This window comes from Choloepus didactylus, chromosome 8 (assembly GCF_015220235.1).
Source record: "Choloepus didactylus isolate mChoDid1 chromosome 8, mChoDid1.pri, whole genome shotgun sequence".
Taxonomy (NCBI): domain Eukaryota; kingdom Metazoa; phylum Chordata; class Mammalia; order Pilosa; family Megalonychidae; genus Choloepus; species Choloepus didactylus.
Genome location: NC_051314.1, coordinates 15,833,954 through 15,956,567, shown reverse-complemented (window position 1 = coordinate 15,956,567; position 122,614 = coordinate 15,833,954). Strand labels below are relative to the sequence as shown.

The window sequence follows — 122,614 nt, the reverse complement described above, 5'->3', positions numbered from 1 at the left end:
TGTGTTTTTAGAATGAGTGAATATTGGTGGGCAAGAACAAGAATCTTAAATGTTTATGGTAAAAGAAAGGATACAACTTAAAATGCAGTTAGGAAACAGCCTGCTACTTCACTTGATTTTTTTATCTAGCACTTTCCATTTGGATTTTTAGTGACCTCTATACCAGATGATCCCCAAAGATACTCTTGGTTCTGATTTGCAAAGACACAAAGTAAAGAGCTACTCCTCTCTCAGGGCCCAAAGCTACTGCAATAGCCTGGGGAGGGGTCACGAGGTCATGCTCGGGAGACTGAAACAAACAGAACAGTAAGTGAACTACAAATAAACCCCAGGATGCAGTGGGGGGGGGGAGGGCTTGAACTGAACACAGCTGAAAGCCCAGGCCGACTGTAAAATAGGACTAATGGCTTTCCTGAGTCAGAGAATTTCCTGCCTAAAACCCCAGGCAAAACAAGATGGAGAGAAAACTGGGAACCCTTTCACCTACCAAATTCTATAGGGAACACTCCTAGGTAAAATTATTCCAGGAGCTTTGGTCTGTTCACAGTTTCTTTCCCTTTGAAGTGCAGCTTTTCCATTAACAAGCGAACCTTGCAAAATCAAACACCCTGTGATCAGACAGCTCACAGCCTGAAATAGTCTTCCATCCGCTTTTAGGTCAAAGTTTCATTTCTAAGCAAATCTAATGTGTTGCTAAGCAATGGACTAAGCTTCAATTCAAATGTAATTCAACAGATATGGATTAAGAGTGGGAAGCAGGAAGCGTGAGAGGGCTGTTACAATAATACAGGGGAGACGATGGTGGCTTGATAAAGAGACCAAGATGGTAGGAAGTGAGTCTGAGAATATTTTTGAAGGTAGCACTGACAAGATTTGCAGATAGACTGGATGTGAGATGTGAAAAAGGTAGAGAGTAAAGGATGGCTCTGGAGATTTGGGTCTGAGCAATTGAAAGTGTGAGAATTAGATTAAGTTTAGCGTTCACGCAGGGTGGGGGCAGCTCAGGGGAATGGCAGAGCATCAAGAAGCCAAGCTGTGATCGATGGCCGGTCCTCTGTTTATCTGCCCACTGTCCTTGCAAGGTGGAGGGGGTGGGGGGGTGGCATAGAGGTTCCTAAAATGGCTTCATAAGTTGTTACCAAAGTAGCTAAGACTGGATCTGCAGTTAAAGAACAAAAGAAAAGAGGGGGGGAGACTTGTTTCAAGTGTTTCCAGTTTGGGTGGGCTAAATGTTTCAAATTTGCATGGGCTAGTTCAGCTTGTTGAATAGAATGTAACCTCTGGAGTATCCAGTCACTGGAGAAACAGGGGAGGGACTTGGGAGTTAGGCATAGGGAATAAATAGTGCTGGGTCCGTTGTTCTGCGCGCCAACCACCCACATTTTGGTTGGACACCTGTTCTTGCAAGATCGTGAATAAATTCTTTTCTTCCCCACAATCGGGTGAGCATTTATTCCTTTTAGGAATAGTGCTTGTTTCTCACCAAAGAAAGCTGGTTGCCCTTAACTGAGATGGGGAAACCTTAACTGAGATGAGGCAGATCAGGACCTCAGTTTGGATGTTAACTTTGAGGTGCTTATTAGGCCTCCAAGTTGTGATGTGAGTAGGCAATGGGCCATGGGCCCACCTAAGGGGTGGAGTCTGGAGCAGAAATAGAAATCTGGGGAAATATGGATGATATCTAAACATACTGGACTGGCTGAGACAGGAAGTGAAGGCAGATAGCAAAGAGAAGAGACCTGAGGACCAAGCCAGGGAGGATGGAGCAGTTCACTATTTAGTGACTGGAGAGATGAGGAAGCAACAAAAGAAAGTGAAGAGGGTCCTTTTAGAGCTTTTACTATTCTAATTTGCATTGTGATTATCTAAATTAGAGTGTACATTCTGGAAGGGGTAGAAAGTCCTAGACAAAAAAACTAACAAATAGAATATATGTTATATTGTATAAACAAGGGATCCAAGTTCAGTGGGGCCTGAATCTTATGAAGAATAAAGAATAGACTGGAAATTTACAAAAACAAAACCAGGTATGAAAGAGAATATTTACTTTGAATGAGAAATCACAACTCAAATTGTGTGAGAACTCACACAATTATAATTTTTTAAAGGTGACAGCTACCACAAACATCACAAAATCCAGAAAAGTAACATATTTGTTAATGTTCTGAAACACTTCCATAATATTTTCTTCCTTTGGCTGAGAAGTTAGTTACTCTTTGGTTGCCTCTTTATATGACAATTTGTAGCATCATTTTCCATAATTCAATGAAGACACCCATCACCACAGTGCGTGGTAGGTGTCCTACGCAGAAGTTAACTACACAGGGAAGGAGCAGAGTATCACATACATATATCCTACTAAACTCAAATGTTGTTCCCAACTGGATTTCCTCTGCTGGATCCCAAACGCCAATGCCAACAGACATCAGGGAAGTGTGAGAAAGGGAACTCAGAGGGGAGAGCGAGGTCTTAACAGACTGCAGTAACAATGTTACTTTAGCAAATCTTGCCCCTCTGAGTACACTGCTAGCTAGTCTTCCTGAGTAACGGAAGAGACCTGGGGAAATGAAGAGCCCCGAAACTTAAGCTCTGTTTGTTCTAGGGTAAATTAATTCCACTTCTGATGATAGTGCAACCGAGAAACACAAAGCAGGATCGGAGCGGAGGGCATTGGAGCGGGGAGTAGTAATTCTAAATAGAATGCTCCGAAGCGGATGTCTGGGAAGACAGCGTTCTAGAATTTAGACACAAGTAACTCTGAGTGCAAAACCCCCGAGGCGGATGGGGAAAGCAAGGAGGGTGGTGTGATTGGAATATGCGGAGACTAGGGGACAGAGAGGGTGAAACTTGCTGCGGGCCACAAAGCAAATCAGAGGCACAGCAAGGACTGGAACTCAGATTTCCCACCTAGGTGTTGTGAATGGGCAGATGGCTAAACTAAGGCTCCCTTCCAGTTTCTGTTGGTTTGTCTTGTGAACCCCCCAGCCCTAACTCGAGGGGTCCCCCGGAGCTCAGATCCCCTCTATTTTTCCACTCCGACCACGACGCACAGCCTGGGAGCTCAAGAGCTGAAAGGGTCCCAGGCCTCGCCCTAGGGCCTCACACCACAGCTGGCTCTGGCTTCATTCTTGCCTGCTCCAACCGTAATGTCCAAAGTCGGGAGCGCATTTTCTCAATACCATCTCACCACACAGGACCAGAGCTCAACTCCAGTAAATTTAGTCTTTTTGAGGCCGGAACGTTTGAAGACATGACTTGCTACAGGCAAGCCGCCTACACCTAAATCCGCAGTTAGGCCCCCTAGGTCCGGATATCCGTTCACGAAAGACCACAGACCGAGGACTCTGTCAGCCATATTTTGTGTGGCATTTCATCGGTTTCCCTCATGTTGCCTGCCTTTTGTTTATGCCGAACTACTTCATTTCCTTAGTTCTGAATTTATGAAATTCACGTAAAGTCACCGTCCTTTCAAAGCCTCTATTTGAAGAAGGTAGAAAAAACTTAGGCGCTTTAGTTACTTTTAGCACTTCCTAATATGGCTGTCTCAGGTGGCCGGCGGCTACGGAAAGGCTTCCGGTTTCCCGGCAGGCCCGAGCAGGGGCGGAAGTTCCGGCCTCACAAGGCAGGCGCCTGTATCTTTTTTCGCTGTCGTGGACGGTGTTCATGAGTTTTGCTGCCATGTCTTATCCCGCTGATGATTACGAGTCTGAGGTAGGGTGGTCCAAAGCTCGTGGTTGGGTCCGCGACCCGTGCACGGGCTCTCTGAGTGCTGGGCCCCAGGGAGAGGCGGTGTCTGGCCTTCTCAGAGAGTCTCCGCGGGCGGCGATCAGCTCCGGCCTGCCTCCCCACGCGGCCTTTAGGCAGCAGCCACAGCTCCCGGCTCCTTTCCCACCCTCTGTCTATCCGCCCGCTTTGCGTGTCCGGTCACCTTCGTCCTTCCCTTTTCCAAGACAGCGGCAGAGGCTATACCTTGTCTGTCTTTGTATACCTAGCTTCCTGCTTGAAACGCATAGGATGCCCGTAGAACGAGCATTCGTGGATTCACGAATTGGTGACTTTGTTTGTGTGTCTGTCGTTCTAGGCTGCTTACGATCCGTATGCTTACCCGGGTGACTATGATATGCACACAGGTAAGACCACGACTTTGGCTTTCTGGCTTCTTTTAGGGATTGACACCTTTTTGAATGTCTCAGAACACCTCTGTTGGGTACCTCTTAAAAACTGCTACTTGATGGTCCAGGTTTGGAGTGGAGTCGGTTATTAGCTCTTAGTGGGAGAGTTGGATAGAGTCTGATAAAACCAAACCTTTGTGTGTGTGTGTGTGTGTGTGTGTGTGTGTGTGTGTGTCAATCTTCAGAATCTCAAAGGAGGAGTCTTGATTGACCAGCCTGTGGATGTGAAAAATTAAAATGATTTAAATGAAGCTCAAATGAAGTCTTGGAGGGGAGTGGTGGTGGTTTGAGGTTTTGTGCAATGTTACAGTGACTGGGCTTACTTTGGTACTTAGTGTGTTGTGCATTGTTCTGAGTACTGTATGTAAAGTATTTCATTTAATACTTATAACAGCTATTTAAAGTATATACATTAATACTGTCTGCATTTTGCAGTGAGAAAACTGAGCACATAGGGGATTTAGTAACTTGCCCCAGGTTATATAGTAAGAAAATAGTGGTCATTAATTCATTCAAAAAATATTAAGTGCATTCTAGCCAGTTCTTGGCCTTATAGACTTTACCTTTTAATGGGGAAACAAATAATAAGTAAATAAATCATTTTAGTAGTGATAAATATTCTGAAGAAATAGGGTAATGGGTTGGAGCACAACTTAGGAAGGGTTGTATCTCTTAAGTTGTTTAAAGGGGAATTATACCAATTTCATAGACTTGAGTTTAGCTTATGATTACTTGGGGATGGTCTTGCCTTTTTTTGTTACATCACATATGTGGGTCTGAAAGCACTTTGTAAGGTATTTGTTTATTATGCCCATCCTGCAGGAGATCCAAAGCAGGACCTGGCTTATGAACGTCAGTATGAACAGCAGACCTATCAGGTGATCCCCGAAGTGATAAAAAACTTCATCCAGTATTTCCACAAAACTGTCTCAGATTTGATTGACCAGAAAGTTTATGAGCTACAGGCCAGTCGGGTCTCCAGTGATGTGATTGATCAGAAGGTGTATGAGATCCAGGACATCTATGAGAACAGGTATGGGCTGTTGGCCAAAATAACCTTTCTGTGTGGTACTAGACTAGCAGCTTAGCCCCTGCAAAAGGGGTGCTGTTAATCATTTTTCTGTGAAGAGAGTTCCCAGGGATCTCTGTGAGTCCTTGGGGATAGGCAAAAGTTATTTTGTTGGACTCTGTATATCCAGGAATTTGTATAAAGCCTTAAATAACTGTAGCAATGTTACTAGTTATAATAGCAGTTAATATGTATCATCAGTATATTAGGCAGTACCCAAACTGCTTTTTCTGGACTTATTCATTTACCCTTCACAGTAATCCTATGAAGTAGGTACTGTTGTTTTCCTCATTTTGTAGAACACAGAGTAAGTCAGATAGCTAGATAAGTGGATGAGCTGGGTTTTGAACCTGTACAGTCTGATACAAGAGCCTAATTCTAAACTCCTGTGCTTTGCAACCTCTCGGTGCGTACTGTGGTGAGCTCTGGAGTGGTTTTTTCTGGTGTTTTGGGGATTTTCCTCATGTACTGGGCATTAGAAGTGAAATGGATCAATCAGGGTTGGGATAGTAAGGAAAGTCTTCACCAAGGAAATAGAATTTAAGCCAGTCTTAGAAGGATGGGTGGTGAAAGCAATATGACCAAAGACCTACTGAGTCACGGACTAGGAGTGACCTGTTTCCTTCATCCCTCAGGACTTTCTGGTTAGAAGTAATATAGACCACTGCTCTTCAGTAGAAATATACTAGCTACATAATTTAAAAATTTAAACATTTTCAGCAGCTACATGAAAAAAGGTAAAAAGAAATTCATTTTATTATGTTATTTAATCCAGTATATCCAAAATACAATTTTGCACATAATCAGTATTTTAAAAAAACTATCAATGAGATCTTCTATGTCTTCATTCAAGGTCTTCCAAAACCAGTGTGTATTTTACATTTACAGAATATCTCAACTCGTGTGCTACATTTTCATTGCATTTCATTTCATTGATCTATATGTATATTTCACAACATTTACAGTTGAAAAGCTAGATTCACACACCCAGGTTATTTGAGTCCTCAGTTATGCTGGCCATTTGTGGCAGGTATCTACTGTATTGGACAGCACAGGGAGGTATGGATGGTAGTTGAAGTCAAACATGTGGTAGACCCTTCCCTAGGAGAATGTGTAGTAAGAAGACTGGTGCCTTAAGAAATATGTTGCTTTATGGGTGGGCAGAGGAAGAGGAACCAGTAAAGGAGACTGAACAGAAAAAGTCAATAGTGAATCAGTGGAAGTGTCACGGGAACCAAAGAGAGAAGAGGCTTTAAAGGAGAAAGGAGTGATCAACATATGTCATATTCTCTAGCAAGATCAAGATGAGAAAGGAGCCAGTTGTATTTGGCAACTTAGAGGCTCCTTAGTAACTTTAGCAAGGTTAGTTTTATTGGAGTGATGGAGACAGAAGCTAGATGGTAGTGGCTGGAAAATGGGGGTTGAGAAAAAGGAGTTGGTAAGTATAGAGGAGTTATAAAGTCATTGAGGACCCTTTTGTTGTGTTCCATTTTTTGAAGAGGTATTTGAGCATGTTATATTTTGATCTGAAAGCCAGAGATAGAGAGAGTGGCATGGCTTGAGGAGAGTGGGGGAAAGTTGAAGTAGCTGCTGTGGGGATGAGGAGAGGGGAAATGAACAGAAACTTCTTAGGGTTGTGAAACATCATGGGGTGCAGTGTATGGGCTGGTTGCTGTTGGTTTGTTCTGATATCAGCCTGCAACAGACTATTTTGCTTCCATGTTTGGAGAGGGGAAGGAAGCAGAGTGCTCCCAGGGAGTGGATAATGAAGGGGGGTTGTATTAGTCAGGGTTCTCTAGGGAAACAGAACCAACAGGAGATATCTGTAAATAAGAGATTTTATAAAAGTGTCTCACCCAACTTTGAGGAGGCACGAGTCCAAATTCCATAGGGCAGGTTGGAAGCTGGCAACTTCGATAAAGGAGTTCGATGAATCCCCAGGAGAGGCTGGCTGGCTGAAGTAGAGACAAATTCTCTCTTCTGACTGCTGAATTCATCACCTCTCCTTTTGAAGACTTCAACTGATTGTATTAAATGTGTCTCACCGCAGAACACACTCCCCTTAGTTGATACAATCAGCCATAGATACAATCGACTTACTTATGATTTTAAGTCCATGAAATGTCCTGGCTGTAAGTTAGACCAGTGCTTGCTTGACCAGATAACTAAGCACCATCACCTGGCCAAGTTGACACATGAACCTGACCATCACAAGGGCCTAAAAAAGTAAAAGATGATCCCAAAAAGCTTGGTGAGTGCCTAACTGGTATAAAAATAATGTTTTACTATATTCAGATAAGTTTCTGAGGTGCAGAGTTGGGGTATAGAAAGCTGTGGGCTTGGAAGGCTTTGACCCTGGCATCTGTAAAATGTGAGGATTGGCTCTCTCAGGTCCTTCCTGTTTGTGGGTTCTATCATTTTTCTGTTTGGTTTTCAGCTGGACCAAGCTGACTGAAAGATTCTTCAAGAATACCCCTTGGCCTGAGGCTGAAGCCATTGCTCCGCAGGTTGGCAATGGTAGGTATGAATTCTTTTGACTCCTCTGCTGGCTGGATGGGATCCTGTGGCTGGAGGTCATTAAATAGAAAGCTCACAAGAGTCTGTGTCCAGGTGTTTTGCTTACCATTGTATTTCCTCAGGGCTTGGTACCTAGTAGGCCCTTAGTAAATACTTGTTGAATGAAGGTTAAATAAATGAAGAGGGGTCAGAAATCCCTCAAACATGGTGAAAGTTCAAATTGAGATCTCTGTCCTGGCTTGTTTTCCATTTTCCTCTATAATTTGGGGGGTTATTATAGTCATTGTGGAATGGATTTTCTATCCTCCCACCTCTTTGGGTGTTGAGGAACAGACCTCCAAGACCCCATCAAAATGCCATTCTTTCTTGCAGACTTTGACATCCCTAGCTGAAAGGAATTTCTTTTCCCTCCGAATTCCTGCAGCACTTCTCACCTAAAGGAGTTGGAATTTATTTGCATGCCTATAGTGGGAAAGGTCTTTAATAACAGATATTGTTTCTCGTTTTTGAGTTCTTACAGTACTTAGTTCAGTGTGTGTTAAATGAAGAGGAGAGTTCTGTAGTTCTGGAGAGATTTATTACCTTTACAGAGGATATTAGGGAATTCCTCTTAAATATCCTCTTAAATTCTAATTCTTAAAATTAACTGTCTTCAGTTTCAGGTCAATCTTGTAGCATAGAGGGAGTGGTTAAGAAGTAGTTAGGCCATTTACATATATATATATGTCTTCTTTGGGAAAATGTCTGTTCAAATCCTTTGCTGCTGCCCCCCCCATACACACTATTATTGGAATAGTCACGTACCGTAGAATCCATTCAAAGTGTAAAATCAGTATTTGCCCATTTTTAAATTGACTTATTTGTTCTTTTATTTTTGAATTCTTTATATATTCTAGATATAATGCTTTATCAGATAAGTTATTTGCAAATATTTTTTCTCATTCTGTGGGCTGTCTTTTCACTTTCTGGATGATGTCCTTTGTATATGGTGTGAGATAGGGGGTCCAGTTTCATTCTTTTGCATGTGGATATCTAGTTGAAAAGACTTTTCTTTCCCCATTGAGTAGTATTAACACCCTTGTCAAAAATCAGTTTATCTTTATAAATGTAAGGGTTTATTTCTAACCCTTTGATCTATATGTCCATTCTTATGCCAGTACCACACTGTCTTAATTACTGTAGCTTTGTAGTAAGTTTTGGAATCCTCCAACTTTGTTTTTTCTTATGGTGGTTGTTCTAGTTTGCTAATGCTGCCAGAATGCAAAATACCAGAGATGGATTGGCTTTTGTAAAAGGGGGTTTATTTGGTTACACAGTTACAGTCTTAAGGCCATAAAGTGTCCAAGGTAACATATCAGCAATCGGGTACCTTCAGTGGAGGATGGCCAGTGGTGTACGGAAAACCTCTGTTAGCTGGGAAGGCACGTGGCTGGCGTCTGCTCCAAGGCTCTGGTTTCAAAATGGCTTTCTCCCAGGACATTCCTCTCTAGGCTGCAGTTCCTCAAAAATGTCATTGTTAGTTGCGCTTGGGGTATTTGTCCTCTCTTAGCTTCTCCAGAGCAAGGGTTGGCTTCCAACAGCCATCTTCAAAATGTCTCTCATCTGCAGCTCCTGTGCTTTCTTCAAAGCGTCCCTCTTGGCTGTAGCTCCTCTTCAAACCTTCACTCTCAGCTGCACTGAGTTCTCTCTGCCTGTCAGCTCATTTATATGGCTCCACTGATCAAGGCCCACCCTGAATGGGTGGGGCCATGCCTCCATGGAAATATCAGAGTTATCACCTACAGTTGGGTGGGGCGCATTTCCATGCAAATCTAATCAGCACCAAAACGTCTGCCCCACAAAACTGCATCGAAGAATATGGCTTTTTTGGGGGGACATAATACACTCAAACCGGCACAGTTGTTTTGGCTATTCTGGGTCCTTTTAATTTCCTTATAAATTTTAGGACCAGCCTGGCAATTTCTGCAAAGAAGCCATCTGGGATTTTAATAGGAGCTGCATTGAAGATTAGTTTGGGGAGTACTGGCATCTTAACAATATTAAGTCTTTCAATCCATGAACATGGGATGTCTTCCATTATTTAGGTCTTTCATTTCTTTCAACAATGTTTTATAGTTATGTGTGTACAAGCCTTTTGCTTCTTTTGTCATAATTAACATTTTTGAACACTTAACAATTAGTTTAGAACTCACTCTGAAATAAATGTTATTTTCTCTGTTGCCCAGACCTTATGCTTTGGTTAATGTTTTGCTTTTAAAGATGGTAATAGGTATATAAAGAACAACAGGAGCCCCATTTTATTTATTTGTATATGAGTATGTATGTGTAGTTTTTTTTTTTAAACAGGTAAGGATTCACAGGGCTCAAAGTAGAAAAGGTGATTTTGAATAAAAGTCCCCTTTCTGTTCCTTTCCCCAAGTCTTCAGTTTCTTTCTCTGGAGGCAACAGTAGTATCATTTTCTTGTTTGTTGTTCCTGTGATATTCTATGCATATATAAACAAATAGAAATATTTGATATATTCCTTTTTTACTTAGACTAAAAACCCTGTTCTGTCCCTTGTTTTTTTTCTTACTTATTGTATCTTTGAAGAGCATTATACCTGTGAAGCCCCAGGTTCACTGATTCACTAGTAGAATTCACAAGTCTCAGCATATAGTTGTGCTCAAAGCTGTGATTTGTTATAGTGAAAGGATTCTAAGCAAAGTCAGCAAAGGGAAAAAGGTACATGGGACGAAGTGCAAAGGAAACCAGACACAGGCTTCCTGGAGTCCTCTCACAGTGTAGTCACACAGGACACATTTAATTCCTCCAGCAATGAGTTGTGACAGTGTGTGTGAAATGCTGTCTACCTGGGATGCTTATTAGGGACTCCGAGACATACTGCCCGTAGATATCCACTGCCTAATGATCCCAGATTCCAGACTCCCAGAAGGAAGGCAGATGTCCACCATAAACCATATTGTTTGCACAGACAGTTCAAACACAGATACCATCCAAGTCCCAACAGGCCTTTCTGACAATAATAGTCTCAGGCCTGCTATGTTAACTCACAGCATAAGTACCTAAGGAGCTGCTTCTTTTTCCCCCTTTCCTCCTTTTTTAGTGGCCACATAATATCAGTAGGATAAATTCCTTAAAATATGATTTCTGGATAAAATGATATGCATATGTGTATTTGCAATTTTGTTAGATACTGTCAAATTGTCCTCCATGGAGTCATTACTATTTCTTTATATGCAGGCTTATTTAAGCAACTAAAGGCAAGTATCTCTCAATGGTGAACGGAAATGGGTCTAAAGGGGAATCTGAAATTAAGATAAGGTTGAAAAAATAGAATGTGAAATGAGTTTTCTCATTGTATGTCTTCTTGGAGCCTAAGCGTAAGAGTTTGGATATTATTTAGTCTCTAACTTCATGTCCTGTCCAGTCCTGTCTCCTCCCCTTGCCTCCCCCCCCACACCCCAAATAAACCTGTCAGAAGACCCTGGTTGTTTTATGGATTACTAAGGTACCCATCTCCCATCTCTTTCAGATGCTGTTTTCCTGATTTTGTACAAAGAATTATACTACAGGCACATATATGCCAAAGTCAGTGTGAGTATCTATTAAGTATCACTAGCAGTTTTTTAAACTACATCATTTTTGCCCCCAAACAGTTACCAGTTTCTATTCCACCAGTGTTCAAAGAGTGGTCAGTATGTTTTCTGAGCTTCCTTTTAAGAAATGGCATAGGGAATGATTGATCCATAAAGCTGGGTTCCAGACAAACGATAACCCTGTTTAGCCCAGCAGTTAATTTCCTCATCCCTAGAGTCCCCATTCTGGATTGGGTCCTCGTCACCCCACGTTAGGTGACAGGCTGCCATCCCTTTAGTGCTTTGCCACTGCATTTCCATTCATCTACAATGTATATAAAAACTGTTGCTGTGTGCTAGGTATAATGCTAGTCACCTTCGCACACACCTGCGTGTCTCTAATCCTCACAATGACCCTGCAGAGTTGGCAAACTGAGGTGCAGCGAGGTTACTTGTTGGCAGATTTGTGCAAATAGTGAGTGCCAAAACTTGAACCTGGACCTATCTTGTAGTGCCAGTTTTGTTTTTACCACATTATCCCTACTTTGGACACCTGCTGGATTCTTCCTGATTTCTAAGTTTTGGGGTGTCCTGAATTTCTTAAAATACCATCTATACTATCTGTATACACTGATTACCTAAAAATCTCCATCTTTAGCCCCAGTGCCTCCTCTGAAGTTGAGACTTGATCTCCTACTGCCTGTTCAATATCTCCACTTGTCTGTCTGATAAATACTTCAAGCTTAACATACTCAAAACTGAGCTTTTATTTCCCCACTAAACTTGTTCCTCCTGTGTTTATCATCTCCATAAATGGTACTGACATTCACCTAGTTACTTAGACTGAAAACTTTGGTGTCATTCTTCACTTTTCTCTCTATATCCATCCTCTCAGCAAATCCTGTTCAACTCTGTCTTCAACAACCCTTTCTAACCACCACCACTGCTGCTACTGTAGTTCAAGTCATTATCGTCTCTTGCCTAAGCTAGTGCAGTCAGTCATTGCTCATCTGGTGTCTGCTTCCACTCTTACCCGCTTAAAAGTTTATTCTCAACATGGTTACCAGGATGATCCTTTTAAGACATAAGTCTCACCAAGTCACTCCCTCAATCACAATTTTACCCATGGCGCCCATCAACCTTAGATTAAAACCCCAAGTTTCAGCTGTGGCCCTACTTGACCTGGCCCCCGGCCCTGCCAGTCTTCATTTCCTGTAACTTTTCCCTCTCTCCTTGGGCTCCTAGCCATACCTTGTGGTACTTGGGAGCATTTATCACTAGCTGACATTGTGCTATTTGTTTATTTGGGTTTTGTTTGCTTCCTCTACTAGAAGGTAAACTTCATGAGGGCATGCTCTTTGTCTTGTTCACTGCTGTATTCCGGTCTCATTCATGATGGTAACGTGTTAACTATTTACTGAATATATGAGTGCTTGTGTGCATGCATATGTGAAGAAAACTGGCATCAAGAGCTCTCCTTGGAGTTTTTTCCATCTGAGGAGGTCCTGGCTCCTCACAGTTACTTACCTCTCATCCCCCACAGGAGCCACCATCAGTGGTGGTAGCTGGAGGAGTTCCTGCTGCCATAGTAATGTCTTTCTGGCATCCCGGTGGGATCTCTTTTTTTACCTTATCTGATTGAAACTAGAGGTTCTCTGCTGCCATTAAAGCCGTGGTTCAAGTACTTTGTGGACTAGGCTGAGACTCTAGCCAGTGTATATCACATTGCTTCTTTGGTGAGACTGTGGTGCCTGAACCCTGATGTGCCCATGGTATAGCTGGTGTTCCCACCTCCAGTCTTCCCTCTGTCTGGTCTGTTCTACATGTAACTCCTTAAAAGATGGAGGTTCAGCAGAAGCTTATTGACTGCATAACCTCTTTGCTAGATACCAGAAGGGCACTTTCACATACATGACCATTTTTAAAACTTCGTGGAAAGGTTTTTCATTGAATGAGAATTTACTGTATTAAGCACTTTAACTATATGTGCTTATTTAATTGTGACTAGGCATAGTAGTTGCTTTTCTCCAGATTTTACTGAGAGATTAGATAACCTGTCAGACCACCATAGTTATTACTAGTGGAGTTGTTCTGGTTTGCCAAAGCTGCTGAAATGCAATATACTAGAAATGGATTGGCTTTGTCAATGGAAATTTATTAGGTTACAAATTTACAGTTCTACGGCCATGAAAATATCCAAATTAAGGCATCCAGAGAAAGATACCTTGATTCTGAAGGAAGGCTGATGACATCTGGGGTTCCTCTGTCACGTGGGAAGACATATGGTGACAACTGCTGGCCCTCTCCTGGGGTTAGCTTCTGGTTTATGTTGCTTTTGGGCTTCTGTCTTAGCTTCTCTCAGCTCCTGTGTGTTTTTGCTAGTTTCTCCCAGGGTGTTTCTCTCTTAAATGTCTGGGAGTCTTCTCCAGGGCAAACTGTTAGCTTCTCTCCTGGTTTTGGTTTCAGTGACTGTCTCCAAAACATCTCTTGGTGGTTTCTCTCTAAGCATCTCTGAGCTTTCTTCAAAATGTCTCTGCCTTTTATCCCCTCAAAGAGGACTCCAGTAAAAGACAATTAAGACCCACTTTGAATGGGTGGGGTCACATCTCCATGGAAATAATCTAATCAGAAGATCCCACCCACAGTTGGGTGGGTCACATCTCCATGGAAACAACTAACCAAAAGATCCCACCCACATTAGGTCTGCCCCCATAAGAGTGGATTAAAAGAACATAGTCTTTTATGCGGTACATAATAGATTCGAACTGGCGAAGAGATTGAGACTCTAAGGCAGTGTTCTTTATATGCCATCACTGCTATATTGATCCATCATTGTTCCCGCTCAGAAACCATCAGTGGTTTTCAGTTGCTAGCAGCATGAAGTCTACATCTGGGGTCAGCCAACCTTTTCTGTAAAGGGCCAGATAGCAATTTAGGCTTTGAGGGCCATAGTGGTCTCTGTTGCATCTACTGAACTCTGCCTTGGTAGCAGCCATAGACAGTAAATATGTGTGTTCAGTCAGTGTCTCTCTCTCTCTTCACAGGGAGGACCGTCCTTGGAGCAGAGGTTTGAATCTTATTACAACTACTGCAATCTCTTTAACTACATTCTTAGTAAGTTTGAACTTTAGGCAAGGGGGGGTGAGGTTGTGATGAGGGCCAGTATTGGCCTTCAGCAGAATTTAAATTGGGGGGGGAGTTATGTCTTGTGATTCACAATCCTTTTTTTTTTAATATTATTTTTATTGTGAAATTAACATATATATAGAATAGTGATAACTTTCAAAGTACGATTTAACAAGTAGCTAGAGAGCAAATTTCAAAGAATATTATGGGTTGCAGTTCCACAATTTCAGTTATTTCCTTGTTGGATTCATAGTCCTTTTAAGCAAGGAATTACAAATAAACCTGCCCCTTTACTGAATGGGCAGCCATTGCTTTGAATCTGACTTTCCTGTGATTTGGGGTAAAATTAATCATGTTTCTCTACAGATGCTGATGGTCCTGCTCCCCTTGAACTGCCCAACCAGTGGCTCTGGGATATCATTGATGAATTCATCTACCAGGTATCTAGTCAGCCTCAGCCTAAGTTGAAATATGGATTAAATAACTGATCCAAGCAAAGAGGCAGCCACTGCCATTGTTTGTGTTCTCAGAAAGATGCATGGTATCAGAATCCCCACCTCAGTGTAAAAATATCCCATGGCAGTGGGCTCCCAAGCTGGACGATTTTTTGAAGAGACAGTGAGGCCTAAGAGTTCCAGATATGAACGTAGGATTCAAGAGTTGAGCTTCTGACTTTGACCAAATTCTTACCTGTCCTGGGGAGGTGGCCTGGCAGGAAGAACCCAGGCGTTACTGCCTTTGGAGCTAGGTAGAAGCGGTTTGCAGTCTGGGAGCTGTCATCTGGTAGCTCTGTAACCATGATGTGCTATTTAAGCTCTCTGAGCCTCACTTTCCTTGTCTACAAAATAGAAATGTTCTTTATTTTGTTTGTGGTGGTAGTTACTTGGATGTGTGCTAGAAGATCAGAATAAAATAGCCTACAGGTAAAAACTCAAGCTTTACTATAAGCCCTGGACCTTGGGTGAATTACTTAACTATGCTGTGCCTTGGTTTCCTCATCTCTAAAACAGGGGTTGTTGGGTGGATTGCTGAGGTGCTACGTTTAGCATACTCATCGTTAATTGTCCCACCTTCTCTTATTATTCTTTATTTTTATTATTTAGAAAATATAATACAGGATAAAAAAACAAATACAGAATTTGAAGGAAAGATGGTATTGCTCCCACTGGGTATTTCAGGGGAAATCAGTTTCTTAATAAAGATCTTGTTTGAGCTCCATAGACAAGAGACTGAATGCAAAGTGCTAATAAGATGTTGTTGGTGAGCTGAGAGAACCCTGTTACTGCTCTTTGAGAAAGATGCTTCCTGCTCAAGATCAGACCTCATTGCCTTTGTACAGTGAAGGCCACAAACCGCACTGGCCTTGCTTGCCCTCTCCTTCTCCTCAGCTTCTGTCAGCCCCCTGCTTGGCATAATCTTAGATGGTTGATATTCCTGTTGATTCATAGCTAGTCAAAGAGGATCATCTGTGCTCTGGTTCTTCATCCCTCTTAAGATACAAAATCCCCTGGGCTTAGCTAGTGTTCTGTTCCTAAGGTGCTTAAAGTGCTTTCTACCACTAAAAGACTGCTTAGGCCCAGTCAAGGGCAGTGAGTGCCTGCTGTGATTCTTCCCAGCCAGGGGAATGCCACTCGGGGCCAGTGGCCCTTCCCGGCCACTTTCTTTCGTTTATTTTAATTTATACAAGTAATATGTGAATGTGTTTCTAGTATTAAAAGTTTTTTGTTGTTTTTTCAAATTGCGGATGAAGTTAAAGTCCCTGACTTTGCAGAGATTCAATTCAAGGATAGGCACCACATTGGTGGTTCTCAGGCATTTATATAAACACATTTATATAGAAATATATCATTTTAAAAAATGTTATCATACATATTGTTGTGCAGGTTCCACAACTTGGAACACTCTCCATGTTATTTATGGAACTGCATCTTTCTTTTGCCTCAGTGCACGTAATGGACATACCACTCATCTGATGATGAACTTTTTTTAACTTCTACTAGCAGTGAATCATTGAATATCTTGACATATGTAATATATCGGTGTATCTCTAGAGATCACTACTAAGAAGTAGAATTTGTTGGTTGAAGGATAATTGCTTAAAAGCAATTTTAAATCAACTTTATATAAGAGGCAAGATTTACATACAATAAATGTACTGATTTTAAGTCTTTGGTCAGTGGGATTGGAGAAATGTATATACCACCAAGCATTATGATATAGAACATTTCAATCACTTCTTAATTTTAATATGAATAGTAACAGTGCCCTTCGAAAGGCTTTTCAAATTGTACCACTGCCAACAATGTTTGTAAGCAACTGTTTCTCACACTTGGGCCAATTATCATTATCATTTGTCTCATTTTGGACAATTGGATGGGAAAGAAATGGTAATCTTCTTGCATTTCTCTAATAACTAAAGAGGTTGTAAATCTTTCCATGTTAAGTGACCAATCTTGTTTTTCTTTGAATTGATGGTCAATATCCTTCCTGTTTTTCTATTGGATTGTCTTTTTCTTATGATTTGTGCTAATTGTTGAGATAGTAAGGATATTCTTTGTTTATGGTAAATTTGGAAACTACTACTCTTAGAAGAAGACAATATTTTAAGTTGAAAAGCCATCTTGGATCATCTAGAATCTAGATTTTGGATCACTGGTTTCCAGTCCTGAGTGTATATCTGAATCAACCAGGGAGCTTTAAAATTCTAATTGAGTAGTTAGGTCTGTTTTACTATATGGGTGACTGATAAAGCCAGCCCAGCACCAGTCCCAGTTAGAACCACTGCCCCAAATACCTGTGGCAGGTCCCTGTGTGTGTGCGCCTTACACTTGGCCAGGCTCTGGGTGGTACAGAGTGACTCAGACTGGGTTCCAGTTCCTGGGAGACTTGACAGTCAATTCTGGGAGGAAAAATAGATGTAGATACCCACCCCACCTCTACCACCATTCTTAATGCACTGACTTGGCGGAACCACCTTGTATGGATCTATTACAGGAGCATCTGTGGTGATCCTGGTTACCAGGTTAACTGCGTTGTGAGGCCAAGAGACTTTAAGTGACTTCAGGTTGTGCTTGAATCCAAATTGAATGGTTTTTCTATACAGACTACCTATAATTGTAGAGATTTTGCTTAAAGATAGAATAAATTAATTCTGTGAACAAAATACACAGCTTAATAAGAGATGGCGTTGAACAGAGTATACAGAATGGTTTAGAATGAAAAGTAGTGATCTCCCTCTGATCTTTGCCCAGTCCAGAGCCCTGGGCATTGCTTCATTTTCAGTATTGTGCACCTGAACTGTCACTTAGAGCTTTTCACCACTACTGCCTCTTTCCCTTCTGTACAGTTTCAGTCATTTAGTCAGTACCGCTGTAAGACTGCCAAGAAGTCAGAGGAGGAGATTGACTTTCTTCGTTCCAATCCCAAAATCTGGAATGTTCACAGCGTCCTCAATGTCCTTCATTCCCTTGTAGACAAATCCAACATCAACCGGCAGTTGGAGGTGTACACAAGTGGAGGTGAGTGCAACACAGCTGATGGCCCTGGCTTGTGAATTTCTTGCTGATTGCCGTATATTAATAGATACCACAATGAATAGATATCACAGAGAGAGTGGATGAGTGACCATCCCTTAGGTAATAGGTTATTGCTCTTTTGTGGTTGAAAAGGAGTAGTAGCTGCCGAGTGCTAATGTTGGGGCTGCTGAGCTTTGTTGGCCTCGGCAGTCTGATGGCCAGCAGGCTGGTCCAGTGCTCTCTGAGGTCTGGATTTGTAAACATTTGCATCTTGTACCAGGGCCTTTGTTTAGATAAGCACTTCTCGCAGTTTTGGTGTCAGGACTCCTTTACACACTTAAAATTTTGAGAACCACAAAGAACATCGTGTATCTGTATTGGGAAAAAAAATTTTTTTTAAGGAATACAGGGATGTTTTTCAAATGTCTTTAGTCTACTTCTGTATTCAATCTGTTGCAATATGCTGTTTTGGTTGAGTATGTGCGGAAAGTCTGGCCTCACGCATGTATTTCATTGAAAAGAGTAATATTTGAACAGCCTTTTTTTTTGTCACTGGATAGTATTTTATTTAAAACTTCACAAATAAAGCACTTTTTTAATAACAAAAGTTTAAAAGCAAACAAAGACTGTAGTGTAGGAAGGACTTCTCTTGTATGTAGAAGGAATAGAAACCTTAAAATGTGAGGAATTCATTGCACAGTGTGGGGCTCAGTAGATAAATAATAATATGGTAAATATAATGTGTACAAGTGGTTGAATATTTTAACAGCCTTTTTAAAGATAACATAACTTGCATATTATTTTTTGATACTATCCCAGAACTCAACAAGTTTTATAAAGGTTCGTTGCAGTGTGGAATCTGAAAACATCAGGGAACTCTTACTTTATTTTAAAGTCCATTGGTTCATCTTGCAATTTGCATGATTTTTTTTTTACCAGTGGTAACATGTATTGGTCATTCAGAAAATACTAGTTGACTGAGTTGCAAAGATCTTCCAAATGTTGACATGTTTTATTATATAATAAAAAATCACATTTGTTACTGTCACTTCCAGCCTCATCAGACGAGTCTTAATTGGGAAGCCCTTGAGCTCATCGTGATAGATACAAATTTTCAAAAATTCTAACTTTTGCTTAAAAGCTCAAAGGTTATCATTGGTAACAAGTACTGTCAGTTTTTTTCTTCGAAGTATGACAGGCTCACTACATTACTTTTTTCTTTCCCCCTTATAGTTTATATTTTAAAATAATTTCAAACTTGTAGGCCAGTTGCAAAAAACAAAACAAAATAACCCATACAGAGAACGCCACCATATCCCCCCTTACCCAGTTAACCATATCCACTAAATCACACATTTTAACATTTTGCCACATTTGCTGTATCATTCTACTTACTCATCTGTAAGTTTTCTAAACATTTGAGAGTAGGTTACATAAATCATCCTCCTTGAACACATAATTTTTCCTGTATATTAACTAAGAACCAGGATATTCACTTATGTAACCACCTTAAATACAGTTAAGTTCAAGAACTTGAATATCGATATAAAGCTTTCAGTGTGTAGTCCAGTTTTTTCATATGTTCTAACTATGTCTTTTGGGGCCTTTTCTCCTCTGTTACTAAATCCAATCCAGGGTCATGTATTGCATTTAATTGTCATTGTCTCTTTAGTTGCTCTTTTTTTTTTTTTTAAATTGTGGTAACATACACAACATAAACTTTCCCATCTCAACCACACCTAAGCCTACCATTCATTGGAGTTGTGCTATCCTTACACCATCTGTTACCAGGACTTTCCCATTATCTTGAACAGAAATCCTATAACCAGTATGTCTTAACTCTCCACTCCCTCTCCCTTACTCCTTGCCCTGGTAGTCTGTGCTCAATTTTGTCTTTATTTGTAGCTAGCATTTTCTAGCTATTTCATATAAGTGAACTCAAACAGTATCTGTTCTTTGTTTGTGACTTATTTCACTCAGCATTTCTTCAGGGTTCATCCATGTGGTGGCATGTTATCAAAACTTCATTTCTTTCTAAGGTGGAGTAATATTCCATTGAATGGATATATAAATGACATTTTATTTATCCAGTCATATGCCGATGGACCTTTGCGTTGCTTCCACCTCTTGGCTATTTGCTGCTATGAACATTGGTGTACAAAATACCTGTCTGAGTCACTGCTTTCAGTTCTTTGGATAGATACATGGAATTAGGGTTGTGGATCATATGATAGTTCTATGTTTAACTTTTTGAGGAATCACCAAACTGTTTTCCACAGTGGTTACTCCAACTTTACATTCCCACCAACAGTGTACAAGGGTTCCTGTTTTTCCACATCCTCACCAACACTTAATTTTGTTTTGTTTTTTTTTAGTAGCCATTCTAGTGGGTGTTAGCTGGTATCTCATAACTTTAATTTCCACTTGCCTCATGACTGATGATGTTGAGCATCATGAGCTTTTTGGCTGTATATATATCTTCTTTGGAGAAATACCTTTTCAATCCTTTTCCCATTTTTTAATTGGGTTGTCTTTTTGTTAACTCAAATCAAAGATGTTTACCAAGAACCCAAATCTGAATAACTATAGTTTGCATCAGTTGTTCTTTCAAGTAAAAGTGGTGTCATGAAATTAAGTGGCTAGTTCTCTTATTGCAAGTGCACAGTGTTGAAGAATACATTGACTGCTAGTACAGTTCAGTGCACTGCCTGATTGCTAAGTTGTCAGCAGTTTTACTCACCATTACTTTTTTTTGTAATGCAATTTATTGAGATATAATCACATAACATACAATCCTTCAAAGTGTACAGTCCTTCAAAGTGTTCACAGTATCATCATATAGTTGTGTGCATTCATCACCACAATCAATCTTTGAACATATTTGTTACTCCAAAAGATAAAATAAAAATTAAAATAAAGAACATCTAAAACATTCCATTCCCCTCCTCCCCCCATTGTTGATTTACCTTTTTTTTAAATTAAATTCAGTTTTATTGAAATATATTTAAACACCATACAGTCATCCATGGTGTGCAATCAGCTGTTCACATTACCATCATATAGTTATGCCCTCATCACCCCAGTCTATTTTTGACCACTTTCTTTACACCAGGAAGAATCAGAATAAGAAGTAAAGGTAAAAAAGAACACCCAAGTCATCCCCCCATCCCACCTCATTCTTCATTCAGTCTTTGTCCCCATTCTTCTACTCATCCATCCATACATTGGATAAAGGGAGTGCAATCCACATTGTTTTCGCAATCACACTGTCACCCCTTTTAAGCTGCACTGTTATACAATCATCTTCAAGAGTCAAGGCTACTGGGTTGGAGTTTAGTAATTTCAGGTATTTACTTCTAGCTATTCCAATACATTAAAACCTAAAAAGTGTTATCTATATAGTGCATAAAGTGTCCACCAGAGTGACCTCTCGACTCCATTTGAAATCTCTCAGCCACTGAAGCTTTATTTTGTTTCATTACACATCCCCCTTTTGGTCAAGACGATGTTCTCAATCCCACAATGTGGGGTCCAGTTTCATCCCTGGGAGTCATATCTTGCATTGCCAGGGAGGTTTACGCCCCTGGGAGTCAGGTGTCACGTAGCAGGGAACACACCATTACTTTTGCATTATCAGTACAAATGTCAACTCAGTGGGAAAAGCAAATAGCATCTTATTCTTTTTAGGAAAATAGCTTTGACCTCATGGACTTCTGAAAGTAGGGGCCTTAGTGAGTATCTTACTGATGAGGGGAGTCTCTCATATTGTCAGGTGTCTTGGGAAAGAAAAATAAAAATCAACTCCTATTCTGTAAGCCACTGTTGGTAAACTTAAGATTAGCCTCAGACCAGGCATCTTGTTACTGTTTGTTTATTCCTTTGGAGGCAGAGTTATTCCCTGATGAAGGAAACTTTAGTAGCTGGCAGCAGGTGAAGAGTTTTCTGAGTGATGCTCAAAGGTGAGGCTTGCTTTCCTTTACCTGTGCCTTGCTAATGTGTTCCATGTCTGTCCCTCTAGGTGACCCCGAGAGTGTAGCTGGAGAGTATGGACGGCACTCCCTCTATAAGATGCTTGGCTACTTCAGCCTGGTGGGGCTTCTGCGCCTGCACTCCCTGTTGGGGGATTACTACCAGGCCATCAAGGTGCTGGAGAATATCGAACTGAACAAGAAGGTAATGGCCCATCCTCCCAATGCCCCAGAATGACCATTTGCTTTGAGAGAAGATTTGATCTATTAGGCAAATTTCAGGAGGAGGAGAGAGGACTCTTCCCCATGGCCATTTGAAAATTAAGAATAAACTTGGGGAAACTAAGGAAAATCTGGACCTGGGTGAGGTGGTTTCTTTAAGAATACTTTTAAAGTATTCAGTAGTGTTTTAATAAAGAGTAATGCATAATTTCACTGTCTAGGGTTTGCTGGTCTTAAAGAATTAACAAAAGAATTAGTTCTAAAATAGTATAGATATTGATACATGGTTAGCTGCAGTGGTTTTTCCCAGCCACAGAGAGAAAATAGGTACTTTTTATTTGGCATTTGGTTTGTGTCGGTGAGTGTATCTTTCTGTCTGTTCCTTTATAGGATTTATTTGACAAAGCAAGGAAGTGGAAAGCAAAGAATAGGGAACTGAGGTTTAGAGGATTTTAGAACTGGAAGAGGTTTTAGGGGTCATCTAGCTCAGTCCCTTTCTGTTACATCTAAGAAAATGGAAGCCTCAAATTATAGCTTCATCAGTGAATGGTATGATCTGTACTTAGGCCCTCTGATTCCAAAGCCAGTAGTTCAGGATAGTTCAGGGCCTCTGCAGGGGGAGCTCTCAGAGTTTCCACCTTAGCTAACCTTACACCCCACCAACCTTCAGGTCCTGTTGGGATGAATTGGTCTCAGGACTCATGGGTGCTTCTTTCTCCTGCTTCCCCAGAGCATGTATTCCCGCGTGCCCGAGTGCCAGGTCACCACGTACTATTATGTTGGCTTTGCATACTTGATGATGCGTCGCTACCAAGATGCCATCCGGGTCTTTGCCAATATCCTTCTCTACATCCAGAGGACAAAGAGCATGTTCCAGAGGACTACATACAAGTATGAGATGGTGAGGCCTTTGTCGCAGGCTATCCCCTTTCTAATCAGCTAACCCCTTGGCATCTGTGCCATCAGTTTTCCGTAAACCTGTCCAAAATTTCCCTTTTTTTTTTTGTTTATCTTGGGACGATGAACTAAGGGTTCCTGTTACTGTTCCTGTTAGCTTAGGTCATGAGCACCGTGACAGTTAGGGCACTATCTTTTGTTTCATTTTCATTCGCCAGTGGGGCTCAGTGCCCTACTTTTATTTATTCAGAGTTTGTAGGGTATATTAAAAATGAGTTGGGTGTGGATACTACAAGCAGCATGTCATGCATAGAATTGGGAGAAGGCACTTTCTAGACAGAGGGAACAACGTGAGCAGAGGCCACAAGACTTGGGAATATGGTGATGTTGCAGCATTATCAGCCATTATGGCTGGAGGGCAGGAGAGTAGTGGGAAATCTGGGTATTAGATTCTGGGATAACCTGATTACCTGGGTAAAGTCTTGGTTCTGTAGGCATTGAGGTACCATCAGAGCTTTCTGGGTGATGCTAACTGGTATGGGAGGATTGACCTGCTAGTGATAACGTGGAATGGTTTGGAGAGGATAAGAGAGGACTAATAAAGAACATAGGTGACAACTAAGATGGACCTGGAACTAAGACAGAAGCTCAGTAGAGCAGAGGGAGTATTGGAAGAGACATTGGGAAAGTGCATGAGAAAGGGGGAGGTCAACGATCTGTCTAGAGTGTACCACAGAGGATGGTGAAACCATGTGGCCATTGGGGGCCTCAGAAAGTCCATTTCATTTCATTTCACCTTACCCCAATTTCTTCAACACTCTCTCCACCCCACCCACAGATTAACAAACAGAATGAGCAGATGCACGCGCTGCTGGCCATCGCCCTCACCATGTACCCGATGCGTATCGATGAGAGCATTCACCTCCAGCTGCGGGAGAAATATGGGGACAAGATGCTGCGCATGCAGAAGGGTGACCCACAGGTCTATGAGGAACTCTTCAGCTACTCCTGTCCCAAATTCCTGTCACCTGTGGTGCCCAATTATGATAACGTGCACCCCAACTACCATAAGGAGCCTTTCCTGCAGCAGCTGAAGGTGTTTTCTGATGAAGTGCAGCAGCAGGCCCAGCTCTCAACCATCCGCAGCTTCCTCAAGCTCTACACCACCATGCCCGTGGCCAAGCTGGCCGGCTTCCTGGACCTCACAGAGCAGGAATTCCGTATCCAGCTTCTTGTCTTCAAGCACAAAATGAAGAACCTGGTGTGGACCAGCGGCATCTCTGCTCTAGATGGCGAATTTCAGTCAGCCTCCGAGGTTGACTTCTACATCGATAAGGTATGGGCAGGTTCTCCGGGCACTCTCTGTTCATCCACTCGGCAGCAAATATTTATCAAGTAGCCACTATCTTCCAGGCACTGTTCTAGGTATTTGGGATGTATCAGTGAACAAAATCAACCAAGATTCCTGCCCTTGTGGTGCCTATATTCTATTGAGGGAAAGTAGACAGTAAATAATAAAAATTGTGATTAAGCAAACTATGTAGTAGGTTGGAAATTGCTGAGTACTTCAGAGTAAGGTAGTGGTGGTGGGTGGCACCGGAGGCAGTGTTAAATAACGTACTCAGGAGGGCTTTTCTGAGAAAGTGAAATTTAAGCAAAGACTTCAAGGAGATGAGAGAGTTAACCCAGCATGTATCGGGGAAGAGCATCCCGGCAGAGGGAACGGTTACGCAAGGACCACCCGGACCCTGGGTGGAGCGAGCCCAGTGTGTATGCAGGGCAGCTGGAGTGTGGCTGGAGTGGCTTCAGTGAGGAAGCTGTAGGAGGAGAGAGGTCAGGGAGGAAAAGGAGAGGGTAGGAAATACTTTAGCTTTTGGGAAGCCTTTGGAGGATTGATTGCTGTGATGGAAAAAGAGGAGTAAGGTGGGAAGCAGGCCTTTAAGGAGACTGTAGCAGTAATCTAGGTGAACACCATGGCGGCTTAGATAAGGGTGGTATTGGCGGCGATGAGAGGTGTTGTAATGTCGTGTGTTTCTTAAATCCTCTTCCATTACCCTTTTTTTAAAAAATATTTTATATTGTAAAATAAATATACAGAAAAGGGATAAATTTCAAAATATAGTTTAACAGGTAATTATAGAGCAAATTTCAAAGTATAGTATGGTTTACAGTTCCATAATTTCAGGTATTTCCTTCTGGCTGTTTTAATACACTAGAAACTAAAAAGAAATATCTATATAATGATTCAGTAGCCATAATCATTTGTTAAATCCTAACTTCTCTGTTACAACTCCTCCCTCTCATTTGATCATTTTCTTAGTCTTTAGGGCTATTTGCCTTGCCCTTTTTAACTGGTTAAAAAAAAAAAAAATGACATGACACTGAAATAAAAATAGAAAACTGAGCCCCATGAGTCCTGCACATGCCTTCCCCCAGCTTAATGATACATGATACTTGCCCAGGGCATAGCCAAGAGCACTTCCTCTGGAGCCAGACTGTGTCCATATCCTTTCTTTAAATGCTTAGTAGCTTTGTGATCTTGGGCAACTTCCATCATTTGTCTGTGCTTCCTCTAATAAATTGGGGAGAAAATGATAAAACCTATGAAGGAATGTGAAATGGCAGACTAGGAAACTCCAGGAATCAGTCCCTCCATCAGAATATTGCACTGTCAGGAGCTGTCTGAATCAATGTTTTTGAAACTCTGGAATCGAGTAGCACACTTTGTAGCATCCAGGGAAGGGCTGGAGGAAGAGGCTGATGAACTGTGGTAAACATCAGTGAATTTCACTCTCCGTGCAGTGACACCATTGCATTTTGGTGTGGTAGGCAGCTATGGGAACTGCATCCCAGGCTCTTGATGTAGCTGGCTGGTGCCAGAGTGGCCTGTAAGGACCAAGTCTTCCAAAATTTGGTGGTGTAAGGTCTGACCACTGATCATTGCTTTGGATTAGCTTCTTCACATCTCTGGGGGGCCGGTTCTTGAGGGTGGCCATTGTTTTAACCCCCTTGGGGCAAAAATGGCAGAGGAGTCTTAAAGAAGAAGTACCTTTTTTTCCCCTCTTACCTCTTTACATTCCTCAACTGGGAGCAAAGATAGTTTGGAAAAGTCACAAATAGACCCCTCCAGGCCTTAACAACAAAACAACAAACGTAGCAATCACAGGGGAGTGGGAGAACTAGATTCCCAGAGTTACAACAACGTGACACTCAGAATACCCAACAAAAAAAATTTACAAATCACAAAGAAACAGGAAAAGTATGACCCATTCACAGGAAAAAACAAACTTGCCAGGAACTGTCCCTGGGGAGGCTCATAATATTGAAATTGTTAGTCAAAAGACTTTAAAGCAACTGTCTTAAATATGTTCAGTGAACTAAAATAGTCTATCTACCAAGAATAAAAGGAAGTTAGGAAAACATCTGAACAAAATAGAGATGGAAATTTAAAAATGAACCAAATAGAAATTTTGGAGCTGCAAAAGTACGTAATTGAAATTAAAAACTCAAGAGATGGTTTCAGCAGCAGATTTGAACAGGCGTAAGAAAGGATCAGCGAATATGAAGACAAGACAATTGAAATTATCTCATGTAAGGAACTGAAAGAAAAAAACAAAAATGAACAGCGCCCGAGGGACCTGTGGAACACCCTTAAGCATACCAACATACTCATCATTGGAGTCCCAGAAGAACAAGAGATGGAAAGGGGCAGAAAAAATATTTGAAGAAATAATGGCCGAAAACTTCCTCAATTTGATGAAAGGCATGAGTATACTGATTTTATCACCACCCCCTGCCCCATATAAGTTAATAGGCACATGTATAAAATAACATTTTAAATTTGTGTTAGTGGGCATACAGTATATAAAGATATTTTCTGAGAGACAATATAGTAGGGGAGGGAAGGAAATATATAGGAGTAGAGGGTTTGCATACTATGGAAGCAAGGTTGGTACTAGTTGAACCAGGTTTTTATTTTAAAATTTTATACCAAAAGCACAAGCAACAAAAGAAAAAATAGATGAAACATTTCATCAAAATTAAAAAAACTCATCAAAGTGAAAAGACAACCTACAGAATGGGGGAAAATATTTGTGAACTATTTATCTGCTAAGGATCTACTATCTAGAATATATAAAGTACTCCTACAACTCAATGCCAAAAACCAAGCAACCCAAAAAAATGGGCCAGGGATTTGAATAGACATTTCAACATAGGAAATATTCAGATGGCCAATAAGTACATGAAAAGATGCTCCACATCCTTAGCCATTAGGGAAATGCAAGTTAGAACTACAATGAGCTACCACTTCATACTCATTAGGATGGCTGTTGTTAAAAAACTGAAAATAACAGTTGTTGGTGAGCATGTGGAAAAATAGGAACACTTGTACATTATTAGTGGGAGTGTAAAATGGTGCGGCCACTGTGGAAAACAGTTTAATGGTTCCTCAGAAAGTTAAGCATAGAATTACCATATGACCCGGCAGGTTCACTCCTAGGTATAAACCCAAAAGAATTGAAAGCAGGGACTGAGACAGGTATTTGTACACCAGTGTTCATAGTGGCAGTATTCATAATAGCCAAGAGGCTGAAGCAACCAGGGTATCCATCAACGGACGAATGGTTTAAACAAAATATGGTATGTCTGCAGTGGATTCTTCAGCTGTAAAAAGTGAAGCGCTGGTACATGCTGCAACCTAGATGAACCTGGAAGACAATATATTGAGTGAAATCAGCCAACTACAAAAGGACAAATGTTGTATGATTTTTCTTATATGAAATACTTAGATTAAACAAATTCATAGAGACAGAGCAGAATAGTGGTGACCAGGGGTTGGAGAGAGGGAGCAAGGGGGAGTTATTGCTAAATGAGTATGAGTTTTGGTTTGGGATGATGGAAATAGATAGTGGTGAAAGTTACAGTACCTAATGTCAGAGAATTGTCCAGTTAAGATAGTTAAATGATTTTTTGTGTTATGTATATGTTACCACAATTATTAAAAAAAAATTCTAATACCTGTATTTTTGGATGTTGTGAGAGTTAAATGGCTCAATACATGTATATGTAAAGTACATGTATATTTAAAGTTTACTCTGAAGTGCATGAATAGAAAGCATACAGCTTGAGGAATTTTCACCAACTGTTCACACCTGTTAGGCTGAGTAGATGAGTAGCATCCTGTGAGCCCACCTTCTGCCCTCTCTCCCCAAGTTTAACCATTATCATGATTTCTGTCATGGATTAGTGCTGTGTGCTTTTGAGCTTTATAAAATGGAATTTTACAGTAAGTACTCTTTGCATCTGGCTTCTCCTGTCTGCATTATGCTGAGTGGCTGTAAATGGTACAAAAAAGTTTTTCTTGTGTTCGTTTTACATTTATATTTATATAAATGTTTTACATTCATATATGCCTGTGTGTGGGGCTATTTCTGGAATGATACACGAACAGCATAGCAGAGGTTTCCTTTCAGGAGGAGAGGCAGGTTGAAGAACCAGGAGATTTAGCTTTTGCTAATGGTGATTTTAAGTTTAAGCTGGGATTGTTCTTCCTTTGAAGAACAACCTGCTCTGTTTCTCCACAAAGACAGCCTCACAAAGCACTCAGGCGTACTTGAACTGTGATACAGATTTATGACAGACTGTTAAATCTGTGGACTGGTATCTTTCATCTTTTCTAGACTGTTCTTAGCCAGTACCTCTTGAGACACTATTTTTGTCCCATTCTCCCCTTTTTGGAATTGTACTTAATGTATGTTAGACCTCACTCTGCGCTTCATGTCTCTTAAAGCCTTCTGTATTTTCCATTTTTTTGTTTGTTTGTTTCTTTATTCAAGACAATTTCTTTGGATCTGTCATCCTATCCTTTAATTAATTTCTTCAGCTCCGTTTCTTGTTTCTTTGTTTCCTTATGTGCTTGGTTATTTTTTTTTTTTTTTTTTTCTGCATATGGTTCATTGCTCTTCAAAAACTGTTGCCATTTTTGAGGCCGAGGATGAATCTTCATTCCTGTAGGGAGGATTTGTGCTTACCTGGGGATGTTCTTGGTCTGGGCCCACCATAAACTGAGCTTACAGCCAGAGGTCCCCTGGACCACCCAGGAGACAGTCCCAGGCTGCAGGTTGTTAGAAGTCCCTTGTGGCTGTAACAGCTCAGGGATGGTCTCATTTTTCTATTTTGCCCCTCCCCCCATTTGGCAACTTTGGCTTAGGGTGGTGGTTTATTTTTATTTTTTTATTTTTTTAATTAAATTCAGTTTTATTGAAATACATTCACACACCATACAATCATCCATGGCAGTTTATTTTTGCTGCTGCTTTAGCTTGAGGATGTAAACCTTTAGGATCCCAGTTTATGAGGGTCTTCTGTTAGATTGGTTCAGGCCTTGGTTTGTCCCAAGTTTTCTAGGATTAGCATATGCCTCATAGCAGAAGGGGCTTCTCTGCTTTGCTTGCCTCCATTGGTTTCCGTTTTCCTTTAAATAGTTTTTTATCCTCAGGTTAGCTCTTTGATTCTTTAGGGAGATTTAATTTTCACATGTGGGGTTGATCTAAATATTAATGGAAACAGAACTCTCTTGACAGTTATGTGGTTTGTTTTTTTTTTAAGATAAAATTGACAACGTAAACTTCATTTTAAAGTGTAAAATTTAGTGATTATTAGTATATTCACAGTGTTTTATAACTGTCACTGTTAACCTAATTCCCACAGGTTCCCATCACCCCAAACAGAAACTCTATACCCATTAGTGATCACTTCCAGTTGCCCTCTCCCACCATTTCCTGGCAACCATGAATCTACTTTCTGTCTCTATGGATTTGCCTTTTCTTGACATTTTGTATCAGTGGGATCATACAATGTGTGGTCTTTTGTGTCTAGCCCCTTGAATCACTTAGCACAATGTTTTTAAGGTTCATCCATATTGTAGCATGTATCACTGCTTCATTCCTTTTTATGGCTGAATAATATTCCATTGTATATACACACTTCATTTTGTTTATCCAGTCTTTAGTTGATGGGCATGAGGATTGATTACACTTTTTTACTATTGTGAATAGTGCTACTATGAGCATTCATGTACAAGTTTTTGTGTGAACATGTATTTTTATTCTCTTGGGTTTATACCTAGGAGTGGAATTGCTGGGTCATAAAATGGTTCTCCCAAGCTTGGCATTTGGTTAATGCAAATAATATTTTGCTATGAAGCTATATTCAGGTTAAATTCATAATGTTACTGATTTAGACTCAGTTTGCATGGTAAGATTATGTAGGGAAGAATTTTCAGACAGTTTGATCTACCATAGCTTCTCAATGCACATGGATTCATTTCTATTTTTTTTTTATTCAGTTTGGTCACACATTTAAACTCCTTACATCAACAAATGTTAACTGCATGTTTTTGTTTTGATTATTTTTCTTCTAATACAGTTCAGGTTTGTCTTTGGCAAAAATGCTGCTTTCTGAAGTAAAATGGTGTTTCACAAAATCTTTTGAGCAAAAAACCCAAAATATAAAGACTGAGCTAATTTGCTGCCTGTCAGCAGTATAGAGAACACAACCTTGTTTTAAAGGTTGTTAAAAACATGAAAAGATTCATGTTTATTGAAAAAGACTAGAAAATAAAATGAATTAACAAGAAGAAACTAAAAGCCATCTAGAAAGAAGAATTACTATTAACTGGTGATATTCTCCCAGAGGGTCTGTTTTTGTTTGGTTTTGGTGGTTTTCCTTGGCTTTTGAAGAGCATCATAGGGATTTATCTCGCACTTAGCATCAATATTATGTACAGCCCATAAATGGAGGCTTGTGGATTGGGTGGTCCTGACCCCTCCACCTTGCTGCCTGTCTGACTCTGCTTTTCCCCCCAGGACATGATCCACATTGCAGACACCAAGGTCGCCAGGCGCTATGGGGATTTCTTCATCCGTCAGATCCATAAATTCGAGGAGGTGAGAGAGTAGTGTAGTATATTGGCTGGGGACAGAGGTCAGGAATTGGAGCAGGACTTCTTTAATTTATCATGTCTATTTTCAAGAAAACCCAAAATTGGCCCTTTAAGTTTCTGAGCTAGACTGGCTGTCTCCTTGGGGTTTGGGGAGTGGATTGGGCCTGTAGGAGTTGCTGTATCAGCTTTCTCTGGAGCATCTCTTTCCAAGATCTCCCTCTGCGGGAGGCCATTTCTCCTTCCCTGCCTCCGTGGTATTTCCTAATATGGATGGATTCACTGCCTGCTCCTGCCCTCCCATTCCTCCCCATTTGGCAGCTGTTCTCCACTTAGACAGGTCTGGCCAGTTTCAGCAGGAGGAGCACAGGAAGCCTGTTTCAACAGACGGCACACTGTGACTTGCCCTAGGAGAGGTGTTCTGAGTCAGGCCAAATGCTACAAGGGTGTGAGTCTCCTTTTGTGGCCATAGCCGGAGCCACTGCATCCCCTGCTGTGAGTTGTCCAGCAGAGGTCACTGCCATGCTGTGGTCCACGCCACCAGGCTCCTCCCCCAGGATAGTCACACCAGTGCTGTTCTGCTTCACTGCTGTCCAGCTGACGTCAGTCAGGGGTTGGGCTGGGCTGTCTTCTAACAAGGGTCCTGTTTTCTGTGAAAGGACAAAGTTTAGGTTAGGGGTAAAAAGTCTGAATTCGAGTCGTGGTTCTTCCACTAATGGGACTAGTAACCTTGGCAAGTCTGGCCACTCTGGAGAATGAGTAGAGTAATATAGGGTGTGTGTGTGTTGTGTAAAGGGAGGTAGGAGGGTGAGCCAGATGAACTGTGCAGGGCCATGGGAATGTCAGGAGTGGGTGCACACCTGGAGGGGACCGCACCCACACCAGAGACTTCTCCCTGACCTCAGAGGGGTGGCGGGGAGCCTATGATCTAGTCAGCATGCATATTGTAGGAAAAAGTCTGGTGAAAACCCCATGTCTAACTTTGTTCTGCTTTCTCTTCTAGCTCAATCGAACCCTGAAGAAGATGGGACAGAGGCCTTGAGTATATTCACACTTGCATTAGTGAGGAACCTGTTCTGATACTGTGGAGGTGGGCATTGTTTTCGCCACCATGAAGCCTTTACTCAGATCAGCCCGTCACTCTGTCAACTGAGTTGAAATTTATTTGAATTAAGGACTGAAATGTTTTAAGGGGATCTCAGTAAACGATCTTTGGAGCCAGATTTCTCATGTTGTTATTGTTGGGAAGAATCTGTGGATCAATACGTAATTTCCCATGTGTCACGATGGTTTCTCCCAGTGCATCAGTTAACAGGATTTAAATTGAATTATTTAATCCCTTGTGTTCATAAAGCACTATACAGTTTATTGGACATTTTCTCATTCAGCATCTTACTTGAGCATCTCAAGAATTCTCTGAGCCTTAAGTGACCTGTGTAATTTGCATGGCCTCTTAGTGGATGTGCTGGGACCTGTAAGGGACTTGATTGCCAGGAACTGTGCTAAAAGCTGTCCACATACACTGATTAAACTATCCATCCCTGGTTTTGGTATTATCCTCACTTTATTGGTGAGGAAAAAGAACTCAGGGTAGTGACTTGATCAAGGTCACATAGCTATAGAAAAGCCATGATTTGGTTCCAAACTTCTACTTTTTCCTACCGTCCTCTGCTGGCCCAGGTCTTCTGATTCCTAACAGTGTTCTCTTTTTGATACCCCTGCTGCCTTTGAAAGGCAAAGCCTTGATTCCTCTGTGTGCAGACTCTCCCACTCGGAGTGAGCTTGACGTTACTGCTTGTCTCCTGGCATCTTCATGTCAGTCACAAAGCTTGGCCCGTTTCTGTCTCCTTTCTCCCTGCCAAGGGTGTGCCATCCAACTGGCTTCTCGGAGGTAGCATTTCTGCCCCTCAGAATCTAGTGGCCCACTCTTATTGTGGGCTTCTCAGTGCCCATTTCTAATCTTTTCTAACAAAGTACAGATAATACAGGTTTACAGATAATTGCACTCTGAAGCCCGTAGTCTGTCACCTCTCACCCAGCCTACCCAACAAAGAGCAAGTGTTTGTGGAGCTTTAAAACTTTGTATTCAGGAGCCCTCAGTGAGGTCAGCACATTTTGTGCATTATCTCAATCTTCAGAAAGGTTGACTTGGTGTCCTAATATTATTGATGGAGAAAGTGAGGCATGAAGTAGTTAAAAAGCTTGTCCACAGTCAAGTTAGTAGGTAGGAAGCAGGTCTTCTATTTCCCAAATTTGCTTTTAGAGGTTCCTACCCTAAGATGGCAGCAAGTGGTGAAACAGCATAGCCCTAAAATTAATGTGTGTGTGTGTGTGTGTGTGTGTGTGTGTAACTCCGGAAGAGACAGAGTAGTGGAATTTGGAAGGACAGGCCAGGTAAAGCTGCTCCTTTCCTCCAAATGACTAGATTGCTGTGAATTCTTGAGCAGGGCTTTGTGCTTCCCTTGTGTGTGATTCTTTGAGTTTTTTTAGTTATGAGGGAGTTTAGAATGTGAGACGGGTTACTGACTTAAAAGGATGATACCAGAATTCGAGTTATGATTGTGTCATTAATTTGCTGTGTGACTTTGAACTGGTAACCTTGTCTGAAAATGAAGCTCTGTCTCCCCACATGGGAAGGCAATGGATATGAAAGTGTGATATCATTTGCTGACACGCCATGTACATGAAGGGCTGTTAGAGTCTGCTGCCAGGTGGCAGCCAGGCCTGTCCTCAGAGCTTATCATGGGGACTTCTGAAGGCAGGCAATGGTTGGAGCTGTGCAAAGTTGAATTCTTCACCCTGGGAGTCGGCAGTGTACCTGATGTGGGCACCTTATGGCTCAGCATGGAAGCCCCTGCTAACACTTCACTTCCCCTTTGAGCCCAGTTCCTCATGTACACAATGAAAGAAGAGCCTGACTTCCTTACTGGATGGTTGGGAGGAATAAATGAGATATTCAAGTATCCAGTAAGGTGCCTGGCCAGTGATGGATGCCCAGGTATTTCCTCCTCCCCCATACTCTGAATTCATAAGCTTTTCCGACTCTTCCCATACTTACTATTGAGTACCTACTACATATCAGGTGCATTGTAGGATTTTATGCACAGAAAGCTGGATCCTTTTTGTACAAGTGAGCCAGCTGGGCACTGCTAGGCACTGGGGAAATAGAAATGAATAAAATAAAATCCCTGTCCTCATGGAGCTTGAATTTTAGTGGTTGGAGACAGATGATAAACCATATTTAGTATGTTGGAAGGCATTGTGTCGCAGAGAAAAATCTAGCAAGGGGAAGAGTTACTGTACACTGATTGGTGTCATTTACACAGATATATGGTGAGAAGACAAACATTGCAGATACCTAAGGGAAGAACATTCTAGGCAGGGAACTGCAAATGCAAAGAACCTGAAACCAGAACATTTTTCCCATGTTTGAGGAACTGTAGTGAGGAGGCCAGTGTGGCTGGAGCAGAGTGAGTGACGGGGTGGGAGGAGGAGAGGGCTGGAGGGATGGGGCATCAGGTCATCCATAGGGCCCTGTAGAGGACTCAAGGGACTGTGACTTTTATTCTGAGTGAGGTGGGAAACCATTCTTCACCAGAGAGGTTAAGAACTTGTTCCAGTTCCCACAGCTGAAGGGTAGACACAGGTCAGTTCAATTCTAAAGCCTGTGCTGTGTCAGCCCCACCTCCCAAAGGAATTAAAAACAAAAGCAGCCTGTCGGTTATATGTTCCAAGCACTTCTTCACCTGTCACCTTGCTGGGGGTCCTAATGAGTGGCAGAGTTGGGACCCAGCCAAACGTTGTGGTTGCCAGGCCCCTGCAAGCCAGCCCTTCTTACCCACAGAGCCTGTCTACACCCTGGTTCCCTGGCAGTGGGGAGGGTGGATTGCATTAATTCCTCCTAAAGAGCCAGATCAGCTCTACCAGCATTGTCTTACGCTGTACCCACCACTGGTCCTGCGATTGGGCAATAGTGCCTCAGAGGAATTCAGACCCACTTGAGTGGTGCCCAGGGGTAACCTGTTTTGAATTCAACACCAGAGTCTCCTAGTTCATGTCAGAGTCCCCTTTCACCATCATAAAATGGGTGCCAGGTCAGATGTGTCATGTTTGACCCGGCCTCTCAGCACTCTTCCCTTGCTGGGAGACGGGTGCATCTCCGGAGCCCAAGGTCACACAGACCCAGTGTGTCACACAGACCCAGTGTGTGTGGGCACCTGGCTTGCGGCCATCCCCAGTGGCTTGGGTTCGGTCCAGAGGCAGTGCTGGGCAGCCAGCAGCCCTTGTGAGAGGGGCAGGCACAGCTGAACTCCGCCTGGCACCACTTGAGGAATGCGGGGCCGTCAGCTGCTGCCACCGATGTGGTGGGGTGGGGGTGGGCGGTTTATTCCAGTTTGCTTCAAGTGGAGGAAGCAGGTTCCTAATCTCCCAGGCTTAAAGGGAGCAAAGGTGGTGTTTTCGGATGCTGGGGAGATCAGGGCAGTGCCGGTTACCAAAAGAGTGGCTGTAGAGCAGTGTGGGCTTGGGCTTGGTCAGGTCTGGGTTTGAATCTTGGCTCTGCTGCATACTCACTGTGTGATTGTGGGCCAAGTTACTTAACCTCTCAATGGCTCACTCTGCTTGTCTTTAAAATGGGCTTAGCATCCGCCTCAGGGTGGTTCTGTTGATGAAATTGTCCAGTTATGTCCTTAGCACAGTCCCTGGCCATAGTGTGCAATTAGGGAATGAAAGCCATTATTATTAGCTGTCCGGGACCTTGGAAATCACAGAATCATACCTTATAGAGACAGGAAGGTCATGTGCGGAACAGCACGTCTACTGGACAGGACTTGGCGGTTAACTGGATGTGAAGGCCAGGAAGATGTTCAGATCTCCGGCTTCTGCAGCTGGCTAAACAGTGGAGCCATTCTCTGAGGTGGAGACTAGAATTGCAGTAGGGGGTGGGGGTGGAAGCAGGTTTGGAAAGGGGGCATGTGCGGGTGGATCCAGAGGTGGGTTCAGACGTGAGTTTGAGGAGCTCAAACTCCAGGTGGCGATGTGCAGGGCGCAACAGTTTGGGCAGAGGCAGTGAATAGCTGGGACTGGAATCCCGAACAGACCCCAGGCTGGTTCGTCGCCTCTAGACAAACCTCTGGTGGCTGTGGGCTGCTTCCTGTCCAAACCATGTCTCCCCCAGGCTTCCTTGGATGCCAGACTGCCAGCCCGAGATGAGGATTCTCTTCCCAGGAAGCCCTTGACCTTGGGTGGCTCCTGACTGCCTCCTCACATGCACTAGGGGACAGTGGGACCAGCTGCCGTCTGAGGGCTGCAACCCTGCGTTCTGTAATTCTGTATGACATCCTAAGATCTAAATGGGCCAGGAACCCATGAAGACCCAAGAGAACCTGATGAATGAGTGAATGATAAATGCATGAGAAGTGAGTGAAGGAGGACTGAATAAAGCAATATAGTGTTTGAAGAAGTGATTGAGTGTGCCTTAAACCCTTTCCGGAATGTGGAGGCACAGGATGCATAAATAATGAATAAATGTATCTTCAGCACAACTTTTTGCCAGTGGAAAAACCACAACTGTGCTTGTTCTGCTCTCATGCCCCCTTCAGCCTGCCCGTGGACTGGAGAGAGTGGGAGTGGGCTGCTACCAGGGGCCAGGAGCCTCCAGAGTGGGGGAAGGGCGTCAGGAAGCCCAGAGGGAGACGGGGTGCACTGAGTTGAAGGCCCTCAGCTTGACCAGCCATTTCCTGACATGTTCCGGAAGGACGAGGGTATGGGAAACAGTAAATGCTCCCGGTTCCTGTGCTTTCACATTCCTGTCAAGCCTGCAGCTGAAAAACCTGGCTTTTCCACATTTCTGGCCCCACCCTGCCCATATGCAGCCGCTTGGCCAAGATCAAGCTGGCTCCCTCTCTCCTGCCCCCCATCCCTACCCCATGTCTTTCCTTGGGGCCAGTGAGCCTGGGAGACTGGACTTCATTCTCTGGTCATGGTGGGAACTGGCGGGGGCCTGGGCTGGGTTCAAGTTCAGAGGTTGCCACTTGAAGGTTGGGAGATTTCAGGCCTGTCACTTAACTTCTCTGAGCCTCTGCTTTCCTGTCGGTCCAATGGAGAGAATGATTCCCCCCATCTGCCACCCTGGGCCCTGGTAAGTATCAGCATTTAAACATATAAAAGTATGACACAGGTGTTAGGTCTTACTCATATTTGTCCCAGTTGTATTGTGTTGCCTGTGGTGAGGTATGCCTTCTCTAACCTCTGTTCTATTTAGAGGAAAAAGCTTCGACCAGAAAAGGCTTACTTTCTGTTTCTGACAGGAAGTGCTGCCTCGCTCACAGTGCCGCGTGGACAGCCAGGTAAGCAGGAGACAAACAGTCCTTTTCTGGGGTCTGACATCCCTGTGAGGTGGCCTGAGCTTCCAGTTAACCAAATCGCTCATCTGCCGGCCCCTTCCTTGTCATGTGCCCTCAGAGGAGCAGTGACCTTCCTGTGTCAGGAAGGCTCGGAAACCACTCCCCACTCCACCTGCCTTTGACCTGCAGAGCTGGCCAGGTTGACCCTGAGAGGTGACTGGGGGGGCTCCAAGCCTCCTCATCTCCACTGTAACCCCCAGCCACCCCTAAAGCCAGTCAAAGCATAAATGGTGGGCTTGCTATGCAGACCCACCTCCGGGTCAGGCCCTCGAGTCTTCCTCCCCCTGCTCCCTGCCAAATTTCTGCCCCTGAGCTCCTCCTGTGACTCACCAGCACCCAAACATCAACCTGCTGGTCTGCTGGAAAAATCCCGATACAAATAATATCTATTGCAGTTGGAAGTGAGCTGGAAAGTTCCAAGAAGGCCCAGGAGGCTGCTCAAGCCTGGCCTCACTGGCAGTTCAGCACTGGGGGTTTTGCAGGCCAGAACTTCACGTAGTCGGGGCGTCTGGAGTTCGGGCTCCTGGGAGGGCTTTTGCTAACCAAGCTCACAAATGAATTTACAGCAATGAACTGGACACAACACTGCGTCTTTTAACATCTGTGTAGACTTGAGCAAGCTGCTTAACTTCTCAGACCCTCAAGTATCCCCACTGGTAAACGGGAGGTGATGGTCCCGAGTTCATGGGGTGTTTTGAGGAACCAATGAGGGAATACATGTTAACAACAAACTCAAACACACCCATGCACATGCACACAATGTCTAGCATATGGTTTGTGCTCGGTAAAAGTTAGATTTCAATATTATTAAGGATCTCATAGCCCGGTTGAGAGAGACACGGATGCACAAATAAATGCCACATGATGCGAGCAACTGTTCAAATGCCACCTCCTCCATGCAGCCTTCAGGGGTGTACCCTCAGTTCCTGAGCAGATGATGAGAGACTCCTTTCTGGTACACCTGCAGCACATTGCCCCTCTCTCCATCGCATCCCTTATTTCACCTTCCTGCGATCGTGTATTGCGACTGTTAAGTATTTGTCTTCCACACTGAACTGCTAGTCCCTCCAGGATAGGCACGCCTTTCTAATTGCCCTCGGAAATCTTCGAGGATTTGCCCTCTAGGACCTGCTGGATTCTAACAAAGGGATTCTATGAGAAGTCCTGGAGCTGTGGCTTCTGGCTGGGGGAATCAGGGAAGGCTTCAGAGAGGAGGTGATGTCTGAACTGGGCCTTGAAGCCTGTGTAGGATTTCATACTAGCAATGGACATTTTAGAGGCAGTCAACAGGGAGGAGGGCCATCCTGACAGGCTGTAGCAGCCAGAGCACAGAGATGGGGTGGGGGTGGGGGTGGGGTCAGGTGAAGGGGGTTTGGTCTCCTCTGCCTGCCTTGGTGACCCTGGACCAACACCTCCCTCCCCAGGCTCCAGTTTCCCCTCTCAGTATACTGAGAGCACTTTGCTAGATAATCCCTAAGGGTCCTGCCAGGTTGGATATTTCCATAGGACAGACCCAGACAGCAAATACTATTTCCGGGCTCAGAGGGCACCCTCTCAATTACAGAGAGCAGTCGATCCTCTGCGTTCTGGAGGGGTTTAGCCGGAGTATTGTTGAGTTGTGGTGTAAGGATGCAAGCCCACTCATTCAGTCCCAGCATGTGTACTTTCTAGAAGGTGTGTATGTCCAGGGTGGGGACAATTCCAGGGGCCCCAGGTGTCATCCAGGTGGGTGGGCCAGGGCCCAGGGATGGCACCTGGCAGTCTCAGGGCATGTCCTGGCCTGGTGAGGACGGAGAGAGGTGAAGCAGCTGCCACTCCTGTCACCAGCGCCTCCCCAGCACCTCCCGCTGTCCCTGGAAGCCCCACAAGGCCCCCATTGTCCATAGCTCTGTCAGGCTGTTCCCCCGGGCGGCAGCTCAGAGCCATGGGCCTCGGCACAGAATACACAACAGTGGCCTTCGCAGAAGAGGGCCGTGGAAATGGAGAATCCTAGACCTAGAAACCTAGAATCCAACTGCCAGATACGCTTAGAAAATGCAGTCTTGGAATGAGAAGACTGTCCAAGCCGGAAGATGGTCCAGTTCACAAGACCCACCTCTCATTTTATTTTTTTAATTGTAAAAAACTTGCTAATTATGCTAAGGGAAAGAAACTGGTCACAAAAGACTCCATATTGTGTGATTCCATGTATGTGAAATGTCAAGAATCGGCAAATCCACAGAGAAAGAAAGTAGATTAATGGTTGTGGGGGCTGTGGTGGGGGTGGGGGGAGTGACTGCTAATGGATTTGGGGTTTCTTTTGAGACGAAGATGTTCTAAAATTAGATAGTGGTGCGGGTTGCACAATTCTGTGAATATACTGAGGACCACTGAAGTGTACACTTTAAAATAATGAATTTTATGGTATAGGAACTTTATCTCAATAAAGCTGTTATTTCAAAAAGTCATACTTGCTAGTCATTACAACTTCAAACAATAATGACTTGTAAAAAAGGGAGTCTGCCATAGCCACCAGTTTCACTCCCAAAGTTAACCACTCACAACATTTGGGCATCTAGCCTATCTTCCTGACTTTTAAAATGCCATAGCTATGTATACACTAGTGTTTATACACATAACTATAAAAATAGGGTCCTATTTTATCTATTATTCTGCAGCTTGCTTTTTTCTCTTCTACGGAAGCTGTACTTCCACAACATTCTTTTTAACAGCTGTCTGGTTTTCTGTTGTCTGGGAGGACTATAAGGTGAATGTTTAGATGGCTTCCAGTGCTTTTCTGTTTGTGAACAAGAAATATCTTTGTATGTACATCTTGGGGAATAGTAAGTATTTCTGGAGGAATTCGGGTAGGCAAATCCCCACCTTTTAAGGGTGTGGACATTGAGCCTTGGAGAGTGACATCCTTGTCCAGAGTCTTCCAGCAAGTCCCTGGCAGAGAGAGCGGGTGGTGGGTGAAATGGGGTCCCCCCACTGGGAACGCACACACATGCACACACCTCGACCTCTGGCTCTGAGACAGAAGGAGCCCACAGGCCTCAGAACAGGTACAGAATTGGGTGGACAGGGACAAAGGCCAAAGGTTGCTGGGTTTGACAAGGGTGCAAAGCAATGATGACCTTCTTTTCCCCCCAGATTCTCCAGGTTCCCTCCTGGGTTATTCCTCTCCTTTTAATCTTTCTAACTTACCTTGAGATCCAGGTGTGAAAATACCTGCAAACCGCAGGTCCTGGTTATTCCCTCACTCTCTCACGCATTCATTCTCACCGATGCTCATGATGCTCATTAAACGTCAGCCTCTTCCACACCCCCCAAGGGATTCTCTTTATTTTCAACCTGCCTTTGTACCTCCCTCCTTCAAAACCCTCTTGCAAAGCTTGTGGGCAAGAAGGGCAAGCGGAGTGCTTGTCAGGGGCTCCTTTGGGATCCCAGGGTTCCCTGGGCTTCCTTCGTCCTTGCCCCTTATCAGGCTGGACACAGGGTCGTTTATGGGCCCATGTCCCACACCTGACCAGCCAGCTCTTCCCTGGGACGCTGGTTGGTCGGCGTCCCAAGCATCTTGTTAAAGCCCAGAAGTGTGTGAATGATTGACCTGGGGATAATTAGAAAGCACTCAAGTCCCTGGAATGAAAGCTATCTCACACACGTGCTTCTGATTTGCTTTCTTGGACAGGTGGGAGAAGGTGGCGCTGCAGTTAGGGAGCAGGGTATTGCGTACCAGCTGGAGCTGTGAAACCTCACTTGTCACTTAGGTCAAAGGAGGTGAAGAGTTGAAACACCCACATAGGAAACGTGAGCTCCTTGGGGGCAGGGCTGCCTCTTTGGTATCTGAATCCCCCCCATAGTGCAGGTGCTTAATACAGAGAGTGGCTCCCTCATCCCTCAGCCCCTCAGCCACTCTTCCCTGTCTCAATCCACAGCCCCATCATCTGTCCTTACTCCCCTCTGCCTCACACCCATTTTCAACCAACCCATCAACAAGCGCTCCTCGTTCCCCATTCACAACATGTTCCTAATCCCTGCACTTCTCTCCATCCCCACTGCCCCAGCCTGGTCCAGCCTCCATCATCTCTTGCCTTGATGACTGCAGTGGCCTCCTTACAGTGTCCCTGCTTCCCCTCCTGTCCCCCTAGAGTCCATTCACTCCAAACAAGCCTTATAAAATATTAGATCATCATCCCCTAAGACCCTGCAGTGACTTCCTGGGGTGCAGAGAGCAACAACATCTCCTTGGTCTACAAGCTCATACATGGTTGCTCTTTGCCTGCCTCTCGGACTCCATCAGGCACCATCCTACCTGCTCCTTGGCCTGTACGAGGACAAACTCCTCCTTCCCTGGGGCCTTCATCCTGGCTCCTCCCTCCCCTTGGAAGCACGGCCTGCAGAGTTTTGATAGCGGGCTCCTTCTCTCATTCAGCTCAAATGTCACAACCTCAGAGAGGCCTTCCCTGGCCACCCTGGCCCCATCTTTAGCTATCACAGCACTTTGCTCTATCTTCTCCTATCTCTGTCTGGAATGATCTTCATTGAGTTGTTTACTTGCTTGTTGCCTGTCTTCCTCACTTCAGTGCTAGCTCCCTGAGGGCAGGCACCTTGTCTTGTTCATCCCTCCAGCCCCTTGAGCCCCAGCCCCCGGCCCCCATGCTTGAATGTAAATGCCTGTGAAAGTTCTGGAAGGCTAAGTTTCAAATTGACAGCCTAGGCTACAGAAGGGACCAGGATTGAAGGAGACAAAGTAGGAATTTTGGCTTTATTTCTATTTTTAATTATTTGCTAAGGAGAGCGTATTCACTTCTTAATCGACAGAAAAACAACAGAAAAGCATTGAATTATGGGCCCAAACCCCTCAGCCCTAATGATTTTGGGCAAGTGGCCTGATGTCTCTGTCTGTGGCTTCTGTTTCCACTTGTAAAGAAAGACTCACCTTGCACCTGCAGCCTAGGCGTACAGTCTACGCAGCATTTTTACCTCCCTTATCTCACCTCATTCCCCACAACCCGGAGACACAGGCAGGGCAAAGATTATTATCCCCATTTTACAGGGTAGGAAATTGGTATTCAGAGGGGTGAGTTGTCTGGCCTGTGGCCACACAGCTGTGGATATGCAGTCCTTAACTCACCACATGGTGAGTTTATAAAGCCTGCACATGGAATAATGGGGGCCCAGTGGGCCACACCATGTAAACTGTGATTACGGCAAAGGGATCAAGGTCAGACATGGAGCTGCCTCCAGGGCCCTCACCGAAGGGAGCCTGTTAGGCTGGTGGGACAGGGGTGTAGTCCCACCTGGGTGGTCTCTGAAGGCCAAGGAGAATGTTGGCTTCAGGATCCTGAACGCATGTCCCTGGGTTTGAGAGTAGCTGCAATCCTGTTTTCCGGAATGCTTTCCCATAGGGGATGGGGCAGAGGAGGGCAGCACAGGGCTGGTGAAGCGACCAAGAGGCTGGCAGGTGGTCTCATCTGTGGCAGCCTCTTCCTGGATGGCCTGGAGGTCCACATTTGGGGCTGGGATGGTCGCCTTCCAGCCTGGGACACACCTGGGGACGCGAGGCTGGCTCAGGTCGGCAAGCTGGGGTTGATAGTTCTGGGTCATATTTGAACTCAGGACTGGACTCGGTGGACCTTTGAGGAGGTGGGACCCCCAAGTCAGCATCTTTCCTTGATAATTCACCCCAAATGGCCCAGATGACAAGCTGGGTACAAGTTGTTTTCAATCCAGTTTGCTACATGTTTGCCAGGTACTGACAATGTCAATAGTTAGAATTTATGAGTGATGATTAAAAGGTCAAACACTTTGCATCTTAATCCTCTCAGCCACCTTGTCAAGCAGGAATGACCCCCATTTTAAAGATGTGGAAACTGAGGTTCAGGGAGGTGTAAGATCACACAGCTGAGTGAGTGGGGAAGCCAGGATTCGAGCCTGGCTGGATATCACTCTAAAACTTCTGTTCTTTTTACTTCCCTGCATGCTGAGGGGATGGCAAAGATGACTAAGACCCTGTGTTCCTTTCCTTGGTGAGTGGAGTGGCAGACCCATCAGAATGAACTACAGCCTGGGTCAGAGTGATGTCACCACCAGGCAGCCAGTGGAAGGCTGATTCATGTGCCTGGAAAGCTGGAAAGTCAGGAGAGACTTCTGGGGGAGGGGAGGGGTTAGCCGACCCAGGCCTCGAGGGGCAGGGCTGGGGGGATGGAGAATGCCCTGCCAGCCAGGGCACTGCTTCCCAGGAGTCCTGGGGAGCCACCTGCACCACCACTCTAATCAGGGCCAGAGGGGACCAAGGGACCCTAGTGGGGTGCAGGGGAAGACCCTGAGCCTATGCAGCTGTGAGGGGAACGTTGCAGGAGGAGGGCAGATGACCCATTCGTCACTGAGTGGACAAGGAGGCTGAGGGTGGTGGTGGTGGGAGGGGCACGGAGCCTCCAGGGAAGGCTTGGGGGAAGGGGAAAGAGAAGGGGAGGTTAAGGGTATTTGGAGTGTTGGGAAAGGGGGAGGGGGAAGCTGGTGGCCATCTGGGGTTGCTTTGGGTTCTGCAGGGGAACTCCCTGATTGGCCTGAGGTGAGGGGAAATGCGTCCCCAAACGTTCAGGCCATGGGGTGGGGGCGGTTTAGAGAAGTCAGTATGGGGGAATTTACAGTGTACACGTCCTTAGGCAGAAGAGACAAAAGAGGCAGCAGTTCCGCTTCTGAGGGGAGGAGAATTCCTGGTGGGCAGCGTGGTGGTGGTGACGGTGGGGTGGGGTGCAGGAAGAAGTCACTGTGGGGAGGGGCTAGTTTGCAGTGTATGTGGGGACGTGTGAAGGGTCTTCAGGGACTGTCCCAGCGTTCTTTGAGGGAGAGGGGAATGCTCCGGGGGAGCACCGTAGGGAAGGGCTGACGAAGACCTTCTAGGAGAGTAGCTGCTCGGGGTTCCGGCCTTTGAGGGGCGGGGTTCCGCGCCTGGGGGCGGAGCCGCGGCTGGGTGGGGCGCCAAGCCACCGCCCCCTCCCCGCTCCCCGGCGGCGGCAGGCGGGCCTCGGGCGGGGTCCCAGGGCGGCGGGAGGGCGGCCCGCCCCCGCGCCGGCGGCCGCCCACAATGAGAGGAGCGAGCCGCGGTGAGTAAGCGGCCGCCGGCCGGGCCGGGCCGGGCCACGCGGGGCGGCGGCTGCTCGGGCAGGTCCGGGCAGCGCCGGGCGGGCGGGGGAGCCGGGGCCGAGCCCGGGACCCCGCGCCGCAGCCCGAGAGCCAGGACACCGAGGCCGCGGCTCCGCCTCCTCCCCGCCCAGCTCTCGCGGCCGGCGGCCGGCGCCCGGAGCTCCGAGCGCGCCCGGGCACAGCCTCACCGGAGCCGCCGCCGGAAACTGGCCCTGAGCGGCGGCCGCTGAGCCGGCCCGAGGCGGGGCCCGAAGTCGGGGCTGGAGCCCGAGCCCGAGCCGGGGCCGGAGGGTGAAGCCTGGTCGCTGAGCCGGGCCCGAGCCCCGCGCGGGTCATGGCTGGGCCGCGGGGCGCGCTGCTGGCCTGGTGCCGCCGTCAGTGCGAGGGCTACCGCGGCGTGGAGATCCGCGACCTGAGCAGCTCCTTCCGGGACGGCCTGGCCTTCTGCGCCATCCTGCACCGGCACCGGCCCGACCTGCTGTGAGTGCTCCGAGGGGGGCGGGCGGGCGGCGCGGGCCGCTGCGGGGGTCCCCCGCCTCCCTCAGTGACGCGGGGCTCGGGCGGTGACAGGCGCCACCCTCCGGAGACGGAGACCCGACCCTCCCGACCGGCGCTGTGCGCCCCGCGGGTCGCTGAGACCCCGAAGCCAGGGCACCTCCTCCACCGGGACCCTGAACCGACTTCCCGTGCTGGTCCCCTCCGCCCGGGGCTCTGACCCCGCCCACAGGGCACTGATTTCCGCCAGAGGCTCTTGAGCCCCCAAGACCTTGTCCTTGTCTTTAAAGGGGCACTGAGCCCTCTTTGGGAACCCAGAGCCTTTCTTACACTAAACTCCACTCAGACGGGGAGACTGAGACCCCCCACCCCTAGGTCTGCTGGCCCCCTCCCCAGGAAGCCTCAGTTCATTTTGTTGGGACCCCCTTGCTTTGCGGGCAAGTGAACCTTCGCTTGTCCCCAGTGGCTGGCACAGAGGGACCCCACATTAATGATCGTTGCCTCCCCAGGTGTGTGCCTCCTGTCCTTGCCATCCTCCTCAATAGGGGGGAGTTAGAGGAAGGTGGCAGAGGGGGGTGTCACTGGGGAAGCTTCCCAGGATCCTGCTGCCAGTCCCCAGCCAGCTGCCCCAGGGCTGTGAAATGACCCCTCCTGCCTGGGAGCCGCCCAGGGAGGTTCTCCTGGGAAAATGTATTCTGAGCAGTGGACTCAGGGCTTTATCTCGGCTCCCTCTGCCTGTGGCCCTGGAACCTCTTCCTTTCCTCCAGCCATCCAGCTACCTATTCTTTCCTAAAACTCTGAGTGCAAGTTTGTCTGGTGCCCACCATTCTTTATGCCCCAGGCTTCTCATCTGCAAATCGGAACAAGAGTCACCACCATGGTTGGCTCCCTGACTCACAGTTCCCCTGCCAGGAACGCCCTTCCCAGGGCTCCCCGGGCCTGGCAGGGTCTGGAGTCTTTCCATGTCTGTCCCACCTCCAGACCTGTGCTCCCGCAGGGCAGCATGGGGGTGGGGTGGGGCTTTGATGAAGGAGGGAAGGAAGGAAAGGATTGCCTCAAGGATTTGATGGCTTGCTGGCTTCATTCTGGAGGACGGGGTTTCAGGAGGGTAGACACAGAAGTGAACGAGATGAGGCTGAGCCTGAGATCCAGTTGGGGGGCAGATGATAACTGCATGAGTGGAGGGAGCCCAGGAGTGGGGCTTGAAGGATGGAGAAGGGCACCAGGGTTGAACCCATGGGTGAGATCGGAGTGGGGATTCTAGGAGGTTTCAAATTTGGGGCGTCCTCGTGGCCCGAGCTGCCTGTTTTGTGTGCAGCTTCTCAGTGGCTGGGAGTATGACTTTTGGAAATCACTGGATCCCTCCAGGCATCATCTGCAAAGTAGGATTGATAATAAGACCTACCTTCATGGAATTGTTGCAAGGATTAAATGAGATAATAAGCATTCGATTAATGTTAATTATTATAAGTAGTATTTGTTTTGGAGGTCAATGAAAGTATTTTATTCTTTCATTTATTCAGCCATTATTTATAGAGTGCTGGCTTCTATGCCTGGTGATGGAAACAGAACCCCAGAGGGTCCTCTAACCTATGGGAGGAAACATCTCTATAAATAGATGTCATAAGTGCTCTATTAGAGGGCCCGGCTGGGAGGGCCTCCAGGGGAGAGCATGAGGGGCAGGCATTCTGGGCAGTGGGGACCACCTGAGCCGAGGCGGGAGACCTGAAGTGTGCACGAGCTCAAGTATCAGGAGATGTTTGGGGCCTTTTTTGCTTGTGGAGGAGGTGGACAGGGGCCATGTGGCTTTTATGGCAGGGGAGGAATGCGACTGGAGGAGGTGTGGAGGCAGGGTGGCTCCCTTCCTGAGGAGCTCCGGAGTCATGTCTAGGCATTCACTGGCAAGGCAGGGCAGTGCCCGGGCTGCCAGCCCATTGCGCAGAAGAGAAACAGGCCTAGGCCCCATTTGAAGCATAGAGATGACCTTAGCAGCAGGAATGGGGCCTCTCCCTGAGTGTAGGGGTATGGCAGGATGTGACGGCAAGGGTCATCTGAAATGGAGCCCTGGAGCCCTGGGGTTCTGGCAGGCGGACCTAGTGGGCAGTTCAGGCCTCCACTGGGGTAGGGTTCCTGCCATGGTGGGGAGGGGTCCGTTCCATGCCCCACCTCCACCCACACTGCTGGGTGTATGATCACAAAGCTCCCAGGAGGGCAGGGACCGTGTGGGTTTCAATTTTGTGTCCTTCATCTCCCCCAGAGCCATATAGAGCTTCCCGGGCCTTTGAAAACTCTCAGAAAATATGCACTGTGCCAAAGCCCAGATGCTGATTTGAGACAGGGATGGGGGGAGAGGAAGAAGTTGGAGGAAATACTGGAGTATCCTGAGGGCTTTTATAGATTTCAGCCTTTTTTTTCATTCAGCAAACATTTATTAAGCACCTAATAAATACCAGGAGCGGCATAGGGTGCGGGGGCAGACGGTGAACAAAATATGACCCCAGCCTTCTCCGCCTGGGAGACTGACACACACGGGCAGAGATAAGCTGCGTTTGTCTCACTGGATGGCAGAACCAGCCTTTGCTGGAGGCTGGGCTGGCGTCCCCAGGTCTGGTTCATAGGAGGCCCAGGCTTAGAGGGTATAAGCTTGCTGAAGGCCACATCCTTAGGCAACAGCAAGATGGGATTTGAACCCAGCCAGCTTCACTGGCGCATCTGCTCTCATGGCCTCTGAACAGCACCTCCTTCAGTGACCCTTCCCCAGGACAGTTCTGGGCACAGGGGTGAGAGACGGGCTTGAAGGGAAACAAAAAACCCAGACAAGAGTGGAGAGAGGGCGTTGGGGTGGCTGGAGTCCGTGAACCAGGCACCCTGGGCTGCCGAAGGCCAAGGCCAGACTCGGAGGGGACAGTCCACGCTGTGGCTGCTCAGTGGGGGGTTGTGAGGCAGCTAGGGGAGAAGGAAGTGGCCTGGCCAGGTGTGGCACAAAGGGGCTGAAGTCACACACAACCCCCTCTCCTCCCCTCTCTTCAGTCTGCCCAGCCTTGGGGCACCAGGCTCCTCCCGGGGTTCCCCTGCCTTTGCCCGAGGTTCACTGTCCATGAACTCAGCCTGGAGAAGTGTAGGGGCAGGAAAGGAGGTGTACTTGCCCGGCTCCCTCCTGGCTGCGAGGCTGCTCTTTACCTGAGCCCTGATATGACCCCTCACTCTCCCCTGCAGCCTGGGAGGTGGTGCTGGTGCCTTTCCCAATTTGCAGATGGGAAAAGGAAAGCCAGGAGGACTGCTGACCCAACCAAGGTCACACGGCCTGGCCTGCAAGAGCAAGGCCTGGGGCCCAGGCCTCGGAGGCAGTTTTTAGCCCTAGAATGGCAAGGCTGCTGCGGGTGCAGGCCGGAGGCTGTGGGCAGAAAGGCTGGGCCACCTCAGCTGGTTCCAGTCACTCGGGCAGCCAGGACGGGGAGAGGGTCTAGAGAAAGCCAGTCGGTTGCCAGCTGTCCCTGCCCCAGGGCCCCCCACCCGGGAAGGTCCTGCCTCCTGTCCCTACCACCTCTCACCTGGCCTCGTTTAGAAACTGCTCCCCCAAGGGAAGATGCCCCCAGGATTGACCCAGTAGGGTCGGCCAGCTTTCAGTGCCAGCAACTCTGGGATATATATGATTTCCAGTCTGATTCAAACTTGTTCTTCTATTCCTGGCCCCATTAAAAGAAATACATTCCTCTCCTGGCTGGGCTCAGCTGGGGATTTGACAGGTCGGTTTGGTGACCTGCAATGGGGGAGGCCAGAAATGTGGATTCCTGGGACCAGGTGGCCTCCCCTCTCCGGGCCTCGGTGTGCTCCTCTGTAAGATGGGGTAAAGGCCTGCCTATAGAGTTGCTGTGAAAACAAAGTGAGTGCAAGAAAGGAGCTCAGCACAGTGCCGGGTGGGTCAGCAATCCTGGAGGTCCCTGCTGCTACACGTGTTAGTGGTGGCCTTCGTTTTGTCTTTGCCATGGCAGAGTCCAGGCTTCCCGGGAAAAGTTCTGGATCTGAGTGAGGGAAGAGATCTTAAATTCCAAAACTTAGGCCCCAGCCCTGCCCCTTCTGAGTGATTGCCCAGCCTCTGCTTGGATGCTTCCAGGACCAGGCACTCGGGCAGCCTGGCTCTGTCAGCAAGTGCACGTTGCCTTGGTCCCCTCCTCTGCCCCCAGACCCCCAGCTGAGGCTGCCCCTGGGGTGAGAGCCCCTGGACCTTGCTCCTTCCTGACTCCACCCCCTGCCCAGCCCCCTCCTCCTCCATATCCCTCTTTACTGATCTTCCTTCCCTTTGTCTCTTGCAGAGATTTCAATTCGCTTTCCAAGGACAATGTCTTTGAGAATAACTGCTTGGTGAGTCCCCAGAGAGATGGAAGCCCGAAAGAGAGAGAGAGAGTGTGTGTATGGAGGGCAGGGGTCTTGCAGGGCAGGGAAGGGCCTGGCTGCTGCTCTCCCCATTCACCCTGCTTTCCACTGGCTCCCCGTGTGCCTTGAGAGCCAGGTCTCCCCCTTCTCCAGGGCATCCTGTGGGATTCAGGGTGGGACTGGAGCTGAGGAGCCCATTGTCGCCCTGCCCCCAGCCCCCTCATGCCACCAAGGGGAGCTGGGCCTAGGCTGACGGGCACCCCCTAACACGGCCTCCTCTTCTTCTGGCCGTGGCTGCTCCTGCCCCCACCCCGTGCCTTCCCCTGCACTAGGCTTTTGAAGTGGCCGAGAAGGAGCTGGGGATCCCTGCTCTCCTGGACCCCAATGACATGGTCTCCATGTCTGTTCCCGACTGTCTCAGCATCATGACCTACGTGTCGCAGTATTACCACCACTTCGCCAGCCCTGGCCAAGGTGAGGGGCCCTGGCCCTTGTGGGAAGGGGGTCCTGGGGTGGGGGTGGGGTGCTGCAGATGTTTGTTATTCTTTCTCTAAGCTGCCAGCAGGCCACTGGGGAGGCAGCATGTCATTCATTTAATCATTCATTCACTCATTCAAACACTAATTGAGGGCTTGGCAATAAATAGCACTGTGCTACTCCCTGGGGATACGGCTGTGAATGTGGTCTAAGTCTTATGGGGGGACAGACAATAAACACCAATAGATAATCCAATAAATAAATAAACCCACAAATGAAGAAGATAATGTCCGAGGATGAGGATGGGTGTCTGAGCTCACCTCCCAGCACCCACCCTCACTTCCTGTTTGCAGACACTTCCCTGGGTTTCTTCTCCAGAAGGGTGCAGATGTGCTCGGAAATATGCTTCAGGACCTGAGAACTGAGAGGCAGGAACACCGGGGGGGTCACAAGGTTACCTCTGCCCCCAGTCAGGTCCCAGGGGGCAGCTGAGCCTCCTGCCTGGAGCATCCCGAGGCAGCAACCTCTCTTAGGGGTGCCTCAGCCTCCCATTCTGCAGAGAGGCCCAGAGAGGGAAAGCAAGGAGCTCCAGGCACACAGCAGACAAGCTGAACAGCTGGGATGAGAATCCAGGTGTCCCCACTCCTGCCCTGGCCCTGCAGGTTCTGGGGGCCCTGGGGCCCTGCCCTTCTCCTGCCCCACTGTAGCCCCCTTCCTGCCGCTGCTCATTGTCTGCACCAGCCCAGCCCAGCACAGGTCTCTAAAGTAGAAGTGTTTTCTGGAGTCAGAGTTTTCTTTTCCCTTAAAGTAAAACATGCCCACTCTAGATCTAGAACACAGAAAAAAGCATTAGAATATTAAAATAATTTCTTATCCCTCCCCAGGGATAACAGGAGGGATTAATATTACAACTGAACCAGATAACCATTATATGTATTTTGCTAGAAATCAAAATAAAAGCATTTCTAGACCACAGTGTCTTTTGGTGAGCGGCTGTTTAGGATGGCAATTTAGAGCGTGGACTCAAAATTCTGGCCCTGCCATGTACTCTCTGGGTGACCGTGGGCCGTTCCTTGCCTTCTATGCCTCAGTTTCTCCTATGCAGTGGGGATCAGAGGAGCACCCGTCTCACAGGACTGATGTGAGGAATAAGTAAGGGAAACATAGACCTCTCGGCTGTCTCTGGGCCTCATCAAGGGCTCAGAGTTAGTGTTATTATGATGAGGATTTCTTGGTGCTGTTGATTAGTGTTTTAGCTTCCTGACCTAGAATCTGTTCGGTCTTATCTCCCTGAGGGTTCCTTGCAGCGAAACCCGAATCTCTTTACTAAGCTCCTCCATGGGGAGCCCTCCTTTCCTGGCCTGTGTGGGGGCGGTGGTGGGTGGAGCTCACTCTCATTCCCCACCCACCCTGGGCACGCCCCGGGGTCGGGTGGGGGCGGCCTGGTGGGCCCAGCATCCCCCCTTGGGCCTGGGCAGGAGCAACCGCCACTCACCTTGCCCTGCAGGGGTTCTAGTCGATAAAAGTACAGTTTGTGCTTTTCATACAACTTGGCTCCTAAATGCAAACCATTTTTGTTCCATCTGCTGCTCAACCGAGAGAAAACCCAGCCACGTGCTCCAGCCCTGGAGGGAGAGCTGGCTGTCGGCTTTTCCACAGATGGTCCTGTGTCGTACTATTAGGGCGGGTGGTGGGGTTTCAAGGGTGGTTTTCACAGGACTGAGAAACTTTAGAACCCTAACCCAGCTGAGATTCCATGGTGCTGTGTGGAATGTTCCGCTTGTGCCGGGCCCTGTGGGGTGTCAGTGACCCCGGGCACATCACGCTGACCCCTGTCCTCAAGGAGCCACGTCTTGGTTGGGGAACCAGGGGGTGATTGAAAGGGGCCCGGCGGCTGGGGGAAATCGGAAGGGGCGCCTGCCCCCACAGGTTGGGAAAGGTGGGGAGCACCTTAATGTGGCCTCTGAGGGCCTGTGTGGCCCCTGCTGCCCCGCCCCCCCCCCGAGCCAGGCACTCCCTGCCCTAACTGTAGTCAGACTGAATTTCTTGCTCTTCTTTTGACTCCATCACCTCCTTTCACTCCTGCGAATCTCCTCTGGCTGGGCCTCCTGCCTGGGACACCAGCTTCTGTTCCACTCCTGGCAGACGCTTGCTTATCCTCCACTCTTCACCTCACCTTTTGCCGCCTCCATGCAGCCTGCCCTGATACTCCACATGCTCTTGTAGCCCCCCACCCGGTGGCCATAATAATCTTGGCTGCTCGTCTCTCCTCCCCTGCAGACTGGCTACGGCCATGTGGCCTCAGCCCCTGGCATTTATTGGCTCATGTAACAGAGATTTATTGAGTCCCTACTGTATGTCAGGCTGTGTACTAGGTGCTAGGGAGGCAGCTGAGAACAAGACACATTCAGTCCCTGTCCTCGCAGGGCTTGCATCCTGGTGGATGGAGCAGAGAGAGAGAGGGTGAAAAATCACTAAGTAATATAGTTTCAGATGAGTGCAATGGGGAAAAGAAAATAAGCAATATGAAGAGATACAAAACAATGGAGGGAGGGAGTGGCCACTTTAAATGGGTAGTCAGGGAGGGCCTCTCTGAGGAGGTGACATTTGGGCTGAGCCTGCATGAGGAGAAGATGAAGATCTGGGGAACAGTGGTCCAGGCATGGGGGCAACAGGGGGAGGGGGCCTGTGTGCTTTGGGGGAGTGAGCCGGGAGGACAGAGGGGAGAGAGGGGAGATGAGGTGGAGAGGAGTGGAAGACTTGATTAGATTACTTGGCTTCCAACACTTTTGACTACAACTCACGGTAATTAATACATTTCCCTTCACGGTCCAAGTTCACACTCAACGTATGTAACTGAAACAAGTTACAGGAAATGGTTCTTCCCCTTATAACATGTGATGCATGCAGCTATTTTCTATTCTATTTCATTTCTTAAATGTGCTGGTTGAAATCCACTAAATTGATTTTATGATCTGCTAATGGGTTGTGAACTGAAGTTTGGTAAATGCTATTTTAGATCACGGTAAGGAATTTGGATTTTATCTTACTTTTTAAATTACTGTACAGTAATACTGGCCCTTTTTTTGGGGTGTACAGTTCTCTGAATTTAGGGGCTTTATTTTAATCACCGAGTATAGCATGGGTGCTCAGTGAGTGTTTGCCAAAGTCATGAAGGAGCTGGGTGTTAGGGGGGCCAGAGGGCTCTTCAGGTGGGAGGGGGAGTGCAGGCTGGGTCCTGGGGATAGGCAGGGCAGCTCTGTGTCGACCCCAGGGAACCAGCCCCTTTTCCAGAACCTTCAGGACGGCCCCACGCGGTTCCCCTTCTTTTCCTGGTAGGAAGAAAGCTGTGTTTTTCCATGGCCCGGGCACTTTGCTTGGCTGGCTCTTTGCTCTGTCGCTGTTGCTTCTGCTGCCCCTGTGCTGTAGGGGTGACCAGCCCCGGTTTACTGAGGCTCAGCAAGGTTGAGCAGCTTGCTCTCTTCAGATGGACCAGTCCATTGGCCTGCGTGAAGCTGGACCTGCTCTTGTCTCAGTGTTGGGTGGTCTGCCCAAAGGTGATGGTTGTGGATCCCAAATCATGGACCAGACATGGGGAGGGGAAGGCAGGCCTCCTGGGACCTGGGATCTCCACCTGCCTCAGGGCCTTTTTCCAATCTTGTGGCAGGTGGTGTGTCATCACCCAAGAAAGGCCTGGCACCCTCCTCCCTGCCATCTGCAGCACCCAGCCCAGCAGAACCAGGAGATGGGGCTCAGGTGGGCAGATGCCTTGTGTGGGCAGGGTGGGGGTGGAGGGGGAGTTGAGGAGATAACTGTCATCGCAGTGATTGCCATTTGAGGAGGGAAGCCCTGGCAGTACCCACTCTGTTGGCTTTGGAAATACGATTCTCAGGGGCCCCTGGAGACGAGGGGTGAGGCAGGGGTCAGGGGTGCCAGTCCCACTCTCTGGGTGGGGAGCCCCACCTCTTTCTCTGGTTCGAGGAGGGGTCAGGAGATATGAGGCCTGGGAAGGGGAGAGGGGGCAGCCCACAACATGGCTTTGCTATCCTGGGACTGTCAGGAGTTACGCATTTTAATGAAATGTGTTGATTCCTGTTGTGACAGAGCTCTTCATTTCCCAGCTGTGATTTCAGTGAATCCTCTCCACATCCCTGGGAGGTTGGCATTATGGGCCCTGCTCTACAGATGAGGAAACTGAGGCTCAGGAAGGTTTAGTCATTCCTCTAAGGTCACTTAATCAGGAAGCGGGGCCACGCTGAGCTCCTGCCAGTCACCTGCTCCAAGGAGCTTCCAGGCCGTGACACCAGCCCTTCATATCTGGACAGCACTTTACAGTTGCAAAGGGCATTACCTGCCTGTTCCCATCTGGTTCTTGCTGGAGGGACTCCAGAAAGACAGGGACCCGGGGTGGGTGCCTGGTGAGCGTGTGTGGGGCTGAGACTGGCCGGGGTTAGATGGTTCCATTTTGTAGGTGGGAGCCCAAGGCCCAGAGACATGAGCAGCCTTTACCCCAGGTCACAGGGCTTAGAAATAGGGAAACTGGGATTTAAATCTGCAGCTCAAGGCAGGGAAGACAGAGAAGGCAGATGAGATAGTGCTGGGGGGGCAGTAACTGTCAGGGCCACCGGAAGGCATGATGCAGGGGACAAGAGCAGCCACGGGGAAGGGATCTGAGAGCCAGGAGTTGCCCTTCACAGGTGGGGAGGCCCCTCAGATGCTGGAAGTCGGTCCTTTTGCATCTTCTTCTTGGCTCTGTGAGTGACCTTGAGCAAGTCTCTTCCCCTCTCTAGGCCTCAGTTTCCTCATCTGTGAATCAGGGCTCTGATAAGGTGCATTAGCATTGTGAAGCTCAGGGTGCACTGGGGGGACAGTGCCCCTGAGAGGGAGGGGAGGGGGAGTGCTCTTGAACCAGGATGGCTGGTGGCTGCTCCCCACCCAATCTGCCCACCCTATCCCCTGCAGGACGAGGAGCTGTCCTCGGGCAGCCTGTCAGAACAGGGCCCCCGCCGGGCCCCCAGCAGCACATGCGCGGCCTGCCAGCAGCACGTCCACCTGGTGCAGCGGTTCCTGGCTGACGGCAGGCTCTACCACCGGCACTGCTTCCGGTGAGTGGCTGGAAGGGGCCTGGGGGGCACAGAAGGCTTGCCCCCATTGACCCCCACACCATGGGGGGAGCTGCCATGGGTGCTCTTCATGCTGGCCCATCTTGCATAGCCCCATTTTACAGATAAGCAGACTGAGGCTTAGTGAGCGTGAAGGACTCAGGCACACAGTCAGGGACAGAAACGGGGTTAGTGCTCAGGGGTTCAGCTTCCAGTGCCCAAGTTCTTTGAAGATAGCTATCTGACGGTGAATTAAGGAGCAGTATACACTTTCAAAGCCATTGCAATGGGTATAGAGTGTTTGTAAATAAAAATTAATAAATCAAGAGAAAAATGCCATTAACAAAGAATCTTTTTAAAAATCATAGTAACAGCTTGTTCTCAGTGTGGGGCTTCTGGGGGAGCTGCCCAGTTTTAAGAAAATGGATCAGAGGCAAAGAAAATACAAATAACTTAGAAAATTTATGAAAATGCTTCATATGTTACAAAAAGGAGATCTGAAAAGAAAATAGAATATTTGAGGGAAGCCAACGACTGAGAAGTACAATGTGCATTTGATCGGGGTTTAGTATTTGTGAGGATGTGAGGGGGAGATGCCTGCACCTGAGAACCCAGGGAGCTGATTCCCCAGGGAGCCGATTGCAGTATTTGGGTGTCATGGGGGAAAAATTGCAAGGAGGGGAAACAGGTTACACACATGGTCACCTCTCACCAGGGATGGTGTCATTAAAATGTTTTTGACTGGGACCTCCAGTGTAAATACATAACTGAAATAAAACTTTTGTAAATAGAGGAATACGAGTTCCACAAAATACTGGTCTTGTGCAATACACTCTGATATTTTATTAAAACTAAACTAAACTAAACAACAACTGGTAGGTTGAGAACCATTCAGTTGATTTCCTGAACCACTAGTGGGGGATAATCCGCACACTGGATGGGACTGTGGGGGTGAACCCTTTGTGTCCTCTTGCAGCACAAACTGAAGGCATATTTCACAATTTATGCTGCTGATTTCATGTAGTTTTAGTGTTCTGCTATGTTTCTAGCAGTTTCTGTTTGTTTTCTTTCTTTTACCCCTGGGCAGTCCAGTGGGTTCAGCCAGGATCAGGAGGGGAGGAATCAGCCCCGGCTGGGGTAGGGTGGGGGGAGCAGCCAGTGCCCTGGGCGGGCTGCCTGGCTGAGCTGCGCCCCTCTCTGTTTCTGTCTCATTTCCCTGGCAGGTGTCGGCAGTGCTCCAGCACCCTGCTCCCCGGTGCTTACCAGAGTGGGCCCGAGGAGGGCACCTTCGTGTGTGCAGCGCCGTGCACCAGGCTGGGCCCAGGTGGGCGGTCGGGGACCAGGCCTGGGGCCCCCCTGCAGCTGAAGGAGCAGCACCAGCAGCCACTTGCGGGAGAAGCCAAGGCCGTCGAGGGGAGCACCCCCAGTCCTGGTGTGGCTGCCGGGGCTGAGGCTGATGGGCCCAAGGCCGGCTCCGAGGCCCGGCCCCAGATCCCCACCAAGCCCCGGGTTCCAAGCAAACCCCAGGAGCTGACCAGCCCCCCACCCGGCCGCCCCACGCCGGCTCCCCGGAGGGTCTCTGAAGGTTCTGCGCCCACCCCCCCAATGCCCCGGCCACGGTCCAGTCTGCAGCAGGAGAGCCCGGCAGAGCAGGGCGGCAGTGGCGGCCTGGTGAACGGTGAGCCGGGGCCCAGCTAGGGCAGGGTGCATCATGGGGTGTGGGTGTGTCTGGGTGTGAATGCCTGTGCACCCCTGGGAGGATATGGGCCACTCTCTGTGTGCACCGTGCATGTGCTGGAGGCTACCTGTGTTCTGGAGGTTATTAGTCATGCAACAAATTCTTACTGAGGGCCTCTGGGTGCCCTGCTCCGTTCTAGGGGCTGGGGACCCAGCTTAGAGGAAACAGTTCCCAACCTCTGCCCTGGCCTGGGTGCAGTTGGGCTCTTGGTGTTCTTTTGTGTCCGTCTTGTGCATTGTGGGATGTGTAATGAGTGTCTGCCCTTGTGGTGTTCCTGTGTGTCCCAGCCATCCATGGGCACATTTCAGGTGACCGCCCCCTCCTCTGCCCCATCCCCACCCACGTGCTTGTCCATGCTTGGCAGGGGCTGGGGGAGGGGAGGGTGTGTCCCTGGTGACATGGGCCCCTGAGGACTCTGTCCAGGCAGGTCTGAATGGCGGTAGAGACCCCAGCACCACTCTGTGGGCCCACCCTCTCCCACCCCTCTTCTCAGGGCCTTCCCAAATGACCTCCCTGGGCTTCCATGGCCCCATGGAAATGAGGGGTCCCTGTCACCTGAGACGTGCTGGGCCAACCTTGTTCTGTGAGGGAAGGCGTTGGAGGCCTGGGGGAGAGAGGCTCCAGGGTCTTCCTCTGGGCTGGCACCAGAATGTTCCATGTTCAGTTCTGTTCAGCATCAGGGCGACCTGCTCTGATTCAGCCTGAGCTCCACTGGGGCACAGATCCCCTTCTGACCTATTGGTGCCCAGAAGCACTGCTAGTCTTGAGGGCGAGGCAGGCACAGGGGTTTCTGTAGAAGGTAGAATCTGTTACAGTAGAGGGAAGCAGAGTGGGGAGACACTCAGGAGTCCAAAGAGGTGACACCTGGGCTGAGTGGAGGCAGCGTCCCCCCTGTGGGAAGCCTCTGGGGGACCTTGGGTGCCCACTCTCCACTGAAATGTTCCAGCCTCGCCCCTTTGTTCTCCCTGGTCACCTCTGGTGCTTATCTAATTGCCCGAGTGCTGAGGTGGGGAGGCATGAGGGTGCAGGGGAGGCTGCCATGTCACCTCGGAGTCCCTGCCCTGCCAGGGAAGAAGGAAGGGCACTGCGGAGCGAGCCAGGCACCCTGGCTTCGCTGTCCAGTGTGCCGCTGCCATGAAGCCGTTCTCCCATTCCTTTCCCGTCTAGGAAGGCTGCATGAACCCCCTATTCCCAGGCCGAGAGGGACACCCAAGCTGTCAGAGAGGTACGTTGGACCCTGAGAGGCTTTCCTGTTTTGGAGGCCCTGCTGGGGAATGGGAGTGCCCCTGGGGCCTGGGTTGGGGGAACAGCTTCCTGTGGGCAGAACCAGGCTCATGGGAAGGCCCATGCCCCGTGGCTCACCCTGGGATTCACGCTGCCACCACCTGTCCAGTCACATCAGCCCTCTGAGCCTCGGTGTCCCGTCATGTGGGAGACCTGGGCCTCACTAGTGGTGACGACTAGCAGTGGCATATAGAAAGGCCCAGAAAAGCACCACCCTGGGCCTGGCTCTCACTCTCCACCCCAGGGGCCCACTCCACGGGAAGGCCATCTGTTTCTGGCTGCCCTTTGGAGAGAGGTGGGCCATGGTGGGCCACAGGAGTTAACGCTATTGAGCGCCGACTGTGTACTGAGCACTCTGCCTAGTGCTCTACATGGGAGCTCCCTGAATTCTCACAACAGCCCCCCAAGGCTGGCATTGTTACTGTGTCCAAATACTAGGTGGGGACATGAATGCATGTCAGGGCCAGGTAACTTTTCCAATGTCATGCAGGTAGTAGGTGGCAGAGTCCCTGCCCAGTCCTTTCCTGGGCTGGCTCCATGGTGGCTGCATGACTTGACAGATCACCCTCCCAGGGCCCCATCTGTTCCAGACTGGCCCCACTGGGCTGGGGGTAGGAGAGGGGAGGTGGCAGTTTTTAACCTGTTCCCTTTGAGGCGGACTTAATGCCATGCAGGGAGAGCAGGAAGCTGCACCCACCCCTCCACCCTCCCTCCCTTCAATGATGTCTGCTGCTGCTTCCTGCCTCCCTCCAGGACACCAGCCCCCAGGAAGGACCCCCCATGGATCACGCTGGTACAGGCAGAGCCCAAGAAGAAGCCAGCCCCTCTTCCCCCGAGCAGCAGCCCCGAGCCGCCCAGCGGGCGGGTGGAGAACGGAGGCGTGAAGGAGGGGCCCCAGCGGAGCCCTTCGGCCAGCCTGGAGCCCAAGCCCTACAACCCCTTCGAGGAGGAGGAGGAGCCCCCGGCTGCACCCAGCCCTGCCCCGGCCCACCCGGAGTCCACACCTAAGTCCCTGCACCCCTGGTACGGCATCACCCCCACCAGCAGCCCCAAGACAAAGAAGCGCCCTGCCCCCCGAGCACCCAATGCGTCTCCGCTGGGTGAGTGCCACCCTCTGGGAGTTCTCCTTATGGCCAGAGCTTGGGGTGTCGGGGACCTGAGTCAGCCCAGGGCCGGGGAAGGGGGTGTGGTACAACGGGACCTCTCCCAGTCAGGTGCCACATGCTTTACGTGTGTCCTCTCATTTAATCCTGGAACAGACCTGTGAGGCACAGAGAGCATAAGTGACTTACCTAAGGCCTCACAGGGCAGAAGCAGTGCGGCAGGAGTGGAACAAAGAGTGTCAGGCTCCAGAAGCCATACTCTTAACCCTTCATAACCCACCTCACAGGGCTGTTGGGAGAATTAGCCCTTATCCAGTGACGTGCTTAGCACAGTGTTGGGCTCATGGAAAACACCAGAAGGGGTTAGCTCTAATTCTGCCTGACTCAGTCGCTGTCACTCCAGTTGCCAGGTGGCTGGGCTCTGGCCTGGCTGTGTGATTCCTTCCCTAGTCTGACCTCAGTCTTCCCATCAGTGAAATGGTGGTGGTCAGCTCCAGTTTCCCCTCTTGTCCAGGCATGGTGTGTTTTTTGCCTTTTACTTTCTCTCAGCCTTGTTAGGCCCTGAACTTAGTCGTTTTCTACCTCGGAAGCCTCTGAGAGTTCAGTGGGATCCCCTTATCTAGTGGGGCTGAGAGCATGTTAGAGGTGACCAAGGCAGGGTCTCACAGGGCCTGGGGACCCTGCTCTGACCCCTGGATGGGCCCTGGGACCCTCTAGCTGTGGAGGCGATGGGGAGAGGGGTGGGACATGGGGGAGGGGCATGAGTGCTGGCCTCAGACACAGGTGGGTTCAAATCCCAGCCCCCACCCTTGTGGGGGCCCATCCCTCCACTTGGAGTCTGTTGCCTCGTCTGGAAAATGTGATGACGAGACTCGGAAGCACGTTGTGAGGGTTAGATTGGTGCACGGCAGTGCCTGGCCCAGAGGCAGCTGGGGTGTGGGCTACCTGCCCCTTGCCCCCCTCCTGCTGCCCCCCACCCCTCTGCTGCACAGGGTTGAAGGTGGGGGGGGGCACTTGCTTCTCTCTGCCTCCGAAGCACCTTAGTCAAGCTTCCCCTCACTTGGCAGATGAGCCTTTTTAAAAATGTGGTAACATATCTGCAACCTGACATTTCCCATTTTAACCGTTTTCAAGTATACAGTTCAGGGGTGTTAATTACACTCATATGTTGTGCTACCATCACCTCCATCCATTTGCAAAACTTCTCAGTCATCCCAAACAGAATGTCTGTACCCTTAAGCATCAACACCCCGTTAGATATGCCTTTTAAATTTGGCTTTGCTTTGGGTAAGAATCGGATGTGGGAGGGGCTGCGGGGAGAGTGGGAAGTGGAGGCAGCAGGCATGTGGGGGGAGGAAGTGAGGTGAGGGAAGGGCGCCCAGGGTCAGAGATGTGTCATGAGGCGGCTCTCCAGGGCTGCGTGTTGGATAAACTAGGGTACTTTGATCTGCTCCGTGACCTTGGTCATATCATACATTCTCTGTTCCCTGGGCCTTGGTTTCCCCATCTGGACATGGAAGGGGCTGGGTTTCCAGGGCCGCCTGCAGCCCTGTTGAGAGCGGAAACTGTCTGGCGAGGCTGCAAACCCTGACTGTGTTCCCTGCTGTGGCTCCCCTGCTCATTCTTACAGCTCTTCACGCCTCCCGCCTCTCACACTCAGAGCCCCCCTCATCCACCCCGTCACCAGCCCTCAGTGTGGAGAGCCTTACTTCCGAGGGCTCCAGCCAGACTGCCAGCGGGGAACTTCTGGAGCCACCCGCCGTGCCCAAGAGCTCCTCAGAGCCGGCTGTGCATGCCCCTGGCATCCCTGTCACCTCAGCCAGCCTCTCTGCCAACTCCTCCCTGTCCTCCTCTGGGGAGCTGGGGCAGCCCAGCATGGACCGGACACCTCAAGCCAGCCCTGGCCTTGCCACTAATACTGGGGGCAGCCTAGGTCCCCAGCCAGCCAAGCCTTGCAGTGGTGCTGCTCCCACCCCACTCTTGTTGGTTGGAGACAGGGGCCCCACGCCTTCCCCTGGCACCTCGTCCCCCCAGCTCCAGGTAAAGGTGAGTGCCCCTTGCACCCTGGCCGAAGGCTTCTGTTCTGTCTAGGGGACGTGGTTCTGCATTCAGGGCGAGAATCTCCATGGCCGTCCATCTCTGCTGGGCCCCTAACTGTTTTAATGTCTTAGTTGTGTCCGTCTACCCACTCACCACTCTGCTCATTGAGACACAAACGGATCCATCCATCTGCTCACCTCCCACCCATCTATCTACCTGTCCACCCTCCAGCTGCTCAGGGATCCTGGTATTTATGCATCCAGGCCCCGTTTACCTGCCCATCACCATGCACTCATTACGGGGGCCCAGCCCCCACCCGCCCACACAGCCTCTGCCTACCCTGCCGTGCACCGAGGCTCTGTGTCTGCACCCTGGGCACAGCTGCATTGAGACCTTGTCCTTGTCCTTCAGTGCTCCCAGTCTACTCAGGGAGACCAGCAAAGTGGTTCTCTACCAGGCCATCTGGGGGAGAGGCAGCAGGGAGGGGACGACTCCCTTCTCAGGGTCATTACACTTCTCCAGAGCCCTCAGTCTCCGCTCCTATAAAACGGGGCAGCTGGCTTCCACTGAGGCCCTTTTTGTGTGTGGGCTGGCCCTGGGCTCTGGAGGTGATGGGGACGTGGTGGTCCCTGCCCTGAGGGGAGGTCCTGAATTGATCATAGGGCCAGGAGTCCGCCCCAACAGGCAGAAGGACCTAGAAACACCCCTTTATTGAGCGCTCCTTTTGTGTGCCGGGCTGGGGGCTGTTTACAGAGGCAAGCACAGCCTCCCGGCCACCGGGCCCCTCTCCCGATCCCCTCCCAACCCAGCTGGCCTCAGTCTTCTCTCTGGTGTGGAGTTGGGGTTGAGAGGGTCTGGCTTGGCTGCTGTCCTGGGGCACCCATTTTCCACATGATTCTTTTGGGTTGTCTGCTTATTTGTTTGTCAGCCCCAGGCCAAGACCTGGGGGTCGTCAGGGGTCAGGCCATCCCCCTGGGCACTCAGCTCGTGAGGGGCCTCCGTCATGCAACCATAGCCCCTTTGGGCGGCCTGGTTCCAGTGGTCCACTTCCACCCCCCACTCAGCAACCCTCTGAGTGCCAGAGCTCGCCCGGCCACTGGGCAGAGGGGGGCGGGAAAGCTCACGTGGGGCAGCTGAAACCATCTGTGTGTTCTGACTCTCATTGGTCCAGGCCCTGCCTGTGCCCCAGGCGCTCTACATGTGCTTTTCAAACATCATTTCGTGACCTGTGCACTAATTCCACACATGCTGTGTGACCTGAAGAAGGCTCTGCCCCCTCTCTGGGCCTCAGGCTCCCATTGCTAGGAGGGCCTGGGCAACACCCAGGTTTCCAGACTTCCAGACTGCTCTCCCTGGTGGGAGGCAGGGAGGTGGGTCAGCTTTGGACACCGCCCCCCACCCCCACCCCCCCATTCAAGCAGCTCCCTTTTAGATCCTTGGGGATCTGTGAAAGATTTGGTTTGAAGAAGGAGTTCTATGGCTGAGGACAGGCTGGGAAACCAGGAGGCTGGAAGTTGGCCTGGTGCTCAGGCTGGCCCAGGGGCTTTGGGCTGTTGGCTCTTCTGGGACCTCCAGGGTGTGTTTGTTGGGGGGATGGGGCAGAGTCCTACCTAAGTAGTCTTCCTTCTGAGGCACCCCCATTCTCGCATAACCCCAGGGTTAGGAGAGACTCCCAGAGGCAGTGGGAGCAGGAGATGGTCCTGGGTGGGCCACCCTAGCCCCGGCCCACTGGGTGGGTGCTGCCCTGTGGGAACAAAGCCCTTTCTCCCTGCCAAGCCAGACTCAGGCCCCAGCCCTTTCCCTGCTTGTCAATCCCAGAGCAACTACCAGCCTGATGCTCCCTGAGCTGGCTCAGGTGAGGCGGGCAGGGCACCCCTCCCTTCCCCAGCTCCAGGGAGAAACCTGGGTAAACACTCTGGAAAACTCCACAGCCTCCAGTGAGGCCTCTTTAAGGGGCCCTTGGTGACGCCTCTGTTTCCAATGAGCTGGGGAAAGTGGTTGGAAAACAGTGACGTGGCCCATGTGGCAAGCAGGGTCCTGCTGGGCCCCGGGGGTGCTCCCTGCTGTGCTGGCCACAGGGAGGGCAGGAGTCTCCCAGACGGGCAGAGACAGAGCCGGGCTTGAATGTGAGTAGGTGGGGCGATCCTTACCCCTGAGTCTGCAGCCGATGGGGTCTTTCTCAGGCCAGGAGGGAGCTCCCCCTGCTTCCATCTGCTGGCCCGCTGGAGGTTGGGATCCCTGCTCTGCCACTCACTGGCTGGGGATCCTGGATGAGGAGCTTCGCCTCTCTGAGACTTCGAGTCCCTGTGGGGCAAAAGGGGGTCCTAGGAACTGAATGGGGTACCATGGCTTTGTCTGGTGTGGACTTCCCTGCTCTGACCACTGTCCCCCAAGGCCGGATGGCTGCCCAGGCCCTGAAACAGATTATCACCTCACTTCGGGCCTTGGGAACTGTGTGAGTATGAGCAAATTACTAACTGCCCTGACTGAGTTTACCAGGCTGGGAAATGGGCATTAGCAGCCCCACTCTGCCAGATGGTTGTGAGGGTTAGATAAGAATGTATAGCAAGCACCCAGTGCAGCCACGGGCACCTGGAGGTGCTCCGGAAATATCTGTGCAGTCTGTGTCTGAATGATGGAGATTCTCTGTACCTGAGCCCTCCTCCCTGCAAGGCGAGCCCCTGCCCCTGCCCAGACTCACCCTCCACCCTGTCTCCCTGCCTTTAGTCTTCCTGCAAGGAGAATCCTTTTAACCGGAAGGCATCCCCTGCAGCCTCCCCGACCACAAAGAAAGCCACGAAGGGATCCAAGCCGGTGAGGCCGCCTGCCCCAGGACACGGCTACCCGCTCATCAAACGCAAGGTACCAGCCCAGGGTCCCAGGGACCCAGCTGCCCTGGGCCTGGACACCCTCCCCTCAGCAGCCTCAGGCTCCCACGGGAGTCTTCAAGGGGATGGACAGCTGCCCTCAGATGTCCAAAAGGGGACCCTTGAGTGGCCCAGCTGGAATGTTTAGCTTGCAGCCAGAGGGATTTGGAGGGGGTGGTGTATTTGGTGTATTTAAATTGTTACTAATAGTAGTTTGAGTATCAAAGCATTCATACACTTAAAGTGTTCTTAAACAGTTTCGAGTGTTCTCCAGTTATCTCTAGTGGAGTCTCGCTCGCTCCCACTGTGACATCCTTTCTGGAGTGGCAGGGAAGGGGGAGGAGTTTGCACCAGGGGACAGGAAGCTGTGCCTGTCTCCGGGTGTGCCTGTCGGCACTGGGACCAGCGGCACGGAGGGCTTGTGGCTATCCCCACGCTGACCCCTTGCCCATCCTGGGATCCTGGCATGTGGCCACGCTGGGGTGTGGGGAGGGCGCGGGCCCCCGGGTCCTGGGCTGGCCCATGCAGCAGCCTGAGCCGCAGGTGGGCCGGCAGGTGGGACGGGTCAGCTGTCCTTTGGTGACCGGTACACTGTTGGGCAGGTCCAGGCAGATCAGTACATCCCTGAGGAAGACATCCACGGAGAGATGAACACCATTGAGCGCCAGCTAGATGCGCTTGAACACCGTGGGGTGCTGCTGGAGGAGAAGCTGCGTGGCGGCGTGAAAGGTGCGGGACCTGCTTGTGCAGGCCTGGTGGACGGGCCTGGGGGGGGCAGGGGGCAGAGGCCATGCCCTGGGGGCGTGGGGGTCATTGCGCCCCGGCCTCAGTGGGCTTCTGGCTTGCAGAGGGCTGCGAGGATGACATGCTGGTGGACTGGTTCAAGCTCATCCACGAGAAGCACTTGCTGGTGCGGCGCGAGTCCGAGCTCATCTACGTGTGAGTTCTCGCCCCTCTCTTGGCCCTGGGCTCCCTCCCCAGAATCCATGCAGCTTGGAACTGAGCCTCTCCTGAGTCTTCCCTTATCAGTCACCGACAGGACCAGGACGGGGCAGGACAGCCTTCAAATGGAGGTGGGGTTGTTAATGGTCAGCTTATCCTCCCCACCCTCTAGCTTTAAGCAGCAGAACCTGGAGCAGCGCCAAGCTGATGTGGAGTATGAGCTCCGGTGCCTTCTCAACAAGCCCGGTGAGTCCAGCCCTGATGACATGGATGGGGGTCCCGGTTGTATCCCTCTTGGCTGGGGATTAGATGGACAGAACCCCAGTGGGGGAGGCACAGGCAGGATCAGGGCTGGAGGAGGAGGGGGCCCGGGAGGTGCTGGCTGAGTTGTCTTTGAGGATGGCAGGGATTGTAATGGGTGAAAATGGGCTCACAGCCATGCAGGCCAGGGCACAGCCTGGACAGCGGGGGGTGACAGGGAGATGGGCTCTTAGGAGCAGACCTGCCTGTTGGGGGCATATAGGCCACTCTCCTCTCCAGAAAGTGTGGTGTGGGCAGGTCAGGGGGAAGAGGCTGCTAGATGGGGCCTCAGACTCCAGGGACAGGGCGGCCCCAGATGAGGGAGGCTGCAGGTGCCTGTCTCAGGGGCCAGCACTGGGTTTATGGCCATTGGGTCAGAGCACGATGATGGGGCTCTCCTGGGAGGGGAGGGACAGTCAAAGGCCCCTGGACAGTGGGGCTCAGAATGAAAGAGGGCTAGTGGGAGGGGTTAGGCTGGGAGCCAGGTGGGCCTGTGTCCTGCCACGGATTTGCTGTGTGACGCAGGCAGGTGTCTTGGTCTCCCTGAGCCTCCTTGAGCTAGGAATGAGGAAACCCTCCATGTAGAGGATGTGGAAATGCTATCTTTGAGGGGCTGGTGGTGGTTCTTGTGTGGCTGAGTTGGGGTCTGGCGAAGGAGGGCTCCTTCCATGTCCCCTGTGGCCATGACATGAGCCACAGCTGTGGGCCGAGTGTGGCTGCAGGAACCCAGGCTTTTGCCCACTTCCTATTACCTGGGCATGGCGCTTCCTCATGACTCACCTTGTTTCGGCTTCACGCCAACCCTGGGTGGTAGGTCATGGTCATTCCCATTTAACAGATGTGGAAATGGAGGGCCAGAGAGCTGGAGACACTTGCCATTGGTGGTGGAGCTGGGCTTCTATCCAGGTCTGTGACCTGGGCCCCTCCCTGCACACGTGGCCCCTCCATTGCCTGGGGGACTTGGGAGGATGGATGTGGTGGCGCAGAGGCGGGAGCGTCCCTGGGGAAGCCACAGAAGGTCCCACCTTCCACTGCCCGTGAGTCACTCCTCAGTCCCTGGAAAGCTGGGTCCTGGCAGCTGCTGAGTGGGAGCTGGAGCTGCAGCGACACCCTGTGGCTGGAGCGGGTACAGCACCTGTGCACCCCTCGGCTGGCCCAGCCCTGGGCTGATGGCGATGCTTCTCTGGTCCTTTGTGTGGTGGCAGCATGTCCTGGGCTTCTCATCCTGTCCTGGACATAAAGGCCCTGGGTGGGTTGGAGACCCACTAGACAGCATAAGTGCTGTAGCTTGGGTGATACCAGACTACCTGAGTTCAAATGCTGCTCCAGCCTCACTAGCTATGTGACACAGGACAATTACTTAACTCCCAGAGCCTCAGTTTCCCCACATGTAGATAAGAGACAATAATTTAGTCAGGTAACAGATTTAGGAAGTTGCAGAGTGGGGTTTGAACTTCTGGGCAGCTCTGCAGCCCCTGTTCCATGCCCAGAACTCTGTTGGGCCACCTGCCCCTGAATTTTGGCAAGGGGAGGCGGTAGGGGAATGGGGCTGAGGCTGCAGGGGCCCTGGGAAGTTTTACTTCGAGTCGGGGAGGCCTGTGGTGGCAGATGTTGTGTAGAGAAAGCCCAGTGTGGGCACCTGTCCCCTGGAGCCAAGGTAAGGTGGCTCCTGAGGATGGTCCAGGGCTGGGAGGAAAGAGGCAGCAGAGTGACAGCAGCTGGGTGTGGCTCCCTGTCCCTAGTGTCCCCTCTGGTCTGTCCTCCATGGCCGTGGATGAACAACCCAATATGCCATCTGGGTCACATTGCTCCTTCTGCATGAGGTCCCCTGGGGCTCCCTGTTATTCCCCCTCCCCTCCCCTACTCTGGCCCCAGCCTTGCCGGCCAGCCCCACTTTCGGGGCTCCTGGCAGGCCCAGCACAAATCCTGCCTCCCCTGGGAAACCACCTAGCAAACATTTGTTGAATGAACATAAGCAAGAAACCCTTGGCATGCATTGTTCCAAATGCCTGGTGTCGGTTCTCAGGACAACGCCTGTGACTCTTCCCCCACCCCCACCCCAGCGTGAGTCCTCAGGGGGTTTTTTTGGTATGCAGCCTAGTATCCTTGGTCTCTTATAATAACCTCCACCCTTCCAGGACCCTCCTTCCTCGCCTCATGGTATCCAGCCCCGGCTGCCTGCAGCCTGCACTTAGCTCTGTGGTTCCCGGCCCCCTGGTGAAGGTAGGAGGGTTTTCCCACTACTCACGCCCCTGACTTCTCCCGGACAGAAAAGGACTGGACGGAGGAGGACCGGGGCCGGGAGAAGGAGCTGATGCGGGAACTCGTGACCCTCATCGAGCAGCGCAACGCTATCGTCAACTGCCTAGACGAGGACCGGCAGAGGTGACACGGCTGAGAGGGGAGGGGCCCAGGGCAGACCCTGCGCAGGGCCCCACGGGTGGGGCAGCTCCCTGGCAGAGTCCGCACCCAGGTCTACACTGCAGGGCCCAAGCACCCTTGCCCAAGGAGGCTGGAAGGGCCTTGGAGACTATCTGGTCCTTCCTCCTGTGGGATCCTCAGCTTCCCTCTCTCTTTTCAGGGAGGAAGAGGAAGACAAGTTGTTGGAAGCTATGATCAAGAAGAAGGGTGAGGCCCCTAGTGGGGACACACACACCTGAACTGTGTGTGCTCAGCCTGGGGGATGCAGGGAGCAGGGACAGGCTGAAGAGAGGGATGAGGTGGGCTCTGTAGCCCATAGCTGGGAGGACTTGGCCCAGGTCCTTAGGGTGGGCATCGGGGAGGCCTGAGACCCACGGGAAGGAGTGTGGTGGGTGGGGAGTATTTTCCAGGGGGGGTGTGCCTGAAGCTGTCCTTTCTCCATGGAGATCCCTAGCTGGTCCTGGTGGGTCTGTGGGCCCAAACAGCAGTGCCAACAGAGGCCTAAGATTGTGCCTGGAGCATTGGGAGTCAGGAGACCTGGGTTTTGATCTTGGTTCCACCAGCGAATCATTTGTGACCTTGTAGTTAAGTCTGGACTCTGGAGCCAGACTGCTTGGACTCCAGTCCCAGCTCTGCCACTGATTAGCCAGGTGACTTTGAGCCAGCCACTTTGCCCCTCCAGGCCTTATTCTCCTCATCTGTAAAATGGGGCGAGATTGCACACACCTCACAGGTGTGGCTGAGGGTTATCTGATACACGGAAAGCACAAAGAGCTCAGCTGGTGTTAGTGCATTTCACAGGACCACATTCTCCTCATCTATGAAATTAGGAAATTGGACATCTGGTTTCTGAGGTTTCTTCCAGCTCTGACAGGGCATGTTTGTACTGTCTTGGTCTCAGAAACCCACAGAACTGCGAGCACCAGCCCAGGCAAATCGAGCCTTTACAGATCAGTTTACTCAGGCCACGTGTCAGTGTTCCCAGAGTACTCACATAAGTGTATCTTCCAGTCCTTGTCAAAACACCAGGAGGGGTATCTGGCCCCATTCTGTAGATGAAGAAACGGTGGCTCGGAGGGGAAGTGACATGTCCAAGGTGGTGGTGGAGCTGAGGCTGAGCCCCGGTGGCATTCCCATGCCTTTGTCACTAACAACCTGGCTCGCCTGGGATGGATTTCCCTCCCTGCCTTTTGTTCAGTGCTTCCCTTTCCTTTTTGCAGAGTTCCAGAAGGAGGCTGTGCCCGAGGGCAAGAAGAAGGGGAAGTTCAAGACCATGAAAATGCTGAAGATGCTGGGAAACAAGCGCGATACCAAGAGCAAGTCCCCCGGGGACAAGAGCTGACGGCAAGGGAGCCAGCCAGAGACTGCCATCCACTCCTGGCTCTGCCTGGGCTGTGCCCCGCTGCTGGGGGCCCCCTGCTTCCCTTCAGGATCAAGCGCGAGGAGAGATGAATTATGGGAGGAGGCCGCTGGGCCAGGGCCTCTCCCTCCTCGTGGTCCTCCTTCTGGTCTGGGCCAAAGAGTTTCTTCTGTCTTCTTCGAGCCCAAGCAGCTGCAGCTCAGCCCTGCCCAGCCTGGTTCTGAGGACTCCAGAGGCCGTGACTGACCCAAGGAGCAGGAGCGTGCAGGGTGCCAGGAGGGGCGGCAACTGAGTGCACCTGCCCTCTCGCCCCTCCCAGCCACCGCTGTGATGGGGCAGCTCTCTAGTCCCTCTTCCCTTCTGTACCGAATCCAGGTGGGAGAGTTAGCCATCCTTCCCTCCATGGGGTCACGGCAGACCCCTGCAGCCCAGTCTCCTAACTCCAGGGTTCTGCCCCTCCTGGCAGCCAGCCAGCGGGGCCACCTCTCCTTCCTGCCCCGGCCCTGGCTCCCAGGCCCTGTCTTCCTTCCCAGTGCAGGCCCCCCGGCCCTGCACCCCAGTTCCTCCTCACTCAGGAGCTCTATTTATGAAGTCCCTAATTTAGTGTGAGTTATTTCCTGAGTGGTCTGGGCTTAGTCCTCAGACACAAACTGCGTGATGGGCAAATTCCTCCGTCTCTCTCTCCAAGTCCGGAGATGCCTCCTGCATTTCTCCTTATTCCCTAGGGCTGTGATGGCCATGCTGGGGCAGGTGGGTGTGCCTGTCCCTTCCCCTAAACTCCCCCCGAGGGCTTGAGTCCCCCAGCAAGGGCCTCTGGGAGGCAGGCTTGTTTTCAGTTCCAGTTCCTGATCATCAGCCTAGGGAGCTTGCTCCTCAAGTCGGTGCTAATCCTGGATCCTTAACCCTCTGTTGTCCGATCCCTAATTTAGAGCTCAGGTCTAGGATAGCGGGCCTCCTTCCCGCCTGTGGTCGTGGCTGGCTCTTCTTCACCCCACCTTATTCACCACTGCAGGATTGAGGCCCACTCACCCACCATCAGGGCCGTGGGAGAGGAGAAGCCCGTGGGGCCAACCCCCTTTTCCCCAGGGAATGTGCCCACCAGCCCTTGGTCGAAGCACTGTTGCTATAAGCTATCTCTGGGACACCTCCGGGGCTCCCTTCCCTCAACACGCCTCTGGGGAAAGATCGCACTGTATTAACTCGCGAGGATCTTCCTCACCAACAATAAATGGAGACCACTTCAGTTGCCAGTGCCCTGTGGCCACATGGTGCTTTGCCCTCTGCCAGGTCTGCCTTCTTCCAACCTCTGTTGGGCCGTGTGGCTGGTATCTCCAGTCACCCCAGGGTGGGGGGGCTGGAGCCAGGTGGGCAGGATTCCCATCCTCTGCAGGGAGAGGTGGTTGCCGGCATCTGCCTGGCGCCTGGGGGTTGCCCTCCGTGCGTGCCTGCCAACCTCTCCAAAGGCCTTTCAGGGGCCGGGCAGGAGCCCTGCTGGATGGCATCAGGTCGAGAGAAAAAGGGTCGGGGGGCTTGGGGTGCACTGGAGTGTCTGTCATGACTGAAGAGGGAAGTTGGTCCTCGCTGAAGCCAACTGTTGCATGTGGGAATATGGGCTTGGAGTTGCCAGGTCTTTCCATTACTCAAAAGAAGCCCAAAGCCAGATTTTGTGTGCATGTGTGACTTGTAGGAACTTAAATCTGGGTAGGCTGATGTGGTGTTGTCAAGGTGGGCTGATTTGTCCTGGGCGCCCCGTAAGGGCTCCTTTCAGGTGGATCCCTTAGGTTCCCCTCCTCACATTGCCCCCTCTGCCCTTAGGTTCTTGCTGGGTGAAACCCTGAGGCTTCCCATGTTCCTGGGCCAGGTCTTGACCTAGACCTCCCCACTTACTGTCTGAGGATGCTGGATTTCTCCTATAAACAAAAACTTGGGTCATGTGACCCAGTGGATTCCTCTGGGGGCAGGAGACAGTTTAGGAAGGGTGTTGGAATTTCCAAAATATTTTGGTGATTGGTGGGGATGGTGATTGGTGGCAGATGACAGGATACTGGCGAATGTAGGGCCCAGGTGGTCCAGAGACCTGGCTCAGAGGGAAGTGGGCTGCGTGGCCTGTGCCAGGCCCTGGGGCATCTGCCTTCCTTGTCAGACGGACTCTCCACAGCAGCCCTTTGAGGCAGGCCACACAGATGAGCAAACCCGAGTTTAGGATGTGGGTTTCGCCCAACATCATGGAGCACATGCTGGAGCTGGAGCCCAAGCCAGACTCTAAAACCAGGACCCTTTTGGTCTTGGTCTCTCCATTCCTTTGCGTTTCTTTCTCTGGGCAGTGGTTTAGTGGGAAGACATAAAGGTAAATTGTAATCCTGAGTTGGCTACTTCTAGTGATATGGCCTTGGATATAGCATTGCGGTGAGCCTTCGTTCTCACACAGGAAAGACGAGCTGTTGCAGGGGCTTACTGAGGTAAATGAAAGTGAAATTAAGCATCTACAACTGAGCATGGGCCACAGGGAGTTCAAGCGGTGCTGGTTCTCATTTCCACTTGAAATATGCAAATAGGTGTCTGGAAACCATCTGCACTGGAGAAATTCTAACCGCATGGACAAGTAAGGCTTATCCCTCTGAAAACAAAACGGTGTGTGTGATGACCTGGGTTAACCGTGTTTTATTGACTCTTTAATCACTGTGGTTAAACATTTGCCCAAGGCTGTGAGAAGTCAAATGAGTAGGTCCTCAGACAAGTAGGGAACAGGAATCAAATGAATTCCAAAGTTCAGAAAAGGAAATAGGCAGGACACACAGAGACAGGGGGGTGCTGGGAGCGGGCCTGGCGGATGCCCAGGGTAGATGCACATCCACGATGGTTCTGGCCTTGCTTCCACTGTGTAGGGGGCTCTTTACCCTTAGAAGACTAAAGCTATGTGTGCTCATGTCTGTGTGTCTGTATCTCTGACTCTGTGTGTGTCTCAGAGGCTCCGGCAGCTGACCAGCAGCAGGTTGGAGGCAAATCTGCCCATTTTGAGGAGTGGTCCGATTTCTAGGGTGCTATATACACCCGGGTACCCCGGGCTAGGGCAGTACTGTGCTGCTGTTTGACAGGGCTGGGGACCAGGATGGGGGTGCTGACCTGGGATGACCGCAGGCTCCCGAGGTTGAGGCCGGGCTCCCCTGCTCCTGTCTCCAGAAACAGATTAAGAGGTGACAAGAGCCCTCCAAAGTTCCTCATTCCTCTTGTGATCAATATCTTCCATTTCCCGTCGCTTCTGCAGAGGGCATCAGAGAAAGCCTAGTCTCAAGGGCAGGAACTTGTGGAGCCACCGCAGATGTGAGGCTGAGCCACAGCTGACCCTTTAGGGTGTAGACCCCGCACTCACAGTGGACCTTCTGCTCCCCACCTCCCTGTTCTCCTACCTGGGAGATTTCAGCCAGGATGATTCCTCGGTACTGTCTGCCCTGTCCCAGGGCCTCCATGTCAGCCAGGAATTCTTTCCTCTCCTGGATCTCCTTCACCACTGGATGGAGGAGAGGGGCCATCAGCGCACAGGGGAGTAGGCTGCTGGGAGGCTGCTGGGAGGGGTGGTGGGGCTGGCAGGATGCCTATCTCAGGGAGAGAAGTGGCTCTGGGGTCAAACTGTGTTTCTTTCTTACTCGTTGGCCCTCAGGGACCCCCATCCTGATTCCAGACCTCTCCACCCCTACCCCCAGCACAACCAGACCAGCCAGTGGCTCACATTCTTCAAACCGGTCCAGCTCAAGGGCAGGGTCCTGCCGCACGGGAGGGACCTTTTTTTTCCGTTCCTCTGGGTCCTTTCCAGTGGCAAAGATGTTTTGGAGTTTTCGCTTCTCCTTCTCCAGATCTCCTGGAGGGCCAAGACACAGCCTGGTTAAGGGGTGCCCTCTCCATGATCTGGGCTGCCCATTGGGCACACTTGCTGCAGGGGGCCTGGGTAACGCGGAGAGGGCTTCTGTGGATCTGGCACCTTCTACCCTTGTCAAGATTGGCAGGAAGGGGTTGAAAGACTGAGAAGAGAGCCTTCTCAAACACACACATTGCTTTGGTGCAGAGCAAGGCTGAGCAAACTTAGAAACCCGGGACCTCAGTGATGCCTGTAGGGGCAGCCTGTGGGCAGAGGCTACCGAGAGGTTAGGAGGGACTGGGCCAAGTTATATTGGGCAGGCAGGGGAAGAACGGCTCGGGGAAGGGGGCTGGACTGCAGAGGCACTCCGGATTGGAGGGATGGCGTGTGCGCATGACCTGACTGCCAAGTATGCAGCAGGGCCTTCTAGAAAAAGAACAAAAGAGGATCAAGATGACTTATCTGTGTTCCCCTATGCCCTGAACATGTGCCAAGGCTCGAGGGCATCGGTATAAAAAGCACGGGAATTCGAATACATAGATACCTGCTCACCTGCCTTGGGAGCTGCCTGTCCCCTTACCCCCCAACCATGGAGCCAAGTAGGAGAGAGGCTTGAGCCAAGGCCCTGTCACTTACTGGTGGCTTGAGGTTTGAACTGCTCCCGGCTGTAGGCCCCGTTGGCTTGGCACGCGTTGGCAGGCCGGAGGTGGGGCCGGGCCTTCAGGATGGGAGGCAGGTAGATAGCAGAGGCCTGTGGCTTGGGAGGCGATGCCCTCTGGCTGGATGTTGGGCTGCACTGCAGGGGCAGAGTGTCTCCTCCTGGGGAAGGGAGGGCCGGGGTGCACGACTCACCTGGCTAGTTGTTTTATTAGTATTTTTTAATTATAAAAGTGACACCTGCCTGTTACAACAAGCCAAACAGCACTGAAGAGTTCCCCTGTACCCCCCTTCACCCCCAATGAGCAATAGTTAACAATTTGCTGGTCCCTTGCCCTACTTTTGGAACAAGTTCAAAGACAGATGTGCATATAAGTGATTTTTTTCAAACACGTGATCATACTTTATTATATTCAGTAACAGACCCTTTTCACTTAATTTATAATGGACAATATCTTTCTAGATCAATCCATTTACATATATAACTTATTTTTTATAGTGTATATTAGTCCTTAGAATGAGTACATTATTTATTCAACTAGTCTCTTAGTTTCAGAAATTCAGGTTGCTTCTAGTTTTGTTTTGTTTTTTCCACTACTTCAAACAATGCTGCAATAAACATCCTTATACATCAAGCCGTTGTACTGATGCTTTTATTTCTATAGGCGGGAATCCTGAAACCTGCTGGGGGCAAGGGCAGGGAGGGACAGTTTGGATGGTAGTGGACACCTGTCCCTCCTGTGGTCCATCCCCCTGCGTGGTTCAGCCAAGCACATCCCCCTCCTCAGTCTCCCTGAAGCCCAGCTCAGTGCAGGGCCCACCCACTGCTATGATCTGGCCCATCTAGTTTCCAGTCTTCTTTCATCCCATCAGCAGATATCTACTGAGCGTCCACTATGTGCCAGATCTAGTCACTGGGGATACAGTTTAAGACATGGTTCTGCCTCATGGGGCTTATGTTAGGGCTGGGAGTGGAGACGATGGTAAATGAGTAAAATATGTAGTTGGTTAGATGGTGACAGTGCAGGGATGGAGCACAGGGTTTGTCATAGCAGCCTTCACGATTCTAAATAGGGTGGCCAGGAAGGCTTCATGAAGAAGGTGACATTTGAGAAAAGACCCGAAAGTAGCAAGGAGTCCAGCTAGGCTGAAGAGCATTCCAGGCACAGGGAAGGGTGAGCGCAAAGGCCCTGAGATGGGAGGGGTCTGGGGGCTTTGGGGGAACAACCAGGAGGCCACAGTGGCAGGAGTGGAGTAATGGGGGCAGAGTGGAGGAAAGCGTAATGGGAGCAGACATCAGGGATCATGGAGGACACCAGGCTGCAGGGCCTTCTTGGCCTCTGGAAGAACAGGCTTTTGCTCTATATGAGACCGGAAGCCATTGGAGGGTTTTTTTTTTTCAGTTTGAAAAACCCCCTTCTAGAGGGTTTTTATTTTTCTAATTTAATAGATTTTATTTTGAAATAAATTCAATCTTACAGGAACAGCTGCAAAAACAGTACAAACCCCATACATAGAACTCCATCATACCCTGACCCCCTCCCCGATACCCAGATCCACCACCTTTAACATCCTGTCACACCACCATTTCTTTCTTTCCCTCCCTCTCTCCCTCTCTCCCTCCCTCCCTCCCTATCTATCACCCATCATCTATTGCTCTGTCCTCTGAACATACGTGAGCTGCACATATCTTTGAACAAACAATATAATTCATATATACCTTTCCCATGGACAAGAACATTCTTTTATGCAATCTCATTAAGCGCAGCTAAGAAGTTCAAGAAATTCAACATTGATAAAAAGCTTACATTCTATATTTCCTTTTGTGTGTGTGTGTGTGTGTGTCCCATCTGTGTCCCTTTGAGCCTCCTCTCCTCCATCCTCAGATCCCATCCAGGATCATCCTTGGCATTTAATTGTCATCTATTTAGACTTTTTTTTTTTCACTTGTGGAAACATATAAATAGCCTAAATCTTTGCATTCCACTCCCTCCCTAGCATTCCATTAGTGGTATTAATCACAGTTAGAATGTTGCAATGCTATCACCTTCCCACCATCCATTTCTAGAAGTTTCTCTTCACCCCAAACAGAAACCCTACTCTCATTTCTTAACTCCCCATTGTCCCTTCCCCCACTTCTCAGAACCCCTACTCTACTTTTCATCTCTATGGTCATATTCTCTGATACTTTCTTTGTGTTTACCGTGGTGCTTAAATTTAACATCTTAAATCTATAACAATCTTGTTTTTCTTTGATACCAACTTAACTTCAATATGACACATAAACTATGTTCCTATACTCCATTACTCCCCCACCTTTATGTAGTTCTTGTAAAAAATCACATATTTTACATTGAGTCCAAAACCACTGATTTATCATTACAGTTTATGTATTTTAGATCCTGTAGGAAGTAAACAGTGGAGTTATAAAGCAAAAATACAGTAGTATTGGTATTTGTATTTACCACGTGATCTTTACTGGAAATCTTTATTTCTTCATGGTAGTTTCAATCAATTGTTTAGTGTCCCTTCCTTCCAGCCTGCTCAACTCCCTTTAGGATTTCTTATAGGACTGATTACTGGTGATGAAGTCCCTCAGCTTTTGATTATCCAGGAATGTTTTTATCTTCCCCTCATTTTTATCCTCCAGGTATTTGTGAATTCTCCAAGTCTCTGATGGTTATTGACTTCTATTTGTATTCCACTGTGGTCAGAGAATGTGCTTTGAACAAATTCATTTTTTTTTTTTTTATTTATTGAGGCTTGTTTTTATGCCCCAGCATATGGTCCATTCTGGAGAAAGATCTGTGATCACTAGAGAAGAATGTGTGTCCTGGTGACCTAGGATGTAATATTCTATATATGTCTGTTAAAATTTTCTCTATCTCTCTCTCCTTTCTTTGTTTCGCTGTCAGTAGGGGTCCTTTTCGTATCTGAAGTAGGGCAGGTCTCAGCATTTGTTTGTGAAAAATTTAAGCTCTTCCTCAAATTTGAAGGAGAGTTTTGCTGGATAAAGTATTCTTGGTTGGAAATTTTTCTCTCTCAGAATTTTAAATATGTCATGCCACTGACTTCTTGCCTCCATGGTGGCCGCTGAGTAGTCACTACTTAGTCTTATGTTGTTTCCTTTGTATGTGGTGAATTGCTTTTCTCTTGCTGCTTTCAGAACTTGCTCCTTTTCTTCAGTATTTGACAGTCTGATCGCAATATGTCTTGGAGTGGGTTTATTTGGATTTATTCTATTTGGAGTTCACTGGGCATTTATGCTTTGTGTATTTATATTGTGTAGAAGGTTTGGGAAGTTTTCCCCAACAATTTCTTTGAATACTGTTTCTAGACATTTACCCTTCTCTTCCCCTTCTGGGACACCAATGAGTCTTAAGTTTGGACGTTTTATTTTATCTATTGTATCCCTGAGATCCATTTTGATTTTTTTGATTTTTTTCCCCATTTTTTCTTTTGTTCTTTCATTTTCTGTTCTGTGGTCCTCAAGGAGGCTGAGTTGTTGTTCAACTTCCTCTAATCTTGTATTATGAGTATCCAGAGTCTTTTTAATTTGGCCTACAGTTTCTTTAATTTCCATAAGATCTATTTTTTTATTTACTCTTGCAATTTCTTCTTTATGCTCTTCTAGGGTCTTCTTTATGTCTTTTATATCCTGTGCCATGCTCTTCTTCATGTCCTTTATATCCTGAGCCATGCTTTTGTTGCCTGTCTGTAATTCTTTGATTAATTGTGCCAAGTACTGTGTGTCTTCTGATATTTTCATTTGGGTGTTTTGGTTTGGGTTCTCCATATCGTCTGGTTTTATCATATGCTTTAAGATTTTCTGTTGTTTTTGGCCTCTTGGCATTTGCTTTACTTGATCCCTAATTTGACAGAACTGCAGCTTGGTGGCGTACACTTTCTCTAGCTAACCAGCAGACGGCGTCCGTGAGTCACCTATTCCCCTCAAGTCAGGTCTCCCCCACTTTGTCTTTGTGGTGCGTGGGGGTCTGATTCTCGTGGGGTCCAATTGGTGCACCAACTTTGGGTGTGTTGCTGGTGCTGTCCGCCCTGAATGTGGGGCGTGTGTCTGGGTGGTTAGGCAGGCAGGGCAGCTTTAATAATCAAACCTCCCAGGTGTTCCCAGAGATTTAAGGCTGTTGCAGGAGCCTAAGCCTTCATTTCAGTCTTTCCACCAATTGTCTCTGCCGCTGACCCACAAGTCCTTGGTATTCGCGTAGGGTCCCTGGGATTTCCGAGCGGTTCCCCCTTCCCAGCTGGACTCTTCCAGGACCTCTGCTGAGGGAGGACTGTGTCACGTCACAAGTGTGCGCCAGCCTCCAGGGAAGCCCTGGGTCACCGGGCCGTGTTGGGGCGTTCCCAGCCCGCTTCAAAGATGGTTGAATGGGATGCATTAACTTCCCCCTTTTTGCACAGCTCCGCCCTCCCAGCTCCAGGACAATCAGCCGTGGGTGTATTAAAGGCCACTGTCCACAGCCGATATTGTGGCTTGTGTGTAGTCCTGCGGGAAAGATTCCCCATCACACTGGGTTTCTTGGCGTGGCTCTGGGCTGTGGGTCTGGCCCCAGGCAGGAGCGCCCCTGCCTGCTGGGGAGATGGCTGCAAGGAATGCGGTTTTTTTTCTTCTTTTGGATCCCCTCTGCTTCTCTGGTCTTGAGACAATCAGCAGCGGATGTGAGAAGGGGTATCTCCTCCACGCCAGACACTGAGGCATTAGCCCAGCCCATTCCCGCCGTGCGTCACTGCATGGCTCTCCCTGTCATATCTGCAGCCACTCCCGGGATTTTTCTTTTAAAGAACTAGTCCGTCTCCAAATGCTAGCCCACCGTTTCCCCAAACCGCAGCGTGGCTGCGGGACTTTCAGCTGACTCACTCGTTTCAGAATGCAGGCTCCTGGTTTCACCAAATGCACGCTCCCTGTGGATTTAGCAGACCTTGTCCGGCTGGTGCATCACTGGCAGTGGTGTTCTGGGTCACTTTCTGGTTTTTATCTAGTATTTTTTATGGAGGTGTTTTTTTGCCCTGTCTCACCTAGCCACCATCTTAGGTTCTCCCATCGGAGGGTTTTGAGCAGAGGAGTGACATGATCCCTCTGGTTGCTGTTGACAATACAGTGCAGAGGGCCAAGAGGAGAGGCAGGGAGGTCAGTTCTGAGGCTACTGATGTCATGTCAGGGTGAGATGATGGGGACCTGGGTCAGGTGGTAGCAGTGGAATTGGGGAGAAGTGGTCAGAAGGTCAACCAGACAGGACTGCTGATGGATAGGGTGTGGGTCTGGGATAAAGAGAGGAGTGAAGGATAACTCCAAGGCATCTGTCCCAAGCAACTGGAGGATAGGGCTGCCATTATTTCCCATGAACCTTGCCCTTCTTAGGCCCTCTACCTAAAGCCACACCATCAATTAATCTCTCTGAGGAGATGCCAAGCTTCCCAGAATGTTCCTCTTTCTTTCCACTTCCCATCGCTTCCTGTCCGATGCCTAAATAGCCATCTTTCAAGACTTAGCTCATATGCTACTTCTTCCTTTGGGCCTTTCTCAGCAAATAATTCTAGGAGTTCAGGTGAAGCAGAGGGATTTGTGGCTTGCAAGAGAATCTGAGCTAAGCTTCAAAACAATGAATATGATTTGGTTAAGAAGAGAGAAGAGGAGGGGGAATTCTAGAAGAAAAACGAGACAACTCCAAGGCTTGGAAGCAACTATTAAAAAAAGAAAACTTCTTAATGAGAATAAAACTGCCAGACAAATCAGTTACTCATGTGGGCCTGACCATTGAAGCAATTAGTTGTTCAATAAATAGTGAGTACCTGTTCTCAGTGCAAGCGCTATAGTGGTGAACAAGCAGACACAGTCTTTGGACTGGCAGTATTTATTTTTAGTGGAATTTCTAGCACATTCTTCTTTGCAGTCATGTGACAGGGGACACCAAACTATTAGTAATTGCTGAGTATGGAGACTGAGTTATGTGATTCAAACTTGTGATGGCCCCAGGCTCTGGTAGCCTGAGTTGTCCTTGATCACAACAAGGAAGTAACTCTGACCCCTGGACTGGCATGACAGAGCCTCCCTCTCCCAGCCAGTGATGGACAGGCCCTGCCAATATTTGCCTCTCTGACTCTCCCTTCCCTGCACTACTGTGGTTGATCAGATGCCCTCCTAACAGGCACATTCCTATTTTAGGGAAGGCAATAGCCTTGGGTAGATTTAAGGAAAGCCCAGTAGACTTGGGTCTCCTGGCATTCTGCCTTTAAAAGGCAACTGTGCAGGGCTCTATTCTGATCCATTAAATGTTGACCTAGAGGACAAGGTTATTTTCAAGGAGGTACCTTATTATGGTGCCCATGTGCTGTCTATAATTTTGCCTCTTTTATCCTTTCCTTAAAAGCAAATAACAATGTTTGGTGAGAGATGAACTTTGGAAAGGCTTTGTGTGTTCTTTCTAAGTGTGAATTCAGCCAGTCATCCTATTACTGCTAGCCAAGCTATGAATGAATAAAACTACAGACAAGGCACATGCGCAGTCCTTTCCTCTGGAGAGCTCATATGGTAAGTGTGTAACAGGGAGGGAGAGATTGCAGACATGACTGTGTTGAGACTATTTTGGTTGGGCACAAAGTCTCTATTGGGCTGCGATCCCTTGGGAAGGTTCGCTAGAGCCAGACTGCAGGAGGGTTGTCACTGAGCCACGACCACGTCTGGAGAAGAGGTGAAAGCCCCAAAGGGTCAATTCCCCAGGGCCAAGAGGGCAGAACTACTATTTAAATTTTTTTTTTTTTGGTCTTTGTCTCTTTAAATGCACCCCACCCACCCTCCGCCCTCCGCCCCCTGCCCCTACCATGTTTCAATATGGAGGAGCATTAAAACAATGTGTCCCAGAATCCCTCTGCTTGGAAGCGTCTGTGGACTACTTCTTACTTTTCACAGTGTCCATGATGTGGCGTTGCTGGAAGTTGGTTAGTTTGGATTCCTTCATCATCACTGCAAGAGAAAGCATTTCTATGAGGCCTTCTGGGCTGTAGGCAGATGCCTTCATCTCGCGCTATTTATGTTTAAAACAGTATCACCTCCTTCCCATACCGCCATTCTGTACCTGAACACTCCCTTTCTTCCTTTCCTACTTCATTATTTTCTACAGCACTCACCACCATCTAAGTTCTATGTATTTTACTTATTTACTTTATTTATTATTTGTTAGCCTAATATCAGCTCCATGGGAGCAAGATTTTTTGCTGTTTTTTTCCTCTTTTGTTCTCTGCTGTATCCCCAGCACCGATTACAGTGTCTAAAGCACATAGCAGGCTCTTAAAAATTTTGTTGAGTAAATTAATGAATGAAAGAATAAATTTTCATTAAGCATATGCCAGAATACAATGGTGAGCTAAAACAGGCACAATCCCTGCCCTGATGGAGTAAATGATCTAGAAAGAGAGATGGACATTAATCCAATGGGCACAACTAAATATCCAACTACAGTTTTGGTTAAGCTTAAGCTGAAGGAAAAGGTAGTGTGAGGTTATGTAATAGTGTTCCTAGTGCGGATAGGTGTGGATGGGGAGGATACAAGGCTTCCTGGGGAAGTTGAGTGTATGATCTAGAGAATGCATAGGACTTAACTATTTTTAAATACTTGATTCTTTGACTTTTGGCCACTTGCAAGCTATTGGACCCAGAACCTCTCTGAACCCCCGGCTCCTCATCTGTAAAATGAAAATAGCAATACTAAGCCACAGATCATACAGGGAAGAACGGAGTTACTGAGAGCAACTGTTATCACTCCTCTTCCCCTGGTGCCCTTCAATGCACTGACCTCTGAGCAGCTCACAGGTTCCTGGGGTGTAAGTGGCCCGCTGGGGGCAACGCCAGAGCCCAGTTCCTTTGGTCACCGCCCCCATCCTCTCCTGGGAAGCCACGGGAAGGCCCTGAGGAGAGAGAGGCACTCACTACCCAATCCCACCTGACATCTGGGATCCGAGGTCGGGAATCTGGCCGCAGGAGAATAGTGACAATATAGCCACAGTGCCCTATCCCAACACCCCGAAACACAGATACACACACACGTACGCACACACAGGGTCCTCATCCTGACATACAGGGTGTCTCATCCTGTGGCAGGTAAGTCCCCTCGGGAGGAAGGGAGCGTTCAGATAGCCGTGGTCACGAAAGTGCCCATTGGGTGAGGCCAAATTGAAACTTCACCTAAACTGAGTCCCCCTCTGGGTGTCCCCACGGCTCTGCAGCGGCTCCCGGCTCCTGTAACCCCCAGAAATACTCCACTATTTCCTCCACTGGAGCCCGCAGCTAGCGGCTCTTGCTACCATGGTACCAAACGCACGCCATTCTGCGCATGCGCACATCTGAGTCTCCGGCCTGCCTCCCGGAAGTGATTTCCGCTGGGTCTCGGCGCAAGCGCAGAGTACGCGTGGTGCCGTGCGAGGTGTAGGGTGGCTGAGTGTCGGTCTCCTTGCTTTGTGGGTCGCGGAACGGGGTCGGTGCAGCTCAGGAGTCATGTCAGACAACGAGGACAAGTGAGTGCGAGAGTAGAGTGGCCTTTGGCGGGAGCCTCCGAAGGGAGGCGGGGCCGGGTCGGAAGAGTCTGAGGAGCCAGGCGTCGAGGGGCAGTGTCCGAGGAGACAGGTCCTGAGGGGCCCGGCGGAGCTGGAGAAGGGAAGGCCGGGGCACCGGGGCATAGACCAGGCCACGGGCTGGGCACAGAAAGGCCCAGGCTCGTGGTACCAGAGGGGTCGGTGAGTAAGGTGCTATTCAACAGACTTCCACAGAGCCGGACCCTGTATCTTGTACAAAGAATTGGGCACTGTGTCTACCTCCTGGCACTCTTTCTAAAGGAGGGAACAGTCCCATAAACAGCTATACGAGGTAACAAGAGATTACAAGTAGTAGAAGTATGTAGTAGAGAAGTAATTGGGAGGAGGGAAATTTAATTATCTGAGAGAGTTTGGTGAGGCTTCCTAGAGGTTGTGAAATGCGAGTCAGAATTGGCCAAGTAGAATGGGCAGGATCAACATTATAAGCAGAGAAAACAGTATATCCTAAAATACAGAGACATGAAATAGTATGGTGTTTGGGGGAATTTGGAAAACCAGTCTGTGTTCTGAAAGCAGAGCGTGTTAAGAACGGGAAGCTGAGAGACAGGTGAAGGCCAGATTTTTGAGGATTGTTGTTCCTTTGTAAAGACTATTCTTTATCCTTGAGGTAAAGGAGAACCATTGACATGTTTTGAGAGGTGGAGTGAGGTTAGATTTGCCCCTTAGAAAAATCACTCTTCTCGCGTTGTGATGAATGGATTCAGAGAGGAGAAGAGGAGAAAGACCACTTGGGAAGTTGTTGCAAAATTACACACTGAGAAAAGTGGAAGCCTGAATTAAGATAGTTACCATAAGGGATGGAAAGGAGGATACAGGCATGACCCTCTTTAGGAGGTAAAATTGACAAGACTTGGTGATGGATAAGATATGGATGTGAGGGAGAGAGTGGGATGGAGGATAAGCATTTTCTAGATGAATAACTGTGTGGGTAGTTCTTCCAATCATGATAGGGAGCCTGGAAGAAGGAGCAAGTTGTTATTGTCTTACCTGGGTGTGGTGGTGTGGTACCTGAGGTTGAGAGTGGTGGTGAAGAGAGTAGCTGTTAGTGGGGTCATGGAGTCCGTTTTATATATGTCATATTGAATCCGATTGAATTGGTTCATTCAGTCAACAAATTTTTGCATGTCAGACTCTATTCCAGGAGCTTGGAATATATAGATGAATGTATTGAGGGAGGGGTGGGCAAAGACTGATGATGCACAATAGGCATAATAAGTAAGTACATGTATAGTATGTTAGAAAGTTTATAGTATGTTGGAAGGTGGTATATGCTATAGAAAAATAAAGTAGAGAATTAAGGGCAAAGCAGTAGGTCACAGTTTTAAATGGAAAGGGCATTTGAGACAAGGCTTCATAGAGAAGGTGTCATTTGAGCAAGAGTAGAAGGTGATAACATTAGCCATTGGGACAGATGGAAGGGCTAGAGCAAAGGCTGTAAGGGAGAAGCATGCCTGGAGTTTTTGAGGAATAGCCAGGATACCAGGATAGTTCCTGCAGGGGGAGAGTAGTATGGGGATGTCAGGGAGGCAGGTGATAGGCTGCCAAATGATGTAAGCTTGTTGTCATTGTCAGGACTTTGGCTTTTACTCTGAGTGAAATGGAGAGCCACTGAAGAGTTGTGAGCCTTTATAAGCATCACTCTGGCTGCTATGTTGATACACTATAGAGGAACAGGGATAGACTCAGGGAGCTTAGTTGGGTTTGATCAAGGTAGTGGCTTCCACAAAGGAGGTACTGGTAAAGGTGGTGTGGTAAGAAGGGGTTGAATTCTAGATATGTTTTGAAGGTAGAGCCAGGAAAATTTCCTGACAAATTGCTTGTGTGGGGTGAGAGGAGGGGTCTATTCTGAAGATAAAAATATGGGAGTCATCAGCATAAGTAAATTAGTTAAAGCTGTGAAACAGGTGAGCTCATCAGGGGAGTGAGTTCAGTAGGGAAGTGGAGACGACTGGAGTGCTGGAGCATTCTGACCTTGAGTGCTTAGGAGGAAAGAGGAGAAACTGCAAAGGAGTCTGAGAAGGGGCAGCCTAAGAGGTGGAGAGGGGGACGACAATAAGGGAGCGAGGGGCCTTGAAGTCCAGTCAGGAGATCCCCCAGAGGGGGAGGGAGTGGTCTAGCCTGTCAACTGATAGGTCTGGTTAAAAGAAAGCAAGAATTGAATTGCTCTTTGGATTTAGCAACGCAGAGATAGAGCATTAATGAACTTGAAAAGAGTAGTTTTGCTGGGATGGGGGAATGGAAGTCAAATTGGAATGAGATTGTAACAGAACGGGAAGGGAGAAATTGTAGACAGTGAGGATGGACAGCTCCTTCAGGAATTTTTTTCCAAAGGGAAGCATGGGAATAGGGCTGGGGGTGGGGTGGGGTGGGGAAGAAGTAAGTTTGCTTTTTCAGATAGAGAAATATCTGTATGTTTACATACATACTCTACTAGAATTATCTAATAGAGAGAGAAACAGTGATGATGAGTGAGACCTAGCAAAATTTGCAAGTGGATGGGGGAAGATGGAGGGAGTAAAATCAAACAGAAGTTTGATTTCATTCATTAAGTAGATATTTATTGAGTGTCTCCTAGGTATCGAGTAAGACCCAGATCTCTGGCCTCTTTGTTCATAGTAAGTGATGCTGTAACTAACTGGTCTCTTTTTCTTGTACAGTTTTGATGGTGATGACTTTGATGATGTGGAGGAGGATGAAGGGCTAGATGACTTGGAGAATGCTGAAGAGGTCAGTATTTAGCCTTGGGCTCCCATCCCTGCAGCAGTTGATACTTGGATGCATTTGCCTCCTGTTGATGGTCAGGACCCCACCACAAGCATCCCCAGTTAGAGGGAGTGGCGTTCTGATGTGCTGGTCCTGGGTGGTGGAAAAGCTCTGGGGGTGGGCGTGAAGGCTTCTGTCTGCTTAGTCCATAGACCCTAAGGCCCTCATCAGACAGGATACTGTAGGCCTAAGGGCAATGGGAAACCACTGACAAATTTTGAGCTGGGGGGTGGGATGATCCAATTTACATATTTAAAAAAGGATTCTGGCTGCAGAGTGAGAATTGAATTAGAAAGGGGCAAGAGTAAAAGCAGAGGGACCAGTTAGGAACCTCTGGTGGACATCCAGGTGAGAGAGAATTGGGGCTTGCACTTAGGTTCTGGTAGTGTAGGTGATGAGAAGAATAATAGATATTTTGATGGATTGGATATAGGGCTGAGAAAATGGGAGATGACAAGGATGACTCCCAGGTTTCTGGCTTGGGCAACTAGGTGGATGGGTTACTACCTTCATGAATGAAATAGGGCTTTCTGTCCTGTGTGACTAATGCAGGGAGAAGTGCTTTGTCTCCTGGAAAGAAAGTGCCCCATTTTCAAGCCCGGAAGCTGAAGCTGCTCCTCCTGGGTTTCCTCTCTTTGTGCTTGGCACTTTCACACACCCATACAGTTGAGTCAGAAACCTCCTTCATCCTTCTGATGCCCTTTTCATCCTTGTCCTGTTGATTAGGCTCCTAGATGTGGTTCAGACCTGTCGCTGTTCTCCATTCATAATGCCTCAGCTTAGTGTAGATCTTCATTGCTTTTTACCCACGTTACTGCAAATATTTTGTTGATGGTTTTCCTATTTCATCTCACTCCTCTCTGCTCTATTTGCCACTCTGCTGCCAAAGTCAACTTTCTAAGCCAACATGATCAGTTCCTACTGGTCATCCTAATTAGTCTCTCTGCTTCTACCCTTACCCCTTACAAAATATCCTCAACAGAGCATCCAGAGTGATCCTTTGAATTTTTTTTAATATTCATTTTATTGAGATATATTCACATACCACGCAGTCATACAAAACAAATCGTACATTTGATTGTTCACAGTACCATTACATAGTTGTACATACATCACCAAAATCAATCCCTGACACCTTCATTACCACACACACAAAAATAACAAGAATAATAATTAAAGTGAAAAAGAGCAATTAAAGTAAAAAAGAACACTGGTTGCCTTTGTCTGTTTGTTTGTTTGTTTCCTTCCCCCATTTTTCTACTCATCCATCCATAAGCTAGACAAAGGGGAGTGTGGTCCTTATGGCTCTCCCAATCCAATTGTCACCCCTCATAAGCTACATTTTTATACAGTTGTCTTCAAGATTCATGGGTTCTGGGTTGTAGTTTGATAGTTTCAGGTATCCACCACCAGCTACCCCAATTCTTTAGAACCTAAAAAGGGTTGTCTAAATTGTGCATAAGAGTGCCCACCAGAGTGACCTCTCGGCTCCTTTTGGAATCTCTCTGCCACTGAAGCTTATTTCATTTCCTTTCACATCCCCCTTTTGGTCAAGAAGATGTTCTCCGTCCCACGATGCCGGGTCTACATTCCTCCCCGGGAGTCATATTCCACGTTGCCAGGGAGATTCACTCCCCTGGGTGTCTGATCCCATGTAGGGGGGAGGGCAGTGATTTCACCTTTCAAGTTGGCTTAGCTAGAGAGAGAGGGCCACATCTGAGCAACAAAGAGGCATTCGGGAGGAGGCTCTTGATCCTTTAAATTTTAAGTCAAACTGTGTTTCTTCCCTGCTCAGAACTCTTCCTCAGTGGCTTTCCAGTTCAGAGAAAAGCCAAAAAGACACACAAGGTCTTCTGTGATTTAGCTATCAGTTCCCTTTCTGACCTCATTTCTTCTTGCGGTTCTTTGTCCATGCCAGGCAGACTCCCACTCAGGGCCTTTATTCCTGCTGTTCCCTCTTTCAGAAATGCTTTTCCCATAGATATCCTTCAGGTCTTTGTCCAAATATCGCCTCAGGGAGACCTTCTTTGACCATTGTATTTAAAATTGGAGCTGTCTTCTCTTCCTCTCCCTGACTACCCTGGCCCTCCTGTCTTCCTTCCCTATTTTTACACTATATATTTTACTTACTTTATTGTCTGTCTCAGCCCATTTTCATGTAAGCTCTATGGGGGAAATAATTTTTATTTGTCTTATTCATTGCTGTATTCCAAGCTCTTGGAACATTATCTGACATATAGTAAGCACTCAATAAATATTTGTTGAATTAATTCTTTATTCATTATACAATTTATTCTCCTGCCTACTACCCTATTGCACCTTTTGCTCTAATCATGCTCCACAAAAACTTCCCAAACCTAATACAGTCTCTCTGTCTTCTGTGCCCTTGTACATGCTATTCAGTCTTCCTGGAGTGCCCTTTCCTTCCTTGTCGGCCTGGCAGCTCCGCCTCCTCCTCATCCTTCCAGACTAGCTTGTCTTATCTCTGGGTAGTCTTCCCATCCCCAGGTGTGAGTTAGGTGTTCCTCCCACCTTCTTGTTAACTTTTGTTCTACCCTCCCTGTGACTACTTTCATAGCACCTGCTGTTCTGGTTACTTTTTTGTCTCCCCCACTAGTCTGTTTTTGAGAGCAGAAACACTTAACTCTCTGTCTCAGCACCTGTTACCATGTCTGGTATGGGACTGATGCTCAATAAATAATTGTCAAATACGTGAGTATATAATTATTCCTGCTTTCACCCTGACTTCTTTAGTCATTTGACCCAGTGGCTCACTTACTCGGTCTGAAAGATGGGGTGTATGTTCCTCTTTAACTGCTTGGGGTGACTTGTCTGTGCTTCAGGACTTCATTTTATAGGGCCAGTGTTCAGGGACTGCCCTGTCTCCAGGCTCTCACTCCTGGGTGAGGCAGTTGGCTCTGGAATTCATCAGACTTGGATTCCAGTCATTATCCCTGCTTTTTACTAGGTCTGAGACTTTGGCCAAGTTAGCTGCCTCTCAGGGCTTCTGAAATGGAGGTGGCAGTCCTTACTTGATAAGGTTACTGTTCCCCAGGCAGCCATGTGGTCCTCAGCATTGTCATAAGTATTAAGGGTAATGGTAGGAGTAGTTATGATCACTGTTGTCATCATCACCCTCCTTCCCTATCCCCCAAAATGCACCTGAGATTTCCCCTCTGTTCTGTTTTGTGTCCAGGAGGGCCAGGAGAATGTTGAGATTCTTCCGTCTGGGGAGCGACCGCAGGCCAACCAGAAGCGAATCACCACACCGTACATGACCAAGTACGAGCGGGCCCGCGTGCTGGGCACCCGAGCCCTCCAGATTGCGTGAGTGTGTGCTCCTTCAGTTCACCTCCTTCGCTCAGGCCTGTCACAGTGAGCCCTTCATGTGTCCCTCCCAGCCTGACTCCTGAAAGCAGACTGTCCATGCTCTCCAATTCTGTCCATATATAGAGCTGTCCCAGTATGCTAGCTGCAGGGCTTGATCCCTGCCCTCCTATTAGATCAGGGAGTTAATGATCTAATAGGAGAAATAGGACATGGGCATACAAGAAGTTGTGTAAGAGGACAGTAGAAAAATAACAGTAAAAATACAGAACTTGATGACTATCATGTTAAGTGAAACAAAAAAGGAGAATGAATTCAGAGAGCCCTAGACCGTTGCGGGCAGGGCCAGTCAGGGAAGGCTGCAGCAGTACCCATTGGGCTTAGAGGGGTTCTTGAGACCAGGTAGACTGTGGCCAACCCAGAGCAGTGGGGAGAATGCAGAGGGCACTTCACACAGAGGCCCTGTCAGAGATAGGAAAACATAGTGCAATGGTGGGATTCTGGGGATCTGGTAATTAGCACTCTTTCTTTACCTCCCCAGTTTGGGACCAGTTAAAGTGCAACAATAAGATTTAGGCGATAGACGATAGACTGGTAGAAATCAAAATGTCTGCTTGATTGGAGGATGTGGCTTTTGAACTACGAGGCACACTCACCTGGTCAGCCATAGGCAGTGCAGGGGTCCAGAGGCTGTGTCCACAGAGGCAGAGCCTGCCTGTTAAGGTTGTGGGCATAGTGGAGAATGGGCTGGAAAACACCCTTCCTGTGGGCAGGTGGCTTGGGAAGGCAGACTCTCAAAAAGGATGGTGGTGTTCCTCCTCTCTAGCTTTCAAACAGCACTGGACTTACCTCCTCCAGTCCCGTGACATAAAGGTGACCACTGTGCCCACCTGAGAAAGGGCTTTGGGGGCGGCAACATTGCTCCTTCCACATTCCACTGTGCTGGGCCTCTTGCCAACCTCCTTGCTCTCTGCTGTTCTGGGTGAAATCAGAGCCACATTCAACCTGATAACTTCTGGTACTGCTGGGTCAGGATCCTCTAGACTTTTATTATCAAATATGATAGCCACTAACCATATATGGTCATTTAAATGTAAATTCAAATTAAGTAAATAAAATTTAAGACTCAGTTTCTAAGTTGCACTAGCCACATTTCAAGTCTCAAAAGCCATGTGGCTAGTGGCTACGATAATGGGTAATGTAGAAATAGGACATCATCACGGAGGATTGTGGTGGTTCAGCCTGAAAGTGGCCAATGGCCCAGCAGGGAAATAGTAGCTTGTAAATGGTTTTTCAAGCAAATAAGCTGGTTGTTTGCTAGTTAACAGTCATCCTGCACTCCGAGTAACTGTTGGGGATGCTGGGGTTGCGAAGGTGATAGAAGACTTCATCCCCCAGTGCTCCAAGTGTTTACCATCTGATGGGGCAGATGGACCTGCTCATAGACACCCAGAACACAAGGCACACGGGACCAGTGCTTTATAATATAGTGCAAAAAAGGAGAGAAGAGAGTAATTCCAGGGGTGACTGGGAAAACCTCTTGAAGGAATTAGAATTTATGCAGGGATAAGTAAGGGGAGGTGGGCTCTGAGGGTAGCCCAGGTACCAGAAACAGCATTAGCTTCCAGATGGAAGCAGGCAAGTGTGGATAGTGGTGCGGAATGGTAAGTAGCTTGGGACACAAGGCTGGAAAGATGTCACCAGAGCCTTGAATGGCAAGTTCAGGAGGTTGGAGTTCATTTTGTGGGCAGTGTGGAGCTTTTGAATGAGGCTGACATTCAAAGCACTAATGAAGGAAAGAGACTTGCTTTTTTTGGGGAGTGAGGTGTGGTCCGGTGTAGCCTGCCCTATCCTGTCTCTTCTGGTTAAGGGATGTAAATAATGCTGGCTGGCAGTTCCCAGCAGGCAGGAAGCTCTGACAGCAAGGACTATAACTGACACCATTAGCACCTGGCCTGGGATCCTGTTGTTGGGAGGTGCTGAACCAGCTGTTCTTGGGTTGCTTCTTTTGGGTGAGATTTGAGTTTGGCTTAGCACCACCTGCTGACTGATGCTGTCCAGCACACCCACTTCTCAGCTGGATCACTGACATGCTTATTTGTGGAGGTCCTGGTGTGGACAAATTACTTAAAGGCACATAGTAGGTGCTGGATGAATGAATGTCCTTGAATTATTCATATCTTAAAAGAAATAAGGCATATGCAGATCAGGAAAAGTGTTTTTCCATATTCTTTGAAGCTTTGTATTTTGGGGAAGTTAAATACTTATTGAGAGAGGATACAGGGAAAGTTAAACACTTGATTTTTGCCCTGGGGAAGTTTTCAGGTTTTGGGGAGATAAGGTTTAGGCACACGAAATAACAAATCAAAATATTTAATAATGCTAGTAAATTATATTGTGTAAAACTGTGGTGCTCAAAATGATTATCAGAATCACCTGGGGAGCTTGAAGATGCATATTCTCAGGCTCCATTCACTCAAGATTCTCTTCAGAGATTCTGGAATAGTACCTGGGACTTGTTTGTGTGTGTGTCCCTGTGTCCCTGTAGTTTTAACCTGCTCTTCTGGTAATTCTGATGATTAGCCAGATTTGGGATCCATTATTGACCTGGAATTATCAAGGGCATCTTCTTAGAGGAGGTGGACCTAGAATCGGCATCCCTTGTTTGTTTATGGAGCTTTTGCTGTGAGCCAAGCATGGTTACCAGGGGCTGGGCCCCCAGCAGTGAGTCACAGGTGGTCCTGGTCCTCCAGGAACTCATGATGTGATGTGAACTTCCAAACAGGTAGTTACAGTTTGGTTAGCTTGGTGCCAAGAGAAGCATATGCAAGATGAGTCGGGGCACTGAAGGTTTAGCAAGTGATTCCAGAGTGGAGACCTTAGAGCCTCTCCCAGGCTAGGAAGGAGAGGAAGAGCTTGTAAGCAGCAACAGAAGGGAACCACAAGTCGTTTGGTATGACTGGAACATGAGAAGATGCTAGAAAGATGCATCTTCTCTAGCATGAGAAGGTGCTAGAAAGGTGAGCAGGGACCAACCTGGATTCTGGCCTGATGGCTTTGGAGTCATAGCAGGGTTGGAAGCAGGGGAGTGCCCTGATCATCAGCACTGAGTGGAGGCTGGGGAGGGAGCCGGGAGGAGCTGGGCACTGAGGCATGGCTTGTACTGAGGCATGGCTTGTGGAGTTGGATTAGCATGGTCAGATTGGTGTCCCTTAGCACATGGCTGTTCCTCTCTGCCGTGACTGATGGGCTCAGGGGCCTGTGAGAGGCCCTGGGCAAGGTCCCTGGGCAGCAGAGCCGACATGATGGAATGTAGTATGGTGTAACGATGCTCTGTCACTTTCATAATGCCTTTCCGAAGGCTGCGTATCTTTAGCCTGTTACAGGGGAGGTGTAGTAGCACAGTGTTTAGGAGCACTTGGGGTTCAAATCTTGGCTCTGCCCCCTTACTGGTTGTGTGACCTTGGATAAGTTACTAAGCTCTCTGCCTCAGTTTCCTCCATTGTAAAATGGAATAAAAATAGTACCTACCTGAAATGAGATCATATGTTAAGTGCTTAGAATAGCACCTGGCACCTAGTAAGCATTTGCTTGTTAGCCATTATTATCTTAGCATCATTATCATGTAGGCAAGGCAGGGATAATTTTTCCATTTTCAAATGAGGGTACTGAGATTTGGAGAGAAATTAAGTGATTTGTATTTGGAGGCAAAATTTCAATCCAGTCTCCTGGCTCCCACGATTGTGCCCTTGTTGTGGCTTGTCTCTAGCTGTTCCTCTGTACCACCGCCCCCCATCACACCCCTTCCCGCAGCCCCTGCCTACCTAGAAGATGACCATTCTAGGTGAGGACTAGGATGCTGGTCCTGTTGGTGAAGTGCCCCACCCTCAGTTCCTCCTGGGCCCTTCTCCCTGTGTTTGCAGTCTCCCCCAACAACTTCCCTGTACCTACAGGATGTGTGCCCCCGTGATGGTGGAGCTGGAGGGGGAGACAGATCCCTTGCTCATCGCCATGAAAGAGCTCAAGTAAGTCACCCAGATCATGGTTCCCTACTCCAGAGCTCCGGGAGGCAACTCCTGGGTTGTCTGCTACACACCCTCAGACCCACCTCCCTTCCTGGAGAAGTGCAGAGCTTGTAGGTGTTTGTCTCTATAGGTCCTTGGTTCATTCAAGAGGGAAGAGGAAGAAGGGGGCAGGCAAAGGGGGTGGGCACTGGTGAGACAGGGCCCTCTCCCACTGGGAGCATTGACCTGGGCCCTGCGGCAGGAAGCTTCACTGACGGGCCCCACTCTTTCCTCCTCCCTTCAGCCACACATGGCAGGGCCCTTCCCGGCTCTCTGTCCCACGCTCAGGGATGCAGGTGCTTTCTTTTTATTGTAATTCCTTTCCTACAAAGTACACTTGTCTGTCTCATGAGGATTCTCCTTAGACTTCTTTTTTCTCACATTCCGCACACAGCCTGTCCCTTCTGCTGCAGAGCTGGGGTCACCAGCCCTCATGTACTTGTGACTTCTCCCCTGCCACAGGGCCCGAAAGATCCCCATCATCATTCGCCGCTACCTGCCAGACGGGAGCTATGAAGACTGGGGGGTGGATGAACTCATCATCACCGACTGAGCCCGAGGCATCTTCCTGACCCTCACATTCTTTTGTATATGTAAATAATATAATAAAGTATTCAACCTTTCAACCCCCTCCACCTTCAGTTGTCCATGATGCTACCATCCCCTTCTTCCCTATTGCTGCCCTGCTGCCTGGAGTGGCCCCATGGCTATCAGCTAAGAACCACCAGAGGCCCTTTCCCCCATGTGTCCCCCCATCCCTCCCTCCATCTCCCCAATTCTCCAGAGTAAAGGCTGCTGCAGGGGAGACACCTCAGCTGCCTCCCCAGCAGACAGACGAGTCTTTGTGCCCAGGGAGCTGGTTACCACGGAAACCCCCAATTTCCTTTCCAGTGGGGACTGGCTGCAGGGGCTTCTCTCTTCTCAGGAGTATCACAGAGCAGGTCTCATCAAGCCACCCATTGTTTCCTAAGGACCTGCCTCGAGCCTCTTATCGTGGGCTCGGATCCCCTTTCAGGAGCAGTGCCCCAGCAGGAAGCTTGGGATGCAGTGATCTCCCGCCCTCCCCAGGCAGAGCCCTGCTGGGCAAGCCAGCATCTGGAGGAAGACGAAGCACCTGCCTGTCCGGCCTCCTGCCCCTACTCCTCAAGTCACTGCCCATCCAGCATCCTCCGGGCCCCACCTCTCCAGTCTGCCACACCCACATCCTTTCTTTCACAGCTGCTTTAAGATGTCCTTTCCCTTCCGTGTAGGGCTGGTGAACCTCCAAGGCCTTGACTGGGATGGGTGCCAGGATGACGGTGGGTGAGGAAACAGGGTTTCTAGGTGCAAGGCTCAAGTCTAAGTCAGAACTGGAGTCCCCCCTTCCTCTCCTCAGCAGTCAGCGTTTAGTTTCTAGTGGGTCTTCTCTCCACCCTGGTCACCCAGCCTGAGGTAAGAGCAGTCACATTGGCCCCTCCCTCCCTCAGAGGCAAAACTGACACCTACAGAGATAGGAGGGAGAAGCGGCTCCCTGCGTGTTCCAGCCTTGACCTTCCAGGAAGAGGAGGAGCCGGCCAGCCTGGTCCCTGTGTGCGGCAGGGTCCTGGGCGCGGGTGCAGCCTGGGCAGGGTGGGAAGGAGGCGCATCCCTAGGGAAGGAGCCGGAGGGGTGCTGCTGCCTGGAGGAGGGTTAATACAGGGGGCAGTGGACTTCACACCCCCTTCCACCCTCCTTTCCCCTGTGGAATCCTTTAATCAAGTTGGGTGCTGAAATTTCAGCTCTGAAATGCCGCCTTTGTGCTGGCATCCAGGCAGCCGCCCCAGAGCACAGGGGTCACTCTCTCGGCCCCATTTTCTCTAAATGGTTTCTTTGTTTCCTGCTGGGCTGCTCAGTATCAGATGTGATTAAAGAGAGATGGGCTTTGGGCAGGAGAGGAGAGAAGGGGCTGGGAGGCGGTGGGGGTTAACCCTTAGAGGATAGGGTGCAGGGAGACAGGAGAAAAAAGGGGTGTTTTTCCTTCCACCTTCCTCTTCCTATTCTGCTCCCCGCACGGAGTCCCTCCTCACGCAGACCTGGATTTGGCTTCTCCTGAGTAAAAAATCACAGAAAGTCACCTGCCACCGTGATTGGTTCTGTATTTGGGCAGTCTCTTCAATCCTTTCTGGAAATACGTAGCCCCTTCTCTCCCTCTTTTTGGCCTTTTTTAAAAAACAAAACAAAGCTTTTTATTGTAGTAATATACATACACTCAAAATTTCCCATTTTAAACCATTTTCAAGTGTGCCATTTAGCAGTATTAACTACATTCAAAATATTGTGCTACTAGCATCACCAGCATCTGTCACTCACAATTTTTCATCCGGCTCCTTCTCTGTGTACAGTGAAACCGCTGCCTGAGGCCCCCGGACATCTGGAAACTTTGGTCTAAGGGATGAGCACAGCCTGGGTCTTTTGACTTCCCTGGGGTCATTTGTCCTCTCCTGGGCCATCTCCCCCACTCCCATATCTCATTGATTTCTGAGTCAATCCCACGATATGCAGGGTCCTGTGGGATGTCCCCACCCCCATCCCTATCAGTGCCACACCCACAATCTCACAAAGAAGAGGAGCACTGCTTTTAAATAAAGGGGGCAGGGTGGGTTGCAACATTTATGAACATGTAGGGTTAGTACTAATTGGTCTCTAGCAAAATTCTAGCATGGGCTATTACACATTTGAAAGCACTAAGATAATAAAGAAGAGATCCCTAGGAGCTAGCCTAGGGTTTCTAAGAATCAATGTCACCAAGTGAACCGAATTTACTTTTTTCAGTGGTCACTGATCTGGTAGGTCAGGTGAATGTCAGTGTTTCTTGATTTTAGCAAGGTATCTGGTGGTCTTTCCATATGGCTCTAATGGAGAAGTGTGTGCCATGTGTTGATATAATTAGGTGAATTCAGAACTGATTCGGCAGTCTTTTCCTAAGAGTGTTGGTAACGGAATTGATGATGGAGAGAGGTATTGTTTAGCAGAGTACACAGGGCCTGTCCTTCATTTCATCCTTTTTTATTAGTAACTTGAATGAGGAAATTTGAGTTTGTAGATACATAAAGCTTAGAAGTAGAGCCAATAAGTTGGATACAGAATTCCAAAAGATCTCCTATGGGTGAGAAAATGGGTTGAATCCAACAAGGTGAAATCTGTCAAAGATCAATATAAGATCATTTATCTTCAAAAAACTAATCCTTATGTATAGTTTGGGGTGATCTGACTTGGCAGGAAATAACTGTCTGAAAGAGCAGGAATTTGCAGTTCCCACCAAGCTCTGCAGGAGCCAGCAGTGTGGGGAGGTTGCACAGGTTGCTTGCATGACCCAGCTTCCAAGTCGAGGGAGTTTGGCCACTGTGGGAGAACTGGGCTGGTTCTGGGTGGCCCCCCATGTCCTCCTCAGAGGTGAGGGTTGGAAACCACAGATGGGAGATGTAGATAAGGGAGCTGGGATGCTTGATCTAGAGCAGTGAAAGAAGCACCTCTCCAGATTAAAGGCAGAAGTAGGGCCCACATGTGACTGGCAGGTGGAAGAGATGATGGTTAAGGGTGCAAGCTCTGGAGTCAGCCGGATTCAGATCTTTTTAGCATCAACCCTCAAAGCTTCAGTTTCCCCACTGGAAAATGGGGATAACAGTTGGACTCACTGCTTTCTAGGCCTCCATGACATAAAGCACTTGGGAAAGTGCTTGTCTGGGGAGCACTTAGTAAATGGTAGCTGTTACTGTTACTGAGCAAACATGCTGACTGGGGACAAGGAAGCACTTCCAAGCATGTGGAAGTGTCCATCAATGGAGCCAGAGGGGGGAGATTTCCCTTGTCCCTAGGGTCCTGTGACCTGGCTCCTGGTCCCTGCACTAGGTTGGAATTCTGAGGAAAGAGCTTTTGGGGCCTAAGCACTTAAGAATTAGACTGCCCATCTGACATCCGTGGTTTACATTTAGACACAGGCAGCTGCTGTGAAGACTCAGCTAGATCCTGGAATGGACTGATATGGTGTGATTGTGTGTGTGTGGGTGTGTGCGCGTGCAGGGGGAGGGGTACAGCAAGAGAAGGCCCATACGCACATCCTGAAGGACCAGGCCTGCTGACTCCAGACAACAAGGTGTCAGACTTGACTCTCTTTAAACACCTGTCCCTTGAATTCTTTTCAAGCCCCCCTCTCTGCTGGGTGAGCAAAGGGGCTGCTTGGAAGGCTCTCACAAGAGTGGAGCAGCCCACCTGCAGAGTGTGGGAAACAGGCTCCGATCTGAGGCTTTAGTCCCCGAGCACAGACTTTAGTACTCAAGCACAGGTATCCCCACTGGGATCCCAGCTGCCCTAATCCCCTCCAGCACCCCCACCTTCTTAGGAGACCCTAAGAGGAAAACCTTTGGATTATTTATCCACTGCACTGTACCCCCAGTTACTTCCCAAAAGTGTTTGAGGAGGCACAGGTTCGGGGGATGAGAGACCAAGAGACAGGCCAGACTAGGCCTACCAAGCAGGTAATGGAATCTTTAACTTTATTATGTGGAATGCTTAGTGCAGAGTTAATAGGGGCTGGAGTAGCTGGGAGAGAGGAGAGGGGGCTACTGAGATAAATAAGAGGAGAAAAATAATGAGTTACATGTGGATCGTGGGGGCTGCAGAACAGGAAAATGGGGGCAGACATAGCTACATACTTTATTCAGATACCATTGGGAGGCAAAGGGCAAAAGGGCAGAGCGTACAGGTCAGGATTTTAGTGTCTTCAGCCTGCTGCCATGGTGGAGCTGAGGGCCTGGGCCTGAGCAGCTGTGACTCTGGGAAGCCCAGGGATTTGGGACTAATAGGGCAGGGGCCACAGAGCTGGGGAGGGAAGAAGGGAGTTGGAGCCCAGGGAGGGGGCTCCGTGAATTGTCTGAATCCTTTCCCGGAGTCCCTGCCTCGTCAACCTCTGGGAGGCTGTGGAATAGCGGTGGGGTAGGACTGGGGAACTCCCCATTAGACAAAGAATGAGGCGATGGGCACAGAATTGGGGCTGGGGGCCTCCGTGCCAACTCTTCCCTGTGTTCAGGAGGGGAGGGGGCATTGAGGGGGAAAGGAGGACCCCCACAGAGCCCTCTACCCTCCCACACCCATGAGGCTGCTCAAAGCTGTCCTCAGCCCCCGAGGGGTAGCCAGCCAGCTCTAGGCCTGGCGGTCTCTGGCTGGTCTAGCTCTTGGGCATGGTGGCATGAGTGGCATGGAGTCGTGTCAGAACCCCTCATTCTCCATGAGAGAGGAAACACATGCCAGGAGTGGCAAGGCCTCCCACTCCCATCCTACCCTGGATGCTCTGACCCCTTCCCCGAGGAGGGCAAGCGGGTCCTTCTCAGGTCTTGGGGTTGAGGGTCATTCCTGGGGGGAAGTCACAGGCCCTCATCTTTCAGTCTAGGGGCAGCAACCAACCTTCTCCTCTGCCCAGCTGAGCATCCCAGGGCTTTGCCTGGGCCGGAGCCTGGATAGGATGGGGTCATCAAGGACAGGGAGCCGGACAGAAAGCCTTCCCTCAGCTGCCAACCTCTGCAGCCTCCTCCACAGCCACCGCCAGAAGGGCGAGGAGATGGGCAAGGAACAGGGTGCAAAGGCTGGGGGAAGGGGTGCGGTACCCAGGAGGGGACTGGCAAGGAGTGGTGGGACAGGGCCCTCTTTAAGGCCGGGACAGCGTCGTATATACCGGCTGCTCCCAGTGTGTGGGGCTGTGGGACTGGGGCCCTGAGGGGCTGGGGTCAGAGATGGCTGTGTAGAGGGGCCGCTGCGAGGGCCCCATGTAGGAGAAGGCCGAGTAGAGGCCAGAGGCCTGGCTCGAGTGGCCATAATAGGGTCCTGAGGGCTGATGGTCAGAGTAGTCAAACTGGGGGCGGGAGATGGAGGGGAAGGCGGAGCCGTAGTGGGGCAGGCTGAGGGAGGTGTAGGCGATCTGGGAGGTGGATGGCTGGTCGGTGTAGTGTGGGGGCCCCTGGGGCCCTGCGGTCTCCGTCTTCACCTGGGCTTTGGCATCCACACCGGGTGGTGAGACCGTGGGCAGAGCCACACCTGGTGGCTTAGAGATCCAGGCTGAGTGTCCACTGGCCACAGCCAGGGCGCTGCCTAGCCCATAGCCAGCTGCCGAATAGCTGCCCACGTGGCCCGGGTGCCCATTGGGCGGCAGGTACTGGTCCAACTCAGCCACGTCAAAGGTCTCCATGTTGGACATTACCTCGTGGCTGATCTCACCGATGTCCACGTTGCCGAAGTCGATGTGGGGCTTCCCGCCCTCCCCCATGGAGCGCCCGTCCCGTTTGGGGTCGGCCTTGCCCAACTGCAGCTCTGTCTTTGGGGTGGTTGGAGGGGTGGGTGGGCCATGGCTCTGGCCTGGGTGGAAAGGAGGGAGAGGAGACAGAGAGAGAAAGGGGTGTGAGGTCACCAGGCTGGGGGCACAGGTGAGTTCTGCCGGGCCACCTGCTGGAAGGACCTTGGGGAAGCCGAGGGCTGACCCCCGTGCTGGACTCATGGGCTGTCATGTTTTGGTGGTATGAGTTGGCATTTGTTTTTATAATAGTCTCGGACTGGTCTCTGGTTGTTTATAAAACTCCCAAATCTCAGGGATGCGTCCTGCCTCCCACCCAGTGGAGGAATCCGTTTGTCCCCCACCTCCTGGAGAGGCCTGCTCATTTTAAAAAACCTTCCTGCTGGGAAGTTCTTCCTTGCCTCCCACGGAAGTCTGTTTCCATGCTTCCTGCTCCTGTCGTTCTGTAGCTGGGAGGCCTCTGCACTCTGCCCCTCTCTCTTGGGCCCACCCTCACCTGTGCTGGCTGCTCTCCTCGTGGAGCCTCATCCCCCCTCATCACTCTTGACAGCTCTGGTTCACTCTGGCTGGCTTCCAGTGCCTTCTCCCCACACTGCTCCCCAGTGAAGTACCCCCTCCAGCTCCAGCCTTCCTCAAGGCTCAGCACCATGTCCCAACCCCAGGAAACCTTCCCTGAGGACCCAGCCCCAGCCATCAGGTGCTCAGCCCCCACCACATACTGGGCTGTGTGGCCCTCCAGCCAGGCCCTGAGCTGCCTTTTCCCCCTTCCAGTTCAGGGGAGCCTTTAGATAATTGACTTGCTCCACTCTTGTTTCTTTGGTTGCTCATTTTCTCATTGAGGGGGCACTGCTCAATGCCAGGCATTGGGCCAGGTGCTAGGGCTACAGATGTCAGTAAAATGGGTCGCTGTCTTTCCGAAGCTCATGGTTTACGGGTTAGATCAGAAGCCCACACCTGGCTGACTAGAGCAGCCTCGTGGGTGCTGTGATGGAGGGACCTGGGAGGCCAAAGGAGGCCCCACTTTCCCTTGGGGATTTGGGGAAGGGCTCCCAGAGGAGGGGTATCTGAACCAGGCCTTGAAGGTGAGAAAAAGCCCACACCTACAGTTTTCTTCTGAGATGGTTGTTTTCCACATGGTCTGGGGTCTTCTTGAGGTGGGGTGGGGGAGGAAGGCTGGCTGGACTGAGGATCTCATCAGAGAGAGAGCATGCCTACAGCCTCAGGAGACCAGGAGCTCCCTGACGGCAGGCCTGGGCCTCCTCCATCAGACCAGAGGCAAGGCCGAGTCCTGCATTGGTCAGGGGCTCTGGACTTTGAGAGACCTGCCTGGGGTTTGAATCCTGGCTCTGTCACTTACTGGGTGACCTTGGGCAAACCCCTTGTCTTCTCTTTACCAGTTTCCTTATTGGTTTAACAGAGACAATACCAACGAGCTCAGATACTGCCTCCTTCTGGAAGCCATTCTTGCCAGTCTGGTAGGCAGCAAGGTATGTTTGGAGAGCCTGACTGGATGGATGGGGAGCTCAGTGTCCCCAGTCAGCCCCAGAGCCTCTGTGCTGGGGCCCACGGCTTACTGAGCCTGCTCTGTCTCCCCAATACCTCAGGGCCTGCTCTCCCCACTGCCCTGGGCCCTGCCCTCCAGATCTTGCACGTGCTTCTTGTGCACCTGTTTCTTCCTGTGAACACCTGTGATTCGCCTGTTTGCATACCTGCTCCTCCCTCTAGACTGTGAGCTTCTTGAGGGCAGGGCCCCTGGGCTTCTCTTGCTTCTACCCCTGGGGTCTATTCTGTGCCAGGCAGAGTAGGGCCTCAGAACACATCTTCTGGAGGCACAGAGCCTCACCCCTTGAGCCCTTCCTGTGTGCCAGGCCCCCTGTGCAGCACTTCCTGTACATTGTGGACACATGCCAGGCAGCCATGGTGCTGAGCAGAGGCCTGTAGCCAGACTGCTCAGGCTCAGATTGTAGCTGCAGGGTAAGGCACCCTCAGTTTTCTCATCTGTAACACCAGGAGAGCAGCTACCTCATCGCACTGTTTATTAGGATGGAATGAGTTAATACACAGAAAGCCATCAGCACAGTGCCTGGCACACAGCAGGTGCTCAGTTAATGTTCTCTGTTACTATCACTGATGAGAGTTAAGCCAGAGCTCCTGTGTCCGGCCCATCTATGGTGTGTGCCCAGTATCACATGCCATGCCTCCCCCATCAGACTGGGAGGTGGAAGAGAGACAAGACCTCCTCTCCTCCATTTGGCCTCCCACTTCTCACAATCACCATGTACCCCCTTTTTATGGTTGTGCCCGTCTCAGCCAGTTCTTACCCTGTGGCCTCCATAGCACCCAGCAGCAGTGCCCCCTGGCTTCAGCCCAACTGCCTCCCCAGCTCCCAAGGTTCCCCCGGGCTCCCTGTGGGTCCCTGCGCCCCAGAGGGGGCAACTGCACAGTGCAGGCAAGCCCTTTCCAGAACCCAGGGCAGGGTGGCGTGTCGGGGTCCTAGGCCAGCACAGCCCTGTCCCCACACTGCCCAGGATCACCCCACTCCTGCTCGATTGCCAGTCCCCGGCGGCCCCCAGCCCAGCACTCACCTGAGGAGTGCTCAGGGTTCCCGTCTGACATCGGGGAGCCCTCTCCGGGGTGCCGGTGGTCCAGGTGGGCACTCTTGTAGTGGGCCTGGATGGCGGCGGCCCCGCCCTGCTCAGCCTCCCCGCTGGGGCACTCCGACTCTCCCTGGGCCGCCTTCCCGTTCTTCCGCCGCCGGGGCTGGTACTTGTAGTCCGGGTGGTCCTTCTTGTGCTGCATACGGAGCCTCTCAGCCTCCTCGATGAAGGGGCGCTTGTCACTCTCATTCAGCAGCCTGGGGTGGGGTTTGGCAAAGACAGCAGAGGGGCAGTGGGGGTGCCAGAGCACCCCAGGCAGGCTCCCCTTTACGTGTGGGGCCTGAAAGAAATGAGGCCTTGGGGATGGTGGGCCCAGAGGGCAAGCCCAGGGTGGAGCCTCTGCTCTGTGACTGATGTACTAGAAGATGAGAAGCCCAAGGAACAGTGGCCTCAGAGGGCTGTGATCTCTGCCCACAAACCCCTAGGGAATGGAGTGAGCGAGGGGTCAGCCTGCTGGTGCTGGCAGCCCCAAAGGATGGAGTTAGAAGTAGGAATGGAGGTTACAAGGGGCAGAGGTCAGTGCAAGGAAGGAAAAACCTTATCATGAAAGCTGTCTGAAGGTGGATGAGCTGCCTCGTTAGGGGGTGAGCTCCCTGAGACTGGAGGTGTGGAAACAGAAGTGGCATCGTATCGGGGGAAGAGCCTGGGTTTCAGGAAGGACTGGGTTGGAGCCCCGTCTCTGCAACTTACTAGCTCTGTGACCTTGGGCAAGTTACTTCTCTGAGTTTTAGTTTCTGCGTCTATAAAATGAGGATAACTACTACTTCCCTGGGGGTGGTGAGGATTGGCAAAGATAACAGACGTGAGGCACCTTGCCCTGGGGATCGGGGGCAGGTGTACTGAGACGTAGATGCTGCTCTGGGGGTGGCTGGACGGGAGGACCTAGGAGTGGGCCCTCTCAGCCCCGGAGTACTGATTTTGTGAATTCCAGCAGGCTGGGGGCCAATGGGACAGGGTGTGAGTCCCCTTCACTATGGGGGGGGGTGGGCACAGCCTTATGGGGGAGATCATACATCTTGTTCAGGAGGTGACAGAGTAGGGGGGCTAGACTCCCTTCCCGGACCCTCTCCCCAGTCCCCAAGAACAGCTCAAGAAGGGAAGCCCTGAACAGTGCCCCCACACCCCCCCACCTGCTGACTTCAGGCCAGGGGTCGAGGGTGGAGGGCTGTGTTCAAAGCTTGGCCATCCCAAGGACTCCACTCTAGAATCCTAGACACAAGGGACTGAGAATCCACCAGCCCTGCGGGAGCAGCCTGTCCCTCTGCCCTGAGGGCCTATCCCCCCCTTTCCTCCCCCAGCCGCACCCCCATCAGCAGAAGGCCCAGCCCTCCCTCCCCAGGCTGGGAGGGGGTGGCCATACCAGGCACTGTGAGCCGGGGCAGCATTCCTCTGCAGCTTAGCCTCCCGTCCGTGCCCTCCCCTGGGGTGGCGGAGCCCAGCGCTAGCCCCAGCGTCCTCCAAGGGTCCCTCTAGCCAAGACCCTGTCAGTGTCTGGGTACACACTCAGACGGGATGGAGACCCCAGACCAGGCATCCTCAGCTTCCTCACCCCCAGCCGTGCCTCTGTGAGATGGGGTCCCTGGGCAGCGGGACTCGTGGGAGAACTGCATTAAGAAGGGGCCAGAGCAGGCTTGGCCAGGGGGATGGCCGGGGACACTGAGCTCCCTGCAACCCCGTCAGTCCTCTCCCACCCCAGATCTTTCCTGTGCCCTCTGCTTTGCTGGCAGCTGGAGGGGCTCAGCAAGAAAATGGCACGGGGCACCTCCACCCAGGGGGCTGCCCAGGCAAGAAGAGGTGGTGAGGAGATCCCAACACTGGGATCCCACTGTCACCTCCCGTGCTGGGTCCCAGCAGTACCTTGACCCTGACAGAAACCTAAATCCGGCCCACCCCCAACCCCAGCCCTAACCTCAGCTCCATGCTCATGAGCCCTCAGCCCTGTCCTGTGCTGCCTGCAGAGAGCTGACCCCACCTCCAACCCCAGCCTCAGCTCTGTTCAGGCTCTCTCCACACCCCAAACCCAACCCTTCCCACCACTTCCTCCCAACCTCAGATCTAATCTTGACTCCAGCTCCAGCCATCACTCAACATGGCCACAACCCCACATCCCCCTGTCACCAAACCCTACCCCTCATTTGCACCTTCACTTCAGCCCTCTTTCCTCCTGGCCTCCAAGGTTTGGAATAGTGCCAGGGCGAGGGTAGGCTGGTCCCCCACTAAGCTGGAAACCCCAGCTGAGGGCTTCCCAGGTGGGGCGCTGGCTGCACCCCCTGTCAGAACCAGAGCATTAAAAGGCTTTACCCAAGGAAGAGGCCTGTGGGGCTGGGGGTCAGGAGAGGCCAGGTGAGCCCCACTCCTTGCGAGTGCTCTAGCAGTGACCCCCTTTCCAACTTCTGGCTCGCAGTATTCTCTTCAGGCAGGTCACCTAACCTGACAGCCACCACCACGTGATCAGCCTCTGCCAGACGGGGTGTCGAAGGCTTGCCTGACTCCCAGAGCTCACACAGCCCCTTACAGCCTGCACCCCGGTGTGTCCGACTCCAGACCCACTCCCAGCACATCATATAGCCTGTCTGTGGGTCTTTCTCTTTTCTGGCTTTAGGATCCTTGCTTTCCAGTTCTGCTCCCCTAGCCTTCCCTGTCCCTGATGTCCCAGGAGTCCATGAGCCTGGGAGAGATTTCAGGAGCAGCCCCTAGGCAGACAGAGAGATTGGCCAGTGTAGCCCTGATCTAGACCCCCCACCCAGTGTCCAGGTAGCCTAGCCATTGGTTGTCATGGGCCTTGGTCTTTGCCATTGTCCTGCTGCCCTTCACCACCCCTGGGCCCGGAGCAAGCCCCACCACACATTGGCCCCCAGGGCCACCCTTTGCCCCTGTGCCCGCAGCTTGAGTGGTGGCCAGGAGCAAGTCCTGAAGGGAGCCCAAGCCCCAAGGTTCTGGGCTGAGGAACCAGGACAAGGACGGTGGAAGCACCAGTCCTTGGCGACAGGAGGTGGTGGGTCTGTCCTTGCTTTGACTCCCTCATGAGGCTCGCGCTGTGGTCTGCTCATGGTCCCCAGGGCCTGTTCTGTCTGCCTGTCTGGTTCTCTTGCTCTTCTCTGTCCCGTGGATCAAATCCCTCCCCACCCCCATTTCCCAGGCCTGGACGGAACTTGTGTAGAGGGGCTAGCTGTGACCCCTGCTCTTGGGCAGAGCCAGACCTTCTGGGTCCCTGCAGCAGGCTGGGCACTGGGCCTGGGGCGGGGGCCTGCCCAGGATGAGCAGAGTACTGAGAGATGAGAGGGGCAGGAGGGCAGGGTGCCAGGCCTTTGGCAAACATCATGCCAAGGAACAGGGCAGGGGGCTGGATGCGAATCCCCCTTGGTCTCCTGGGGGTACTCCTGCGCCTTCCACCAGTGGCTTTCTGGACCCAGTCTCCACTGTGGCAGGGGCTGGCAGAAGCAGGCTCCTTTGACAAAGCCCAAACATTCTGAAACCCAGACTCCCTCACTCCTGCTCTCTTTTCTGTCCCCACCCTCACAACTAGCTGACCCCTCCTGAGAGAGAAGGGGTGACCCTCTGTGGCCACCAAGGACAGTGAGGGGAAGACCACGGGACTCCAAGTCAGGAGACCTGGGTTCTGGCCCTGGCTCTGCCTCTCTTGCTGTGCGACCCTTGTGGTTCCTTTGCTTTTTGGGTCTGTCTCTCTGGCGTCTAGTGGGGGCCTAGCTCAGGTGATCTCTGCAGGCTTGCAGCTCCTGAAGCCCCTGTTCTCTTTCTGGGCTGCGCCAGGGCTCCACACAGCTCCAAGGGCCCAGGGTGAGCCCCAGACCTGAGGTGAGAGGTGATGTTTTTCCCAGAGGTTTCGGCTGGTCCCAGGGAGACTGGGACGCTGAGGGTACCTGCATAGGGAGATGGCCAAGGTTTCCAGCTCTGGGAGGTTACTCAATCCTGGGTGCGGCCCTGAGCGGGAAGATGGCGCCGTTCTGGTGGAGGGAGGGGGAGAGAGAGGCCAGCCTGGTGGCTCTGGGACATGGTGGTGGTAGGGGGGCTTTTTCTCGGTGCCTCCTCCCCTAGGGTAGGAAGAAGCCCCCAGCCTAAGGGGGACAGCGCAGTGAAGGCACACGGGCTGGGCTGGGCATCTGCAGCAGATACATTTATCCCTCGGTACTTTGCCATCTCTCTCTTCTTAAAAGACTCTTGTCTGAATTCCTTGTTTTACATGAACCTCCCCCCAGTTCGCTATCTGGCTGCCTCAGTTTCTCCGCAGCTCCAGCCAGGCCTTCAGTTCTTTCCGGAGCATTTCCTCTGCATCCCCCAACCACTGGAACTGCCTTGAGTGTGCATGGGGGGGGGGGGGGGGGCTGGTAGTGAAGGTCTGTGGTGGAGCTCTCCCATCCTTCCTTTCCTCCCACCGTGGCTCACCCAGGAAGAAGCTGGGGCGCTCCCAGCTGCCACCGACAGAATTCCAGCCACAAGGGGGCGCTTTCCGGCCCGCTGCCCCTTGTGGAAGACCCGCCTAGGCTTCTGGAGTTCTGAGTTCCAGGGTCAAGAGCGAGCAGGACCTCCAAGGGGGTACTTGGGGCGGGGGGGAGCGGGATGGCTCCCACACCTGGTCTTCGAGTCCTCTCCTAGTAGGCCCAGGCGTTCCCTTCTCTGGGGGTCAGGGTTCCGGGGACCGCCCCAGACTAGGCGAATCCACCCCGAGCTAGGGGGCCCGCGGGGAGCTCCCCGGCGGCGGGTAGGGGTGCTCACCTCCAGAGCTTGCCCAGCGTCTTGCTGAGCTCGGCGTTGTGCAGGTGCGGGTACTGGTCGGCGAGCTTCCTGCGCGCCGCCTGCGCCCACACCATGAAGGCGTTCATGGGCCGCTTGACGTGCGGCTTGCTCTTGCTGGCGCCGTTGACGCGCACGGGCATGGGCACCAGCGTCCAGTCGTAGCCGCTGAGCACCTGGCTGACGGCCTCGCGGATGCACACGGGGAACTTGTCATCGTCCGCCTCGCCGTCCTGCTGCTCCTTCTTGACTTTGCCCAGCTCACCGGGTCCCGGGCTGGCTCGCAGGCCCGAGCCGCCGCCGCCGCCGTCGGGCCCCAGCGAGGGCGCACTCCCCGGGGACAGGCAGCGGGGCTCCTCGGAGCCCACGGGGCTCAGCTCCACCTCGGACAGGTCCTGCTCCTCAGCCATGTCGCCCCCGGCCGCCGCCGCCGCCTCGGCCACCTCCCCCGGGCCCGCCGCCGGGGTCCTCGCAAAGAGTCCAACGCCCACCTGGACGGGGAAAGAGGACCGATGGAGCGGGGCGCACAGCCCGAGACCGCCCCGGACGCGGGCGCGGACACAGAGCCCTGAGGTGGCGGCCCTCCCTGCTCCCTCTAAACCCACTCCAGCCCCAGGGGCCCCGCGCACATGCCAGACCCGAGGTCTGCGCGTCCCGCCTCCGCCGTCTTCCCTCCACCTGGTCCCAACCGTCTCCTGGTGTAGGTGGGTTTGGGTTTTTTTTTAAAACCTCCTTTTGGGTGGAGGTTTGTTGATGGAAAGGAAGAAAAACGGACTCTTTATTCTGCTCTAATCCCCGCGCCTGGAATTTCCCACCTTTTCTCTCACCTTCCTTCTTCCCCTCTGCCTGCCCCATGGGTTCTGGAGGAGATGGGTGGGGGGCGGGCTTGGGGTGGCAGATTCTTTCCACCCCACAGCAGGCGCCTAGGCACTGGGCTGCGCACTCACCTCCTCAGACCGCTCCTCCAGTCTGGGGCTCGTCCTTAGGAAGTGGAAGACCGCGTCCCAAGGTGTGCGGTCCAGCTCGGGGGCTGGGAGGGGACACTGGCTGGGTGGGAGGGAGGGGCTGGGGGGCCCTGAGCCTCAGGCCACTGCCTTGCTTGGACAGAGCCCGGAGCCTCACCACCAGCCACCCCGGCCGGACAACCCGAGACTGACTGAGCACTGAGCTCTCCAGAGGGCTGGGGGAAGGAAGGAGGGGGGACGGAGGAGGGGGGAGAGGAGGGAGGGAAGGGCAGAAGGTGGAGCCTCTAGCGCTTTCCTTCATCCCCAACGCTAAGGGCTCCTCCACCAGACGCCCAGGCCCACCCCCCACTCCAGCTCCCTGCGCTGGCTGCCCCAGGCCCACCTTGCTTGGGCTTAGCTTGGGCTTATTTAGTCAGGGAGGCGTGGGAGTGGGGACGCTTAGGCCAGCCCAGCAAAGAGATGGGGGCAAAGGGCAGAACCTCTTGTTCGGAGGAAAATTGGGCCAACGGGGACCCCAAAGTTCTGTCTCAGGTGGAGGGATGGGCAGTTGGCAAAGATTAGGGAGCGTGAAGAAGGCAGGAGAAGGTCATGGCGACATGGGGGCGAGGGTGGCTGGCCTGCGTTCCTTCACTCAACAGATCTTACTGAGTGCCTCCTGCGGCCCAGGCCCTGGTTCCCAGCCCCTCTGGCTCTGCCCCCGCTCCAGCCAGGCCACCCTCGCTGCCCTAACTTGTACAAGAGAGCCCAGGTCCATAGCTGGTGAGCTGGAGACTGCTGGGCCCTGGCCCTTCCCTCGGACACCCACCACCTGTGAGTGCTGGGCCGCTCAGGGTAGAAAGGACCAGAGTTCCCAGGAGGCCGACGGGGTCTGGTGGGGGGCCTCTTCAAGTAGGGAGGTCTGACAGGTTCTGGGTTCCTGCTTTCTGGGCTCCAACTCCCTCGGCACTGGGTGCACGCTCTTTTGGGGAGTCCCAGCACTGGTCGTCATGAAGTCCCCCACGCCCCCAAAAAAGGGTCAGGAGCTGCCTGGCCTCCCTTTCCTCCTCTCAGCCCCCTCGCCCCTCTCCTCCTCCCCAGTTAGGGGACCCCTCTCCTTTTCCTTTCCTGCCCATCCTCGTCCTTCGATGGCTCCTTTCCCTCCCCTCTTTCCTAGGTCTTGCCTCCAAAGCTCACAGCCCCTTTCTCTTCTCAACCAAAGGCAGCCCCACTCAGCGGCGGTGAGGTGGAGGTGGGGGTGCACGCAGAGGTGGGGGTGCACACGGAGGAACAGGGCGAGGCTGGGCAGCATGGCCAACAGTGTGTGGTTCCGAGCCCCTGAGCGGCTGGGCTAGGCCCTGGGCCCACCCGCTCCAAGGGGGTCCTGCCTGGAGTGGGGCTGGAAAGGGGGTCTGGGGAGGCAAGGCCTCGTGCTTGGGAAAGGCCAAGGGGGCGGGGGTGGGCTGGTGGTGGGACACAATGAGGTAGTCACACGAGGCCGAGGCATGTTGGGGGTGGGGGGGAGCGGACATTGGAAAACACACACACACACACATGCTCGCACACACAACCAGCCAGACAATCGGGCCAGTGTGTCTGGGGCCCCGGAGCCCAGTGAATTAGGAGTTTGATAAGGGTTTTCTCTTTCTCTCGCTTGCCGGCCTTGGACAATCTCCCCCCAGTTTTCCTCGACGCCACCCCCAGCGCTGCCAACCCTCCTCCCCCCGCCTCCCTTCTCTTCCCTGTGCCCAGACTCTTGTTCGGGGCCTTGAAACAGTGAGCTGTCTTTGTTTGAAATACAGGTGAACGGCAATCATGTGATTAACACACACACACATAAAAAGCTTTTTAACAGCGCCCGCCCGGCCTCAGAACCGCCCGGAGAGGAGCCGCCCTGGATGGACAGAGGGACAGAGGGACGGAGGGACGAACATCCAGCTGGTCCTGTCCCCGCAGCAGTCTCCGGCACCCGCTGCTGCCTGCCCGCGGCTCGCCGGCCCAGCGTCTCTCTCTCTCCCGGTGGGTCCCAGTTCATCCTTCCATCCTTCCCTGGGCCGTCCTCTTCCAAGGAGGGCCCTCCCTGCTTCCTGCGGGGTCTGTGCCTCAGGCCTGAGAACCCTGTGGGGCAGGGGAGGGGCGGCTGTGGGGGGAGAGGCCCCGGGACGAGAAAGGCTGGTGGGCACAAGTCGCCCAGCTGCTCCCCTCTCCAGCTCCTTGCCTCCCCCGGGCCCTCTTCAGCCCAGCTGTGCCAGGATGGGGGTGAGGGGTAGCAGTGGGTGTGCAGTCTGCAGGGCAGCTACAGTAGACTGGGGTGGGGGTGGGGGTCTCTCATGCCTCTCCTCCTTTTTCTTACCCTGTCCCCCCTCCCCCACACCCACACACACGTTCTCCCCAGGGCCTTCTGCCCATAGAATTGGGATGAGGCAGGAGGGCCTGATGGGGGGAGAGGCTGCCAGGTGACCAGGGCTGGGGGACGGACCCCTGCTGCTGGGGGGTTCCCTGCCCACCAGGCTGGCCACCGTGACCCCCTCCCTCCCATCCTGGTGTCCTCCAGCAGGGGAGGGTGAAGGCCCCTTATCCATCCCTGGAGAGCAGGGAGTTTGGGTGGGAGGGTTCCTGATGAAGACACCTGGGCCTTCTGTCCAGGTTGACCAATGCCAGCTTCTGCTCCATTCCCCGCTTGGGGGGTGGCACTGTTCACCCCTCATTCCTGACCCTTCCCTAGGGAAGCCCTAGACACTTTTACTGCATGCCCAACCATATCTGCACTGAAACGAGGGTCCCCCCACCCCGGGGTTTACAGTGGGGAGTGGGGCCTGGTGGGCTCTGGCCTGCCCTCCCTCCCAGGTTTGTGTTCCCCAACAGAGAGGGGCCCGAGGTGTGAGAGACCCCATGAAATTCAGGCATCTTCCCCAGGTGGTGGGGGAGGCCTTTCAGGAGCAACTGGGTTTTCCCGGGACCCAACCCGGGTTCTGTCGAGGCTGTTCCCACATTTACTCAGAAGATGGTCCTCTGAGATGAGGAGGGAAATGAAATTCTGTAAATCCAGTGTGGAGCCCATGGGTGACACTGGCTGGCAGGGCTTCCTTTGGGTCAGGTGACCCTTAACCCCTTAGCTCCTGGAGTCCTTTTCGTTAGGGTGGCCTTCCTTGGGTGGGCCTCCTTCATGGACGGCTCAGCCCTGAGTCCCCTCCCTGGGCCCCAGGTCCCTCATCTGTGAAAGGGGCGATCACCCACCCCCCACCCGCTGCCTCGCAGGACGCCCTGAGACGAGGACTGGGAGTTGCTACGCCGTGCAGGGGCCAGGGATGGTTCTGATTGCCGGGCCTCTGTCCGCACCTCTGTTTCCCCAAATGACAGCATGAGACTGTCTTCCCGACTCCCTCAGAGGACAGGGCTGAGGGCCAGGTGAGTGGCCCGAGGACGCCGTTTCCCAACTCTGTGTGGATGCCAGCTGTCCTCACCTCTCCCTCAGGCCTGACCTCCTTCCCCAGTGCCTCACACACACACTACCTGCTCGAGCGGCCCTGGGCTGGGGGAGGGTCTTCACCCCCACCCGCCGACTCTGGAGCATCTTCTCAGATGAAAAGGCGCACACGTATCACCTGCTCCCATTTGGCAGGTCTGGGGTGAGGCCTGAGATGCTGCCTTTCTGTCTGGTTCCCAGGCCAGAGCCAAGTGCCAAGACCTAAAATGCTCTAATTCTTGCCGCATTTTTGAATCACTTGTGGAGTTTAAAAAAAAGAAAGAAAGAGAGTGCACGTGGAAGAAAGAAATGCTGATGCCCAGGTCCTATCCCCAACCAGTTAAATTTGAATTTCTGAGGGTGAAATCCAGACATCTGTATTTTTCAAAAGATCCTTTCAGACCTGGCTCTCCCCACCAGGGTCCTGGAACCCTGAGGCTAGGGCCAAAACCTCCGGGGGGGGGAGGGGCAGGGGGCTGGGGCTCTGTCTAGAGAGGGCTGTAGCCCCTGCTTTCATGGGGCACCCAGCTTAGTCTGGGGTGAGCGGCTGGGGGTGAGGTAGAGGTGTGAACTCCCTTGACCTTTTCTAGTCCACTCCTACCCCTGGACCAGGCTGTGTCTTTATCAAGTTGTATAGTAGAAAGAGCACTGGACTTAAGAGTCAAGAAACCCTGCCACTTCTTATCCAAGTGGCCGTGGGCAAATGACTTAACCTCCAAGACTTGGTTTTCTCCTGTGTAAAATATTGTTGATAATTTTATAACTTTATATATATTCACTATATACCCAAGTGGCTGGAAGAATTGACTACATACACAATTCTATATATAGTATACAATATAAATAATTATATACATAATGATATTTATAGTTCTTAGTTCGATGCTGGGTGCATAGTTAGGGTGCCATTAGCAGTAATTAGGAAGCACCTCTAGGCCCAGGGTCAGTCCTGGGAGGTGGGAGATGCTGCTTTGGAGCAAGCAAGAGGTGTCCGAGGATGTGCCTTCAGGAGTTTATAACGCAGCCGGAGAATCCCAGCGTCAGACTCAGGTGGTGTGCACCCAGCTCTCCACTGCCAGGGCCCCTGCGGGCTCCCCTCCACGGTGCAGGGGTCCACCTGCCCAAGCGCATTTTTCATGGGACTCACTCAGCCCTCTTTGCAACCCCAGGTGCAGGTGCTGTTATTTCTAGAGAGGAAAGGAGGCACCAAGAGGTTTGACTCTGGCTCAGGCTCCCCCAGCCGATGGGGGTATGTGGGCTGGGAGCCGCCGTGTGCCTCCGGAGCCCAGCCTCTGCCCCACCTGCCCCTCTGCCCGTTAGAGCCCCTGCACCCTCCTCTCCCAGAGGCCTTTGCCCTTGCTCTGCTCTCCTCCTGGAGGGCCATCCCTCCGCCTGGGCCTGCCTAAGTCCCTTTCACTGCTGGCCCAGCTCAGAGGCCCTCTCCTCAGGGATGTGCTCCAGGTGCCTTGGTTGGAATTCTTTTCTTCTCTGACTTTCCCCTTTCGGAGGAGGAGACATCTGCAAACTTGCCTCACCTCTCTTCAGGCACAGCCTGGCTTACAGGCGCCTCCGCTTCCTGCTGGCAGCCCTCTGAGGGCGGGGCCTTGCCTTCCTCATTGGTCGCGGCCTCTCCAGGCCTAGCACAACCTCAGGGAGTTTTCCCTGAGTTGATTTGCTATCAGAGTTCCAAGGAGGAAATGATTGGGGGCGCTGGAGCAGGCAGGAGTGGCTTCCTGGAGGCGGTGGGCTTGAGTTCTCAGGAGGAGGACAGCATTCCAGGGCCTGTCCCAACAGGGGCTCCCGCCTCTCCCTGTTTCAGGTCCAGGCTGAGGGTCTCGGAGCCGGGCCAGGAAGGCAGCTCCCCGGGCCTGAATCTTCCTTCCCCTCCCAACTCCACCCTCTCCGGGAACAAGGAAGCTGGGGCTAGTGCCCAGTGCTGCCTCAGGGCAGCTGGCCTCTGCCCTCTTCTTAGAAGCCTTCAGAAAAGGAGACTGTGCGTTCCTGTCATCCAAGCCACAGCTGCCAGAAATCCCTTCCTGGTGTCTCCCCTGAATCCCTCGTGCTGCTACGAGCCTTTGTGAATGTACCCTCTGTGCAGGGCCCTGGGCCAGGCTCTGGGGCTGGGAGGTGATGGAGACCAGATCCTGCCCTTGAGGAGCTCAGAGTTTTGTGGGAAACCCCAGACAAGGGTTTCCGTGGCCGAGTGGGCAACTGGAGCTGGGACACCAGGGACCTGCAGACTGAGGCCTGTTGGGAGCTAGGCCCTGCCTTCAGGAAAGGAGCCCTGGGCCAGGAGCCCCAGGAGCTGGGAGCAAGTCCCACCTGCGCAGTGGAAGAGGCCCTGTCTTGCCTTGGCAACCTTCTTCCCTCTCTGGGCCTCGGCTTCCCCAACTGTAAAAGGGGGGGACAGGGCTAGCTGATCTCTGAGGGCATTTCTGTATTTGATAGCCCCTGAGTTAGATTTCAAAACAAGGGGCCAATGGCTGACTCAATGTTTCCCAGCTCGATGCCTCAGAACTTGCAGTGCCCTAAGGACATTGTATCTGGACATATCAGTGTGGGGAACACTCCTTTCTAATTCCTCTTTTTAGAGACACAGGCCTGTTAGCATGATGTAAGCTCTAAGTTCTGCAGTTAAGAAATCCATTTATCTTTGTTTAAAACACTGATCCCCCACTTAGTATTATTATCACTTATTAAGAAGAAATAGTTGCTAATGGTGGAATTTGAAGCCCCAAGGCCCCCAAGAGAGATGGGGACTTCTCTTTTCACGTGGGGGTCACCCTGCCTTGGCCTCTAGCTCTGTTCAGACCAGTTTGACATTTCTGAGTCCCTGCTGGGTGTTGGGTCTGGGCTGAATAAGACCAGGCCCCCGGCCTGCAGGTTCTCCGTATCCCGGGTACCTTCAAAGTGCTCACCTTCCTGCCCGTGATTTTTCCACCCTGTTTAGCCCTTCCAACCTCTTTCCTCTGACTCAGGAGCCTTCCTGGTTCCTTTTTTTTTAAAATCCCTCTTCCTCACTCCCAAGAGTCAAGGAAGAAGGCTGGGGGCTCCCCTGAGGACTTTGATCAGGGAATCCCAGCAAAGAGCTCCACACCTCCCATGCCCCATGTCACCCTCTGCTCCCTTCCCTACCTGCAGATATGCCCACTTTCTCTATCTCCACTGTGTGGCCCAGGAGTCCCAGGTCTGTCCGCAGGACACCTAAACTGTTGGCCAAGGTCTGGGGCCCACCCCCGCCTCCTGCCTTGTTCACTTTTCGAGCAGGATGTCATCCTTGCTGGGGTCTGCACCCACGAGCCAGGTCTTCCTTACCCTTCACGATGATGCCTGCACACCATAGGTACATGGCAATGTAAATGAATGAACAGCTTGCACGTGGGGGAACACAGCTAGGAGGCAAGGTGGGGGTGGAACGAGCAGGTGTTCTGAGTCAGCTCTGGGTTTGAATCCTTGCCTCCCCACTTTTTAGCTGGGTGTCCTTGGGCAAGTGACTTAACACTGCTGAGCCTCAGTTTCCTTCCAGGGTGTGGTGAGGATTAAACCAGAGAATATTTGTGAGGCACTCAACAGTTTTGGCCCATAATGGGACTTTGTGAATAGCAGCTGTCCTTTGCAGGGATCTGCCCACAAAGGGTGGCTGGCGGCTGACCTGTGGTCCTCTGGTGTTATTGTCTGTGCTCCCCAGAACTCTGGAGGGTGAGAGCAAGGGCAGGTCTTCATCCCATTGAACAGAAACAGAAACAGGTAGACTGAGGCCTAAGAAAGAAAGTGATTGATTGAGGTTACATGACTGTTCAGTGTCTAGCTGGAGAGTGACATTTCTGCCACAACTTTTTTGCTTTTTTTTTTTAATTTCCAAGGGGCTTTATTTAACCTTTTTTTTTTTTTTTTTTTTTTACATATTTTTATTGTGAAATATAGCAAATATACAAAAAAGTGATAACTTTCAAAGTGCAATTTAACAAGTAGTTATATAGGTAATTTCAAAGAATGTTATGGGTCATAGTTCCACAGTTTCAGTTATTTCCTTGTGAAATATAAGATGTATACAGAAAGGTGACAACCTTTAAAATGCAATTTAATGAGTAGCTATAGAACAAATTTCAAAGAATGTTATGGGTTACAGTTCCACCGTTTCAGTTATTTCCTTCTAGTTATTCTAATACCCTAGTATCTAAAAAAAGACTTAAATAAGGATTCAGTATTTGTAATCCTTTGTTAAATCCTATCTTGTCTGTTGCCACCCCTTCCTCTCGTTTAATCACTTTCTTGATCTTCAACGGTGTCTAGGCAGTGACCACCCTAACTTGTTTATATTGAAAAGGGGTGTCAACCTTATGGGGAAGGGGACTGCATCTGGTTGTTGTTCTTAAAGACGCTGTTGCCTCTGGGTTTTAAGACTTGTCTAGTATAGAAACATTCTGGTGGATTTAAGTTTCTGAAAAATAAACTTAGTGAGTGAAACTTTTATAGAGTCTCAGATAGGGACCTAGGTATTTTGGGACTACTGTTGGTTAGGGCTTGGCATATGGTGGCTGTTCTAGTTTGCTAATGCTGCAGGAATGCAAAATACCAGAAATGGATTGGCTTTTATAAAAGGGGGTTTATTTGATTACACAGTTACAGACTTAAGGCCATAAAGTATCCAAAGTAATGCATCAACAATCAGGTGCCTTCACTGGAAGATGGCCAATGGTGTCTGGAAAACCTCTGTTAGCTGGGTGGCCAGCGTCTGCTCCAAGTTCTGGTTTCAAAAGGCTTTTTCCCAGAATGTTCCTCTCTAGGCTTCAGCTCCTCAAAAATGTCACTTTTAGTTGCTCTTGGGGTGTTTGTCCTCTCTTAGCTTCTCCGGAGCAAAAGTCTGCTTTCAACGGTCATCTTCAAACTATCTCTCATCTGCAGCTACTCTCTCAGCTTCTGTGCATTCTTCAAAGTGTCCCTCTTGGCTGTAGCTCCTCTTCAAAATGTCACTCGCAGCTGCACTGAATTCCTTCTGTTTGTCAGCTCGTTTATATGGCTCCAGGGATTTAATTTAGACCTACCCTCCATGGAAATTATCCAATCAGAGTCATCACCACAGTTGGGTGGGGCGCATCTCCACGAAATCACTCAAAGAATTACAATCTAATCAACACTGATACATCTGCCCACACAAGATTACATCAAAGATAATGGCATTTTGGGGGACATAATACATTCAAACTGGCACAGTGGCCATTTGGGATATCCAGCTGGAGCTTGCGTAAGAGAAATCTCCAAGATAGCCTCTTGACTCTATTTAAAATCTCTTAGTCACTGTAACCTTATTTTGTTACCTTTCTTTTCCCACTTTTAGTCAAGAGGTCATTTTCAATCCCTCGATGCCAGGGCCAGGTTCATTCCTGGGGGTCATGTCCCATGGCAGGGGGAGGTTAATGAATTTACTTGCCGAGTTGGGCTTAGAGAGAGAAAGGCCACATCTGAGCAACAAAAGAGGTTCTCTGGCAGTGCCTCTTAAGCATAATTATAGGAGGGCTTAGCCTCCCATTTACAGCCCTAAGTTTCACAAGAGCAAGCTCCACCTCAAGATCGAGGGCTTAACTTAGTAAGTAGGGGGTTTCTAATTTTACATAGCATATATTCTGTCTAAGATAAACAGTCAGTGTCTCACATTATCATCACTTAGTTGGACAATCATCACACTCAATTTTAAACAATTATCATAATACAAAACATCCCAGAGCTCTTATCAGCCACTAATTATTCATCCCTAGTATTAGTGTAGTGGAGGTAAGATATTCCTATTAAATATAGTCTAAAATATGTAATGGGTAGTTTTTCCATATACCACTCTGTTGTTAACTCTTTGTACCTGTGTCATACCTTAGAATCATATCATGCAAATGCTTTTTATTTAATGTTTAAAGAAAAGGTTTATATCCCTTTCAAAGGGGACAGAGAAAGAACTTACAATGACAAATTCTCTAAAGTAAATGATGAAAGAAAAAGGTTGGGGGAAAAAATCTCTTTCCCATTTTGCATCAGGGAAAATTAATTCTTTTTTTTTCTGTTTTTGATTTGTATTCACACTTACACACTCCAACAGGGAGAAATCTGGCTCCCACCATCTGCCATCCATTTTACTTAATTGTTCAAGTACAGTTTATATGTATAGCAGTATCAGAATTGTTAGCCTGTACTTTTTTTTTTAATTCCATTGTAAGGATGTACCACATTTTATTTATCAATTCACCGATTGATGGACATTTGCATTGCTTCCACTAGCACCCTACTCCACATTTGGCTATTATGAATACTGTGGCTATAAACAATTGCATGAAAGTGTTTGTGTGGACATGTGTTGCATTTCTCTTGGTTATATACCCAAGACTGGAATTGCTGCATCACACGTTACCTTATGTTTAACATTTGAGGAATAGTCAAACTGTTTTCTGACGTGGCTGCAAAATTTTACAACCTTACCAGCAGCACTCAAGGGTTCCAATTTCTCTACATCCTTACCTACACTTGTCATTGTCCAATTTAAAAATTATAGCCATCCTAGTGGGTATAAAGTGATATCTCGTTGTGATTTTGATTTGTATTTCCCTGGTGGCTAATGATGTTGAACATCTTTTCATGTGCTCATTAAAACCCTTAATTCTTATTTGGACATTACTGTAGCAATCTTGGTTACTTAAGGACTGTGTTATAAGAAAGTATCAAGTTACCAGTGAATAAAGGGCTGAAGTTTTGTAGCCGAGTGCCTGCCCAGGGCATGGCTCCCTGAGAGGTCTGAGCTGGCTCTTGTAAACAACCATGAGGAAGGAGACATCCTTGGACATGAGCCTTATACTGCTAGAGAATGTCCTGGACATCTCGCCTGCCTCCAACCCTAACAGGAATGTTGATTTCTTGGCTCAAAACACATCAATCTTCTGGCATTTGAGTCACAGAATTTATTTGCCTTTTAAAGTAGAATGCAAAAATGTTCTCATTTGTAGTAGAATGCAAAAATGATTCTACCACGAATTTTTGCCCCCTTTTTCCTGAGGACCCACATTAGGTGAGGCTCTGCTGTGTCCGGGAGGGTGGGGAATGAAGAGGGGCGAGCTCTCACTTGTCCTCAGGGAGTTGGGAGCTCATTCATTCATTCATTCTTAGTTTGCAGACTGAAGTACATACACATGAAAGCAAAGAGAGTGGTGTAGGTGGAGGAAAGAAAGAAAGTGCCAGGAATGATGAGAGTGGCCTTTCTCACATGGGACTGTGGGTGTTGTTCCTGGAGGTGTCTTTGGAGACTGTCTGAGCAGGATGGGCTGTGTGTGGCTAATGAGAGGCCTCTGGCCTTCCTCCACTGGAAGGTGACTGAGAAGCTGGGGTTGGGGGCCGCTTGTCAAAGTTGCCCAGCCTAGGAGGTGGCCGTGTAAGGACTGGAGTCCAGGTCTTCCGGCTCTGGGTTCCCCGACATTTCAGTGTGTCACCCAGGGCGTTCCCCGGGACCGTGGGGCTGGGCAGGGCTGGGGCTGAGGATCCCCGTCTGTGGTTGGCGTTGTGGATGTGTTGCTGTGGCCTTTGTCCTCTGAAAGTGAAAATGGGATGACCCGGTGGGACTGGACTGTGTGTGTGGGCTCGAGGGGCCCTTCCTTAATGAGGTATTCTTGTTCTTTGGCGATGTCCCTTTATAACAAAATAGTGAGCTGAGTGATAATGAGCTAAGATCAGGGTTCAAATCTGGTCCTTGCCCCACTTATCAGCGGCGGTATTTGGCCAAGTTCCATCATCTTTTCGTGCCTCAGTTGCCTCACCTACAAAATGACAGTAACAATACTTGCCTCATAGGAATGTCACAGAGATGAAAAGAAACGAAGAATGTCAAGTGCCCAGGACAGAGAAGACACATTCATCGCCTTCTCTTTCATTTAAACTGCCAGTTGGTGCCAGGTTGGATGGCTAACATATTGAATATCCAAATGTCTCAGATATAATAAAACATGTGGATGACTAACATAATAATATCTTGGGTATAATAAAATTCAAGAGAATCTCTTCCCTATCCAGGGTGAAGAGATGAATTTACTGAGATAAGAGCAAGACACCTGGGCACCGCCCTGGGGTTTGTTCACCTGTCAAAGTGGTGCTTTGGTTTGTGCAGAAAGTGGATGGCCAGGATGCTGCTGGGCTGCCGGCCCTCAGGGACCCAACCCAGCCACCCCCTGGCACTTTCGGCCCCTCTGGGCAAAGGGAGGCCATGTCTGCTTCACTGTGCACCCGTGTTTTGTATTCGTCTCACCTCCCTGCCAGGTGGCAAGTCGGGAAACAAGAGTGTTTGATGTCTCCTGTTTGGGGCTTAGACCCCTGAGTTGGAGCCTTGGTGACGCGGCTTTAGCAGGTGCAGTGGGAGGAGCTGGCCAGGAAGGCAGGAGATGTGGTGCTGATCTCCACTGGGCTGAGGTCCCGACTCTTGCTGTGTGACCTTGGGGAAGTCAGTCCCCCTCTCTGGGCTAATTCCTTCATCTGTACAGTGAGGGAGTTGCTCTCTGATCTCCAGGTGCTCATTCACATTTCCACCGGGGGCTGTAGGGTTCTGTGGGAAAAGGCCTGCCTCTAGCTTTGTCTCCTGAAGGCAGCTGCTCAGCGTTGGATATGTGATCACACACGGAGGCTCAGGATTGCTTGTTGAGCCTCCCTGACCAGGGAGGTGACCCAGTGAGAAGATCACCCCACTTCTCTCCCCAGTGGGCCTGACTCTGGCCTGGGTCATATCAGCACTGTGAGCCCCTTGGGGGCAGGACCCACCCAGTCACCACCCACTGTCACCCATTTACTCAACTCTTCTAAATCACACAGATGTGGGCAGACACACATGCACATAGGGAAATAAAACTTCAAATCACAGACAGAGGAAATAAATGCTTCTGACCCCTGGGCTCCTAGCATAAAAATCCCAAATCTTCAGGCTGGCCTGGCACGACCTGGCCTCATTCTTACTCCACAGTCTCCAGCCAGTGGCCGTCTTCCGTCTCCTCAAACTCAGGAAGCACTTCCCCGCCTCAGAGCCTCCACAACTTCTGTTCCCTCCACCGGAACACTTTTCCACCCATCACCTCATTGAAGCCTTCTTTGGACTCAGCCTAAAGATCACTTGTATGAAGACCCCTCTCCCAACCCTCCGGTATTGTTATTCTCTCTGTCAGCTCACTGGGACTTTTCCTTTATAGCAGTCATTGCAATTTGTGATTTATTTTTATTTTTTGCAAGATTAGTTTTTCAAGGACTGACTTTCCCCCATGGATGTCAGCTTCGTTAGGGCAGCGTTGTGAATCTTTCATGATCAGCTGAGTGTTGGCACACCATGGGTACTGAATGAATGAATGAAGGAAGGAAGGAATGAATGAATGAAAGCAGCCTCAGTGTGGAGCATGGATGGGGGAGGGTGGGAGGGAAGCCCAGAGAGGTGATGAGACCAGAGGAGAGAGGCTGAGGGTTAGAGAGATGAGTCGTCCTGGGTCTCATGTGGCAGAGGCAGGCAGGTTGACTCCCAGTCCAGTGCTCTTCCCTCTTGTGGCACGGGGGCCTCCTGAGGAGCAGGCTGGGTTTAGTGGGGAGCCAAACTCCTGGAGATGGAGGGCAGGTGGGAGGGGATGGGGGATCTGAGCCAGCAGGCAGGAAAGACAGGGCAGAGCTGTCAGCTTCAGACACCGCCGCCCCGGGGGACCCAGCCCTGAGCCCAGGGAGGCTGCGGGGAAAGAGTGGGGGACAGGAAGCACCCGGGTCTTCCCCTCCTCCCTCCTGCCCCATCCTCCGCCCCCATCTCTGGCGAGAGAGCTCACAGCCCCAGGCCTTGGCACTAGGGGGACGGGGGTGGGGAAACGGGACAGAAATCCCATTCTGGCCAAATGCCTTTCTCTCCTCTATTTGATTTCTGGGCCTCAGGATGGCATCTGCCCTTGCAGACCCTGGAGAGCCTGGCTGGGACCTTGAGGCTGGAGGACTGACAGGAAAGGGAGAAGGCACTGCTGCCCTCTCTGGGTGCTTGGCACTGTGCTGGCAAGGCCGTCCCTGGCTCACCCAGCAGCCCCCTGCCCTCAGGGGGAAGAGCCCTGGAGAACTGCTATGTGACCTCCCTCACCTGACGGTGTGTCCAGACCTGGCACTGCAGCAAGCCCTGTAGGGAGCTTGTTGTAAATACTGATTCCTGGGTCGCACTCTGAGACGATGTGGGTGGGGCCAGGGAATCTGAATTTTAAAAGCTCCCCAGTGATTATGATACTCCTGGTGGGGCAACTGTTAGAACAGATGGTCTCCAAGTCCCCCTCCCCAGCCTCAAAACTTCCACCACGTTCCACTGGTTGAGGCCTTGGGTGCGTCGCCCTTCCAGGTCTCTGTGCTGCTTTTCTGTTGCTGATGGACAGGCACTCCCGGCCCTCAGAAGGCAAGGCCACAGGGCAGCCCACATCCCACAGCCTGGTGCTGGAGCAGAGTGGGTGCGCAGGGAACAGGGGCGGGTGGGGGGCGGGCAGCATCAGGGAGGGTTGGGGCTGCACCCACTGGCCAAAAACTCAGGGGAGCCTGGGAAGGGCAGAAACAGCTGTGGTCCTGAGCAGCCCAGCCAGAGCTGCCCCTATCTCCTCATCCTCTCCCTCCTCCTCCCTCTCCTTTCCCTCCTCCCCCTCCTCCTCCCCTCCCTCCTCCACTCTCCTCCTCCCTCTTCCCTCCTCTCTCCTCCCCCTTCCTTAGACAGCCTCTTCCTCCTGACCTTTGCTTTCTCCTTTCTTTTCCACTTGTCTCTGCCTCTTGTCCACATCCTTGTTTTTCTTTCTCTGCCTTGATTTTTTCCCCTATGGCATTTTCCCCTTTCTTTCTCTCTCTTTGTCCACAGCTTCCTCTGTCTGGAAGCTTCTTGGTCTCAGTCCCATGCTTGGTGGTCTCTGTCTCTCCGGGGCCTTCTCCTTCTGTCCCCCGGCCCTGGCCGGCCATCACTGCCTCTCTGTGCTCGGCCCTTCTCCAGCCCTTGTCTCTGAACTCAAGGTCTCCAGCTCTGCCTCTCACTGTCTTACCTCCACTCTCGCTCTCTCTCGCTCTCTTCATGCATTTCCCTATCTCTGCCCCCTCCATCCCTCCTCTGCCCCATCTCTGTTTGCCCGGAATTACAGGGGAGGCTGCTTGGGGATGGAGGGCCTTGGGAATTGAGAGAGGTGGGGAAAGGTGACACCTTAGAGAAACCAAGATCGTGCAGATGATTGCAAAGCAGCTCCCAGGCGGAGGGGCTGGCCTCCTGCCCTCACCCTCAGGGCCCTCCCTCTCTGGCTGCAGCCCTCGTGAGCAGCCTGCTGTGCCCAGCCTTCTGGCCTGTCCACCTCGTGCCCTGGATCGCCCTGCTCCTCCCCCAGGCTGGGCCTGGGACCTCATCTCCCTCTCCCTTTTCCCACTTTTCCACTATTCTCTCTGAGCCACGTGGCCCGGCTGCCCCAGGGAGCTCGCCTGCCTGTCCCCCACTCCTCACCACCTGTGTGTGTGAGAGGGGGCGGCGGGCAGGAGATCAGGCAGGAGAATGAGTTTGAGCCTCCCTGGGAGGGTCCCCACTGAGCAGGACCTGCTCCTTACCCTGAGCAAGAGGCAAAGGCTGCAGGTTTTGATGGTGGAGCAGGTGTTTCCAGCCCCACTTTCTGCACGAGCTTTCCCGGGTCCAGAGAGCTAAGGTGACCTGCTCAAGGTCACGCAGGCAGGCCTGCAAGACTGAGCCCAAGCCAGGGAGACAGTGGAAAGTGGAAGCAGGGAGCAGGGGCAAGGAGAGGGCATCTTGGTCCAGAAGCCAAAGACCTGAGTCCTGGATGGACTTGCACGGGCACTGGGGCATGTTCTCCCCCTCTCTGGGCCTTGCTTTCCCCATCTGGGCAGTGAGGGTCTGGCTCCCATGGCCTCTGAAGCTCTTTCCATTCTAGTTGTCTGAGCTGGCCCTTCCTCAGTGGTGGGAGGTGGGCGGGGATAGGGAATGGGAGAGAATGGGTTTTTACTCAACAGAGAAATTCCTCCTCCATCCTCCAGGCTCAGAGGATCAAAAGAGGCCAGGGGCACCTCATCTCTCCTCAGCTACCTGCCCTGACAGGTGGTGCCTGCCTCCAGTCCCTGTTAACTCCCTGAGGACCAGGGCAGGGCCCCGCTGCCCCTTGAAGTGGTTTCCCTGGGGGCCAGGGACATCAG

General features: G+C 50.5%; 5 protein-coding genes across 9 annotated transcripts; 3 read left to right on the top strand and 2 right to left on the bottom strand.

Annotated features, from left to right (window-relative positions):
* The first annotated feature begins 3,597 nt into the window (after positions 1-3,597).
* Positions 3,598-32,228, top strand: EIF3L (eukaryotic translation initiation factor 3 subunit L). Its single transcript, XM_037847042.1, has 13 exons — positions 3,598-3,711; positions 4,082-4,130; positions 4,995-5,205; positions 7,679-7,758; positions 11,293-11,354; positions 14,380-14,449; positions 14,828-14,901; positions 17,808-17,979; positions 21,995-22,149; positions 22,897-23,067; positions 23,902-24,399; positions 30,932-31,012; positions 32,009-32,228. Exons 1-13 carry the CDS (start codon positions 3,664-3,666, stop codon positions 32,045-32,047), a joined length of 1,710 nt encoding a protein of 569 aa, XP_037702970.1. The 5' UTR covers positions 3,598-3,663; the 3' UTR covers positions 32,048-32,228.
* A 12,244-nt stretch (positions 32,229-44,472) lies between these two features.
* MICALL1 (MICAL like 1) lies at positions 44,473-70,296 on the top strand. The gene is made up of 16 exons (XM_037845695.1): positions 44,473-45,020; positions 49,349-49,397; positions 49,742-49,883; positions 53,554-53,642; positions 54,849-54,991; positions 56,212-56,666; positions 57,894-57,951; positions 58,764-59,110; positions 60,744-61,159; positions 63,881-64,015; positions 64,623-64,749; positions 64,869-64,959; positions 65,135-65,208; positions 67,533-67,647; positions 67,844-67,890; positions 68,904-70,296. Exons 1-16 carry the CDS (start codon positions 44,875-44,877, stop codon positions 69,023-69,025), a joined length of 2,556 nt encoding a protein of 851 aa, XP_037701623.1. The 5' UTR covers positions 44,473-44,874; the 3' UTR covers positions 69,026-70,296.
* Positions 70,297-71,556: 1,260 nt separating this feature from the next.
* C8H22orf23 (chromosome 8 C22orf23 homolog) lies at positions 71,557-81,898 on the bottom strand. 4 transcript variants are annotated; one of them, XM_037845696.1, is made up of 7 exons: positions 81,623-81,733; positions 81,365-81,476; positions 80,473-80,535; positions 73,533-73,715; positions 72,771-72,899; positions 72,451-72,551; positions 71,557-72,302 (listed from the first exon to the last, which is right to left on the bottom strand). In XM_037845696.1, the coding sequence occupies exons 1-7, from the start codon at positions 81,635-81,637 to the stop codon at positions 72,231-72,233; spliced, it is 675 nt and encodes a 224-aa protein (XP_037701624.1). In that variant the 5' UTR covers positions 81,638-81,733; the 3' UTR covers positions 71,557-72,230. The 4 variants fall into 4 exon arrangements, with proteins under 4 accessions (XP_037701624.1, XP_037701625.1, XP_037701628.1 ...); XM_037845697.1 differs by having other exon boundaries at positions 71,558-72,302; positions 81,648-81,806; XM_037845700.1 differs by having other exon boundaries at positions 71,558-72,302; positions 81,619-81,707.
* A 59-nt stretch (positions 81,899-81,957) lies between these two features.
* On the top strand, positions 81,958-92,955 carry POLR2F (RNA polymerase II, I and III subunit F). Of its 2 annotated transcripts, none has more exons than XM_037846507.1 (5): positions 81,958-82,082; positions 84,818-84,887; positions 88,120-88,205; positions 92,204-92,275; positions 92,777-92,955. In XM_037846507.1, the coding sequence occupies exons 1-5, from the start codon at positions 82,063-82,065 to the stop codon at positions 92,865-92,867; spliced, it is 339 nt and encodes a 112-aa protein (XP_037702435.1). In that variant the 5' UTR covers positions 81,958-82,062; the 3' UTR covers positions 92,868-92,955. The 2 variants fall into 2 exon arrangements, with proteins under 2 accessions (XP_037702435.1, XP_037702434.1); XM_037846506.1 differs by having other exon boundaries at positions 88,120-88,250.
* A 3,853-nt stretch (positions 92,956-96,808) lies between these two features.
* Positions 96,809-107,120, bottom strand: SOX10 (SRY-box transcription factor 10). Its single transcript, XM_037846505.1, has 4 exons — positions 106,969-107,120; positions 106,004-106,512; positions 101,198-101,466; positions 96,809-98,677 (listed from the first exon to the last, which is right to left on the bottom strand). Exons 2-4 carry the CDS (start codon positions 106,429-106,431, stop codon positions 97,974-97,976), a joined length of 1,401 nt encoding a protein of 466 aa, XP_037702433.1. The 5' UTR covers positions 106,432-106,512; positions 106,969-107,120; the 3' UTR covers positions 96,809-97,973.
* Between the last annotated feature and the right edge of the window lie 15,494 nt (positions 107,121-122,614).

Coding starts and splice junctions, on each gene's coding strand:
- MICALL1 (XM_037845695.1), top strand. CDS start 44,875: ATGGCTGGGCCGCGGGGCGCGCTGCTGGCCTGGTGCCGCCGTCAGTGC. Junction 49,398..49,741: donor TCTTTGAGAATAACTGCTTG/GTGAGTCCCCAG, acceptor CCCCTGCACTAG/GCTTTTGAAGTGGCCGAGAA. Junction 49,884..53,553: donor CTTCGCCAGCCCTGGCCAAG/GTGAGGGGCCCT, acceptor ATCTTGTGGCAG/GTGGTGTGTCATCACCCAAG.
- EIF3L (XM_037847042.1), top strand. CDS start 3,664: ATGAGTTTTGCTGCCATGTCTTATCCCGCTGATGATTACGAGTCTGAG. Junction 23,068..23,901: donor CTACATACAAGTATGAGATG/GTGAGGCCTTTG, acceptor CCCCACCCACAG/ATTAACAAACAGAATGAGCA. Junction 31,013..32,008: donor AGATCCATAAATTCGAGGAG/GTGAGAGAGTAG, acceptor TTTCTCTTCTAG/CTCAATCGAACCCTGAAGAA.
- POLR2F (XM_037846506.1), top strand. CDS start 82,063: ATGTCAGACAACGAGGACAA. Junction 82,083..84,817: donor ATGTCAGACAACGAGGACAA/GTGAGTGCGAGA, acceptor TTTCTTGTACAG/TTTTGATGGTGATGACTTTG. Junction 88,251..92,203: donor ACCCGAGCCCTCCAGATTGC/GTGAGTGTGTGC, acceptor CTGTACCTACAG/GATGTGTGCCCCCGTGATGG.
- C8H22orf23 (XM_037845696.1), bottom strand. Junction 80,536..81,364: donor AACCTGTGAGCTGCTCAGAG/GTCAGTGCATTG, acceptor TTTCTCTTGCAG/TGATGATGAAGGAATCCAAA. Junction 72,900..73,532: donor GTTCAAACCTCAAGCCACCA/GTAAGTGACAGG, acceptor TTGGCCCTCCAG/GAGATCTGGAGAAGGAGAAG.
- SOX10 (XM_037846505.1), bottom strand. CDS start 106,431: ATGGCTGAGGAGCAGGACCTGTCCGAGGTGGAGCTGAGCCCCGTGGGC. Junction 101,467..106,003: donor ACGCTGGGCAAGCTCTGGAG/GTGAGCACCCCT, acceptor ACCCCACCCCAG/GCTGCTGAATGAGAGTGACA. Junction 98,678..101,197: donor GAACCCTGAGCACTCCTCAG/GTGAGTGCTGGG, acceptor CTTTCCACCCAG/GCCAGAGCCATGGCCCACCC.